Raw genomic sequence first — 143,403 nt, 5'->3', positions numbered from 1 at the left:
GTGGTTCTTCATGAACTTTTCTAAATAAATAAAAGCAACAGACTGCTGGACTTTGGACACTTTGGCACTTGCAACACTTTAACTTCAGCTATTTTTTTCTTAAATCTACTGTAAAATTGTGTCCAGTGGTCTTTTAGTTATGATTATTGAGTTTTTAGCCTGAATCCAGCTCAGACGAGGAAAACAAAGACGTTCATGGATCTATTTGCCTTCATGTGGATGATCAGAATGGAGCGGAGCGGGGAGACTTTGCCCCGCCCATTTTACTTGCTTTGTCACAACTGGGAGCTTTTTCAAACAACAGGTTTTCATCTGCTCCAGATCCATCGCAATTCGAATAAAGAAATACGCAGAAATGACGTTTTGATCAGAATGCCATAAGTACGTGTCAGAAAAACACCATTTTTGTTGAAGTTGGTCTTTAACTCGGGGGAAAAGGGTTCAGCAAATGAATCTAGTTTGTACTAAAACCTTAATAACTGAAACTAAATCCAGTGTGTTCTTACATCCTGAGCTCCGGTGAATAAAAATCAAGGTTTTTTAAATTCTTGTATTGGTTTCAGGGTTAGGTTTGAGTTGTAACTGTGCAGCCCAATGTTACCTAAAGTAAAGTTGCTCAAAGGATTACAACAGTTCTTAGTTAATGAAAATCTACTTTATAGTGTTCATTCTTTTTATTGATCATTTGTTTTTGTTTTGTTTTTCTAGAGCAAGGACGCCAAAACCTTGCCCTCTGTGGAGGACGTGAAGATACGTCAGCTTGTGTCGCATGCCGACTGTGGGTGTCAGTGCTGTGGGGAATGTTCTCGCATTACCAGCGCCTGATATCTTCTGAGCTGCATTCTTGCGTTGAAGCAGAGTCTTCGTCTTCGTGTGTTCAGGTCGAAGCAGCCCCGGTGCTCAGACTACCAGCGTTAAGACATGCAAGTGTAACCAACCAAAGCAGCAGTGTTGATCATTCTCTGCATGTTTCAGTCGTCCACACACACAGTAAAACAGGTTCTACCGGCAGATCCAAACCTCAGGTGAGCAGACGTGCTTCAGAACAGTCTGACCTGACCCTTTAAATGTTTTTTTTTAATTGAACAATTGCAGGATACAAAAAAACACAAAAATGCAGCGTTTACACAAATATGAAGTACGATACAGCTCTGAATACAGAATAAACTTGTTATCCTTAGGAAAATCTTATTAAGAACAATCATAGAAGGAAATAAAAACTAAAAATAAAATATGAGATAAATGTAGACAAATAGAAATGCAAGAGTAAACTTATGTCATTAGTCCAAAAGATTTACAGCTTTCAATGCTTTTCCCAAAGTTTTTAACCCATTTAACCCATTTTCTGTCTTATAGAGAAGCAGATGGCTGAAATGTGGACAAACGAGACACACCGTTGTATGTTTGCTTTGGATTAGAAGAAAAAAAGGTGTTCAGACTCTTACTTTTTGGTGACGTCACTCAGACTTTGTAACTTTTAACCGCTTTTCTTAAAGCGTGTTTGCCTGTCGGGCAATTCTCAATGTGACTTATCCCATGCCTGCTTTTCCAAGAAAAATCAAAGCATGTTCCACTGTTCTGTGTAGGGCTGCCTCCCTGTCCTGCATACGGGCATTTTGTCGGCCTGCATAAACTTGTGCAATGTTTATCCTTCTCTTTAATAAATTAAGAAAGAAAAAAAAAACACATCACCTGCTCTGAAGTTATTCCCAGTGGATGAATGAATTCATGCAGCAAACTCTTTTTCTTGTTTTTGTTTTTTTTATTGGTTTATTTCAAACATCATAATTGTGGAATAAGACAATAAAAAAGGCGCCATATTCCTCCATGTTTGTCTAACTTAAACAGCTTTTTGTGCTCCTGTGACACTCTTTGAATGTTCTCCTTGTATAAAAAGTGCTGCACAAATAGAGCCGCTTCACGGGTCACAGCTGGGAGGAAGAACAGATTAAAAATATATATCAAGAGACTCTAAAGTGCAAAAAATAAAAACGGAAAAACTCTTTTCTGAAGCTCCAGCAAATGTACAAATACAAACAAATAGAGAGGAAATAAGCACAGGAGTGCCGTCAAAATCCTCTATCTGTAAGGTTCAGAGATTGAAAGCTACTGTTGGAATCAACACAGAAAAGAATTCAGCTGTAAAACAAAAATGTCCTGTTTGGGTGGAACTTTAAGGCCTTTAGTGAGCATTGTTAGGAGGTTTTTCTGAAGGCTGCACTTTTAAAAATCCATGTGACTGTCAGGGAACCTTTGAAAACTCCCTCAGGAAAATATTTCTAAAGTTCTCCCTAAAACACTGCAGGGTTGAAAGTTTTTTCTGGGATTTCTTTCCATGCAAGAACATTTTTTTAAAAAAAGATTTGGAAGCTTTTTTGTTTTTTTCTCTTTCTCAATTATTTCCAAAACGGGCAACTAAACAGAGAAGACTAATCATAAACAACCAAAAAAATTAAACAAAAGATTTAAGAAATCGGATTTCATCGTAGTAGATTTTATTTAATAAATCAATCTCATAAATTAAGTAAAAAGTAGTTGCGCCATATATTTCTTTTCACCATTTGTCACCTTAATTATTTTGTTTGTTTGTTTGTTTCAGACTTCTTAAACTTTTTTTTCCTACCCCGTTTTTTTGTGGTGAAAATCTTCATCGTGGTTATTTTTGTTTATTTATGGAGACGACAGCGTGGCATCTAACAGCACTGTCAGTCAAAGCTGTGTCTAAATTTAGAAGAAAACTTGGCCAAGAAGCAGATTTTAATACTAAAAAGATGACAAATTTAAAAAAAAAAGGAATCAGTGGTGATTTTAAATTATTGCCAAACAAAAAATTGTGAAGACGAGAATCTGTTCCACTAAAGCAGTTCAAGAAAAAATGTCCGACAGTATGTGTGTGTGTAGTATTTGTGGACTGTGACACACAAAACACCACGTTAGTCAGAGTTGTGCATGAATTTCATGATGTCAGATTTGTCAAAACAATAAAGAAAAGACCAGTTAAAACCGACTCTGTGAAAAAATGTGTTTTTGGTGTCTATAACATAATCTTGTGGCATCTTTCTAATGATGGAGGACATATATTAAAAAAAAAGATTAAAAATGCATTTCTGAGTATTTCTGTATTCAAAACAGAAGCAGATGGATAAAAAATAATTTGTAAAAGATTGTATTTGTGATGTAGAAAATACGCTGGGCAGGTAATAAGCTCCACTCTGATGCATCCACCTGCAGACAAATAGATAAACGTCTTTGTTTTCCTCGTCTGAACTGGAATCTGGATCTAAACTGAACGGTTGGAAAGCTCCAATGTTTCTCGCATTTTTGTTTCACCGCTAATGTTAGGTTGGGGGTGTGAGGGGCTGTAAGCTAGCGCGAGAGAGTTCAATTCATTTCAATTTTATTTATAAAGCCCAGTATTACAACAATAGTCGTCTCAATGGGCTTTCTAATAAAAACAAAGCCATAGAATTCAACAAGTGATGGCTAAACTAAACTTTCAGACTAAACTAAACTAGACTTAACATCCCCGCCCTTAGACCCTCCTACGCGGTGAGGAAAAAAATCCTTAGAAATCCTAGAAACCTTAGGGGTGTCCACATGAGGGAGGGATCCTCCCCCAGGACTGACAGGCGATGTACCAGAACTCTTTCTAACTCTACAACTACATGTTTGAACAGTCCAGCAGAAGGGCTTTATGGGCTTCTTTGGGTCCACAACAAGTGTGGGAGCAGGAGCAGAGAGGACGGACGACCCAACTGGAATCTGGTATGGTGGGAAAGAGGGACAGTCCATGGATCGCACCAAAACACCAGACAGAGGCATGAGAACTGAATGATAAATAAATGATCAAGAATAGAGGAGAGGAGAAGTAGATGAGAGTAGAGGACAGAACCCCAATGCTTCTGGTTGGGGTTAAGCTTAGGGTTCAGGTCAAGACTAGGCTTTAAAAAAGGTGGGGGCTAAAGGGGAGTGTTGTGGGTACGGTCGTGGATATATTGTAGTGCAGGCGGCATCTGGAGGTCCCTTGAAAGTATTCTGTGGTAGCGATGGGATCGGATCATCCCTTGGTGGGGTCAGGTTGTAGGTTGAGATGCAGGCAGGATCTGGAGCAGCCAACTAGCAACTCATTGTTATTAGCTTTAATTCAAACATATTAATGGTAAGTTAAATATTCTCTGATTACTAGCTAAGTGTAAGAGTGTAAACAGGTGGATGATGGGCAGTGGGGGTGGGCTTACTGCCCACCAACAACCCCGCCCAAAACTCAGACGTGGATTTCTAATGAAGTCCTGCAGAAACTCTGTCCTAGAAAACGACACATTTGGCATTATCATCATTAAAAGACCACGGGGTACAATAGATCAACAGACGACTGGAGAGGGTCTTTAGATATATCAATATATTGGCAGCTAAAAATATTTGTTCTCTAGCTTCTCTTTCTTCTTGCATTTTGAACCTTGTTAAGGTCCAACTGTGATAAATGCAAATTCTTGCATTTTCTTAGCTGGTTGCTCAGATCGGTGCAGAAATGTCATTTTATGTTGTCAGATTTGTCCAATGTTTTCCACAAACTGACTTTTAACTCACTCAGATTCCACAGAGGCACTTCCAGCTGCTCTTGAAACGAGCAGCTATTTTTCACGTCTGAAACATGCCAGGTGACGCGCACAAAAATCCTCACCTCTAATGCATGAATAGGAATTTAAGAAATAATTTTTTTGAGCAATGGTTCAGGAAGTCTTTGCTTTTGTCACCACAGTTTCAAAACATCTCAGGTATCCAGCGTTTCCCCTCAGGAATGGTCGGATTGCAGCGTGATGAACACATGGCTGCAGGTAAGAATGCAGACGGACGGCTCTTTAATCAAAACACAAGCAGAAGACCGTTCAAAAAGGTCATTCGTGACGAGCCTGATGTACAGTATGGTTAAAGAAAAACCTTTCTGCACACAAATTGTTTGGGTTTATAGTCGTTTTGCAGAAAAGAAGAAGTAATACTGCCACTGACTGCTTTCACTTCACTGTTATGTTTTTTTTTTCCCAGCCTAAACAGAGTTCAAATACAGCGTTTTGATCAAACCGTGCAGTAAATTTGATCCCAAAGAGCGGCTGTGACAAAACCACATTAGGTTACTGTCATCAGGAAACCTCATACTAGCCTTCTTGGTTCTCAAGCAGCTCCACTTATGATATCATGGTCTAAAATGACTCCAGGTTTGTATATTCTATACAACCTATGGATGTGTTGCCAGAAAATGCTGCATTATTTCAGATTTAGCAGGAAGGGAGTGGCACCTGCTGACAACACAGGAGTCGGCCTCAAGGGCTGAAACACGTCTAAGGATCTGAGGACGAAGAGCAAAAGGATGCGAACGCCTGAAAGTACAAAAAGCCGCTGCCATGTTTTTGTCACAGATCTTTTTTCAAACCGGTCTTTCCGGTTTCTTGACCCCCATGACGGTCATGCATCCAGGAAACGGAGGGGCTGAATCATTCCTGAAATACTCTTTTGCTAAATCCTTGCGAGGACGTGTGATGCACTTTGAAGAACCAGATTTAGTTTACACTGTAAACAGAGCAGCTTTCAGCAGCACCTCAGGAGTTTCAGCTGCAGAAGAACAACCACGAACAGCTTTCCAGCTCTGAAGCCTCCAGGCATCGGCTGCAGCCGCCTCATTTACACAGTTATTATTTGAAAGCGTTGTTCTTTTTTCCAATATTTTTAAATAAAATTATAAGAAACTTTACACAGTTATAAAATTGTGTTTAAAACCTTTTTTTTCTGCAACCCTTTTATAGTTCAGTCACACAAACACCAGAAAAACTAAATGTAGAACCAATAAGCTGATTTGTTTTTTTTAATCCAAATTATTACAATTTAAACAGTTTTTGAGCAGATAATGTTTGCCAAAGTGTTACAAAACAATTAAAATATTTAAGGGTTCAAATTCAGTGACACCGCAGTGAAAACAAACCAAATCGAGTTTGGATTTTGATCAGATGAATTTACAGAGATGTCCTTGAGGCAGGAATCTTTAACCATAAGCCGAGTGTTCTTGTGTCAAGTTCTAGAGGAAACGTCCAGCAGGAACTCCATAAACGTTCTGAACTTTGCTGTAGCTGCAATGACCTCGATCCGGATCAAACACAAAGGGCAAACCAAAGAATCCAAACATCCATCAATATTTAGATTCTGCCTCCCTCTACTTATCCAGACTTTAAGACGATGTCTAAAGACATTCTAACCTTTAGCAAAACGTAGTACACATGAAAAGGATTTCATTAAGAATACTTGATTATATATGGTATATAGCAAGTATACCATAGTAGTGTAGGAAGTGTACAGACTGAAAACTTCTTCAAACTAAAGTAGATTTTAAGTCGACATACTATGAGTAAATATAAAGTAAACCTCAAGTACACTGCCTCACTTTTAGTATAGACTAAGTTTAATTGTAGTGTACTTTAACATCTTTTTACTAAGGGGTGACAACTCCAAGATTAATGACATTGTCTATATACACTATACAACAGTATAGTAAAAAGAAATAAAAAAGGAGAAAGAAATTGACTTCATTTCACTGGAGCCGGAATAAGTCATTTCAGTCAGACGACTCGTGCAGTAAAATACTTATTTTCACATTCTTCAGTTTGGCATAAGGCTTCGTACAATTCCATGAGATAAGATTTCCATAAAACTTTTGGGTAATAACTACCCCTAACGGAGCTCACAGGTGGAAGCCGGGGAGGAGGGTGGGGCGACGAACGCAGCGCTTGTGGTAAAGAAAGAGAATGGACAACTGCACACCTGGACTTAAATAGGACACTGAACAGGTGAGTTGATTACCTGAACCGCCCTAGGGGAGTAACTAGGTAAAACACTGCTGAGTATCTGCCTGAAATGCCACCAAGGTCGCTCATTTTCTATGACGTCACACTCGGTCCAGTTCTCGTTTACAGTCAATGATTCAGACGCACCTGCATTGGAGGCACGTTAACGTTGGGAGTGGGGTCATTTAGACCCACTAGACAGTGCGCTGAACCTTTCAATGGTTTGTGATCTTCACTGGTGTCCATGGATTACATGAAATCTTTCCACCTTTATCCACCTTTGTCATGGTAGGGAAAACAAGGCAAGGTAAGGGTGGGGTCATCTGGACCCCACAAGGTAGCACAAGGGATAACAGGGGGGATAAAAGGGACACAAAATCTTTTTTTTTAAAGTAAAATCCACTTTATTAGCACACAAACATTTATTCCACATCATTTTATAAACATACTGACAGTTTCCATTTACATAATCTATAATGTCAGCTAAAAGTATCAGAAAAGGCAGCAGACTTTCCAGAAACCCTCACTACTCACCGATACAAAACAAACCAATGGCTTTGGTAACAGTATTCAACAAGACCCATAAAACTCACTTTACAGATCAAATTCAGCTTTCAGAAAAGTCAAACAGGAAGTTAAACAAACTTTAAAAACTCTTTAAAACATGCAAATATTTCAGAATTTAAAATGAATATTCTAAATATTTAAATAGAAAAAGATGAACAACTCGAGTTTCTCACCTAAAAGTAACCAAAAGCTGTAGAACAGCAGATGTCTCCAGCAGGCTCCGGCTCTGACAGTCCAAGAAAACCTAAAAGCAGCTGCTGGTCGCATCAAGTTCTTTACTGACCAGGCTGAGCTGTGTTCTTCTTATTCAGGATTTTACGGAGGTTTTCAGGCATCAAGTACGGCTTCTCTGCAGAGCCGTCGTTCCTTTCAAGGTCCTCCACTGGAAAAACATTAGGTAAAGGAGGAGATTAAACCAAATCCATGACACATGGAGCTTTTCTGACCATGCTAATCGGTTTAGACAGCAATATAGTTATTCATCTATTAAAAAAACAAAAAGAAAAGAAGGCACATGGCTTTAATAAAGACCTCAAACTTTGTTTCTTCAAAGTAAAATAAAAATATAAACCATTTTATAAAGAAAAACACAAATCAGAGTTAAAAAAAATAATCAAAATGCACAACAAAACTTGCTTTACTTCTCATCCAGACTGACATATGGCCTCGGTTCAGCGCCAAAGTGCTTCAACGAGCAGAACTCCAGTGATCATGTGGTTCTGGAGTCTGACCAGATGCTCAAACCGAACCCAAACGTGCCAGGAAAAGTACGGCAGCCCTTCTTTCTGTGGGCCGTTTCTACGGTTCAAAGGCCACAAAAGTTTGGCTGTTTCTCCCCCCCACCCAGTATTAACCCAGCTTTTCTCTGCACTTTTCAAATGACATAAAATACAGTAAAAAAAAAAAAAAAAGATTTAAAATCACAGGAGAAGTTTAGGACTTTTTTTTTTCCAGGTACCTGCACTTCACTATTTCAGGTCAGAGAAAATAAAATAAATAAATAAAAAGGTTTTTAATACTCAAAATATGAATGATTTCCTTTCAGTTACAGGTTTAAAGAAATCTACTGAATATAAATGCCAAAACTAAACTTAACTGAAGAAATCAGACAGACTTGCAGGGGTTCAACTGTATTTTACCCGTGTTAGTTCAATGGAAATCCAAAACCAAAGGGGAGCATTTTATCATAATTAAAAAAAAAAACAACAAAAAACCTCTATATTCAAGGAAAAAATGCTTCTATCGATCCTAAATCCTTAAAATATTTCTCATTCAGAATTCACATAGTTTGTTCTACAGCTGATGATACAGCAGATAATGATTCTAATTTGAATCAAACTCAAATTTATCATCATTTTTGAGAATTTATGTCCAGATCTTTCAGGACAATCTGGATGAAAGAGTTCATACATCTCTGAAAATTCAACTGATGAAACAAAATTATACTAAATGTCATATTTACATTCTTTATCCTGAATTATAACTCTGTCCAGCCCAATCATACTGTAGTGTTAACATCACTGTGACTTAATCCAGATTAAAACACTACAGAGCACAGAAGTGTATTGATGAATCCTTTAGAGAATATTAATACTGCAGTATTGTCACATTTGAATTAAAAAACACTTGGATCTATTCTTTGATCATGTTTTGCACAGCATCATTTGAAATGTTCCAACAAAAACTGTTTTGCATGTCAGAAGAAACCTGACCTCACCTCTCTGCCAAGACAAGATGCAACTGTAAATTCCCCCTTAAATCCCCTGTTCAGCTAAACTTAACAGAGCCTGGTTTCCTAAAAGGCGGACAAGGCGTTCCACGTCACTTGAGAAAGTCCAGTTAGGCCCGGTCCGCCTCAGGCCCGGTCCCGATGCTTTGGTGTTGCACAGAAGAGGACGCGTCTCCGGCCTTGTCCTTCCACAGAACCTCACCCAGACTTGATGACATGTAATAAGGCCTTGCAGGTGAACCGTCATTGCGTTCCAGGTCTTCACCTGGTTTGTTTGCGTGTGCGTTTGTGTTAATGGGTGGAAACAGGAGTTTAGTAAATTAAAAGAAGAAGAGAGCATAGATGGCCAATTGCAAATGGGAGGGAGTAAAGGAATATAGGAAGTGTGAAAAAGGGGAAAAGAGACAAAAAGAGAAAAAGTCAAAAAGCGAGCCAGTAAAAGCACCACAAGCAGATTCTGAAAGTTCATCACCGAGCAGCCACAGTTACCAGGTTACACAGTAAACAACAACAACAAGCCAGAATGTCAGATCGAAAGGTTTAAGAGAGAAACGCCACCTTCAAGCAACTTTAGCTACGGACAGCCCAACAAAAAGAGTCAGACCAGTTTAAAGAACCGTCGCTGTAACACGCATGTTCATTCAAACTAGAGAAGGTCACTTACAGAAACAGAGGAAGAGCGTGTCCACGCACATGGAGTACACGCTGAAGAAACCGCTGGCGATGAGGAACGAGCCGACCGCTACAGTCTGAGGGAGGAAACGCACTTTTCAGGCATTCTTCTCTCTGGGATTCTGAAGGCAAAGCTCTCAAAGGGGACAGAAAGAAGCTTCAGCGTACCAGGATGGGAACCCAGTAGTAGTGCAGGTTCGGCGCCGTGTCCGCAAAGGCCTTCACTCTCCCAGAGAAGAAGAAGAAGGCAAAGATTCCTGTGGAAGCAAATGCCATTTCTGTTCATTACAGAGGCATCATCGTGGCCGAAGCATTGGCCTGCAGGAAGTGGACTCACCTACAAGCCCAACGACCAGCAGTTTACCCAGAAACAGGAGAAAATCTGTCACTTTATCCAAGACGGCAACCCTGAAATGTTGAAAGTGTTTATTAGTCTGAGAAAAATAAGGTCAATAAATGAAAAAAAAAACTAATTTATACCTAATCATGTTCCTGAGGAGCAGAAAGAAGGCATCTTTGGCAGCCGTGCAGAAGTTTTTGCCATATATTGCCACCTAGAGGCCAAATACACACATTGCAGAGGTCAGTGTTGGCAAGATGGGTTTTATTTATTTATTTATGGCAACAGACACACCCAACAAAATGCTTTAAGGCAGGGGTGTCAAACTTATTTTCCTCGAGGGCCACATCAGTATAGTAGTTGTCCTCAAAGGGCCAGATGTCAATAATACATGTAACTAAATGTAATGAAAAATAAATGTAACTACCCCTTAGTGTTAAATAACTCATTATTTATATTACATTTTTAAAGTGACAATTATGGAGTCCTATGTTGTTCATAATTAAATAAATAAATTGCAGTTGCATAGAAAACATATGTTTGCTTGTTACTCAATCCTTTTAGATTTGATTCTGTCAGGTTAGGTTATATGTATAGTGTTTAAGTCCTAATTTATAGTTGGCAATTCAAATATTTCAAGTCCGATTCCCCCTAGATATGAATAAATACACACCAATTTTTTATTTTTTTAAGAAATTAAAATCTTTTATGGTCTTGAGGGCCACATAAGATGACATGGAGGGCCACATTTGGCCCCCGGGCCTTGAGTTTGACACGTGCTTTAAGGAAAGCCTCTACTTAATACAGTATAGCATAACATTTCTAGGTCATCGGGTACCTAATAGAATTGGTTCATTTTTAAGAGTGAAGATACACCCATCAGGGTTCAAACATGTGAATTAAACGGTCAACCAGACAATAAATTTGACCCTGTTTTCTAGTTGTCCACTGCTTAAAGACCCAGTCCAATGAAAATTGAGTTTTTAACATGCTCTTGTGGCATTTTTCTGATGGAGAACAAAGAAAATTAAGATCAAAATGATATAATATTTTGCCCAAATTCCATGCCATTTCTCTTAATAATAGATGGATTACCAGAACACTCCAGCATCTGCTCCAGGTCTGACCCGTAGGGCAAATTCTAAAACCCTGTTGCCCACCCCTGAGTGGAAGGTCCAGCCCCCCCTTAAGGCTTTGTGTGCAGCAGCATCCTCACCATAATGTAGGCGTTTCTGTTCAGGAACTTTATGATCTTCTCCAGACACCAGAAGCAGCACTTCAGGCAGCACAGCAGGAACTTTGCAAACTTATTCTGGGCTCCTGGAGAGCAGAACGGACAGAAACATCCAAACACAAGCAGACCTTACATTTGAGCTCTGAATTTCAAACCTAAAAAAGTAGAACATTTTCCCGACGCACCTTTAAGTTTGTGGTCCAGATACTCCAGCAGAACCCTGATGAGCTGAACGATGGAGAGGATGAGGGCGCCAAACGCCAGAGTCCCTGTGTGATACCTGAAACCCAAAACCTCCTGGTTCAACAAAAATAAATAAATAAAACTTACACAAAAAAGCACAAACCTGAGAGATCTCCCCAGAGAAGAAAACACAGGGAAGGTAGGAATGTCGTCCGGCTTGGAAAAGGCCCAGTAGTAAGAGGCAAAGGCTCCAGCTAAGGTCATCTGTCCCAGAGCAATGACAAAGTTGGCACACCAGAAGAAGAGGAAGACGTTGTAGAACTGTAAGACGATCAGGTATTTGTGATAAGGCGTCTCTCCGCCATAGAAGGCAAAAAGGCACTGGGAGTCCGGGCAAGCCTTTTTCTCTGGAGAGTCCGAGAAATTCTGCAAGAGAGTTTCACCAAATTACTGTCAGGTTATCGTTTAAATGTCTGGAGGAAGAATGGAGGAAGCGTACTGCCGGGCTGCACGTTTGTCTCGAGTATTCACACGCAGACTCGTTGAACACTTTGTAGATGGGTTGGTTGGAGGTAGACAAGAAACTGAAGCTCCAGTCAAGGTCAACAGTCAACATAGCAAAGCGCTGATTTCCTAATTTGTTTAGAAAGCTGTGAACTTCCAAAGAGTTGAAGACTAACTTGACTTGGTGCAGCACATTTACAAACGGCACAAAAAATTAAAATTTAAATAAAAGCTAATTTCGAACCTGACCCCAATTACTAATTTCTTGTGAACTCCACTAAGCTACATTCATACATGTCTTAGGACAGCTGCCGCGAATAGCATAGTCATAGAAAGTGAAGAAAATCGTATTTTATTCTGATGTTTTAGTGTTTGTAAAACACACATAGGAGTAAAATAAAAAATAAAAAAGTTTGGTTCAAATTGATTGGAGCATCTCAAAACCCATTTATTTAAATCCTCAAACACTAAAATGTTCATTTCTGCAAAGCTTAATTTAGACAGCGAGTGTCGCCCTCTGGTGGTTAATCAGAGATCCAAAAGGAATTTGATCTTTTTAAAATTTAGAAAAATAAATTAAAAATCAGTTCAAACACCAAAAATCTCATACCTACGAAGGAAAAATAAAAAAGTATGAGAATAAAGTCGCACATGTATGAAAAGAAATAAATTTGTACATTTATGATGGGACAGTTGTATTTTTTTTTAAAGGAAAAAAGTCACGCTTTTTAAAAAAATAAGTTACATTGAGCTTTAAAAAAAAAAATTTCATCAAACTGATTCAACATTACTTGTTTAATTCATGTTGCAGAAAATCCAGAGAAATCAGACGGACGTCACAACTTTTATAACTGACAACTTTATCTTTGAAAAAGGATGACTTTTTCCTGGAAACAAAGTTTTTTTCAATCATAAATTTTCCATTTGATTCTCTTAAGTGGTTTATATATATATATAAATATTTTTCTAAATGGTGTCCCGGATACTCCGTCACACATGCCTGTACTTCTGACGCTTAAACATTTATTTGAGCAGATTAAACCTTTACTTGTTTTTTATGTTTTTGCATAAAAAATAAAAATCAACAATTCCACTAGAGGATACACAGCAGTCACTGCCCAGTAGGCGATGACCAAAGCCAGGAGAAGGAAGGTGAACAGCGGGTAGAACAAGGAGCACATCACATGACCAATGGCTCTGTAAACACAGAACCCAGAGTTATGTTAGTCACTCCATCAGATGTCGTGTGACATTTTCAGATAAAAACAGATCTGAATCGATAGGAATCCAAGCCCCCATTAAATGTTCCAGTGTAAAGCATGACCTGCTTGCTTCTTTGATGAGAGCGATGGCGATGAGGATCCTCTTCCTCAGGAAGATGAGCAGCAGGATGATGATGACTTCTACGATAGCCAGGATGATCACTGTGGACAGAGAGGGTTGACTTTGCTTTTGTGTCTAACCTTCAGCTAGAACCTTAGACCACAGAGATGTACTGACTGAAGGCCAGCCAGGTTTGCTGTAGCTGCAGGTAGACGGCGAAGTCGGTCTGAAAGCCCAGTTCCTGGAGAGTGACGTTAGCGCCTGGCTCTCCCTTCAGGCTAGCATACTCCATGTAGCAGTGGACGATACCTGAAAACCAGAATGATCTTAGAAGAGAACAGCATGGAAGTGAAACTATGAACTAAAAGAAGAAGAATGCAAGACCAGAACACGGTAGAAATAAAGCCAAAAAACTACAAACAACAAATTTCACTCCAAACCCACAGTCAGACGAAGCTGAAAGGTTAAAGAATTCTTTGAAAAACCTCTGGGCGACTGAAGTTTAATAAAATTCCAACTGAGCCCAAAATAAACAGGTATGAACATACAAAAAATGTGCACGATTCTTGAAATGCAATGAAGAAACGAAGGAGAGTAATGATTTTTTTTCTGCTTTCATCATTGACTGTATGTTGCTCTGCAGCGCACGTTCAAGCAGCCGCTTCCAGTCACAAGTCTAAGGCTGCGTCCTCATTTGAGGGCCGTGTTCTTCCTGGGCTGCATTTAAAGGCTGCTTACATCACAGCGCCACAACAAGTGCTGTCCAAATTCAAAAACTCCTTCAAAGGCGGCCAACGAATACGGCCGTTTTCCCGATTTCAAGGATTGGTCTGGTGTATCCTTCTATGCTGTCCATATCCCAAGAAGCATTGCAGCCGAACCTGGAGATTTTCTAAAAATCAATGGCTGAATGTAAAGTGGCACCCAGAGTTGAAGATAATTACACCTTTTTTATAATTAGGCCTCTTAGATTAAAAGTTGGATCAAATAAGCCAGGATAATTTTGAGGTCCGCGCGTCTGGTTCACTACTCTTCTCTGTTCGGGACTCAACGTTGCTAGGCGACAGGACATTCATTCACTGATGTAACAGCTGGAATTATCTAAGGACTAGACTCGAATTCACAGCCGTTAACATCCGGCCTACGAGCTCGACGAAGGACCCGGCCAACGTCTCCCGGGAAGGCCGCTGCCATTGAAGAACGCAGCCCTCAAATTTGGACGCACCCTACGTAAACCTGGAAAAAAAAAAATGTCCATTTCGGACTTGTGTGTTCAAAACTCTCACGTTTAACGCATCACTATGCAAGTTTAAGTCCGTTTTTGGACTCTACATACAAACGTTAACCAATCAGGGACTCCGATTTTGCAGTGACGAGGGTTGGCTTCCTTTTCAAGTCACGGAAGTGACTCATTTCCTGCTCCAGCAAAACAAAGTCAATTCAGTCGCTCTTTTACTGCGATACAGACGGCGTCGTGTTGGAGCCAGATTACGAAAGCAAGCACGGATGGGTGTGAATTGGTCAGCGTTTCTATGGCAACCACTCTCGCCAATCAGGAGCGAACTTGTTCGAAGTCCACACCCCTACCACTTACAAGTGGGCTAAACATGAAATCTGTCAAACGTCCGACTGATTACTTTTATGTGGTCATTTTATAACTCGCTTTTCAAATAAAATGTGAAAAAAAGAGTGTGTTTAAAAAAAAAAAAAAACAAGGCAGTAGAGCAAGAATGGTTATGCTGACCGTGGCGGTTCTACATAGGATTACCCCCTGGGTGAGACCCTCCCCGGTACTTCCTGTTTAGAAGTTCAGTTCTCTTATACAGTCAATGGGTTTTAGCTGGCATTACCAGTCAGTCTCAATACAGAAGAGAGACGTTCATTCATGCTCACATCACATATGAGGTGGTGCACACACAACCCCTTGTACGACTGCTGCTGCAGTAAAGTGTCAAAGCAGTGGAGAAGCCGCTTGAAAGTCTGAGGGCTTGTGGCCGAGAAGGCAGGAAATTCCATGATTTCATGTTCGGATTTTGTTTTTCCCAAACTGGAACAGATTCCATATCTGATCTATGAAACCGCTGCTTTGTGTGAGCTGGTGGCCTCAAAGCCTGATCCTACAAACGACTCACAACATGCACATATGGGCACTGGCTCACTCGTCATGAGATCAAAACACTGATTCTATTGTATTCTTTTTGGACGACTGAAGAACTCTAGAAGGCAAACTTGTGTTTTGGGCCTTACCATATCCTATCACCAAAATCAACAAGGCAATCACGACCCAGACCATGATAGCCGCCAGGTAGCGCAGGAGGATGATGAAGAGCAAACTGAGGACCATGGCGATTGCCAACCCTCTGCAGAGAGAACACAAAGGAGGAGCCAGGCACTGAATTCCAAGCAACTCCAAGCACAGTGAAGGGAAAAACAGGAGGACAGGTTACTCACATGAGGATCCAGTACCAGGAATGAGTGTAATCCTCAAAGATTTTCATCACCACCTGACGGGCCTCAATCACCACAGTGGCGTTCCTGAACAGAAACAACTTTTTCCATTCTTGTACATTCCTTTCAGGCTGATTTAACGTGGCAGGCCGAGAATGCAGCTTCTCACACCAATCCCAACTACTCACTTCACTCCATATAGAAGATCCTCAGCTGGAACGGTGTTTCCTTCTCCATCGTTCACTTTATCCTGGCCTCCCACGGTTACCTTGCCATTGTTCATGCCCAGAGAAGGGAAACACCTTTTGGTGACTGAGGAACAGCAAGAAGAAAACTCATCATCTGCAGCAGGCCGCCAGAATTCACTTTGAGCCTTTTGTTCCACTCACAGGACTTGCTGGGAATCAGCACAGCGGGACAGAGGCCTCTCTTGAGGATCTCTGGCACTCCCTACAAAAATGCCAAATCCAAAACAAGTCGGAAAATTCAAAAACAGCACCATCAAGAAAACAAAGAAAAACGTGTCCCTAAATCTGATCTCACCATTGAGTTTGTCACGCCTTCCTGGCAGAAGTTTTTGTAGTAATCAAAATCCTTTTTGATGGGGTACGCAGAGAGTAAGGTCATGTACTTCTCGGGACACTTCTCCACACACATCTACCAGTGAACACCAGAGCGGTTAAACACTGACGTGGGTTCAGAAAGACTGCCTGAGCAGAATTCAACAACTGCAAGCAAGAAGGACGACTGTTTCAAGAAGTTGAACTGCAATGACTCAGACCTGAGTGGTCGGACACTGGAACTCCAGCAGCACCATGGGACTGGCACACTTAAGGATGTTGAAGTAAAACACCATCGACTTATTTCTGTTGATTAACAGAAGATAAAAAAAAGACTACTGTAAGGAATTCTGTTAAAGACCCACTCCAATGAAAATGGTGTTTTAACACCTTCTTGAGGCATTTTTCTGATGGGGGACCTGTATAAAAGAAAATAAAGATAAAATTGCATTTCTGAGTATTTATCCACATTGTTGTGAACGAGGAACCGTTTAATATCTGTGCTCCATTCCGATGCATCAACCTCCAGACAAATAGATTGTACGTAGAAATGTCGCCGTGTTTGTTTTCCTCGTCTGAGCTAGCGTTAAGTTCAAAACTGTATACGGCTGCATAGCTCCAGTATTGCTCGCCTTTTTTGTTACACTGGTGATGATAGGCTGGGGGTGGGAGGGGCTGCAAGCTAGAGGGGGAGCACGGAAACTGTGAACCCCCCCATTATGGGTGACGGGAAATGGAGTTCCTCTGCGCCAACTGTACCGCCCTAAAGTCATAAGCAAATTTTTAATGAACTACGGCAGCGCTACGGAAAATAATTCCAAGAAAAACATAGATATTTTAAAATTTAGGCTAAAAAGAGCAAATCAGAAAATAAACAAACATTTAAAAATAGATCGAAAGATGATTGGAGAGAGACTTTAATCTGAAACCGAAAGAAATGTAATAAATGTTTGCCAGTCTTCCAGCATAGTATAAGTTTTAGACAAAAATGACTAAAAAGATATTTAAATTTGGCTAAAGATGAGCAAAACCCCCCAAAACAAGTTTAAAAACAAATACAGTACCTGGTAATTGGCTAAATAGCATTAATCTTTTAGAAGAAAACATAAAAAAGGCCCAAAAATATGGTAAGGCTCACAAATCCTTTTAACAAACAGACCTGCACTGTGAGATAAATGATTCACCTGTGCACAGGTGCCAGCTCATCTTTGCACAAACAGGATAATCATATCCATGCAGCAATGAATGGTGTATACTGGACATGTTTTTTTTATGCACATGTGAAAGTTTATCAGCATTCGTGTTGTCGATATTCAGGAAGGAGTCTGGATCCGACATGTTCGTTTGTAATCCAGGAAGTAGGAGAACGGAAGTTTTATGGCAGTGAAACTCCTCACTGGACACTTCCTCCACTTTTCTCAGACAGACATGAACATTTTCACTTGGTCAAACTGAATTCCTTCTGTATGGAGACATGGGAGCTGGACTGACAATGGTAGACATCCAAGCAGATGCCAGCACACTATGAAAATAAAGCAAAACAGTGAAAGGTGAACCACGATGCAGCAAAGACTATTTGTCAAAGGCCCGTCTACAGAGACGCTCAAACATCTAAACGTGAGAATGAAAATGATAAACCTGTAGGAACAGGTTCCCCTTTTTGTTTGTAATCCTACCCCTCCTTTTTGTTTCTGTATTCGTTCAACTTCTTCACCCCATCTTTTCCTTTCTTACGCTCCCGTCCCTCCCATCTCAAATATCTCATTCTCTGTCCTCCAACCGGCCCAAAGGGAATTTTTCAGCGCAGTTTTGCACGTTTTCTTTTGTAGCGCAATTTTTTAATGTTTTGTTCATAAGCAAATACCGTATGTGTTGGAAAAAGTGAGCCAAGTTGTGATCTTATGTATCACAAATGAACCACATTAAAACCACGGAAGAAGTACAAATAAAGAACACAAGTCAACGTAGAACATGAACCGTGCACGATTCCTGCGCCGTTCATGTGCAGTTTATTAGCAATTTGTACGTCAATTACGTAATTTCAACATTTGTGGGCCGCATACGTGATCTAAAAGTTATATTTCAATGGGACATTTGTGAAAAGTCGCCTACAGATACGTGCAATGGTTGTGGAAAGCAACAAATTTGCTTATGCATCTCACAAAACTCATGCTCAATTGCATAAGATTTACATTATAATTGCAAATAGACTACATAAAATCCGCGTAAACTGTGTCATTCTCAACCGACCAAACATGTTTAACCGTTTAAAACAAAATTACGCAAAGACCCATTGGCTGAAACCCTAGACTGCCATCGACAAATGATATAAATCACGCGTGTATCACGAAAGACCGAAATCTCATATGTGGAAAATGAACGTAGTGACTGTGTGACTCAGCATTTAAAAAAAATTTACTTTCTGTATGACACCAACATCAGTTAAATATTTTACCTTTTACAAGTCAGGTCTTGTGAAGGTCCTTTGTTTGCACCGCATTCCAAAATATGACCATATTGCGTGGTTGGTGACTCACAAATGACATGCTTTCATAACTTCATAACTTGCTAAAAGCAGAATCATCATAGAGGAATTCCAGTGTGAGAGGCCTAGACTGCCGGGTCTCCTATCACATTTGTTAAGCACCGAAAAGAACCATAAACCCTCCCAAGAACCCACAACACCAACCAACCAACCTTCTCACAGCATTTATCTCTGGAACATTCAAGAGAAGTTAGAGACACAAATTTGAAAATTAAGATGAAATGTCATCACTGAAAATAAAAAGACATTCAACTGGTTTTTGAGAGGGTGGAATAGACGTGTTTTGACACAGCAGCTCAAAATCATGATATTTAAATCTGTAAATTAACATGCATTATAGATATAGAGTGTAGAACAGAACATTTATGGAAACATGTTTGATTAGCAAAAAAAAAAAACTTTTTTCCTTCATTTTCCCACTGAAACCTAAGGAGAGGAGACAAGTACAGATATTTGCATACTGCTGCAGGGCCGACATGCCACACCCCGCACTGAAATTGTGCCGCAGGATCTCAGATCGCGTCCGTAACGTTGGCTTAACATTAAAACTCGACGCCTTGACGCACAAATCGCGTTCGGCGTAAATGTGCAGGCAGAGAGCACACTGCAAAAAAAAAAAAAAGAAAGTGAAGAATCTGTCATTAAAGAAAGAGTCGGCTCTTTCAACGCCCTACCTTGGATCCCTACTCACTACCATGCTTTTGAGCAGGACCCATCACTAGTAGTGGAGATGAAAGCGGACTTCAGGAAGAACCCCACTCCACTTACAATCCTCAACAGAACAATCCCTTCAGCTCATCTCACAGGACCTGAGTGGGCCTCCGTCATAGAAGCAGAGGTTGTGCTTCCAGCAACAACCTGCCTGGGGAGCTGCTGCCCATTTTTTGGTACCGGTCCAGGGTCAGGAAGTGGACGGCTAAACCACCATAGACCCTTCGCACATCTGTTTAGACTCCTCCTCTCAGGCCGAAGTGTCAGAGCTCTGAACGCCACGACCACCCTCCACAAAGACAGCTTCTTCCTGAGCCATGGCTCTGAAGGACTCTTAACCAGTCAGAGTGAAACCACAGAATGAGAATTTTTAAACCGCTTTAAATGCTGTACTTGTCTTGCTTTGTTGTCACTTTTATTTTTTATGCATATTTATTTTATTTAACCTTTATTTATCCAGAACAGACATATGAAGAAAAAGATTCTTGTTTTCAACTGTGGCCTGGCAAATGGCAAGAAAAATAAAAGGAGCTACAGGAGATTCAGACTGATATAAGCAAGATAACAAACACAGTTAAAATAATTAAAATCACTATTAAATGAATTAGAATCATAAAACTAAGCATGTTTGCTTTGTCCCTGTACATGAGAGCATAGATCACCAGTCAACTTTGCACTCATACTTTGTCAATAAAGCTTATTCTGATATTTTCCTCCACATTTTTTGAAACGACGACACAAAAAAGTGTAAATGAGCCGATTATGAGCACCAATTGATCTGCATTATCCTAGATTTTAGCAGCCTCTCATTTTTTTAGGGCAGATAAGTGGATTGTAGGAGCCCGACAGACAGATCAGAACATTGAGACATGTATTGATCTCAGCATTATGTTTACAAAAACAGCTGACTTGCAGTTCTTCTTTTAATTTTGCCCCTAACAAAACAGCATCTCCATTTGAAGGAAGCATCGATCCTTTTGCATGGAAGCTGGGCGTTTACTCACTGCAGTGGGGTTCCAGCCTGCCCGCAGAACTGCCCTCGGCTGTCTGTGGGGTAGATGGCCTTCCTGGGGTCACCTTGGGACCATGCTGGAGTCGCACATACACACACGAAACGGTTACACAACCTGAGAGGTGCCGGCCAGCTCCACGTTGGGCTCTCGGGAAAAGCAAATCCTTACCTAGAATTCCCACTGCGATGTATGCCAGAACACAAATGATGAAGAGGATGCAGCAGACGATGTCTGTGCAGCCCCTGAAAAGAGGAACAGTTAGGAGGAGCAGAAACAAGCCTGGACGACCCTGGAGGTCATCAGTAGAAACATAGGAAGCTCACCTTTTCTCAATCGGACCCTTAAAGTTGGGATCATACTTCCGAGGCTCACCTATGAGAGAGGCGGAACATTTATCACTCTCTGAACGTGAAACATGAAACCCCACAGCTTTGAAATCTGATTTTTGCTTTTTTTAATTGAAAGACTGGAGGTCATATGAGCGCTCCTCCATCTTCCTCCCATTCTTTTCCAAGATGACTTTTCCTTCCTGGCTCGACACGCCTGGACACCCTGAAAAATTCTCCCCTGGTGACTCAGGAGTCAGTCCTCACGAGAGAAATTACTTGGGAAACTTAATCAGACTTCATGTTTTTTTCCCCCTTTGATGGGAGAACAAAGGAGTTATTGTTGATCTATCCCCAACTCAGTTTGAACCACAAACTCACTGAAGAATAGAAACTTTAAAGATGTTAAAAAGTTTACCCAAGTAGAAAAATGTACAGTTCCTGTTAAACAGTTCAGCTGTTTAACATGATCCTCTGCACTGCTTCATCCACAGACAAATGCATAACATCCATGTGGTGCATCAGGACATTAATTATGCATGTGCTCAATAACATAATGCTGCAGCTAGCATTTAGCTCTCAGGCTGCCGGACAAGGCGGCTTCATGTCAGAATCTCAGGGGGAGGAGTCACATTTCATGGCCGTGTTTTGACATTCCCGCTTCCGACAACCGTCACAACTTTCAACTTTTATTTAACAGAAATCAGAACCGTGCACGTAATTAAGATCGGTTTTAGGGAAGATTGATCTGCTTAGCTTTGGAGAGTGAGCTTTGTTCAGCGGCATGTGCACCACAGAAGCACGTGCAGTGCCACACCTGGATAATCAGCTACACTCTGCATTTCCTCACAAACAAGCGCACACTTTCAACCACACACTGCTGACCCAGCAACTACAGTATCATTCCAGCGACACACCCTCAAAAGATTTTCTTCTGAAGAAACAAGATTTTTTTTAAACCCACAAGAACTAAAAATCCCACAGATTCAAGGTGAAGTTACCGTTTTTGCCGTAAAAGTTCTCATTCTCAGCCATGTTGAATTTCTCCCAGGAGTTGAAAGTACAGAGAAGCTGTGATCTGCCTTCCTTCCCCCTCTGCGCTGGAATGCAACACTGACCGGCAGGTGAGCTGCTATTGTGAAGAAACCAGTTGAACCCGTCCTTGTCTCTACCTTCCCTCACACTTCTTCTTCTTCTTCCTCCTCCTCCTCTGTACAGGAAATGCACCTCAGCAGTCCCGTCCACACCTGTGCATCTGTAGTTACTGCCCCCCAATCTCAAGAGCCTCACACGCCAGCATCTGACCTCTGGAGGACGTCGGGAGTGAAAACAGATCCTGGGAGAAGAGGGTGGAGACTTCTTCTTCCTGATTCAGACTTGTTTGTTTGTCATGATCGATTGGTTTCAGGTGTGAGGGCACCAGTAACACAAAATGAGAAGTATTGTGGGAGAAACTGTTCCTTCTAACATTCTTCCAGTCCTGTGTGCACCCTGTCAGGTTGTCCTGGAACAGATTGAGAGGAACAAAAACCAGCTTTTTTTCCCTCCATTTTTCATGCCCATGTGTTGTACATTTCACTGCTCTGCTACCACAAGCCAACAGCGATCAGACGAAAAAGTTCAAGAACAAGTCGCCAACTTTCACAAGAGCCATAAAGAGTAGAAAGTTTCCATCCTCTCAGCTCTGGTTTCAGAGGAAAAGACGAAAACACTTTCTATTTTTGCTTCACAGCAACACAGAAATGTTAAGGTGGAACTGTGATACTGCATCAAAACAAAAAAGGTCAGTTCCTTTATTCATCTGGAAGGGGGTGAGACAGTGCAAAAGGAACCTCTTATTATAATTTTATCTTTAGCTCTATTGTAAAAGCATTCCCAGGGGTAATGCCATTTTTAGTGAAAATCCAAAAACCTCTGTTGTTTTCTAGGACATAGTTCCTGCAGAGCGGCAGGAGTTCATTAGAAATTCACTTCTGAGTTGTGTGCAGCACCATTGGCAAAGAGCAGGGGTGGGCAAACTGCGGGTCGGCCCGCCTCCATGTTTGGTCAGAGCCCCATGTTGTTGTTTTTTAATCTGGCCACACGATCCAGACCCGCATAGAACATGACTTTTTTTTTCCTGACTTTTTGTCTTTGAAAACCACAGAGAGAGTTATTTAATAGTGTTATTTATTTTATCAAACTGATCATGATTGAATAATACTTTATCCATATAGCACTTTACAACTCCTTTAAGGTACCAAAGGGCTCACAATAAAAGAAAGACAAAAGAAATGTAAAGTTTTAAAGAAAAAGAGTTATTGTGGCCCTCACAAGAAAAGGTTTAGGGACCCCTACTCTAGCATCCATGTGGTGATGCTGTTTCTCATTCTTCCTATCATTGAAAAACCACCTGAACGCAGCATTTCTCTAAGTTTTACATGAGGTACATCGAGCCGTTGGTGCAATTGGCTCTAAAATGAGAACAAAAGTTTGAACCTAAAAACTCTAAAATGTTCTGTTTTAAAATATAATTTTCAATCCAAAAGTTTTCATCCAAATTCCATGTTATTCCTTTCTCACTCCACGCATCTACGCCTGCTCCGGCCCTTCTATCGAATCTCTGAACCCTATGTGGCCCGCGAGTCAAAAAGTCCCCCCCCCCCCCCCCCCCCGGATTAGAGCCTTCCTGGCTGAGAGCTCTCTGTTTATACTCTCTCCCACTAGCTTACAGCCCCTCACACCCATAATCTAACATTATCAGTGCAACAACAATGGCGAGCAATGTTGGAGCTATCCAGCCGTACAGTTTAGATCCAGATTCCAGCTCAGACGAGTGAGAAACAAAACCATTCATGAATCTATTTGTCTGCAGGTGGAGGCGTCAGACTGGAGCGGAGCAGGGAGACTGTGGCTTGTGGCATATTTTCTACGTCACATATACAATTTGTTCCAAACAGAATGTTTTTCATATGTTCTCCATTCAAAGTGATTTGAATAAAGAGATACTCAGAGATGCAGTTTTAAACTTCATTTTCTTAATAAATGTCCTCCATCATAAGAAAAATGAACATGTTAAAAACACAGAAAAGCAGGTTTTAGTTAGTCTTTAACACTGCAGTTCACCATATTCCAGTATTGTGAGTTGATTTTCCTGCAGAACGCCACTTGTAAAAACTACAAAGGATGGTCCCAACTGTAAAATTCACACGCCACACCGGTTTTATGAGGATTTCCAAAGGGGTAGGAGTTTTTTTCTAAACTGTTTAGTTTCCTGAACTTCTAATCTATTTCCTCAAATATTTATTCTGCAGATGTTTGTAGTAAAGCAGTGTTTAGATGAAACATTTCAGCTGTTTTAAAGTGCCTAGCTCATTTGATCTTGATGCTTCTCCCATTTAAAAACAAATAAGTGTAAATTTTGGGAAAACCTGTTTTTTAGAAAGTATATACAAGATCATTTTAGATTATGATTATTTTAGTCCTGGAATCTAAATTCCGGCAATTTGATTTGACTGAAGAATGTAAAATGATTTGATTTCTTTTGTTATCTGAGAGTAAAATCCCATTTTCTGAAAAGAGTAGAACAGGTTGATGTTACCTCAATGTTTTCCAGTCCAGACACCCTTACAGGAGAGTATGCTTTCACTTCTCAAAAGTTTGACGTTAGGTTTTTATCTTTGTCTTGAAGCTTTTCCTGTTTTTCACAGACAGACGACTAAAATTAAAGACCACAAAAGATTAACTGACATGTTTGTTCATGAAAACAAAACGGCAAACACAGAGACACATTGGTGCATCTGTTTAACTTAACTGCTCTGACATCAATCTACAGTAATTCAGAAAGTTTAAGAAAAAAAAGTTTAACTTCATTAAATATCTCTGATTGGCCACTTAAGATTTTTTAAGAACTCTTTTTTTTATTTCCTTAGCCATAGAATTGCAAAAAACAGCTCAACTTCCGGCTAAACGCTGAAAGGTTTCAGAAATGACATTTTGACTCGTGTGTGGTTTCTGAGCACATCTTCAAAAAGATCTGAGTGGTAAAGGATGGCAGCAAAGGCGGATATTAACTACAGCTGTTGTTTAGAAAGAAAAGAGGCCCAAGAATTCAAACTGAAACCAAAAAGAAGAGAGAAAATTTTCCAATGAAGGTTTGAATGTGTGGTAGGGAACTTGGGAAATAATCTGAGTGCTATTTAGCAAATCTCCTCAGAGTTACCTGTAATTACAACTAATCTGAAACAGGACATAGCCGCAAGGCTGCTGCAGATCCCCTCATGAAGTTTCTTCATTCAGATAAACCCTTAATTACTCCAACACAGAACACCGGGGTGGATCCTGAAGCTGCTTCTCTGGAAAAACTCCATGTGTGGCACAGTTTGGCTGGAATTAGACCAAAATTACTTTACTGAAACTCAACGTAAGGGAATTTTCCGTCACATGTTTCCCATTGGACTCTATCGTAAACCTCTGCAAACGTCTACAATCTTTTACGCTCTCTATTGTTGCTTGCAGCAATCATCCTTTTTTTTCCTTTTAACTGCGCCTTTGAGTAAAAATCGGCTCAAAAACTAAGCAGAATTTGCACGGACAGAGTACTTGGGGGGGAAAATGAATTTTGGCTATCGTGAGCAACCTCCCACTACCCAAAAAAAACAAAAAACGATGACATCACACTCAGAGAAACCATCAAAATGAATGGGACCAATATCTCTTATGTGGCTCAAAAATAAAAAGAAAATCCAAATTTATTAACAAAACCAAAACAAAGGAATTTTTGAAACTCTTATGAGATCGCCAGAGGATCGATGGTTTGGTGGCTATTTTGTGGCAAACTGGGAAAAGTGGAGATTTTCCAATTTCCCAAAATATGGGGAAAGAAAACTTTTGTTTGAGCAATCTTCACGAAATTTTAAACACACAGGTTTAAGTCTACAACCACAACCAACGTTTGTTTTTTTTTACTTCTGACCTTTGGAAGAGGTTGTCATCCATCCATCCAGCTATTTTTCTAAACTGGTTCTATCCCTTTTGGGTCACTGGGTTGGCAGAGCCTTTCCCAGCTACAGTTGGGCAAAGGCGGGGTAAACTCTGGTCACACACACTCACATGCACACCAAGGGACACTATAGACTCAGTAACCAATCGACCTGCATGAAGCATGTTTTTGGACTGGGGAAGTGCTCGGAGAAAACCCACACATGCACCGGAAGAACATGATCCATGATTGTATTTTGTAAACTGTCTAGCAGTTTCACAGTTGTTCACCGACTAATCTCACAAAATCTGACGAGAGCAGCTAGGAAAAGCAGAAAAGATCGATCTCTACTTTTGTGGATCAATTATTGATTTATGAAGCTTGGATCGATTCGGGTCGATTAATACATTTTATCAACCCAGCCCTAGGGGCGAGCTCGCGAAATCGTTGGCTCAGGCTGAACAAAAATATATGACATACGATGAGAACACATTAGCCATGAGGGTGTGGTTAAAAACAAAAAATCTCTGTTGCCAAGGGAATCCCAAAATGTACTTTTACCAATTCTTCTAAAAATAACATAGACCTGTTTGTAAACCCCAGGCGACCAAAAAATAGAATGGTTGCTATGGAGATAAGACCTACAGAAAAGACGCCATTTTGAATAAAAGGGAATTTGTCTTCAGCTCTGACCAGGGGGGCAGGGGCAGAAGGGGAAAGTGAGGGGTGTTGAAGGCGGTTCAATAGAGGGTGGTGGATGGGTACAACACACGGTTTGTTTTAAATCTTCAATCTAATCAAGTCAAAGTATAAAGTATGGTGCTGTAAAATTACTGAGTACACATTTTTACTTCTGTAAATGCAACTTCATACTATTTGCCTCTGATTACATGTGTGGTTCAAAATAACTGAAGGCTAAATGTCAATGTTCATGTTTAAAACAAACCTAACTTTTGTAAACAGACCTAAATAATATTTATTTTTGTGGTAAACGCTTCATCTGGACTACCGCTTAGAGGTGTTACAGATGGATTTACTGATATGAGAAGTTCCTCCTCTTTATTATAAGGTTTTTAAGTTTTTAGGGCGTGGGGTATTTCACCTATGATGAAGCACATCTAGATGTGGAAAGAATAAGGGGAACTTTCTTCAGTAGCTGTTAGTGCTGTGAAAAGTTTCATCATAGACAAACCCATTTTTGAAGTCTTTTTTCTGGCATAACAAAACAACAGCACAAAAACAACAACAAAAGCTATTTTTAGGGTTAATAACAATGTCATACAGCTATTACAACCACGTGATGAGGCATCCTATAATATGAAATAAAGTTGAGCCAGCCTGAGTTGCTGGAAAGGATTGTTTTGATTAGCTGGTCTCCATACATAGCTGTCAGCTAAAAGCTGCTGCTGCTCTTTCATACCAGTCTGAGGAATGTGGCAGCAACTGGGAGCTCAACTGGGACTTTATCCTCTGTGTGCTCCCAAAACTTTCTCAAAGTGCTCCCAAACTTTTTTCCGATGAGAAACAACAACAAAAACGGTTCCAGACCCAACAATTACAGGTTTAAGAAAAATTAGCTAGCACTAATTTGCGTTCGCGCAGCGGCGCACGAGGTCTATTAACAATAAATAAAAAGAACGTGTTTCTAAAACGAGCAAACTAAATGTAGATGTAACTGTTTTTCTGATAAGAACTCGAAAACAGTGAGTAACCATGATAGTGCGAACTCATAATATCGAAGTTGTCCGAATATTATTAAGTTGTTTAACTTGTAACTAAAGATAACGCTAATGGGCAGAAACTCGTCCGCTTGGAGTCAGAAGCAGTTACCTGGCTTCATGGTGACGGCGCGCCTCCTTTGGACCACAGCAGCCCGCACGCTTCAGCTTTAACTGGAGGAAACCGAGCCGCTGCTCGGAGTTTAGTTGTTTCGTAAAAGTCCGCTCAGAAATCCTGACTGTCGCGAGTCATTTAAAAGAGAGACTCTTTAGAAAGGGAATCTGACCAATCAGAACGCAGAATACTCTGACTGACAGCTCTCCGATCCAATCAGAAGCCAGTGGAGGACGTCCAGTTCGGTACCGGTAACTAAAAACTATTCATGTTATCGTTATACCAAACAGCAGCAAAGTAGTTTTTCGGCTGTTTATATGTTCCCATGATTATTATATACTTAGACTGAATAATGAAAATAAATCAATAGAAAGGTAATTTGATCCTTGGTTGATTTCAGGTAAAAAAAATACGTACAAATAACATTTATTTTACCTTATTTTCTTACAACACCAACATTTCCTGTTCTGACTAACAAATAAGCACAATACAGTACAATGCATTACAGATTTTTTATACAGAAAAAAGTAAATCATAAATTAATTAAAAAGATTTTGAAAATATTTTTTTAATCCAAAGTAATTCATAAGTTTCCAGCAATGATAGCAGAATACCTTGCAGGCTGTAAGCAGCCATTTGTTCACTTTAAGCTCCACTTAGCCTGTGAAAGCCAATGCAGGAGGCTTTTTGTGGCACACCAGGGAGCTTTTAAATGTCCATTAAAACTACCAGCTGATTTACTGGAAATGCAGAGTGAAAGTATTACAAGTTGAGCTGTTTTGTTTTCGGTGATTTTTTGAAAGACCTTTTCTTCATGATCAAGGTGTGTCCCATCATGTAGGATAACCTTGATGGTGAGGAACAGGACTAAAAGCGGATCCGAGTATCAAGTGGTGGAAGCTGAAAAAGAAGGCGGCTTTTAGGGTTAGGGTTAGTTCAAGCAGACTTTGGGGAGATCAGAAGGTTCTTCATAGCCGAGTGGGTAAAACTAAATTGATGAAGGAGACTGAGAGGAAGGGGCTCGGTGTTTCATTTGGAGAGGGGAAAGCAATTCCCGTGGTGCAATTAAGAAGTTCAGGAGCGAGTTCAGAAGAAAAGGCTAGCTTAGAAAAAGTGAGACACTAAAAAAACAGAAGACATGAGTACAAGGAGATGTTGCACCTGGAGTATGTGGTTAAGGGCAAACGAAGGGCGTATGAGGAGATGTGGAAAGATGTGCAGCAAGTTAGAATGAACATAGACAGGAAGGGAAATTTTTTGACAGATTCTACAAGTGGGATGGGAAGATGGAGGGAGAACTTTGGAGATCTGATGAATGAGAAAAAAAGTTGTGGAAATTACAGAAGAAACCAGCTGATGAGTCACAATGACATTATGGGAAAGAGCGGTGGAACCCAGACTGAGGTCAGCAGTGAGCAATTTTGAGCAACAGCATACTTTCATGTAGAGAAAGAGAACCACAGATGCAAAATTAGCTTCAATGATGTTTCTGGAGAAGAGTCAGAAGGAGTCACATTGTCTTTTTGCAGAACTAGAGACAGTCTTTGACAGAAAACAGAGAGAGGATCTGTGTGGTTTGGATGAAAGAACATTAGAGTTGTTCAGGACATGTATTGGAGATGGAAAAACAGTGGTGAAATGTTCTGTAGGTGAAGCAAAAGCAAGGTGGACGTGGGACTGATCAACTTTAAGCTCTGTCTTATCTGTCAGCTGATGTTTGTTGACTGCTGGAAGGCTGACAGGGGCATTAAACGCTCAACACATTACTCTAAGTGTTTCTAAGAACATCATCCAGAAGAGTGGGAATGGATCAATGACACAAATGAACTAGTAAACTTAAGAAATTGTTTCTGACTGCTAAAAGCATGCTGTTTTCAATTAAGTTGCAGATGTGGCAACCATAGAAGCCGCTTTCATCATTGCTGCTTTGCACCTAAGTTTCAGTATCCTTAAATAACCCCAAATCTTGTCTTGGCTCCACCATGTTTGGGTCCTAAAAGCAATCCATTTTTGATGACTCCAGTCCACCCTGATGGTCCTCAGGAAAAAGACAAGGTGCAATCAATACAGGTCACCAGTTCATCACAGGGTCAGATTCACACAACTACACATTCTCATACTCAATCTTAAAAGCAAAATAACAACTATAATCTATAAAACAGACTCAAGTTTCCAGAAAAAGTCGACACATTTAACTAAGACCCCCAAGTACCCAGTCAGGATGTCCAATACTTATTTACGCTTAGGCATTGCGTCATACATCTCTAATTTAAGATGTTAACAAACAGCAACATTTTACAAAAGGACAAATTGTCCAATGATGTAGTTGTTGTTCACCTTTCGGCCTGGCCTGGATGATGTACCCCCCTGTGGTGGCATAGTTAGGCAGTAGCTTTAAGGGTCTCTCCTGGGGACCCACACTGGAGTAAGCTTGTCGTGGAAATGAATCCTGCTCACTCATGCATGCGGCCCATCCAGCTGCTGATTTTTCTTATAATTTAGTAAGAAACTTTAAAGGAAAAGTTATCTCAAAGTTTAAATCTTTAGAGTTTTTTTTTTTTTACATTTGATTACAATTTATAGCACTTAAAACAATTAATAATAATAACTAATTAACAATTAAAACAAAAAATCAACTGCTTGTGACTGCTTGTGTCTGTTATGTTATTAAATGTAAACACACCAATACTAAGTAGTTGTTTGTAAAATAAAATTCTGTCAAATGTTTTGCTCCTTAATTGAATCAAATTTCTGGACAACAGAAAATGACGCACACCATCTAGTGATCAACAGTGATAATTGTCCAGTATACAGTTGTATTGGTGTTTTGGATTTTATTTTTTAGTGTTAAATGAAAAACGTGTTAAGTAACAAAAGCTTGGAGGTTTCCTTGTGTGTTGGACTTTTATTTTGGGAGCTTGAGCAAAACAGACAGACACGCCCCCACTTATCAGCCAATCAGAATCGTCAAATGCAGCTCGACTCCTTTAAAGTAATTCGTCTTCATATTTGATGAATTTATACATTGAATACGATAAATAAAATATATATAGGAATTCAAAGATTCTTTTTATTTCGTTCATGTACAAAAATTGTATATTTAGCTTAGATTTAGACCACAGTCACTGAAAGTTTTTTGTCCTTACGCGATGACGTAGCTATCTGTTTTGACGTCGCTTCACTAAAAAGTAACGAGGGACGACGAGCTCAGTCTGCGATATTTCGTCCACTTAAGTCAGGTAAAAACCCGCCTATATGCTCGTTACTTTCGTATTATGTATTATATATTGACAAAAATTCAGCCTTTTGTATTTCTAGTCATTATGAAATCCACTCCAATGTATTACTAAACCAGGTGTTAGCATGTAGCCGGGTACAGTTACCTAACTGCACAGGTTAGCCAAGCTAGCATCACTGCTGTTACAAGCTCGGCTGAACTGTCGTGGTTGTTTGGTTTGTCGACACTGTTTCGACGCTTTCACACTTGTACGAGGGAGATGAAAATGTTAAATCGTTTATTTAGTTATAAATTGTAACTTCTGGTTCTTGCTGTCTTAAGACCGATGGCGCTAACTGCTTGCGGGTTTATATTTCTGTCTTAATTCTTCTTTTTCATTTGTATTCAAATTGATTTTATTTGATCACTTTCGTTCTTATGGGATCGGTCTTGAGACATTTTGCTGTTTGTGCTATTATTTTTCGTCAGATTTGTGTTTTTAGAGATATTTTGAAAAACCTTGAGCACATCCGGAAGTTTCCGAGTTAGTTTCCGGTTGTTCTTTCTTTCTCTATTCATTCATTTATGAGTCTTGCTGATCTTGACTTTGTCCCTTTCGTGACCTTTGACACTAAAACAGAAAAAAATATTTTTCGCTATTGTCATTGGCTGGTTGTTGGACTATACCGTAGTGGTTCTCAAATAGGCTGAAGACAGCAGAGGTAATGCAATCCTTTAAATACATGGAAAACATAATAATTAAATCCTCCTAAAATACTGATAAAATAATACATATCCTTGAAACATGTCACAATTGACTGTTCATTACTGTACTTTGTGTGTTCATTTTTTTTTAACTTTTCAAGCCAATATCTACCAAAGATTTGAATTGATTGTCACAATATATGGAAATAATTAAACATTTAATTAGCTAGTCGGACATAAACACAACGCCCGCGTCTTGTGGAAGCCTTTGTTGGTATTCGTCACATACAGCTGCATCATAGTTGGAGCAACGCTGGACTTTACTCGTTTTTTCTTTTTGGTGCGGTTTTCAGCCGTACAAAGATTTATTTGCCAACTCCGTGACAGGGTCACATTATGACTGTAGAAAAAAAAATTAGTCCCACCTGGTGTATGTATGAGGTGGATTAACACAAGTTTTTTTTGTGTGTGGGATATGTTATCCACTAAAAATGCTGGATGTGGTCTCTAACAGTTTTCACCTGTTTGTGTTGTGGACTGGTTGAACCCAAAGTTCTTGATAAGAAACATTATTGAAGGTAGTGTTTGTTCTCACTCTGCCACAGGTTCTTTGTTGTCATGGCATTGAGAAACGCTGTGCACCGTCTCTTGGTCCGTCCTCACAGATGCGCTCTGGTCTCCGCTTGCAGAGCTCAAGGAACGGCGGCGGCCACCCGGCACGGTCAGTCACCCTGATCCGGTTACAGGAGCTGCAGAGGGGAACCTTTTTTTACTCTGATTTGATGAATCTTTTAGATTTCAACAACTTACGGGAGAACAAGACCACTTTGAAAGTTACTGAGTAAATCTTAGAAACGAGGGGAAAATGCGATGTTTGCTCTGTCAAGGGGGAGTGTTCTGAAACTACGGGTGAACCACAGCCATGATCAGGGCTTTCAGCTCATTTAGGTGCACTGTACTTCATTCACCACCATATTATAGCTGCGTTGTGTTGGTATCTGCTGCAAACCTGTGGGATTGTTTACTTGGTATTCAGACCATGAAGCAGAGATCTGATCATCAGCACTTTCCGTGGCTCCTCCCACATATTTGTTCTGCATTTCCGGTTCCTCAAATAGAGTTGAAGAAGATTGTAATCCATAAATCCACGACAGCTGAGGTGGTGGCGTTTTTTGGTCCTGTTTTAAAAAAATGAGTAAAATCTAAATCACATTTGAACGCAAAATCTACATTTACTGCTCTGTGATACAAATTAAAGGTTTGATATCGATGTATTTTGATAGAAATTCTTCTTTTTTATTGGACAGATGCAGAGAAGTTTGAACAGAAGGCTAAGGCGCGTGAGTATACATCCAGAAAAATCCTTTTTGACGGTCTTTTTGGTTGCACTGAGATTCTGAAGCTGGTCTTGTCCTGATTTTGTGGCAGCTAAGGTCCAGTTCGACTGGCGTGATGCGCTGGACCTCGAGGGCCAGCTGACGGAGGAGGAGGTCATGATCAGGGATTCGTTTCGGACTTACTGCCAGGAGAAGCTCATGCCTCGCATCCTGATGGCAAACAGACATGAAGGTGAAAGAGCATCTCTTTTTACCTCCCTATCTAAACTCTGAACTTTCATTTAGAGGTGACGTGTTCATCCTACATGTCATTTTTTTATTCCAGTCTTCCACAGAGAAATAGTGTCAGAGATGGGAGATATGGGGGTCCTTGGCCCAACCATCAAAGGTCAGTTTGATCACATGAAAGAGGAACTGTTTTTTTATTATCTTATGATATTAACACTAACAAATGGGGAACATCTGATGATCTGTGCTCTGTTTTTCCCCCACACATTTTAAGGTTACGGCTGTGCGGGAACGAGCTACGTCGCCTACGGTTTGATTGCCAGAGAGGTGGAGAGAGTGGACAGTGGCTACCGCTCAGTGATGAGCGTTCAGTCCTCCCTGGTCATGCATCCCATTAATGCATACGGAACAGAGGAGCAGAAGCAGAAGTACCTTCCCAGGCTGGGTAAGAGCATTTTCACCTTCAGTTTAATGTCCAAATCGCTCCAAAGAAACCTGCATGGAAGCTAAAACAATTCAAGCAGACACATCTGAGGAGACCAGTTTGCATCGACTTGCGATACTTGATCTTTATTTCTACACCTGATTCAAAATCTAAAACAGATTTTATGAATTTAAGCCACTTTTCTATAGTTTGTATCAATAAAAAAACGTTGCTATTTGCATCTCTGGTTTCGCAGCACTAATCCAAACACTAAATGACATCCATTTGTTTGAAAGTATCCACAGTCAGTTTTAGACCAGGATGCAAAAGAGATGAAAAGCAGAGCAATCGGAAGAATTTGTGTTTGTCTATATTATATTAGTCAAATAAATTTGTAGTCCCAGATAAAATAAAGTCGATTGCCATAAACTCTGCTGTTTCCGCTGTGAAAGCCTCTTTTCATTCACATATTTGCATAGAAACGTATTCACTTATTCGCCTTTAGTATTTCAAATTGTAGAGGATACGGATCCAAATTGGTTTTAATGCAATAATCAGTGGTAACCATGCTTTCCTTTACGTTGTGTCTTTACATGAAATGGACTGTATCCCTCATAAACTCATAAAGATGCTGAAAGCTCCTGTAGAGATAATATGATGTTTAAGTTCAAATCTGTTGAGTTTTGGCATTCAGACTATATTTCTAACAAAGCTGCTTTCTGTCTTTCAATCTGGAAGTCTCACTCTGAGAAAAATAGTGTTTTTGGTGTTTTCAACGTGTTCTTGTGGCTTTTTTTTCTGATGATGGAGGTCATGTATAAAGACAATGAGCTTCAAACTGCATCCCTTAGTGTTCAAATTGTTGTGAACCAGGAGCAGATGAGAAAATGTCGTTTTTCAAAATAGAGTACTGGTATTTGTGACGTTGAATGACTCCAGTCTTCCTGCTCCGCTCCATTCTGATCCAAACAGATCCATGATCGTCTTTGTTTTCCTGGTCTGAACTGAATCTGGATCTAAACCGTACAGCTGGATCTCTCCGATACGGCTCACCATGTTTGTTACACCACTAATGTTAGGTTGGGGTCGTGAGAGGCTGTAAAGAGAATGTAAACAGAGAGCTCTCTGCAGCGGGGAGGGGAAGAGGGTCGGTGTTTCCACACCAATGCTCCCACCCACGACTCAGAGGCAACTTTGTAATGAACTACTGCTGCCCTGCAGAAGTTATGTCCTAGAAAATGAGAGGTTTTATTTACTTTTGGCTAAAAACGCTTTTGAAATATCTCACGGTGATTTGATTGGGTTTTTTTTTTCTGTGAAGTCTTCTTCAGCCAACTGTAGAGATTCAGAATGAGGTCAAGTTTATCCTTTATAGTTGCTGTTTTTGTGCATATTTGCTTCTAGAACAGGTTCGTACAGATTCTTAGAAATCGTTTTACATAAAGTTGTAATTTATTGGTAAAGAAGTTGTACATTTTAACTCACTCTTGTGCTTTCCATGAGTGCAAATCCCATTTTGACGCCACATCTCGTGCTGTCTGTCCCCTTCAGCTCGTGGGGAAATCCTGGGCTGCTTTGGTTTGACCGAACCCAACCACGGCAGTGACCCCAGCGGCATGGAGACCAGAGCCAAGTACAACCCCTCCAGCGGCACCTACTCCCTGACGGGCTCAAAGACGTGGTGAGTCCTGCTCTGCCAGCGTGGATCACAGATTAAGCCCAATCCTCACTGATCTTTTGCATAATAAACATATAAATAATGTCCTTCTCCAATCTGATTCCATGATTGATTGATTTAAATCTCATTAAATGGATTTAGATTGTATTAAGTGACGTTTAGTCAGAATAATGAGAAAAACAGTCATGTTTTCATGATGAAGGAGTTGTAGAATGTATTTCCTAAAGAAAAACTTATAAACTAAGTCCAAATGAAAACCTTTTTCTTTTATGGAACCATGTGGATGATGAAGAGCCTTCACAGAAACACTTTAGGAAACGACTGTAATTAAGAATTTGTCCACTTGGTGGAGCTCTCCAGTCGTAGTTCCTATTAAATGGCCTGTACCTCCCTTAATTTTAGCCCCTTTATGTACTTGAGCTCAATTTCTCAGAACAAAGTTTTCCAGAAAAGTTCTTGTAGTTCTGCTATTTTTTTTTTTAGATTTTCAACCGTTTTGAGCATTCTTTTCTTCACCAGCTTAACACCTAGACAACTCTAACCATAACATGACACTTTCCTTCAGGATCACCAACTCTCCAGTGGCGGACATCGCGGTGGTCTGGGCTAAATGCGAGGATGGAAAAGTTCGCGGTTTCATCCTGGAGCGCGGCATGAAGGGCTTCTCCACGCCGAAGATCGAGGGGAAGTTCTCTCTGAGAGCCTCAGCCACAGGAATGATCCTCATGGATGAGGTGGAGGTCCCCGAGGAGAACCTGCTGCCTAAAGTCACAGGCTTGGGGGTGAGCGCATCTTTTCCATTCAAGAGGATCTTTTCAAAGGTTTGAATGAGGTTCCACTGGAAGAGTTTCCCTCCCGTTTCCCTCAGGGTCCTTTCGGCTGCCTGAACAACGCCCGTTACGGCATTGCGTGGGGGGCTCTGGGTGCAGCCGAGTTCTGCTTCCATGCTGCTCGTCAGTACACGCTCGACAGGTCCAAAGCACTTCTTTTTATTGTCTTACACAGAGATATCCATGTTTGCTGCAGTGGATGACTATGGAGCAAGAAGATTCACTTGTCTGTTTCCTGAACCAGAATCCAGTTTGGCGTTCCATTGGCGAGGAACCAGCTGATCCAGAAGAAGATGGCCGACATGCTGACGGAGATCACTGTGGGTCTGCAGTCCTGTCTGCAGCTGGGCAGACTCATCGATGAGAAAAAGTGAGGGAACCTTTGTGATCTAAGGCTGCACCAGTCCATTCGTGAAATAAGAATTTTTTGGGGAGGGAATCTGCTCGCTTTGACACTGAGACGAACTCCAGCAGGTTCTCCCAGGAGTTTTAAATCCAAAAAGGCAGAACAGCTGATAATAGAGATGGTGTGAACATAGCACCAGTTGTAAACGGTGGGAACAATAGTGGCTCCACCACCATTTAGTGAGCAATTCCAGTGAGCGGCGATGGAAAAACCATCAATCATTCAAACATACCCACCATCGACATATATCACTGGATTGGCACTTGCCTATTTGCTGCTACACACAGTGGCGTGCGCGCGCGGGCGCCATTGCCACACATTCAGTCCCGACAACAGAAACCTGCTGTTCCAGTTGAAGACGGGCAAAAATCAGGCTAGCTCCCTCATTTTTTAACCGATTTTCCCAAAACACAGCTCAAATATAAGCTTGGAAAATGATTTATTTCAATATTTAATGTCTCTAAAGATTAATCTGTGAATACTGTAAGAACTGCGCCTTTTAGTGTTACAAGTAACACATTGTTGTCAAGTGGTAACAGCTTCTGAATATCTGTGATTTATTTTATTTATTTATTTATTTTACCTACATGCCAGAATCTATGTAACTGAGGTTGGAAATGCTTATGATCCAAGCCTAAAAGTTAACTAACAAAACCTTTTTCTTATTAAAAACACCTCAAAGTGATGTACAATGAAAAAAAAAAACTCCCTCTACCACACATACAAATACACTGAGGTAAGCAACACCTGTAAAAATCCACCATAATGGCAAAAAACTTCTGCCTTTCATTCTTTTTGCACTGTATAATAATAATAATAATATAATAGAATTATTATAGATTTTATAAATTCTTTGGTTTATTAATATGTAATGAAAGTACCTTTTCACACGTCATTTTCTAAATACCTTTTTTCTGGACGGCACTGACCCGGGGGAGGGGTCACGGGTAGATGGTTTCTGAGCAGCTGTGTCTGCAGCTCACCGCCCCCCCAGGAGGTGGGGAGAACAAATTACCAATGGGACTTTAACTTAAAACACGTGAGACAGACAGCAACATTTTAGACGCAATTAAAATTATTCCAGCAATGTGAAAAAAAAAATACATCAAAGAACCAAACTAGCTGTGAATGGGGATTCCTCTCAATGGGATTATTTTGTCGTCATGCGCCAGTGTGTCACGTGACAGTAGAATATATCGATGATGCCATCCATTGATCTTCAGAACCCGCTGACTCCCTTTCGGGGTTGCTGGAGCCTATCCCAGCTACTGCTGGCAGGTTTTCCAGTCCGTTTCAGTGCCAAATGTATCAACTTCTCACTATTGTTCCAGTGGGTCCTACAAAAATGTTTTGATTTGATCCCACTCTGCGCGGCACGTTGGAACTAATCTCCGTGTTCGCCGTTTGCGTGCAGAGCGGCGCCGGAGATGATCTCCATGCTGAAGAGGAACAGCTGTGGCAAAGCGCTGGACATCGCCCGGCAGGCCAGAGACATGCTGGGAGGAAACGGCATCGCAGACGAGTACCACATCATCCGCCACGTCATGAACCTGGAGGCCGTCAACACGTACGAAGGTAAAGGAGAGGCGGCAGAGTCTCTCCTCCACCGCCTGCAGCTGCTTGACGTCTGCTTCCTCCTGCAGGCACCCACGACATCCACGCCCTGATCCTGGGCAGAGCCATCACCGGGCTGCAGTCCTTCACCGTGGGCAAGTAGGAAGCCGACAACCAGGCCTCAGATTTCACCTCCGTGGTCTAAAGTCAAAGCAGAGTTTGTTGAAAACAGACTTTAACTACAGATAAACCCATGATTTAAGCCTGTCGCTGCTTTAGTAGAAGTAGGTCTGTCAAACAACAGCAGGATCGAAAAAGATTCTTTGTTTTATCTTTTACAATAAATAGTTTGCAGAAATTATACAGCATCATCACAGTTGGTGTGTGTGTGTGTGTGTGTGTCTGTGTGTGCGTGTGTGTGATCGCCTGTGAGGCTATTTTGTTCTTAATGTAAACAGGAGTCTTTCAGTTACAATGGTTCAGTGATTCTTGCACTTTACAGGCTCTTGACACTAAAGTGTTCCAAGTTTGCAAAAAAATTTGAATGAATAAACATTTAACAAAAAGGGAATGTTTTCTTGTTTATTGACATTTGGTTTTACATTATTGCATAGAAAACCTTAATGGACTTCCTCAGGGTTTAAATGCACGTTCAAGCCTCATCTTCCTCACACATGGAGGCGGTTTCTTCCTGATTAAAAACATGGCTGCTGCAGGTTCCCAGGTTATAATAGGACCACCACCATGTTTAACAAGAGAATCTTTTACTCCCACTTGTGATCTTATATTGTTTTAAAATATTACCCATAAATCCATGCTGCATTTGAGGTGAGGTAAGTTCCCGGGCAGCAGGTTTACAATTTTTTTGTTTTTATTATGAAATGAGATGATCTGTAAGAGAAGCCTTCAAAGCAATATTATAAAAATAGTCATTAAGACAATTGAGTAAGAATTGCCGATTAAAAAAACAATTTGATAATTTAGACTAAAACTTGACTGAACTAAATCATAAAAAAAAATTGCCAACACTTAAAGTTACTTGATAAAAATGAATGCACTTGTTGACATCATTTTTTGATATTTTGAAAACTGAGTGAGTGGATCAGCAAAATATAAAATCCCTTTCTTTTTCTTTTTTAACTCCGATTCCCTCCTAATTTTTGACACCTTTCCATTGTTAAATATATACAATTTTCCCCTAGCCATGATTTACTGCAACTAAATAATCCCCCCCCACCCCCCCCCCCCCCATCTGTCCACGTCCCACCATGTTTCCTGCAGCTGTGTTGGTGCTTTTATTTTGTCGGACCAGCAAAAGTTATTATTGGAAAGGTAAGTTTTCATTCATATTTACATGTTTTTTTTAATGCATGACAGATCATGGACAGGTAAACGTGTTCAAAATCAGAACAAATTATTATAAAATGTAACCAAGCAGAAAAAGTTACTTAAGTAAAAGTAACTCATTACTACCCAATTCCTTAGTAAAACATAAAACTACTTTAACTCAGCTAGCTGAGTAATAAACTACAAAATGTTCTGATCGGATAATCTTTTGGCCCCTCCCTCTTTAAATCCATCAAGGTGGATGTATGTACTGGGGGGCCTCGTCACACGTGTGCCGCTGTCACTTTTTGAAGGGAAAGGACTTAAAATGCAGCAAATCCCCCCGTGGTGGCCGGTCATGTTCCGCACGCCGACTTATATAAGCAAATCCCATTTTTCATACGAGCAGCAGGCGGTAATCTGTAGAGCGGATGTGACTCACAGAGACAAACCGGACCCTGAACGGACCTCTTCATCAGGGATGAAGGAGATGATGAATCATGCTGCTCTGGTATTATCCCTCATATTTTCTCTTGCAGACACCAGCAGCCACTTGTGTAATTAGGCATCTTTTAATCAGAACTAATCATCTGGATTATAGATGTGTCAGGGGCTCTGTGGAAAGGATGGGTCTTAAATGATGCAGAAAATGCAGCTTTTAAATGTGAATATTATTCTGTGTGAGTGGCTGAGCTGATCTGGATTTACAGTGTTTACATCAGGTTGGTGACAGCAGCTTCAGCGTTAGAACATCAGAATTTTTCTGGCGCGTTTGGAGGTGAAAAAGCTCTGTTGAATCCTAAAGAAGGCATTTTAATGTCAGATTTTCAGTCTCACACAAACATCTTACTTAGCGAACGACATAAAAGGTCCTTTTTGGACACAGAAAACACAAATTTCGTTTTTCTTTTGAATGAAAAACTGTCAAATCACTTGAGCTGAAATGGATCACAGAACTCATGTGTAACCCTTGTGCTATCCTAGGCACTTTAACATTGGGAGTTGGGTCATCTAGACCCACTAGACAGTGCGCTGAACCTTTTTTCTTCAATGATTTGTGATCTTCACTGGTGTCCATGGATTACATGAAATCTTTCCACCTTTATCCACCTTTGTCATGGTAGGGAGAACACGTCAATGGAAGGGGGGGTCATCTAAGATAGCACAAGGGTTAAACTGACAAATGTTACATTTTTATACACCAAATGAACTCATTTCAAAGATTATTTCTGGTGTGCCGTTGTTCTGGGCAACAAAAAGATAAAAGAAAAAAAAGGATCGAAAGCAAATTTGAAACTAAAATCTGGTCTGTCGTACAACAATCTGTCTTAAAAATATGTGCATATGTATCTGGAGGTCTACATCTGTGTCATGCATGTCCTGTACGAAGGAAATACTGGCTTGTGTGATTAAAAATGACTTTTCATTCAACTACTGTTAAGAAAACATGTCAACTTCCAGATGTTTTGGTTGTGAATGAGGTTTTGAAGACTTACTTTACTGAAAATGGTGTTTTAACATGTTCTTGCTGCCTTTTTCTGAGGAAAGACAATTGATCTTCAAATAGCATCTCTGAGTATTTCTTTATTCAAATCATTGGGATTGTAGAGCAGACAAAAGAAATATAGTTTGAAAACACTTGTAGGTGTGATGTAGGACCTACAAGAGGAAGCCACCAGCTCCCTGCTCCACTCCATTCTGATGCATCCTCTTGCAGACAACCAGATCCATGAACGACTTTGTCTTCCACTCGTCTGAGCTGGAATCTGGATCAAAACCGATATCGCTCGCCAAATTCCGTTGCCCCGATAATGTTGGCTTGAATGGCTATAAGCAAGCAGGAGAGAACGTAAACAAAGGGATGATGGGAAATGAGTGCAGGCTTGGTCCCCGTCAAGAATCCTGTTAACAATTCATTTCTGATTAATTCTGCACAAACTTTGTCCTTGGCAGTGGTCCCCCTCCAATGGATGCCAAATGGAATATACACTCCAACACAGACACACATACATGCACACACACACCCTCACAAACAAAGACACATGCATTTCACAAGGAAGGTGGGACCTCGGACCATTTGTCCTCTACCCCATCCTTGGTAGGGGATACTGGGCCCTTGGCAACGGCGACCGTGTTCCCTGGGTGCTGGTTTCCTGGGCCCAGCAGTCCTCTCTCCACGCAGGGAGAGGGATCCCTGAGTTCTCTGGTGAGACTAAAAGCCAGGGATCACATCAAATCTGAGCCTGGGGGTCTCCTATTCCCTGTGGTGTGAGTTCTGGTCCTTGCCCCTAAGCGCTGGGCCTTGCCAAAAAAATTACACTGAGAACGTTTTGAAAGTAGATCAAAAGATGATCGGAGTGAGACTGTAACCCTTGGGCTATCCTAATGAGTCAAGATGACCATTGACGTGTTCTCCCTACCATGACAAAGGTCGATAAAGGAGGAAAGATTTCATGTTATCCATGGACACCCGTGAAAATCACAAATCATTGAAGAAAAAAGGTTCAGAGCACTGTCTAGTGGGTCTAAATGACCCCACTCCCAATGTCTAATAAGTGCCTAGGATAGCAAAATACTTTTTACTGGGTGCAGGCAGACACGCCGACAGTCCTGTAACCTTCGAACATTTGCAAAAACTAATACCACTGTGTATGTATTTTTTTCACACTAATCTTCAAAGAAACATGTAGTCAACCATCAATATTACTACAATTCCGAATAATGGAATTTAAAAAAGGCGACTGCAGACATGATGTTTCATTGATAGAATACATGGTCAACCATGGTGGTGTGATGGTCTGCACTGCAGTTTTACAAGCTTCAGAAGATTAGAAAATCCTGAAGTGGAATGTCAAAGTCTAAGCCTCAATCTCACTGAGATGCTGTTTCATGCCGATGAGCAGCTGGAGGAAAATAATGAGATGGATCTTCTGCAGTTATGTAAACACATTTTCCGAGTTTTAAAATCCTCCTGTGAATTCAGAAATGATGCAACCAGCTAGTCCACCAGAGGCTCCCCGCTGTGGCAAATCACCTTTAGTCTAGCCATGGCATTGTCCTCATCAAAACAAATCACATATCTGATAGATAGAAAAATAAATATGTTTGGGAACACTGACACAAACTAGGGTTTCTCTTTGGTTTCTTTAGTTAGAATCTTGTCTTTCTCAAGTCTTTTTTCTAATTAAATACCGACATATTTAAAAGCAAAGGAAAAGCAAACAGAAGCACTGCATAAAAATGGTGAATTAGTTGCAGTTTAATGCGAAAATGAGCACTGACGTTTTGTCTTTTTGCTTATTTGAGTTTTAAAACTTTAAAAAGAAGCTAAAAGTCCCACTCCAATCATCTTTGGATCTATTGTAAAATAGGTGTTCCTGGTGGATTATGCCATTTTTAGCCTAAATCAATAAAACATGTTTCTTTAGGACATGGAGTCTGCAGAAAAGGAGTAGTTTCTTTAGAAATGTACTTTTGAGATGTGGGCGGGACTGTCGGCACATGGTAAACTCACCCCTCCTTCTCTTCCCCATTGCTGAGAGCTCTTTGTTTACACTCTCTTTCGCTATTACTACCCCTCAAACTCCCAACTTAACATTAGTAGTGGGAGAAAAAAAAGGTGCGCAATATTGGAGCTATCCAGAGGCGGTCCTGGCTAGTTTGACACCCTGGGTGAAAGACTGGACGGCACCCTCACCCCCCTTTCCAGCCCCACCCTCAACAACTCAAGGTCTGCATACAAACAAACACAAAAACAAAATATATAATTTATCTTACTTTATCAATCATTTAACTAAAATATACTTGTATAGTTGAATTTACAATTAAGATCTAGTATGTAAGGTAGTTCACACTTAACACACTTATCAGTTTGTGTTTTCCTTTTGAAGGCTGGTTCTGGTAAAAATGTCCAAATTTTTCTGTTCTATTTTTTTCTTGAGTTGAATACAAACCCTGAAATCAATTATGAATGAATAAATCCACTACCTGTCATGACAGCAGCAAGTTGACACGAAAGTGGGGCGCCCTAGCGCAAATTTGATTAACTTTATGGAGAATGGGGCGGCTCTAGTCTAGGAAAACTGCTGAAGATAAAAAACTGACAATGTTTGTTCTTTTTTGGGGCGTCCCCTATAAGATGGCGCCCTGGGCGACTGCCCACATCGTCCATAGGAAAAACCGCCACTTGAGCTATCCAGATGTAACGTTCTGAGCCCGATTCCAGCTCAGACGAAGAAAAACAAAGACGAAATAATTTACAGTGATTTGAATAAAAAATACTTTGGAAAGCAATTTTGAGTTCGATTTTCTTCATATTTGTTCTCAATCATGAGAAAATGCCACAAGCACATGTTAAAAACATCATTTTGATTGGAGTGGGTCGTAAGGTTTTACCACAAGAAATCGCCATGTTGTTCCCAACTCTACATTTCTTTCATCTACATCCACATGATAAAGCTATTGTTTGTTTTATCTAATCCTGGTAAAAAGCTTGTTTTTCAAACCGACAGATACATGTTTTTACATTCTTTAATGATATATGTAGCTACTAAAAAGGGGTTTATTCTAGTCTATTTTTTTTATTAGTGTAAAGTGAAATAACTTTTTAGAAGCAGCATGGCGTCAGACAGTAATATATTTTCCTTGGCTCTATTTCAGAGTAAAAGTCCTGTGGACTTCTGCAGCTTTAAACCCAGAATAGCTGTCGGGCACGAGGCGACTTCTACTCAGAATTTTGACGAATTACAGTACTTTCCGAGCATTAGGAGATCTGGCGCGCGAGGCAGCTGCGTCACCACACGACGAGCGGCTTGGCCACGCGGGAGGAGCCGCGAGCTCACAAGTGCAGAGCGAGCGCGCGCACCTCATTCCGTCGCTGGCGCTGGAGGACGGAGCAGCGGAACCTGTGACCTGAACCTGTGGGAGCTAGTGTGAGCGTCCGCCGGAGAAAATAGATCCACATATTTGGAATTTAAAAGAAAAAGGTAAACAAGAACAACAACATTATTTTTTTCATAAAATATATATAGATTACAATTTTATTTTTATAGGTAAGACAGACTATTGAATAATATATCTTCATATGTCATTTGAATATTTTATAAATAAATGGTCTCACATGTGGCATTATGTAAACTAATGTTATTGTTTATGTGATTACAGACTAATACACAAAGTTTAGAAGCTCTTTTAAAGCCACAGTTTTGCAAAATGAAAGGACTATGGTTCATGTTCCTCTGATTTTATGTTAGTAGTGACAAGTAATTAATACATGGTGAAAAAATTGGGAGAAAATACTTGCCTATTGTATTAAAGATACATCCATCCACTAGTATACGTATAAATGCTAAAAACAGAAAATATAGTGTATTTTAAAATATGATGTTGTAAGAAAATGATTCATTTCTCTCCTGTTTTTGTGTATTGGATCTCCGTAAAGACCTTCACACTCACACTGGAAGCATGCTGCAGTCATAAGTTAGGAGGAAGAAGCCATGAATGCTTTTAACTTCACTGGCGTGAACTCCACTCATGGGTACCCGGCATCCACGGAGGACCCCCTGTACAAGCAGTACAAGCCCCAGGTGAAGGAGCTCATCCCCTTACCCAAAGGAGTGCTCTACCTGATCATGGCCGCACTGGTGGTCGTTGGAGTTGCCTACGCCATCGTCGGACACCTGATCAAAGATCTGGCCATTGACATTGCAGGTTTGTTGAGTCCCGGGTTTCTGCCACCAGCGCAGCAGGAAAAGTCTGCTTTATCCTGTTCAACCGTCTGCTTTCTTCAGAGTGCTTGCTGGGTCCGACAGGCGACGAGGAGAAGAACGTGGACGACAACCCTCAGCTGATGCGCTTCGGCCACCCCCCCTCTGTGCACCCCTTCGCCCACAACGCCTTCCACGTGTGGGACCAGGACGACGTGGTCATCCCTCTGTCTCCAGACGAGAGCCCTCAGACCAGCCCGCTGCTGCTGGCCGCCATCCCCTACATCCCCACCTTCTTCCCACACTCTCAAGGGAACCACAACCCCCAGATGCTGTCGGGGAGCCCAGGCATAAGCAAGGAGGTCAGCATCCCCAGGGAGTTCTGACTCTGACCCCCCCAGCTGGGATTTCCCTCTTTGCTGCGACTCATCTGCCAGGATTTGTCCGCATTATTCCAAGAGGCTCTCCGTTTCACAGAAAGGTCAAACCTGAGAAGAACTACTAAAGAAATAGCGGATCTGCTGAGCCAGACTGCTTCACATTATGTTGCTGTGGGTTTAATAAAAGGAAACGTCTCTTTCCTAGTTTTTATTCAACAAAATATGACTCTTGTTTACCCTGGCACTGTTCGATTAGGAGATTGTCCACCTGTTGTGCCACTCTAATCCATTTAAGTGACGAGATTAGTAGTAAAGTCAGGAGTCACTCTGCATTAGGAACGACTTAGCTGCAAAAGTTGTTTTCACTTCTAGGAATTTATTACTTGGAGCTCAAGCTGTGGGGAAAAAAAAAAAAAAAGAGTTTCCGTTGCGGCTCCAGCCCTGCCACAGAGGCGTCCCCCTCACACGGTTCTCCAAGGTTATTTTCAGATGGATTAGATCTAGGGAAAGACTTAACGTGGTTCCTGCTATTCAACATGCTCACGCACAAGACAAGACACCTTAATCCTGCAGCCTTCATCACCGCTCGGCTCAGGTCATTGCTCCAAAAACACCTCAGATGCTGGGAGACGGCAGATTATTTTCACTTCATCTGTGGGTCATCAGGTCACAAGAAGAGTTCAGTCACTTTTGGAAACAAAAAATACATTTTAGACTTTTTTTTACTCACTCACTCTGCTGAAAATTGTGTTTTTTGGTGTTTTTAACAGATTCTTGGGGCATTTTTCTGATGTATGTTAAGAAAATTCATTTTAAAAATTGCTTTTCTGAGAATTTTTTTTATACAATTTGTTGTGAATCAGGAGCAGAAGGTAAAAAAGCGGATTGAAAAACATCGTATTTGTGACGTAGAAAATACGCTGGGCGGGACACAAACTCTCTGCTCCATTCTGATGCCTCCACCTGCAGAAAAATAGATCCGTGAACGTCTTTGTTTTCCTCGTCCGAGCTAGAATCTGGATCAGAACTGTGCGGCTGGATCGCTCCAATGTTGCTCGCCATTTTTGCTGCACTGCTAATGTTAGCTTGAGGGTGTGAGGGGCTGTGCGGTATAGGGAGAGCATATAAACAGAGAGCTCTCAGTTACGGGTGACAGGAAGGGGGCTGTTCCCCATGAAGAACTCAGAGGTAAATTTCAACTGAACTCCCGCCGCTCTGTAGAAACTATGTCCTAGAAAACGACATTTTTAGATTGATGCTAAAAACCAACATAGTTATCATTTTAAAAAACAATGGGAGTGCTTTGAAAATGGATCTTAAGATGATCGGAGGGGGACGTTTAAAATGACAGAAGCATCAAGTTGCTTTTCCATTTAAATGTTGCCATATATGTACTGTATTTTGTCATTCTGTTTGAGGCTAATTGAATTCATGTTTTTTTGCTGATTTTTAACCTTAAAAATGTTCATGTAGAATTCGTCAACAGATGCAGTTTTTTTATGTTTACATTTAAAAGAGTGAAATTACTATATCGACTTTTCCTGCTTCGCCTGACAGATGCTGTTGCTGAAAAAGAAAAATTAAATGTTAAAAGGTCATTCTAGTTCTGCAACTTCCTGATTAAAACGGTCGAGCACAATTTTAAAACATATTTTTCCAAAATTGTTGTGTTTATTACTCTAAAACAATAAGCAATATATATATATATATATATATATATATATATATATATATATATATATATATATATATATATATATATATATATAAAAACGCCCCTCTCACCCTCTGCGGGTGGTTTCTCCTCCAAGCTCGGGTCCTCTACCAGAGGCCTGGGAGCTTGAGGGTCCTGCAGTATCTTAGCTGTTCCTAGCACTGCGCATTTCTGGACTGAGAGGTCTGAAGTCTTTCCAGGTATCTGTTGTAGCCACTCCTCCAGCTTGGGGGTTACTGCCCCGAGTGCTCCAATTACCACAGGCACCACTGTCACCTTCACTTTCCATGCTTTCTCCAGTTCTTCTCTGAGTCCCTGGTATTTCTCCAGTTTCTCATGTTCCTTCTTCCTGATGTTCCCATCGCTTGGCACTGCCACATCCACCACAACGGCTTTCCTCTGTTCTTTATCCAGCACTACAATGTCTGGTTGGTTCGCCATTACCATCCTATCAGTCTGGATGTGGAAGTCCCACAGGATCTTTGCCCTCTCATTCTCTACCACCTTCGGAGGTGTTTCCCATTTTGATCTTGGGGTTTACAGTCCATATTCTGCACACATGTAAACATTGATATTTTTACTGGGGTTGATAAAGGGTTAAAAACCATTGGGTTCTTTAAATGGTCACATTTTTAAACACAATATTTTTTTAAACAAATGTTTTCCACACAAAACTAAAGCTTTAATAATTTATATTATAAAAAGAAAAGAAAAAAGTTAAAATCTAATTTTTGAACCAATGAAAAATGGATTTTAAAAATAAAACTTTTGTTTTTTGTAAATGAAGTTCTCTTTTAAATCTAGTTTAACCCTTGTGCTATCCTATGGGGTCCAAATGACCCCACCCTTGCATTGACGTGTTCTCCCTACTATGACAAAGGTGGATAAAGGTGGAAAGATTTCATGTAATCCATGGACACCAGTGAAGTTCACAAATCATTGAAGAAAAAAGGTTCAGCGCACTGTCTTGTGGGTCTAGATGACCCAACTCCCAACGTTAACGTGCCTAGGATAGCACAAGGGTTAGCCTGGATTTTAAATAAAATTTTATTTTCTATTTTTGTGTGGAGCTCGATACAAGTTCATTTCCAAATAATGACAGAAGAGAAGGTGTGAAGAAGTTCATGCATGTGTTTTTTATTTATCTGAGCTTCATGAGGAGACCCTTTTTAGTGTCAAACATGGATCCAAATGAGGCCTGGAGTTTGATGCCTTCAGGCAGAGGAGGAAAATGCTCCTTTAAATTAATTGATTTAATCTTTCAAACAAGCTCATTCACGGTTTTGATGTTGGAGACAAACATCTAAATGGAAAAAGGCAGCAGAAAGGTCAGCTTTAATCCCGCCTTCCTGGAATCTCCTCTTTGTCCGTCGCAGACTGAACAGACTTACTGAGCAGCTGCCAGAAAAAAAGGAAAAAATGAAGGTTTTTTTTCATGAACTGCTGTAAAAAATTAGTTCATCCTTTTTTTAAGACACCAAAACGGCAGATTTTAAAATTGGAAAACGGTGTAGGAAATGTCCCAAATATCCGGTTAATAAATAACTTAAGTTAGAAATGAGCTGGGAACCATCAGAAGGTAAACTGGAAAATAAAATCCTCTGTGTGAAATTCTTTTTGCAGCATAAAGTCCAGAATTATGACTCAGCTTCACAGTTTTTTTTCCATTGAAGGTTTTAATCTGAACAAGATTTAAGCTTTCAAAAGCTTGCATAGACCTTTGCTGTTGTCATGGATACTCCTCCAAAAAGGCCAGAATTAGCCTCAATAATCTAAAACAGTATTTTCGTAAAACAATTGCAGTGAAAAAAGAAAAGTCGGAGGTTAAAGCTACAAAAAAAGCTTCTTTATTTCCTTCCATCCGAGATCGTCTGCAGGACGAGGGCTGTAACAAAGTTCAGGCAGATGCTGCCTTCGGGTTTCTGCGGACAAACCCTCCATCAGCTGGAGGACGGAGCACCTCAGGTGAAAAACAGGTCCGGGGGGGTGGAAATGATGCAGCAGGTGGGCGGGGCTTAAGAGTCCAGCCGGCATATAGGGCTGTCGTAGACCATCTGCAAGTTGACCTTGTGTCCCACCAGCTCTCGGATGTTGTTGATGCCGTATTTGATCATGGTGGGTCTGCGGGTCAGAGGAGAAGGGCGAAATGAAAAACCACAGGAAACCCGCATCACAGAACAGCTGAGGTTCTGGAACAGAGGAAGGCTCTCATTTCCCATCATTCCTCTGTGCTCAGAGCAGGTCAAACGAACCACAAACTTTATTTTTCATGAAACCTAACCTACAATTCTGTGGGAGCAAAAAAAATACTTTTATTCTCTTTACCTGTGACACTATTTTGTAAAAAGGATCTTTTATGCTTTCTTTTGATTTGCCTTATTTAGAATACAAATTACTCTACATCCTAAAACCAGAAGCTTAACTGCTACTTTTTTTTTGTTTTTTTTGAGGTTTCCTTTTTTAATTTCACTAATTTCCTTTACTTCCTGCATAATTACATTTGTACTTGATTTATCGTGCAATTAAAAGGCGCATAAAAGCTCAACTCTTAAACCAGAGGATTGCTGCTTCAGTGGATAAAAAGCTATGCAGAAAAACAAAACCACTTTGTGCAAATTGGAGAGCACCAGACAGAATGCAGGATGTATGCGGGACACCGCAAGGTTCAGTTCTGGGCCCCAAATTGTTTATCATTAAAAAAAAAAGATAAATATAAAACATCAGAAGGACTTAAATTCATATGGACTGGTGATACAAAAACTGATTAGTCCTTGACTATCTAGTGGGGTCCAGATGACCCCACTCCCAATGTTAACGTTGGGAGTGGGGTCATCTGGACCCCACTAGACAGTGCGCTGAACCTTTGTTCTTTAATGATTTATGATCTTCCATGGTGTCCATGGATTACATGAAATCCTCTCCACCTTTATCCACATCAATGTAAGGGTGGGGTCATCTGGACCCCAGAAGATAGCACAAGGGTTAAATGTGAGAATTTACTCTAGTCTGAGCCTCGTGATGATTCTAATGTATAAAACACACACGGTCAGTTAAATGGGTCTGAATGAGGCTTAAAGAAGCCACAGCTTCTGCTCATCTCCTTTTCAAACATATTTTTCTTCATTTCTGTCAAATGTCGTTTTTTTTTCCTTCCAAAACTAAAAAAGACTGAATGTCTGAAAGAAATGCGATTGTTCTCAGTCTGAAGTTCTTTATCTGTTGTTTTTATGTTTGAAATGAACTAAAAAACTAAAAAAATTCTGTGTTAAATTGTTATTTTTTTAACTTTCATGCTCACTCGTGATGTGAGGACAGTGACTCATTCATTTCTGCTGCATCTGTTCCCTAGAAGGATGACAGTAAACGTAACCCTGCAGCGTTTAATGCCGTTTAAGGCTTTCCTGCTTTAATCTGTGCGCCGGGTCAGGCCCGGAGTGCTTCACTGGAGGATTCCTGCAGTCCAAAATAATAACTGCAGTCGGCTGGATGAAGTCTGAATGATTATTCCACCTGCAGCCGTAAACAAAGAGTTTAAACCCTCAGAGACTGCAGTGATCCTCTTCAGGATACAAAGCTTGGGTTCTGGATCAGGCTCTGAAGGTTCCCACCAAGCGGGAAACTGGGCTCACCTCTCCAGAGACAAGCCCCAAGCGATGACCGACACGTCCTCCGGCAGCCCCATGGGCAGCAGCATCTCCGGTCTGAAGACGCCAGAGTTTCCCACCTCCACCCACTTCTTCAGTCCTGCGTGTGCAGAGAGGCGCCGTTTGGATGAAAGCCGCAGGACAGGACACGGCAGCAGGAGGAGCCAGAACCAGCTCGTTCCGGGCACAAAACGGCGAGCGGAGCCGTCTCCACGGTAACGAAAACTGCTCCTCAGAATCCTCACATCTCAATGAGTTTTCATACTTTACAGTGAAAACAAAAGGTATTCCGTTCACATTAAGCTAAAAGATCATTTGGTTTCACATATGCAGATCTGTAAATAAGCTTTTATTATTTTATTTAACCAGGAAAGTCCCATCGAGATTAGAACCCTCTTTTCCAAGAGGCAGCACGTTTCTACACAAAAAATATGAAAAGCAGGAACAGCGAAAGGAAAACTCATCTCTAATTGTTTTTCCAGCGAGATTTCCTGTGGAAGTTATTTCTTCTCTCATATTATATTATTTTTTTTTACTATTTAACTGGTAAAATATGCCACAAAATTAAAAACGTTCAGTGATTTTCAAAGAATAAAGCTGTAATTTAATCAAATTGATCGTTTTTGAACAATTTCATGCCGAAGTAAATATTCTTTTGTAGGAAAACTTTTTTAATACAAGGAGCATTTTTGATGCATCAAAAGAAAAACTTAATTCAGCTTTAATCACAAAAGTTTCACTCTTTTTTCGAGGTGAGCATTAAATAAAAATCCATTTAATAATTTCACATTTTTTAATCCATTAAATTGTTTTCTTCAACACTTTTTTAAAGTTTCATGTTGATCCTCTATTGATCTATTTTCAAAACGTTCATAGTGGCCTTATAATTATGATAATGCTGTTTTTAGCCCAAAAAGCAGTTGTTTTGTAGGACATAGTTTCTGCAGAGCAGCAGTTCTTTAAAATTTTCCTCTGATTTGTGGGCGGGACCATTAGTATTTGTGTACAGGCTGTCCCACTAACTTCCAGCCCCTCACACCCCCAACCAACAAAAATTAATTAGACAGAGGTGTTGGAAAAAATAAATAAAATTGATTTGGCGATATTTGTATCGATTTATCAGAGCTATCCAGCTGTACAGTTCTGATCCAGATTCCAGAGGGGGGCGCGGAGTTTGTCATTCGCTCTTGATCGTCAATGATTTAAATAAACATGTTAAAAAACACTATTTTCATCGGAGTGGTTCTTTAAATGATTTGGAAAAGGAAGCAGTTTAATTCCTGAATTCACTGTTTTACTGCTGAATGTTTTACTTTGGGTCAGTTTAAACAGGAAGTTATGCAAAAGTCATTTTTTTGTAATCAAGTTTCAGATAGAAAAGTTTGCAAATTTAAACAAATCGTGTGGAAAAAGCAATTCAATCGATCCCATAGTTCTAGATGAATAAATGTTTCTGAAATCCAATAATGGACAGAACCCTCCCTCCCCCCTCACCTTCATGGTAGCTGAACACCTCCATGCTGGGCTCCGTGTACGGATTATATGCAGGTTTGAAGCGCAGTTTAGTGATTCCTGAAAAGAGAAAGCGGAGTTTGGCGAGTCTCAGACCCGTATCCGGTGATCCCCCCCCCCCATTCCATGCTTGGAATCAGACCTAGTTTGGTGAAGAACTGGTGCAGGACGCCCATGAGGTCCCCCAGCGTCAGGCCGTAGTCGGCCACCACCCCCTCGATCTGGTGAAACTCTGCCAGATGGGTGGCGTCCAAGGTCTCGTTCCTGAAGACCCGATCGATGGAGAAATACTTGACGGGAGTGAACTTCTCCTGGGGAAGAGCGGGATTACAATTCACCTTACAGTGGGATTTCCCACAAGCCACTTCCCCGGTTGCAGTTAGTCCAGAACTCAGCTGCACGACTTTAAAAAGCAACCAAAACCTGTGAGCACACCAGACCCGTTCTTGGGGCCTTGCCCTGGCTTCCTGTTATATTTTGTTTTTAATGAGGTCAGAGGTCAGCTCCAGCTTGTGGAGCCCATGACGACGATGAAACTAGAGGAGACAGAGCGTTCTGTGTTGTCAACCCTAAGCTGTAGAACGCTCCGCCTCCTCATGTCAGAACGGCGTCCTCTGTGGAGTGTTTTAAAACACATTTTTACTCTCTGGCTTTGAACGCCGCGTTAGTTGTGTGGTGCTCTCTGTTTTTATCTTATTTGTATTCGTTTTATTGTTGCATTTTACTTGCTTTTATTTTGTTTAATAATTTTTATTTAATTTTAGTCACTGTACAGCACTTTGGAAACTGTTTGGGAAACGTGCTCTGTAAATAAAGGTGATTGGATAATTCTCATGGCGCTCGCTAAAGCTGCGGTCACAAATACAACTAATTAGAACTTCCACCGCGTTCGAACCTCTGAGCTTCAGCTCTGAAGCTTGTGTTTTTTTTTTTTTACAGGATTGTTCTTTTGAGGTTTAGATTTCCTTACATGAATATGAAATTCTTTCATAGTTTCTAATTTCCAGAAACTAAATCAAGGACATTTTTTGATATTTGAAGAGCTGCAACGGCAGATTTTTGTCCTCCTTCCCATTGGTGAGTCAGTAAACAAAATGCTATGAAGAAAAGTGTTAGAGTGACATTTACGCCACCACAAAACGTTCTAAGCTTTAAATGAAAAAAATTATATATTTGCTTTCATATTTTATATTTTTACTTTCAAAATTATTAATTCTGCTTCAAAAATCTTTTTTGCATTGAAAATTGTTTTGCCTTCCATTCTGTTTTTTTGCTTTAATTTTTTTGTTTTTGGTTTCAAAAACTTTTTTTTCAAATTTTGCTTCTGCAAAACAAATGTTTTCACATGCGATGCGTCTCATCTCGCTTTGATTTTGTATGTGAGCATCTTTGAATTTGCTCACATACATTTCAGTTTAGGGTGACAAAGCTGCCGTCAAACAGCCTGTTGATTGAGAAAAAAAAAATGATGAAAGCAAAAATAAAAATAGTTGAGAAAGTTTTTGGAAAGCAAAAATAAAAATTTTCAATGAAAAGAAAAATTGAAAGCAAAAACAAATTTGAAAAAAAAAAAGATTTTTTATAGAATGACTGAAAAACAGCTGTTTTTTTCTCTATAGACATCTGTGGGGTTTGGGCTTTTTGGAGCCACTTCCTGATTGGAACGCCAGGGGGGAGTGGTCACTACAGTTCTTATAAACAGTCAGTGATTTAAGTCTTTTAATTTGAAGAATTATTTTTTTTCTTTTCTTTTTAAAATCAAACTCATGCTTTTCAACTGTCATGGCTTTCAAAGGGAGCGAGGTTTTTCGTGGGTCTGAAACGGCGTGCGGATGGGATTCCGTGGTCATACCTGCTGTGCCAGCTTATAGAGCATGCGTGCGCTGACCGCTGTAGTGTGAGTGCGGAGGATGTTCTTCTGAGCCTCTTCCATCTTCCAGTCATATTTGTACCTGGAAGGCGACAGAAGCGTGAGGCGCCTGTGACTGGGCAGCTGAAACGGAGCGGACTCGAGGAGCCGCCTCACCCTTGAGACCCGTAGCCCCCCTCTGAGTGGACCGTCTTCACCCTCTCCAGGTAGTCCTGAGGGAACTCGTGGGCAAGTGCTGGGTCTGAGAAACGATAACGACGGTGACTGACCTGGTAGAAACGAGAGGGCGGGGGCCCGTGTGGTGCACAGAATCACCTGACAGGAAGAAGGTGTCGTGCTGGTCCCGGGCGGGGTGCTGCTGCGGCTGGAAGAGGGAGTCGAAGTTCCAGAAGGAGCTTTCTATGAAGTTATTTGTGGGCATCTCACTAAAACTGTGGACAGAAGAGAGTTTGAGTCGTGGGCTTCTATTGATCTTTTGTTATTCCCCTCCCAGCCAGCTGCTCACCCCATCTCCAGGAAGATCTGCCTGAACTGTGTTCGCACCTTCATCAGCGGGTGCAGGTGACCGCAGTCTGGAGCCACGCCCATGGCCTCAAAGTTGTAGGGTTTAAACTTTCGGTCCTTCCAGCTGCCTCTGAAACAGTGACGGGACCAGATAACACTTTAATCTACGAGTGAGAGGATTGAGAGCAGAAAATTTGGGGACATGAAAACATCTGGATCATGAATTTAGACAAATCCCCAGAGAAAGATCCCTTTGGGTCTTTTCTTTTTAAGCCTCATCAGTCTTATAGCATTGCGGGGTCAAAATGACCCCACCCTTACATTGACTTGTTATAACTACCATGACAAAGATGGATAAAGGTGGAGAGGATTTCATTCAAACCAGTGAAAATCACAAAATATTGAAGAAAAAAGGTTCAGCAGACTGTCTTGTGGGGTCCAGATGACCCCACTCCCAACGTGTAACGTTGGGAGACAGCACAAGGGATAAGCTTCATTGTAGGACATGCGTTTGTTCCATCCTGCCTTTAGGACCGAGTCCACATCTTTGGACCTTTCCCCATTTTTGGGCGGCTGTTTCTCTGCGTCCCCGGTCTGAGGCCCCGCATTGTCACGGGCTGACAGAGAGGGCCAGACGGGACACGACGCGTCTCATTATGCTTAGTAAGTCATAGGGGGACCCTGGGCTTACGTGGCAATCATCTCAGGCGTGAGCTCCGTCTCCTGTTTGGTCAGGGTGGTGCTGAAGGAGCTTCCTCTGGTGATCCAATAAGATTTCACTGTTCTGAAGAAAGAAATCCAAGGAGACAAAGAATAGTTTTTGTTTTTACATTTACAATCATCAAAATAATAAATAAAAAAAAACAGAGTTTGCTCCGTTTCTGAATAGGACTTTGAAGAAATGAGCCACTTTAGAGTTCTACCGGAGCATTTCAACAAATGATGTCAAGACATTTTATTTTGTATATTGTACCACAAGAAGTCGTGTTATTAGAAAATGACGTGATATTTGTGTCAGTTGTGCCACAAATGCCAACATTTATCAGGATGCTTAGGTAGGGTCTCTGTGTTTTTAGTGGGCAACAGTGGATGCAGTTTGTTTTTCCCCGGACTAAAATGCGGAAGTGAAGACTCGCTCTGATTGCAGTACTTTAATGATAAAAATCCTCATAAAACCTTGTAATGAAACCACCAACAGGAAGAGTTGGGTATGCAAATCCTTAAGACAGCAATAAATGTTAGCATATTTCGCGGTTTGCTGCTAGTGCACACGTGTTGACTCAACGTTGTACTAATGATCAAAACACCAAAAGCTTTAAACTGTCTGCTGTTTTTCTATCCTGTTTTATCATGTCTACTGATGTTTTATTTTGATCTTTACGTTTTATTCTGTTAATTTCTTATTGATGTTTTTTAACCTTATACAGTGACCTTGGGTGACCTGAAAGGCGCTTGAAATAAAATGAATTACAATTATTGTCATTATTATTAGTAGTAATCGACATCCAACTGTAACTGTAGAAAATAGCTGTGGAGTGTAGCTCCAGGTGGGTGGGAGGAGCTAAAAGAATTATTTAACAATATTAGTTTTTCAAACCTACAAAACCTAAAGAAATAAAATAAAAGCTTCAAAATCGCACTGTAAAAAAAATAAAAAAATAAAAAACAGCGAGACTACAGAAGGTGAACTGTAATATTGTGAGGGAACAATGCATGCAGTCTCTTTTTTTTTTCCTTACAGCACACTGGCTGTAGACGACTGTCAATCAACCTCCTCCGCTGGCTTTCCTGTACATAACGTGCTCAGTTTACCAAATCTACATACAGTTAATGTTCATCATGATCAAATCTTTGTTTTCATTCTATAATCCTTATTTTTCTACTAAAATACTTTGAGAGTTTAAACAAAAAAGAAATGTGAAAATGTTCGTGTCTGTCTGAGAAAAGTGGATAAAGTGAGGAGTTTTACAGCCTTAAAACATCCTACTTTGTGGATTTCACCAATAATAGATTAGTTGTGGAACCGCTTGTGATAAACAAAGGAACATTGTAGTAAACATTAGATTAAAAATCAAAACAAAACAAAAAAAAGAGCTTGATATAACCTCTTAGCCGAACGCAACAGAAAAACTTTTTCATTTTTCTCATAACTCAATAACCTTTTTATTTTAAAGCATCTGTTAGGGGCAAACGGCTTTAATTTAACCAGAATGAGACCTTTAATCTATCATTTAGTTCAAAAATAAGATCATTAAACTGATTTTGAATAAACAGAGGACAAAACAAAATGGAAAAAAGTCGATAACGGGATTGTTATCAGTAATGTTTAGAGCTTAAAAACTTTCATAAGTTTATCAAAACAATTGATCAGACTTTTGCCACACCACTGCAGAAAACAAGAAGGACCTATAGCGAGTGAGGAATAGATTCCTCAAAAAGCTTCTGCTAGAGAAGTTTCTCCTGAACCTGCAGACCTTCCTGTATCTCAGTAAAAATCAATCTTCTAAAAAAATTAAATTAAAAAACTCCAAAGCATTTCTGATTATTACAAACTAAAAGTGTTCAATATGTCTGCAGCTTTGATCTAAAGAATAAATAATGATAATAATAAATATAATAATAATAAATATAATCTCAGTCTGTCCATTGTTGCTGTGGCTCCTCCCCTGACTGCGAACGCAGAGACGTAACGAAAGCGTCAAACGCAGACGTGAACTTCCTGTCAACAGCTTCTTCCCCACCAACTCCAGCCAAGAGCCCAGAAGTGAAGAGGGTTCAAACCAACGGACAAGTCGGATCAAAGCGGCCCAGAGGAGAGCGGCCCCTTGATCAGCTTTCTGCACCAGCGGTGGCTTTACGAGCCAAAGCTTCTGGAGAAAAGAGGATTTTGGTGAACGACACAACTTACATAAATACTTTGGTGATCTAACACCTTAATCCAAACGTTCCCATCGACTAGATTCCATCTCCATTTTTGCGTAATGATCCATTGACAGATCCTGACTCTCAATCGATGAGCATTTCCTTAAAAAACGCTGACCTGTAAGTGATGGTCACACAGATTTACATGATGCAGTATTCTTTAAAGTCACTGCCTAACATTTCTACATTTTTAGAATTGAAATCTAATATTTTCCTCGATGTTTGCAATGATTTCTCCTAAAAACTGATCTACATCTAACTATCTAAAAGTATGATTAGAAAGTTATATTAAAAGCGTGATTTTTTTGTGTGAACCAGAAATGTCCTCATAGTTATAACTTTTTGATCAGAAACTTCTGTAAAAAAATTAAAATGTTTTGCTCTGTGGAAGCCAAACAAAGCTTCCATAGTTAAACACGGTGGTGTGAGTATAATGTCGATGAACCATGCTGCTGCCTCCTGCTTGGTCAACATAATCAGGGCACAAAAGAGAAGGAAAACAACATTAATAATAAAGATCAGGGTGACGTTTAAAATATGAACGATTTTAAAATGGCACCAGTTCAGTTGTTAGGGACGCATTTTGAGTTTTTAGAAATATTAGACCCAAGGAATAAAAATGTTCAAATCGAGAAGGTTTTTGAGGCTCTCATGAATCAAATTCACACACCAGATGTTCCAAAACACCTACTTCCTAACAAAATGGAAAACAATCTGGAAGCAGGTGTTCCAGTTTATCTGGAAGCAGGTGTTCCATACAGACTGGACGCAGGTGTTTGTCTTTCTGTTTGTCTGGAAGCAGGTGTTCTGGACCACCTGCAAAAGTGACGGGACCGGATGACACTTTAATTTACGAGTGAGAGGATTGAGAGCAGAAAATGTGGGGACATGAAATCATCTGGATCATGAGACAAATCCCTATAAAAAGATCCCTTTGTTTTTTTCTTTTTAAGCCTCATCCTTTTTATAGCATTGTTTTAGCCCATGTGGGGTCAAAATGACCCCACCCGTACAATGACTTGTTATCACTACCATGACAAAGGTGGAGAGGATTTCATGTAAACCAGTGAAGATCACAAATCATTGAAGAAAAATGGTTCAGTGGACATCTGGACCCCTTGTGGGGTCATCTAGACCCCACAAGACAGCACAAGGGATAAGCTTCATTGCAGGACTTGATTCATCAATACTGTATTTTAGATAATGAGCAGCAAAGTTCATGCGTTTGTTCCATCCTGCCTTTAGGACCGAGTCCACATCTTTGGACCTTTCCCCATTTTTGGGCGGCTGTTTCTCTGCGTCCCCGGTCTGAGGCCCCGCATTGTCACGGGCTGACAGAGAGGGCCAGACGGGACACGACGCGTCTCATTATGCTTAGTAAGTCATAGGGGGACCCCGGGCTTACGTGCCAATCATCTCAGGCGTGAGCAAGTGTTCCAGTCTGTTCAGAACACCTGCTTCCAGTTTGTCTGGAAACAGGTGTTCACCTGTTTCCAGACAAACTGGAAGACTGTGTTCTGGAAAATCTGTAACCAGAACACCTGCTTCCAGTTTGTCTGGAAAGATTGCTGCTTCATATAACGGGAAAAAAAAACTCAATCCCGTCCAGTCAGCCGCCTCCTCTGAGGAGCAGCAAACCTTTCAGAGATGACTTACACCTCGGTGAGCAGCTTCCTCTTCTTCAGCTCGTTTTTGTCCTTCTCCTCCAGCTGAGCTCCGCTCCGCACCAGAAGCAGCTTTTCCCTCACCTGGTCCTGTATGTTCTCCACCTGAAGCACAAGCAAACACGCATGAAGAAGCTGCACCCGCGTGGGGACGCACTGTCGGGCGGCGAAGAGCGTACGCTTCGGAAGATCCTGGGCCCCCCCTCGTGGGACTTGTCCACCCGGATCCACTTGTTGGACATGGCCTTGCTGAAGCCGATCTTCCCAAAGGACAGTTTCTGCAACAGACGAACGCAGAGCGATGAAGCCCGAGAGAGGATTCTAGAGACTGATGGGAGGCAGTAAAAACACGTGAAAGGTTTCTGCAAACTTAAGACGCAAAATTTTTCAGGAAGCTGTAAACACGAAAGAGTCAACATTTTCAAATAGTTGATGATTTATCTGCTTCAGATACAAAAACCAGCATTTATTCCCATTTAATACAAGCTGTAACACCAGAAAAACACACTGCAGGTGTGGCTCTCAGACCACCGGTCACAGGTACACTGTCCACGGTAACAGGGACAACGCCAGACCCCACGGGGACGGGGACAACGCCAGACCCCACGGGGACGGGGACAGCGCCAGACCCCACGGGGACGGGGACAACGCCAGACCCCACGGGGACGGGGACAACGCCAGACCCCACGGGGACGGGGACAACGCCAGACCCCACGGTGACGGGGTCAGCGTCAGACCCCACGGTGACGGGGTCAGCGTCAGACCCCCCGGGGACGGGGACAGCGTCAGACCCCCCGGTGACGGGGACAGCGTCAGACCCCACGGTGACGGGGACAGCGTCAGACTCCACGGTGACGGGGACAACGCCAGACCCCACGGTGACGGGGACAACGCCAGACCCCACGGGGACGGGGACAACGCCAGACCCCACGGTGACGGGGACAACGCCAGACCCCACGGGGACGGGGACAACGCCAGACCCCACGGTGACGGGGACAACGCCAGACCCCACGGTGACGGGGACAACGCCAGACCCCACGGTGACGGGGATAGCGTCAGACTCCACGGTGACGGGGACAACGCCAGACCCCACGGTGATGGGGACAACGCCAGACCCCACGGGGACGGGGACAACGCCAGACCCCACGGGGACGGGGACAACGCCAGACCCCACGGTGACGGGGACAACGCCAGACCCCACGGTGACGGGGACAACGCCAGACCCCACGGGGACGGGGACAACGCCAGACCCCACGGGGACGGGGACAACGCCAGACCCCACGGTGACTGGGACAACGCCAGACCCCACGGTGACGGGGACAACGCCAGACCCCACGGGGACGGGGACAACGCCAGACCCCACGGTGATGGGGACAACGCCAGACCCCACTGTGACAGGGACCCCGCGCTAACAGGGACAACGCCAGACCCCATAGTAACAGGGACACTGCCAAGTGGCTTTATCTGACCCAATGGATTCTTCAGGGTTAAACTGGTAAAGTTACATAAGAATGTGAGCAGAACGGCCGTTTGTATCTGACTGAAACAGGAGTTTATTTGCCTTAATTCATACCGAATTGAAAGCTTTTATGATAGTTTAGAACAGGAAGAAGAAGAAAAACAGTATTTGCATCTGTTTCATAGTCGCTGGTTCTTTTTATTGCTTGCAGAATCTAAGCTGCAGGACTTCTGGATGCCGAAGGAGGATTTAGAGGGAAGAGAGATGATGGGAGCAGGAAGGAAGGGAGAAAAACAGATGCAGATGGACTTTGCTAGAAGAATACAAACGACGGGATTAACTGATTATTCCAGAAAACTGAGGAGCACGGGGTGACAATTAGCGAAAAAATAGGAAGTAGATAGATTTGAGATTCTAACGGATCCTAGAAAGAACCACCTTTACCTAAGCAGACTCGGGTTCTCACCATGAGTTCGCTCTGCGGCAGACCTTCCAGAGGAATGGAGCCAAAGACCCGGGCTTCATGGCTGCCCTGCTCGGCTAACTCCGTGCCCTCGTCGGTCAGCTCCCAGTGCTTCGAGGAACGCTGTTCGGCTGAGATAACCTGGACAAACCAAAACAGAGAAAAGTTTATCTTCTCTCAAACCGGATTGCATCAGTCACACGCCGACTTCTTATATCCTCACTTCCGGTGACTCTCAGCGGGGAAAACTCACGTCTCCAAGCGACTGAAGACTCTTCACGGCTCCGACGATGACCTGGTGGTCTACTCCGATGCTGCTCGCCACATCCAGGCTGTCCACGCCGCCGTCCGCCTTCTCAACATGCTGCAGAAGCGCCTCTACAGATGCGGAGTCCGCCATGATGGGAATCCCGGAGCGTGACAGAGAACGGATATGACGTCGCACTCCCGGACAACGTACAATGTTTGTGGAGGATAAAAAACGACACTGCCCTCTAGCGTTGAAAGTTAAAAGCTGCGTTTTTTTTAACAGCAAAGACACGTTACTTAGACATTTATTAGTCATGATAAATAAAAAGTAAAACACCGACAAATGGTAAATGTTACTGAGTAAAAATTAAAACCAGAGGCATAAAGGCACGTCACCAATCGTTTCTATGATAAAAACACGTAAAGCCCTAAAAATACTAATTAGAAAAACATTTCTTCCACGTGAATTGTTGTTTCTCCAACCAAGCTCATTTAATATTGACAGCATCTTTTTACACATGTAATTAATGTCAGCTTCTATTTGCAAATTATTTCCATTGGCAAAGCGATTTTAACAGCTATTTTAGTCGTTTCATCTTCCATTTCTTTTTGCTGCATCGTTTGTTCATTTCTGCTTCTGGTTTATGGAAAGAGGATAAACAAGTATTTTCTTCAACCAAAAGCTGCTTTTCCTGAAGCTAGAAATTATTAACTTCTCTCTACTATCAATGAAGCCATTTCGGCTTTTTACTAAATACTGGATAAATCCTTTTTTCCAAATAAATGGATAATTTTGCCTTTCAATTGCTGCTGTATTTTAGAATTATGTATTTGGTCTGCTTTGTTGTTAACATATTTGTATCCCTCCACACAAAAAATATTAAAAAATAACTGCAAACATGCCTTAGTCACAAAGCTAATTTGTATTTAAAGGTAAAGATGAGTATGGAAAAAAACATATACTTTACAATCAATAATAACTGGTAAAGTCTAATAATAACTTACTGGGCGTGAGACTCTAAAAAAGTTGAACTGATGTAAAAATAGTGCTTCAATCTTTTTGTGTCTTACATTTCTATTTTGATTGATTAAAGAAGGTTGTGTAAATGTTGCTCCAAGTGTTTAACAGACATGTTTTTGGTAGGAAAAAAGACAAAATGCTGGAAATCCAATCTCTGAATCTAAAATAAAAATCATTTATTAAAACCAACACATGAACAGCAACGCTCCATTCAATAAAATAAGCAGAAATGTCTTCTGGAAACCTTCCCAACTAAAACATCAGCTTCATTACAAAATGAGCCAAAATTACAGGCATCGCTTCAAAACCAACTTCCAAACTTATTTACAGCATTTCGCTAGTCCTTCCATTTGAGGGGAAAAAGTGGCGTCACTCTTCTCAAAAGGAAAAATATTTCTTCACATTTAGAGATGTGTTTGAGAACTGGCAGCAAGAAAAAAAATAAAAAAAAATAAAAGGTAAATATGCCAAAAGACGGGAAGAAGCACGGACCAAACCACTAAAGCAGAACTCTGCTGGGCTGCAGCCTCACTGTGATCTACACAAACACCGAGGAAGCTGAACGGAGAAGCCACAGAGCACAAGCAGCGTCTTTCTTTGGACTCGCCGATGCTTGGGGGGGAGGGAGGAGTCTATCTGTACTGGTAGTTCATGCCGCCGTCTCCTCTGCCGTAGCCCGTGTTGTGGTACGGCGTGTGGGTGGAGCCAAAGCCCAGGTTGTTTCCGGCCCCCTGCGAGCTGTAGGTGGACTGGCTGCTGAAACCTGAAATCACCAGAAAACTCAAGATTTAACAAAAACAAAAAAAGAAGTTTAAAGTTTTTTAAAAAGCCCGCCCCCCTCACCGTCGTAGCTGTAGTCTTGGTTGCTTCCGCCTCCCCCCGTCACCTGGCTGGGGTAGGCGGTGCTGTACAGGTAACTGCCTGCCCCCCCCTGGTTCTGGCTGAAGTTCTTCTTCCCCTGCCCGTACTGATTGTATGAGCTCAGACCTGTAGGCCCACTGGGCTGGTACCCCGCTGCAGGTCCAGGCCCCCCGCCCGGAGAACCCGGAAAGGGGGCTTTCCCGCCTTTGTGCATGGGGGGTTTCTTCTTCTGGGGTTTGTTAGCAGGAGAATAGCTTTGGTAAAAGGAAGGGTAGGGGTCGGGGGTCGATCCTTGTGCGGCTCCGAGCTGGGGTCCGCTGGACAGGTTGCTCAATGCCCCCGCTCCTCCGTTTGAACCCCCAGAGCTGTAATCTGGGAAAGAACAGAAAAGACGCTGAAAAAACGCAAACGTTGATCCTCTTTGCATCTTCAGCTATGTTCACGGCGGCCTCGCCAACCAGATGTCCAGCCACCACTTCCACAGAAAAGTCTACGTAAAGCTTAGTGCTCAAGTTTCCACGGCCGTTTTCGGCCTCTAGGTGCAAAACGCACGGCGGCTACTGAACACGCGGGTCCAACTTTGACCGATCCGGGGATTGGATTTGGTAGCGGCGTACGGATGGAGTCCCTGAATAACTGTGGTTTGATTCTGTCTTCAAGCCTTTCATACACAGGAATAAAGCTGTGAAAGACAAATATTCACAAGACTGGCACCGCTTCAACATTTAACTGTAGGTGGCGGACATGCGCTGGTAGAAAAACGTCCTACAGAGGAAGCCCCTCCCTGCTGGTCTACAGTGAACATCATAAGCTAAACGGAAGAACGCGCTTTTAGCTTCTTCTGATTTCCGGTGTGAACGTAGCTTTAAACTCTAGAGAAGAAAAACACATCAGAAGTAATGAATGTCACATTTATTTAAAAAAAAAAAAAATGGCACAAATACAAAAACAAGTAAAACACGGAGACTTTTTCCTGGTCATCCATTGGTCAGTTTCATGCTGAACAGGTGACGCAGACATGACGGCTTTCCTCTAAAGCAGGGTGTAAAAAAATGAAAAACCCGCAAAGGTTAAATAAAAATGTGAAAACTCTCTAGGAGTGCTGTTTGAAATAAAAACAAACAAACACGAGGAAAGCTGAGCTCGATGCAAAAGGTCCTCCCTCCCTCCCTCCATTATTGGTGAAGAAGAAGCCCTGCCGCTCGGATGCATCCACACAGACAGAGGGCATCTTGGGGCAACATGCATGCAGAGGAAGGAAGATGGTCTCCCTGAAGCGTCAGGGCAAAAGTGGAAGGAAGGGGCAGAAGGCCGCTGTCGCTGCCGTCCCAGGGCCCGGCGGTGAAGGAAGTTCTGAGAATTTTGTCCATTTTAATCCTCTCTACGGGACAGTTTTTTTTTGTTTGTTTTTTTCACTTTCTAAGCCTGAGGGAGTCTATGTTGCAAACTCGTGGTAGCCATAGCAGTCTGAGACAAAGTCACCTAAAGAGTGAGACAGGGCAGAGAAGGGAAAAAAAAAAAGGATCGATTAGATTCTAGCTGAAAAAGTTCTGCCTTAAAAAGATGGCAGCGACACGTCAGGTCAGATGTATTTGAACTATTTTTGTTTTTTTTAGATTTCTCTGCTCCTGTCACGCTCAGGTAGGCAAGTCCTCAGAACAAGCTTCAAGGAGGAGGGGAGGAGGTGCTCACAAGAGGAGGCTAGTCAAAAATCACATTCAGTCCGGTGGCTTCAAGCAGAGAAATGTAAAATCGCTTTTCACAGTAACAAAAAAATAAAAATAAAGAGAGGTTTCCCGGAGAGCTCCATCTAACTCCAGGACAGACAGAAAAGGCTGAACTGATACTCACTGTAGCCAGAGTTGGCACCACCGTTCCCGTAACCATAGGATCCAAAGCCACCTGGGGGAGGAACACACGCTCATTACCAACACCCTTAAATACCAACACGGCGGGGAAGGTCGGGTCGTCACCTGGCTGGCCGTAGCCGCCTCCGTTGTTGAAGCCTCTGCCTCTTCCTCGGCCTCGCCCTCCTCTTCCTCGGCCCCTGGCCACGCCTAATTCCCCGCCACCCATCATAGCAAACGGTGGAGGGTGCTGCAAAGGAGAGAGGTTCGACATTTGACTTCAAATCAAACTGAAACAAAGAAAAATAACAATCGGGTTTAGTTGTTTCTGTTTACAGCAGGGATGGGCAAACGATCCCATGATTTTTTTAATGTATTTATTTTTAATCTGGCCGCACGATCGAGACCCGCATAGAACGTGACATTTTATTCCAGCGTTCTGCAGTCTGTGCCCCGACCTCTAAAATCTGTCAAACAGAACAGAAGACAGTCTTCCCTTTCTACGTTGTAGTTCATCTTTTACAGTTTAGCTCATTCTCTTAGAGCGATTATGCTGCTTTTTAAATTCTTTAAACAGCGCACCCCCTATCCATATAGCACTTTACAACTCCTTTAAGGTACCAAAGGGCTTCCCAATAAAGGAAAGACAAAAGAAATGTAAAGTTTTAAAGAAAAAGAGTTATTGTGGCCCTGACAAGAAAACGCTTAGGGGCCCCTGCTCTAGCATCCATGTGGTGATGCTGTTTCTCATTCTTCCTATCATTGAAAAACCACCTGAAGGCAGCATTTCTCAAAGTTTTACATGAGGTACATCGAGCCGTTGGTGCAATTGGCTCTAAAATGAGAACAAAAGTTTGAACCTATAAACTCTAAAATGGGGTTTTAAAATATAATTTTCAATCCAAAAGTTTTCATCCAGATTCCATGTTATTTTTTTCTCACTCCACTCATCTGCTCTTCTATCCAATTTTAGACCCCGGTGTCAAAATCCCCATCCCTGGATTTTTTAAATGTTAAACCACAGTCCGGGTAAATTCTGGATACTGATTGTCTGGTGGGTGTGAATTATAAACGGATAATCCAGTGATAATGCACACCTAAAAACAGAAGTTCCGGTCAGCTAGTGTGACAACGAGCAGTTGTCACATTAAAGAAACAGGCAGAAAAGGTTAATTGACAGAGTTTATTATTTTAATGCAGTTAAAGTTAAGCAGCAGCAGCAACGTTCTTCTAGTCAGGAGCACCTGTGAAAGCACATAGATTTAAATATTTATGTTTTACCGCTGCTGCATGTATGTCTATTCCTTGTCTGATTGTGGTGACTTCCCTCTGTTTTCTATGTCAGGAATGGTCCGCCAGCAAAAGAGGTCCCTAAGGGTACAAGGACCTTATATTGGTTCCAGGGAGGGAACCAAAATCATTGTGAAGTTAGCAGGGGAGATTTAGATTAGTCATTTTATTATTTGAGTCTAGCCGCAGGGGTTGCAAGCCAGTTGCCTCTGTGCCGGTCCCAAGCCCGGATAAATAGAGAGGGTTGCGTCAGGAAGGGCATCCGGCGTAAAAATTGCCAAAATAACCATGCGAATCATCCACAACACTTTAGACATACCGGATCGGTCGAGGCCCGGGTTAACAACGACCGCCACCGATGCTGTTAACCTACAGGGTGTCGGTGGAAATTTGACTACTGTTGGTGGAAGAAAGAGGGGAGGCAGAAGGGTCCGTGGCCAGAGAGAGAAGGGAAAAGGCAGGAACATAGGTTTGAGAATAGGGACTCTTAACGTTGGCACAATGACAGGGAAAGGCAGAGAGCTGGCAGACATGATGGAGAGAAGGAAGGTAGATGTACTGTGTGTGCAGGAGACAAGGTGGAAGGGCAGCAAGGCACGTAGTATTGGAGGAGGATACAAACTGTTCTATCATGGTGTTGATAGGAAGAGAAACGGGGTAGGTGTGATTCTGAAGGGGGAGTTTGTAAACAGTGTTCTAGAGGTGAAAAGAGTCTCAGACAGGATGATGAGCCTAAAGTTAGAAATTGAAGGGGTGATGGTGAATGTAGTCAGTGGGTATGCGCCACAGGTTGGCTGTGAGTTAGAAGTGAAGGAGAGATTCTGGAGTGAGTTGGATGAGGTCATAGAGAGTTTTCCCAGAGGAGAGAGAGTTGTTATTGGAGCAGACTTTAATGGACATGTTGGTGAGGGCAATAGAGGTGATGAGGAGGTGATGGGCAGGTTTGGTGTGAAGGAAAGGAATCTGGAGGGACAGATGGTGGTGGACTTTGCGAAGAGGATGGAAATGGCTGTAGTCAACACTTACTTCCAGAAGAGAGAGGAACATAGAGTGACATACAGAAGTGGAGGTAGGAGTACTCAGGTGGACTACATCCTATGCAGACGAGGTCATTTGAGAGAGGTTATTGACTGCAAAGTGGTGGTAGGAGAGAGTGTAGCCAGACAGCACCGCATGGTGTTGTGTAAGATGACTCTGGAGGTCAGGAAGAAGAAGAGAGGGAAAACAGAAAAGAAGACCAAGTGGTGGAAGCTACAGAATGAAGAAACTTGTGAGGAATTTAGGCAGAAGTTGAGACAGGTCCTGGGTGGTCAGGATGAGCTTCCAGATGACTGGGAAACTACAGCAGAAATTATCAGGGAAACAGGTAGGAAGGTGCTAGGTGTGTCATCTGGAAAGAGGAAAGACGGTAAAGAGACTTGGTGGTGGAATGAGGAAGTACAGGAATGCGTCCAGAGGAAGAGGTTGGCTAAAAGGAAGTGGGATGTAGAAAGGACTGAGGAAGGTAGACAGGAGTACAAGGAAGCGCAGCGTAGAGTGAAGAGAGAGGTGGCAAAGGCCAAACAGAAAGCTTACGATGAGCTATATGACAGGTTAGACACAAAGGAAGGAGAAAAGGACTTGTACAGGCTAGCCAGACAGAGAGACAGAGATGGGAAGGACGTGCAACAGATAAGGGTGATTAAGGACAGAGATGGAAAGGTGCTAACAACCCAAGAGAGTGTACAGAAAAGATGGAAGGAGTATTTTGAGGAGCTGATGAACGTGGAAAATGACAGGGAAAGAAGGGAGGAAGATGTGGTTGTTGTGGAGCAGGAAGTAGCAGAGATTGGAAAGGATGAGGTTAGGAAGGCTCTGAAAAGGATGAAGAGCGGAAAGGCCGTTGGTCCTGATGACCTACCTGTGGAGGTATGGAAGTGCTTAGGAGAGACAGCAGTGGAATTTCTAACGAGGTTGTTCAATAGGATTTTAGAGAGTGAGAAGATGCCTGAGGAATGGAGGAGAAGCGTTCTGGTTCCGATCTTTAAGAACAAGGGTGACACGCAGAACTGCAGCAACTATAGAGGAATAAAGTTGATGAGCCACACAATGAAGCTGTGGGAAAGAGTAGTGGAAGCCAGGCTTAGGAAAGAGGTGGAGATTTGTGAGCAGCAGTATGGTTTCATGCCCCGTAAGAGCACCACTGATGCCATTTTTGCTTTGAGAATGTTGATGGAAAAGTACAGAGAAGGTCAGAAGGAGCTGCATTGTGTGTTCGTAGATTTAGAGAAGGCGTATGACAGGGTGCCGAGGGAGGAGCTGTGGTACTGTATGAGGTCGTCTGGAGTGGCAGAGAAGTATGTCAGAGTAGTTCAGGACATGTATGAGAGAAGTATGACGGTGGTGAGATGTGCTGTAGGTCAGACAGAGGAGTTCAAGGTGGAGGTGGGACTACACCAAGGATCAGCTTTGAGTCCTTTTTTGTTTGCTATGCTGATGGACAGGCTGACAGACGAGGTAAGACAGGAATCTCCCTGGACAATGATGTTTGCGGATGACATTGTAATTTGCAGTGAGAGTAGAGAGCAGGTGGAGGAACAGCTAGAGAGGTGGAGGTTTGCTCTGGAAAGAAGAGGCATGAAGGTCAGTCGTAGTAAGACAGAATACATGTGTCTGAACGAGAGGGATCAAGGTAGAAGCGTTAGGTCACAGGGGGCTGAGGTGAAGAAGGTGCAGGAGTTTAAGTACTTGGGGTCAACAGTTCAGTGTGATGGGGGGTGTGGAAAAGAGGTGAAGAGGCGAGTGCAGGCAGGTTGGAGCGGGTGGAGGAAAGTGTCAGGAGTGTTGTGTGACAGAAGAGTGCCAGCAAGACTCAAAGGAAAGGTGTACAAGACAGTGGTGAGACCAGCTCTGCTCTATGGGTTAGAGACGGTAGCAGTGAGACAGAGACAAGAGGCTGAGATGGAGGTAGCGGAGATGAAGATGTTGAGGTTCTCCTTAGGAGTGACCAGGTTAGACAGGATAAGGAACGAGTACATCAGAGGGACGGCTCATGTTGCCTGTGTTAGGGACAAAGTCAGAGAAGCCAGACTGAGATGGTTTGGACATGTTCAGAGGAGGGATAGTGGATATATTGGTAGAAGGATGTTGGAGATGGAGCTGCCTGGCAGGAGGGCAAGAGGACGGCCAAAGAGGAGATACATGGATGTCTTAACAGAGGACATGAAGTTGGCTAATGTTAGGGTAGAAGATGTCCATGATAGAGTGAGGTGGAAAAGGATGATTCGCTGTGGCGACCCCTGATGGGAAAAGCCGAAAGAGAAAGAAGAAGAAGATTTTATTATTTGAGTGAATTATTGAAATGTTTTAGGAACAGTCGGTGAATTCTATTTTTGCATGGGGAAATTATCTATTTTTATAGGGGTTGGGGAAACTTTGAATGTACATATTTTAATATATTGTGTAAATAGATTATCTGTGGGAACCTGGGAATTGGTACCTCCCAAAGGTGAAATCCTATAAAGGTGTGAGTTGTAACCATTGGGAGGTTGTTGTTGGTTAGCAGTTAGAGCTCGGGGCATGACTGTTAAATGCCAGTTGAAGAAATTGGAAATAAAGTTTGAGCTAAAACCAAGTCCTGAGACTCCGCCTGTGCTTCTACCATGAGGATGGTCTCCGAGACTACGAGCTGAACATGACAGCTAGCTTAAATGTTCTGCGCCGGCTTCTTTAAAACAAACTTTTGCTTCATCATCTGGACAAAAACAAGCGGTAAGAGGTGAACTTTCTCTAGCTGTGTGTACATATATATACATATATATATATACATATATACATATATGAATATTAAAACCTTTCGTAAGTGATCATGGTAGAGGCGAGTTAATGGGCTTGTAAGTATGCCTGATCAGAAATTAACGCACGCCGTGGAACCATCCGACGCTCTACAGATAGCCCATGATAGGTGAAGTCCATGAAATAGTCCTCTTTTTTTTTTTTACAATTCATATATATGTTTTAATGCTATAAACTCCTCACTACGTATCCACTTTTCTCAGACAGACATGCAGATTTTTGCACTTTTCTCTTTTGTTCAAACTCTCAAAGTTCAAACCTTCACAGAAAAAAAAAAAAGTCCAGTTTTACGGAATGAAAACAAAGATCTGATCGCCATGACGATTTTTGTAGCTTTGGCAAACTGCATGCATTCTGAGGAGATTGACGAGCTAACCGCTAATCAGGACGCAGAACCCAGTGCCCTGCGAGAAAAAACCAAAAGCGTTGCAAAACGGTGAGAAAAGTGATTATGGCGAAGGAGCACAACGAAGGGCGGATTCGAGGCGCCACACAAGAAATGTAAGAAACACACAACTACACAAAACCAAAAGAAGGAAGGGGTTCACTCGGATCCCCTTCAAATCACCCAAATGATCTGGACTGCATTTGACTCGTGGATGGAAATGTGATGCGGTAACACACTGCACTGAGTGTGCAGAGAGGGACTCACAACGACAAACAAATACACTGCCTGCTAAACAAACATTTGGTCCACATTTAGCCGTCCTCACCATGGGCAGGCCCTTCTTCTTCTTAACAGCCTCGGGCGCCGAGCCTTCTGGGAAAAGGCGCTCCAGGGCGGCCAGGGCTGCGTACGCTTTAGCCACCTTTTTGTTGGAGCCGGTGCCCTGAAACTTCTGCCCGTCAATCTCCACCTCCATCACGAAGCGTTTGTCGTGGCTGCCGCCAGTCTCTGAGATGAGCTCATACTTGAGGCCCCGCCTCTTCTCGTTCAGTTCCATGACGGGGTTCTTGCCGTGTTTCGTCAAAATTGGTCCCTGCTGGCGAGCGGCCTGACAGGAAAAAAAACGGACATGATCAAAGTGTCGAGTGAGCAGAGAGAGAGAGAGGGGGGGGTTTGCCGGACCTCTGAGGGTTCGGGTTGGTCTGCGTTGGTGGCTGCAGGAGTTTCGGCTGGAATTGTGGCGGGTTTAGGTTCTTCTGCGGGCGTGGCTGCGGCCGGCTCGTCTGCTTTGGCCGCCGGTTCAGCGGCCTTCACGTCCACTCCGGTGGGCAGACCCATGTCCTGCAGAACCTGGAACAAGACTGGCAGCTTTAGATCCAACTCCAAAAACAACTGAAGCGAAACACAAGCGGCAGGACGTTCACCTTCACAGCGACGTGCAGCTTGGCGGTGCGCTTGGACGGACCTGAAGCCTCGAAGGACTTCCCATCCACCTCTACGGCCATGGTGAAGACCGGAACATGAACCGGGCCCGTCTGGGAGATCAGCTTGTACTGGAGACCCGGTTTCAGCTGGTTCAGCCTCATGAGGGCGTTCATAGCTTGAGGGGGCTCGGCCTTCTCCTCAGCAGCTGAGAAATGCAAAAGTTACAGGAAAAATGAGAACAAAGGCCTCTTTATAATGTTCATTATTTTCTGGAAATCGTCTTAAAGACCCCGCTCAGCTGAAAACGATGGTTGTTTGGTTTTAAACGTGTTTTTGTGGGGTTCTTTTGATTATTAAGCTGATTTTCTGAGTAATTTTCCCTAAACTGTTGTGAATCAGGAGCAGATGAAAAAACGCAGTTTGAAAAAGAGTTCCTTACTACAGACATAAGCTGGAGGAAATGTGGAAAAATTGGAGACCTTACACATGTTCTCTCTGACTGCCCGGGTTTTAGTGAATTTTGGAAAAATATTAAGAGGGAGATTGAAACAATGGTAAAGCAGGACATTCCTTTGAGCGCCCTGTCGTGTTGGCTTGGTGTATTTCCAGGAGAATTTGGATCTGATCAAACACATGTATCGCACATTTTACTTTTGGTTGCAAAAAAAACATAACAGGAAATTGGAAAAAGGTAACATCACCAGAATGGAAACAAAGAATCAAATACGGGGGTGAAATGACAGCGTCTCTACCACTAACTTTATTTGGGGTTGTGACTGTAATATGTATCTTTATTCATGGTTGTACAAATATTTGCTTAACTGAACTACATGTCTCATCTTGCCTCGATGCAATTTTTTTTCTGTTTTAACTAGAAAATAAATTTATCATACAATTTATTGGATGTGGACTTTTGGTCAAACTGGTCTCAGGGAATTGTTGTTTGTTATTTGTTGTGATAAAAAAGAAAAAGAGTTACTTATGACGTAGAAACTATGCCGTGAAGACTTTTACAATTGATCAATGGATGATGGGAGTGGGACTCTGCACAGCAGAGTCACAGGCATCCTCACATTTCTTCTGCAGCTTTTTCTTCTTTTTGTTGGGACTCTTGTCATCTGTTCCCTCCTCTTCCTCGATGGGCCTTTTCATTGGTGTGGCGTAGGTCGTGCTTGGTGGGATTTGGACTAAAGATCAGAAGAAAACGGAGAAAAATATTTCACTAAAATGTTCCTGGTATCCATGGTGACGCTTGATAACCGCTTCCCACGGTGCTGTTTACCTGTGTAACCAATAGGAGCCTCAGTTCGAGCCTTTTTGGGCATTTTAGAGGGAAGCGAGTCCATTCCAAGAACTTTGTGAAGCTGTCCAAAGGCTGACAGTCTTAAGGCATGCTGAGCATGGAGAGAAGGTCATGTCAGCAGAGCATTTATGGAATCAGAGGTGGTTTCTTCTCACAGAGCACACCTGAGCACTGGCGGTGATGTCTTCTCTCTGCTGGCTGTTCAAATGACCGACGGCGTCCGTGGGCTCCTTCTCACACGGATCAGAAATTCCAGGACCCTCTGTGGCGTTAAAGGAACTGTTATTTTTGTAGGTGTGTTTTGAAACCCCCGACCGTACATGAGAACTGGACTGAGTGACCCCTCCCCCCTGGCGTTCCAAACAGGAAGTACCTACTGGCTCCAAGAAGCCAAAATCCCATAGACTTCTATAGAGAAACAGCTGTTAGTCATTCTTTTGCTCAGAATAACCATTCTTGCAAATTATTCAAGTTATAAACTGATCAATCAGATGCCTCAGTAAAAGTATTGAACAATGACAGATTCTCTCGAACCCGCCGTCAAGTGGTAGGGGTGTGAACTTCCAACAAGCCATAGAAATGTTGACTCAGACTAGCTTTGTCCAATCAGCGCTTACGGACGTCATCTGGCACCTAGATGGCGCCGTCCATATCGCAAAAGATGGCGACTGAATTGACTTAACTTGGTGGGAGCCGGCAGTAATTCGTTTTTTTACGGGTGACGTCACACTCACTCGCTTCAGTTCTCATGTGGAGTCAATGGTTCAAACAAAAATAAGGCAAACATTTAACAGGAGCGGCGTAAAAAGCTCACCTGATAATAGGATTCCTGAGGACAAACATTCCAAAACTCTCCGCAGAGCTTCTCCTGCTCCCATTGGCCGGTTCCCTGTGCCGATTGCTTTCTCGCAGATCAGCTCCAGAGGCTGCACCGCAGCAAACAACAGTGCACGTTCAAGTCAAAGTGACAGACTCAAGTTGCTAATACAGTGTGCCCTCGCTATATCATGGATCACATTTTGCTGTTTTCAGTGCAATTAGCATGTCTTTTATTTCATTGTAAAAAGTGCACCGTGTGTCTGCAGGTTTGAACTTTAAGAGTTTAATCAAGAGAGAAAAGTGTGAACATGTTTATGTCTGTGTAAAAAGTGTATAGTGAGCAGTTTAACAGCCTCAAAACATCCCACTTTACGAATTTCATCTATTGCGGGTTATTTTTAGAACATAAGCCTGCAGTAAACCAGAGAAATCTGTTGTACAAAATCTACATTTCATCTTAAAAAATAACTTTTGGGGTTCTTAACTCACCCAGCCACGCAGCGGCGCCCACATGGAAACACGGGCGCACAGGTCCCTCAGGATGCGGATGACGATGACGCAGGAGCGCAGCCCGTTCGCTCTAGCCTGGAAACAAAAGCAGGGGTGGGGTGGGGGGGTCAACAAGTTTCAGTTAAATAAACCCAGAAGGAAACATCAATAGAAAGAAATGAAAGACTATATGGAACAAGCAAGAACAACATCCAACTAAAAACTAATGAAAATGAAGCCACACAGACTAGAACGGCTTAGTTTCATATTGTTAACACATCCAGACTCGTCTGATCGTCTCTTTGGGGGGAAAAACCTTATCCATGATCAGTCCCACTCGTGGCTAAATCAGCAACCAGGAGAATCTACAGCGCTAGTATTGAGTGCCAAACATTTCTATGTGAGGTGGGGGGGTGGGGGGTGGGGTTTCATGCACTGGATTTAAATACCGAGAGGGAGAAGGAGGGAGAAACAACCTCATACTCAGAAATCTGCTCTGGCGTGGTACAGAGGAGGATCAGTTAAGGTGTAGCTTACGTGGGCCATCAATGAAAGGTTAGCAGTACGGTAATTTTACGGTAGGCAGGTGCAATATTCCCTTTGTTTTTTTGTTTTTTTTTTTGGGGGGGGGGGGGGGGGGGGGGGGGGGGGGGGGGGGGGGCACACGGTAACAAGAACAAGCAAGAGCGTGAGAAAGGTGGAGGCCACACACTCTAGCTTTGCCAAGCTGCAAAGATGGAGCAGTTACGGTGAGATGACAGGACACGGCTCATCCACGATGGTTAGCATTTGGCCGTCAATGACTAGATGTGGTTCTTTGCAGATATGTGGCACAGAATAAACCAACAGAGCAACAAATCATTCATAGCGACACTGAAATTGCAGAAATATTGCACCCAGACACAGTGCATTAGTCCCAGAGTGATTGGAGTTAAACTGAGTTATAGGAGGAAAATCCAGGAAGACAAGTAACAATTTCCTTTCAAACAACAGTTATGGTTATAAAACCTGAGCAAAGGTAATGTGCAGCGGTGTGATGACGAATGCTCTCTATGAAACAACACCCAGCTCATTGAGTAATACTACTGAGAGTACACTCCAAAAGAGGAAATAAAGAAAAGAACACGATAACAAACAGCATGAAACCAAAAACTCAAAGCTACTTCTGGTTTAGAGACAAATAAAGTCAAGATTCAAACCTGGAACCACTTAGCGTGGCGTAGAGATGCCAAGGCAGTTAGGCATTTCTGCCTGTCCAGAACATCCGGGGGATCGATGACTGAAAGCGTTTCTATTGGCAGGTGGAATAAGAAGACAAGGTACAGTTTGACCAAGGGGAGTTCTGTCAGCCGGCCAGGGGGAACACAGGCAGCCTTCTCAAACCACAGGCAGGAGGGGGAGGGGGAGGGGGCCCCTCCACTGGACAACCAGCAAACAACCGCTCAACCTCCCAGTTTAAGTGGGTTCAAACCCACTGACTACAGCTAAAACTCATCCAATGACGGGGTTTGGAGTAAGAAATAAATTCTTAAAGACCCACTCTGAGGAAGGTTGTGGTTTTTTTTGTTTAAACGTATTTACTGTGTCGTTTTTCTCATAATGGAGGACGTTTGAAAGAAAATTGAGGTCGAAACTGCATTACAATTGGTGACGTAGAAAATACAATCCACCCACAGGCAATTAGATCCATGTACGACCGTGATTGTTCTTTAATGTTACCTTGGAGCTGTGAGGGGCTGTAAGCTAGAGGGAGAGAGTGTAAACAAAAGGGATGATGGTAAGTCAGGATGGGCGTACGCTGCGGCCAACAGTCCTGCTCACAACTCGGACGTAAAATTTCTCATGAAATACTACCGCTCTGCAGAAACTATGTTTTTTGATTTTGACTAAAAACTGCATCATGATCAAAAGATAACCAAAGTGGGACTTTAAATAATTGTGCATTAAGTTTAAAGTAGTGGTGAAATGGGGAAAAAAAGAGTTTAAAACAAGGGAGGTTGTCTCTTCGTGGTTGCTTCAGCTCAAATTGCTGCTTTAGCTTCTGTGCGTTAGAGAGGTCCACTTTTCTGCTGTAGGGTTAACTGGAGGCGGAGCCCCTCCCCCTTGGCCCTGAACTGGGTACACTGCACTTTGCCCCTTCCGAGACAGAGAGCGGCCAGTTGGTCAAAGGTCCAGCATCCCTAAAAATTGACAGACTAGAAGGCTTGACAGAGAGAATCAGAATTGGAACCACAGGCAGATAAAATATCAGATGCACAAATGGGTTGGTATCAAAAACAAGTCCACACTGCAGCAAAACTGATGGCTTCAGGAGGGAAAACCAGACCCCAAACGGGGCGTCGAGAGTGAGCTCAGGGATACGGATAAGGTCAAGGTCAGCCCAGCTGAGACCACTTTGTTTTACTGCGGACACTAAACGGCACAACGGGGGGGGGGTTTCTAGCCCGTTTGTGGACGAAATGCAGCCACTGATTTATGCAAAACCATTGGACCTGCAAGCCAATTTCAAAGCTTCTTGTCGTTATCCGTAACCCTGGGCCTCTCCCTTTAAAAGCTGCGTTCACACCAAACGCTATTCGTGCATCAGCGGCATCCAGTTGAAATGTTGAGTCACTGTCAAGGCGGGCTGCGCTGACGTCATCAGTATTCACCCACCCACCCACCATGCTGGAAGGCAATGGTGGAACTAAATGCAAATTAACAATAAATATCAACAGTCACAGCCTAAAGATCTGGTCACCAATCAGCAATAATGACGATACATTTAAAGGATAAATCGGTCTACAGACAGGCTAATTTTGGGTGGAACGTGCTGCTTTTCCCAGAAATGACGCATCTTGACTTTATGAAATATCAACTTCTGTCAACAAACCCGGTTAATAGAATGCTAAAGATGCATCATACAAGAACCACCTCAATTAAAAACCACCAAAAGTCATCAAGATCCAATGCAGGACATTTGCAGCTCTGGTTGTGCATCTTGTGAATTCCTTGTGTTTATGGTGTAGTGAAGCACCAAACGTATGCTAATTCCTTCCCTAAATATTTACACCAGAAGCTTGATAAATGCATAAACAAAACAAATAAAACCTCTGCTAAACAAGTATGTTTAGCAGAGGTTTACAAGTTATAACTGACCTTTGACCAAACGAACTGAGCAAACTCAGATCAGCCAGAATCCTTTGAGTCGTGTCCCTATTTGGCCATTTCTCCCCGCGCTCAATTAAGACGTTTTTGGTTGTTTCTACCCAATGACTGCAGGTAACCTGACTAGGTCACAGAGACACGGTAGTACCGCTGAAAGCGGCCGTCATTCAGATGCGCCTGCTGTAGTAGACGGTGTGACGCTCTAAATCCTGAATGATCTCATGAACCCAAACATAGAGACGCCATTACAGACATCTCTGAGCTCTTCAGAAAAACAAGAATAAACCTTAGCTCTCCTGATCACCTGTGTCCTACATGTACTGAGGAGGCTAAAAGCTTTCATGGCAGCTCCTCCCACGCAGCAGGTTTGTGAACAAGCGGCGAGCAGTGAATCTGCTGTGCATCAATACAGAGGTGGTGGACGCAAACGTGCCACTCAAATCGCATTTGGTGTGAACGCAGCGTAAGGACCGCCAGAGACTTTCGGCCCACAGCCGGGTCGAACAACCAAAGACAGCTTCAGCGCATGTTTGCTTCTCATTTTTGCTGCAATGCAAACTGTTAATCATCAGTGATAAAACATGCAAACACAGTGGTCTCTTGTTGTTTTTTATTGCATTTAGTTTAATTCTCAGTAAGCCTTCATTTCATTGATGACCTGATCTTTAAAGGGGAAACAAAAACCATGTCTTCAGCATTCTGTCATCTACCTGCCCTATACTGTATATTGGGCCATCAAAAATGTACAATCACATTACATGGAACTATGAGAGTGTCAGCAGGGCTAAAATGTCAGCGTTCTTGTCCTCTAGCTCCATTGAAGGCCCAATAAACAATATCTGTCTAGCCTTGATGCCTGCCTGGCCTTCTGGCACGAAAGGCGCCACAGAAAAGGGGAGGTCGTAAAGGAATCAAACAAAGAGGCCTTCCTCTGTATGAGGGGGGCTTACCTCCAGCAGTGGTCTTCTCCATCTCTTCGCGGACCAGCGGGGACGTCAGGTGAATGGTCAGCGTGAGCGGGGGCTCCTTTGTGTTTTGGATGACAATGCTGGCCTCCTGGATGTCCTGGGTCACCACATACTTCTCCTCCGTTATCAGCTGAGACGCAGATAAAGAGAGAGGGTTATTTTTTCTGAACACGCTGCAATAACAGCTCTGGTCTTCTTTTTGCTACAGGAAAAACAACAACATTTATGAGATAAAGCAGACAAGCTTCAAAGCTGTTCCTGAGAAACAGTCCAGGAGTCTGGAATATTTAAAAAAGCCTTGAAAACGGTCATTGAGCCTCCAGGAGGAAAGGCAAGTTCATTTGTAAAGCACAATTTGTACACAAAGCAATTCAAAGTGCTTCACAAAACAGGAAAAATGCATTAAAATTACAATACATAACAGTGCAAAGATTAAAAACATACATAATCTTTATGAAATGTAATTAAAAAGAAAGGAAAGAGAGTATAAAATGAAAAGGGGTGTCGATAAGGAGCCTTCAGTTATATCAACGGCTAAACAGCAATGTTTTGAGTCTAGATTTCAACCTTGAACCAGTAGAGGCCTGTCTCACAACCTCAGAAGGACTTTCCAGCTTTTAGCTGCATGAGACGGAAACGCAGATCCCCCGTGTTTAGTCCTGACTCTGAGCACCGCAGGAGGCCGGTCCCTGAGGTCCTCAGAGTCCAAGATGGTTCATATGGCGCTAACATGTCAGAGATGTACTTTGGTGCAAGGCCATGGAGAGACTTGTAAACAAGTAGAGCTGCTTTAAGGTTTATTCTTTGAGCTACAGGAAGCCAGTGCAGAGACCTGAGCACTGACGTGATGGCACTTCCTGGTTCTAGTCAGGACTCGGGCAACAACGTTCTGGACTTACTGAAGCTGTTTTACAGCTGGCTTGGGAAGGCCAATGAGCAGGCCGTTACAGTAGTCTAACTTACTGGAGACAAATGAATGAGCAGAGCAACCTAGATGTGCCAACACCTAACAATCAGCAGCTTTCTTTTTTATGCTGATAGTTATTTAAGCTTTGCTTTTAGTTAAAGTCCTTGAAAATCTGTTTCTTAAAGACTTCTAGAAAAACTCTCCTGATCAACATCTGCTCTTTGATGATTTTATGTCCGGTTTTAAGCCTCATCACACCACTGAGACTGATCAATTGCAAAAAAAAAATGTGTGGAAACACGTGTGACCATGTAATGTGGTAGAATGTTCTAACAATGTTACGTTTGTATTATTTTGAAGTGGAAAAACAACAGAACTTTATGACACTAAAAAGTTAAAGTGAATAACTGTGTTTTTTTTCCCGAGGCCTTATTTTAGGTAAATGAGAATTAAGACTATAGGGATATGCAGCCCCACTGTGAAATTTACAGAAAACATACTTTTGTTGTAAAGTCAAAAAGAAAGCTTTTTTTCCCTTATAAAACCAATGTGCTTTCCTTATTTGTTCTCACCTTTAGCTGTGCAGAAAGGTTTTCTGCCACTTTCCTCAGCAGATCGGTGGTGGGCTTTTCCCTACAGAGGAGCACCAGCTCCAGATCCAGATCCCCCTTTAGCAGCAGACCCTTAGCAACCAAGCCCACCCTCATTACGCCACGCAGAGTGCGAGTGGCAGGGTCTTTGGAATCACTTTCAGAAACAACAGAGAAAAACAAACCAGTTAGAGGTTGGCCGTAGAGTCCATCTTCAAGCTGAAAACATAAAGTTCCCTCACATTTCCTTCTCAGCGTCTGCAGCGTCAGAGTCGGGTTTGGAGGTCCCTTTTTCCTGTCTATCCAGCCAGTCGGAGACAGCCTTTAGGGCCCGCTCTGTGTGAGAAACCATGTTCTGTACATTTTCCAGCTCCTCCTGAGTTGGATAGATGGCAGAGTGTTTCGCCATGACATGGCGGTCATCGTTGACAAAGATGCGCAGTAACCTGTGACGCAATGGGGGAGCCTTGAGAGGAAATGAGTAGAGAAATTTGTTGAACCAAATCACAAATTCGAATTACAATTTTTGAAAAAGAAGAAAAACAAAGAGAAAAAGGTTTCCCGGAGGACACTTTTGTACACTTTTATGGAAATGAACAACCAAGTTTACAGAACTGAACCAAGATAGTTTCTATTTAGCTGAAAAGAAAACCCAGATAATTTTTTTATCAAAACTTTAGTAGATAATCAAAAATGCAAAACAATGTGTCTAAACAAAAGGTCTCGTGCTTATGTCTACAGTAACACTGACAGTTTGACTTGTATAAGACAGAAAAAGAGTGCTTTGCTTCCAAACATTACCATTAGAGATGGAGAGCCGTAATAACTGCCGTCTTCAGTAAGAACCGGCGCTGAAAGCTCTGCAGGGTGGATGTCAATGCCTCTATAAATGGAAAACAATAAGCTAGGATGAGCAGGATGTATGTTTTTAGTAAACCTTTGTGGATATTTTGTGAGTTAAAGCATTAAAGGCACCAACAAAAAGACCTAGTAAGTGAGTAATTAGTGATGAAGTTGTGTTACTCAGTGTCCCAACATCACATGCATGCTTTAAGCTCTTCCTTCACTGTAATGCAAATGAATAAAACTGTGTGAAACCTAATGTTTATTTTAGCAGAATTATGGAGCCCCTTTAGGGTGGATATGTCAATAAGTCATTGAAACATAATTTAAACCTCACCTGTTTAAACTCATCTAATTTAAACCCGATAACTTGATTAAATTATTACATTTGTTTAAAATTCAGAGGGAATTTAGTCCAACTAGTTCTTCTAGACATCCATGCACCTCAGATAACACTGGAATATGGAAAAGAAGAAGATTAATCATGCGACTTGTTCGCTGTGGCGACCCCTGATGGGAGAAGCCGAAAGAGGAAGAAGAATCTACAACAGAAAGACATTTTCCTTTCTTTACAGGGGTCTAAATTATAAGGGCGACAGTGGTTGAGCGGGTCGTCCAATGATCGGAGGGTTGGCGGTTCGATCCCCGCTCCCACCAGCCAAAATGTCGTTGTGTCCTTGGGCAAGACACTTCACCCTCCTTGCCTCCAGTGTGGCTCCACTGGTGTGTGAATGCGCATGAATGATCCTGGTGATGGTCAGAGGGGCCGTAGGCGTGAACTGGCAGCCACGCCTCTGTCAGTCTGCCCCAGGGCAGCTGTGGCTACAACCGTAGCTTACCATCATCAAGTATGAATGAGGAGTGAATGAATAATGGACACAATGTAAGCGCTTTGAGTGTCTTGAAAAGCGCAGATAAATCCAATCCATTATTATTATTATTGGATTTTAAAGACCCGCTCCGAGGAAAATCAACATGTTCTAGTTGCATTTTTCCCTCATCGTGGGAATTTATTAGGAAAATTAAGATCAGAATTGCATTTCTGGTTATTACTTTATCAAATCATTGTTAATTAGGAGCAGATGAAATGGGGACGGGGAAAGGGGCGGGGTAGTTTCTACTGAACTGCTGCCGCTATGCAGACAACTATGTTATAGAAAACGACACAGGTTTCTTAAGTTTTGTCTAAAACCGGCATAATCTTAATAAGAAGAGCACTGGGTACACTTTCAGAATAGCCCACAAGATGATCAGAGTCTTTAATAAGCATGTTTAACATGGGTATGATCTATAGATGGGTTTAAATGTGAAGTGTTTACTGCATCTACTAAATTCTTGTTTACTATTTGTTAAATTTACAATGGCTGTTTGTGTTTTTTTGTTAACAAAGTACTTTTAAATTAAATACATTATTTTAAAAAACAGTGAAACTTTTTATGTTAAAATTGTTCTGTTTGCAGACTCAATCTCAATAATTCACATGTAAACCTATTTTTGCATTCAAAACATACGTCAATGTTTTTGACAGGCAGCACACATCGATCAGTTACATGACTTGTTGAAACTCAACAATAAATCAAAAGGGAGGATATTGAGTAATCCAGAATGGCACCTAGTAACAACAGATGGAAATCTAATATTTAAACAAGAATGAAGGCGGCAACGAACATACGAAAAAGCAAAGCCAACATTAGTCTGCTTATCATGTTTAATGAATGACTTATCTTAATATACAGCGAACAATCTGTTGTAAAAAATGGACCTATTATTCATTGCAGCTGCGCGCGCACCCCATTAAATGATAAACAAACAGCCCCAACATCTCCGTTAACGGCATGTCGTCCCACGGGTAAACGCCAAGAGAAAGATGGCTACTGTCGCCTTGTGTGGCCTTTACCCAAACCACTCGAACACAAAGGCCGGCATCTACTAGGTCGCAGGTTTAAGAACAAGGGAAATGTTTTATTTCTAAATCAAATTCAACTGGAGACACGCTTATTGTCAAAACAAATAATCCCGGAGAGGGACATTCAAAGAAAGACAGGAAAAAAACAGACGCCATTTTGCTTCGACCCAGAGCCTTGAATGAAGACCGCAGAGTTAGCTAACGCGCGCCGCATCCGACTGAACAACAACCGTTTAAAGAAATAAGCCCGCAACACCAAGGTGAAACCACCAATAAAAACAAGAATGGAAGTGTCTCTCGTGTTACAATTAACTAAATGTTTCAACGGAATTAATAAATGGTTTCAAACATCAAAACAGTCGAGTAGAAGAGAGACTCCGGGTTAGCATATATCTCAGACAAGCGAATCAATAGAAACACTTATATAACTTAAGTTCAAGTTGCAACAGTGTTACAATCTTACGCGTTTATTTATATTTATACGATTACCAATAAACAAAAACAATAATAAAGTGAAATAAAATAAAACTAACACGTTACTTGCCTTGATCTGAATTCGAGAGCTTGCGCGTCTTGCGCACTAGTTAGCTTGCAACAGTTAGCCAAGAAAGAACACGCCCACTATGTTCAAACGATGGCGCTCATTGGACAAAATACCAACGAGGTTCCATTTCATCCAATAGAATATCAGCAATACTGAACAAGGGGTACTGAACAAGGGGCGGGGTCAAAACTGGATGTCATTATGCGCCGTTTATTTAAAATAAATCATATCAATCCCATTTTATGGCACATTTATCATTTTTGTTGTTCTGTATGTATAGAAAATGTATGTTACAAACTGTTTTTATTAAAAAAATTTTCGCATCTATTCATAAAGAAAAACGATTAATAGTAGAGTTTTAATGTTTGATTTTCAGCAATTTAAACAAAGTAAAAAGACAGTAAAAAAAATAGATATATCAAATCTAGTAATTTATAAACTGATTGAAGACATAAAAAATAAAAGAAAATGATTTTATCTTCTTGACATTAAAATTACTTCTAATTATGGACATATTTTCACTTATGCATGCAGTATACATGAAATCCATAAAATGTAATGTTTGTTTCATAAAGTGCGATTAATTGATTTAAAGGAAGAGAAAAGAAGCAATTTTATATAAAGTGGTAAAATTGGAATTCTTTATCACAATTGTGGAAAATTTTCTTTGAAAAAAAGCACATCTTGGATACAATTATACTTTCACTGCAAAAAAAATAAATTTTTTATTGTAGTATCACTATTAGAGTATATTATTTATTACATAGAAACGAGGCAAAAATAGTTTAAAATAATAAACTTTTTGTTTCTTTTTTAATCAATTTGTCCTTGACATATATTTTTATCTAATTTCTTAGCTCAAAACGCATTAATTATGTTGGTATCAACAGAACATAAATAGTTGAAGTTTTAAAACTGAGAAATGTCCACTTTCATCCCCTACATAGATTAAAACTGTTCAGAAAGGGTAAAAAAAGAAACATCTGAAAATAGTTTATTTTTACAATACAAATATTTTTGTTTTTTTCTTTTTTTCTCTTTTCAGACTGGCGACCTGTCCAGGGTCCCTGCCTTCGCCCATAAGTGGCCGGGATAGGCTCCGGTAGCCCCCTGACCCCAAAAGGGACAAACGGGAAGAAGATGAATGAATTTTTCTAAGTTTATGTACACCATATTACCTGCCTTGACTCCCACATGAACTGAGGTGCCTGCTGTTCCTACAAGGTTGGGAGCATGGACTTATCCAAAATGTTTTGGTATCCTGAAGCATTCAGAGTTCCTATCACTGGAACCAAAGGGCCAAGCCCAAGTACTGAAAAACAAGCCCACACCATAATTCTTCCTCCACCAAATTTCAAATTCACCACAATGCGGTCCAAAATGTACTGTTCTCCTGGCAACCCCCAAACCCAGACCAGACTTAAGCAGTAGCAATATAGTGTACATTTTTAGGTTTTGTTGGTGGGGGATCTTGCCAATACCATTTGCAGTCACTATTGCACATATTTTGCGGTCACAAACGTCTGTATCTGCTACCTTTTCACAGCCAATATTTGTGTAAACTGTTTTAAAACACATGAAAACAATCTTGTGTTTTGGGCTTTGAAATGAAGCTTTGGGCTAAAAATATTCACATCCCAAGTGTTTGAAATGTCAGATGAAATGAAGACTGTGTGCTGGTTTGAAAGGTCAGAGCAGGATGAGTGTGTGCTTAAGATCCACAACTTCTGCAGAAGCCATTGTTTTGCCAGTCTGCTTTAGACATTCAAATCATTATATTAATGGTATCTGCACAAATGTGTTGTAATAACTGTGTTTTTGGTTCTCTCACTTAAGTTCACCTTTTGTCATTACTGATGAGGCTTCATCTCATCATTACCAATTACACCAACGTGCCCTTCTGCCTAGTCAAACAAAAACAAAAAATAACGAATTTAAAATTGACGAGTTCTAAAAAAATCTAATTTTACTTCTGAATTGTCTAAATTAATTGTTTAAAAATTAAACTGAAAAAATATGAATACAAAATATGGTACTCCTAGAGAGGTTTTAGAAATTGGTCCATAGAAACATGGAAATTTAAGCATGATTTCTAATTAGCATCACAGGTCAGGTGGTATCAAACTCATCTGTCCGTCTTCTGTCTGTTTACAGGGTGTCATGAGTCAGTGTCTATTCTGTGGCTTGCTGAAGTTTTCTGTTTGGTTCGTCATGGGCTTGGCTTTTCTAAAAGTGGAGTGGTGCCTTCTGTTAAATTAAATTATTCTCCTCACTCCAATGGCCTCTTTGTTCCTGCATTTGGATCTTCCAGATTCCCGTAACAATTGGAGGAGGAGACATTTCATTCAACGCCTTCTTCAGGGAAACTGGAGGTGGACAGCACGTTCCCCGAGCTGTGTTGGATCGATCTGGAGCCCACTGTTATCGATGAGCATCACTTACAGCTGAACGTGTTCTGATGAAGGCGCTGATGTTTTTGAGGACTAAACAGATTCGTCATCTGTGTCCTCAGATGAGGTGCGAACTGGGACCTACAGACAGCTGTTCCACCCTGATCACCGGCAAGGAGGATGCTGCCAACAACTACGGCTGTGGGCATCACACCATCGGTAAAGAAATCATCAACCTGGTTCTGGACAGGATCTGCAAACTGGTGGGTAAATTCAGAGCAAGTGTTTATGTTTCTCTTCAAGTTCTGCAATGACACAACAGAATCTGGTATTTGCTTTCATGTGTGTCTTCAGGCGGACCGTGCAGTGGTCTTCAGGGCTTCCTGGTGTTCCACAGCTTTGGTGGAGGCACCGTTCTGGTTTCACCTCTCTGTTGATGGAGCGTCTGTCTGGACTGCGACAAGAAGCCAAAGCTGGAGTTCTCCATCTACCCAGCTCCCCAGGTGTCCACTGCTGTGGTGGAGCCCTACAATGCCACCCACACCACCCTGGAGCACTCCGACTGTGCCTTCATGGTGGACACTGTGGCCATCAATGAAACATGCCGCAGGAACCTGAACATCGAGCGTCCCACCTACACCAACCTGAACAGGCTGATCAGCCAGGTTGTGTCCTCCATCACTGCCTCTCTGCGCTTTGATGGGGCCCTCAATGTTGATCTGACCAAGTTCCAGACCGACTTGGTTCCACTTCCCTCTGGCCACCTTAGGCTCAAAACAACATGTTGTAGCTGTAGCTGCACAAATGTGCAATTTCCAAAGGAATCTCCTTCTTGTTATACAGAAAAATGTCATTGTTGAACTCCGTCTATATGACCACGCAAAGGTTTGAATAAAGATCCAGACGGCAGTGAAGGATTTCAAAAGAAACCATTTAATAATACACAAACACACATTCACTTTTCTGTACAAGATCATCTAAAGCTTCACTTCTGTGCCCTTAAGACACCTGGGGGGATGCACACAAATACAACACCAACACCTACATTCATGTGTTTTTCACATCTTCATGCTGAGGTAATAACACAGCTTCTTATGCGCTCAGTCATGAGCATCGGCACAAGTCTTTGACTTTTACACTGAAACAGAGACAGACAACATTTACACACCAAGTTTGGACTTGAGATGCTTTTGTTACGACCCAATGACATCATCAGGAGAAAGGACATACGTCAAAATACTATCCGTAGGATCTGGATGACAGTTTTCCTTATTTGGAATGGTGCTTCAAGGGAAGTTCAGAATGAAGCCGTTTAAAGGAGTAGAGGTCAAATGTGACCCTTTTGAACTACAAATCCACGTTAAAGAGCTGTCAGATCCGGAGAACTTGTTTGCTTTATGAGTCATTTCTGTTTTACATTTGTCTTAAAAGCCGTTCAGCTTATTTGAGTCAGGTATACAACCTGTAACTGGAACCATTCATCTGTAATTTAATGTATCCCTCATGCATCACAGATTTGTTGTTTTGTGTAAATCAGCTTAAAGTTGTGTGCAAAATTAGAAGTAAGGGTTCTAACCCTTTAGGCACCACTGTTTTCTCACATTACTATTGCACTCAGACAGGAAAATTAATTCTTTAATGGTAATGTGGGGGAATCTGTTTTTTTATGTCTGTTGTCACAATTAACCAACTAAAACATCGTTATAAGCAAACGTTTCAGATGTGAAACACTGCATTCTTACTTAGAACAAACAACAAACAAATTGTTTTCACTTTATGAGGGAACCACCCTCATTTAAACAGCTAATAAAATAAAAAAGGTCCTTTTTTTTTTCTCCATTTAAATCTTCTTGACGCTGTTTTTTACAGAGTTCGAGAGGGAGCTGGTCTCCCAGCGGCTCGACCGGAGGGCTCTGCCCTTAAAACTGGCCCGCTTTTTGGTAATGCGGTAGATTCTTCTGAGGACGGCCCGCCGCAGCAGGATGTAGACCCAGGGGTCCAAAATCTGGTTCCAGGTGGCCATTCTGACGCCGGTCACCATCAGTTTGCTGTACTGGGTGGTTTTGTCAGTGTCCAGAGAGCCAGTGTAGGAGAGGGTAGCTGAGATCAGTCCAAAGACCTGGAACGCAAACAGAAACATCTTTAAGGTCAAACTAGTGTGGTTTAACTTGTGTGGTTTGCTTTTTTATTTTGTTTTGCCTGTTTTCTTGCAACATATAATGTCACGTTATTGCAAGAAAACAAGATTGTTTCTTATACCAATGAAACAATAAATGTCGTTATCATGACAAAAAGAAAAAGAGAAAAAAAGCAATTAATGTAGGCAGTTTTCTATGGAAGCTAAGAACGGCCTACTCATCTCTTTTCTTGCCATCACGAGAAAACAATTTTTTTCCCCTGTGATGACAAAACCACAACATGGTATTTCTCGTTGGAATCAGAACACTAGGAATTGGATTTTCATTATTGGATTTTCATTAATAATCACCTCATGTCTGCTAGTACACACAATAAAAAAACAATTATGCATCAATCTGTAACCTTGTACACAGCTTGGTCACTGATGACATTGACTTCAATTGCAGCCGCCTGCACAGCTGGAGCCGCCTGCGCAGGCGGCTCCAGCTGTGCAGGCGGCTGCGGTTCAGTGATCCTTGAGGCGACCTTCTCCTCAAACGACGATGACTTATTTGGACGTTGTTTATGTCTGACAATATCAGCTCAAACTGCGCCTGAGTGTGACCAAAATCAAAGTAATCAATTAGAAATTCCAAAGTAGCTTCTCAGTGATGCTCGAGGAGGATTAAAATCCTTAGGACTTTAAAGTGGTTGCTGGTATTAAAGGGGATTTTTTTCCTTCAAATTCAAAATTGCGGCCTCTTCTTGAGGTCAAAGGTCAACGTGTCGGTTCTGATTGAAAGCCTAACCTTAAGGAATGTGTTTGATCGCTCAAACAAAAGTTTCCTTGTGGGAAAATGAACAAATTTCACACTTTGCCATAACATCGCCGCCAACCTATAGGTCCTGTGGACATCCCATAATAATTTCAAAATCTCCTTTTCGGATATCCCGACACGTGTGTGTTGGTTTAATGAGTGAATTTTGAAATATTTGCTTTCAGCCCCATAAGAGATTTTGACTCCATTCGGTTTAATTCTGTGTGATGTCATGATTTTCTGGAGGGGGTTCAGTCACAATATCAGGAAACAAATTCACACCGGGTACTAGGTATGTGCAAATTTGAGTGACTTCATGAGTATGCATGCATTAAGAGGAATTGCAAAAACAAATCTGGTCCTTGCTCTTTGGGACAGCTGCAGGACATAAAAACTAAAGAATACATCTTTACAAGCAACAGCTGTAGACCAGAAATCTCACTTTAATTACCTTGAGTTTTGTACACCAAAATGTCAGATTTGTATTTATTGATTCAGAAATCTCAATATCACACATTAAAAAAAACATTGAAGACACATTAAATGAAACTTAAAAGAAATATGTGAGGAAAATCAATTTGTATTAAATAATAATAATATTAAAAATAGAAGTAGAAGGAGTCTACACAATGGATAAAAGCATTTTGACACAAAAAGAAATAAGTAGGTCCTAAATATCCAAAAAAATAAGTCTAAAAGACAATTTAGAGGAAAAAAACGTTACTTACTTATTTTGTCTTATTTATCATAATCAAACTAAAAAGTTTTTAATTTGTCTTTAACATTTTGATGCACAGGATTTTGAAGCTAAATTCAGGCTGATTTTGTTTGTAAAAAGGTTTTATTTTCTCTTTTACAAGAGAATAACATAGACTTGCCGCTTTATTTAACTTTTTTTGTGTTTTATTTTTATCTTTACTGTTTTTTAAATAGCAGCAAACAAAATGTTAGTAGGTGAAAAAATGACAGAAAAATTAAGTTTCATTGATTAATTGAAAGCTTGTTTACAATAAAATCTCTGTATTTATGTCCAAGTGTGAAACCGTAGCAACTAAACCCTTTTTTTTTACCCTGTTTCTTGAATTTTCTCACTTTTTCCACCAAACGTTGAGCTGCACACTGGCGTTTCTGTGAACTCACCAGTAGAGGGCTCCAGCAGATGCAGGATGTGACCATGATGCCAACCAGCTGCACCACCATCTCTGTATCGTGGGACCTTACGGAGAAACGCTGGGAGGGGCACCTCGTCCTAAGCCGGGCTTTCACGAGCGTGATCCCGCTGATGGTGTTGCACACAAAAGCCACGGCCAGAGAGCTCAGTGCCAGAGAAGAGAACAGTATCATGTAGGCCAGATCCGTGGCTTTGGTGCCATGCATCACCCTGATGAAGCACCACGTCCATGGGTATTGGTAAGTGTAGTCCCCTAGGTGGAAGACGGGCAGCAGGGCCACGAACAAGGCCAGGAACCAGATGACGGCAAGCGCCATTTTCGTCCTCGCCGTGGTCAACAGGCGAGCGTGCAGCAAAGGCATGGTGATGCCCAGGCAGCGTTCCGCAGCCATGGCACAGCCCAGAAAAAGTGGGCACAGACCAAAAAACACCATGCAGCCTCCCAGAAACTGACAGGAGGGATCTGGATTGTCTGGGTCCCCCTGGAAGCAGAAGGTCCCGTTGTTGGAGGAGCTCGTGCTCGCGGAGTATCTACTCAGAACCAAGGATCCGGAGATAATATGTCCGGCCAGATCTGTGGCCACAAGCGAGCTGGCAAAGAGCAGAAAAGTGGCCTTTGACCTGCGGCGGAAGCGGTTGTAAGCCTTGACCAGGATGATGAGGGCCACCATGTTGAACAGGATGCCCAGGGTCATGTTGAGGCTGGCGGAGGTGGGGCTCCGCGGAGCGGTGGCGTTTGGTGACGCTAAGCCCTTCATTTCAAGTTTGTGGAGCATGGCCATATCGTTAGACGGGACCGTGGCGCCAGAGGAGTTGAAGTGCTGAATGGCCAGCATCCCAGCGGGACTGTGAGCTTCCTTCAGTCCAGAGGAGGCTGACAGACAAAACAAGAAGCAAGGCTGGGGTAAATTAACTAGATTTTGATGTTTGGCTACACGCTTCCTCTTCATCTTAAAGAAGAAACACTCTTCAGATAAATATTAAATCCTTTTCTGGTTTCCTAATTACTCTCTGGTAAAACCTCCTGGGATCAAAGTTAAGAAAAAATAAAATAAAAATGAAAGCAAACTCTGTTCTCCTCTCCTTGCATATAATCTCAGCAAAATTCACGACTTTGAGTAATCTTTGTCGATTTTGTAACTTAATCCAAATCAATACCATGCAAATTCTTCCACAAAGACATAAAACCTGTTTTTGTTCCCCTTCAAACAACTAATTTATCAGCAGCGGCGTGTGAGGTTCAGGAAGAAAGGTCTTTTCCCTCCAGACGAGAAGAAACAAGCCCAAACAGCTCTGAGCCTGGAGCTCGCATTCCTTAAAAAATGCAGTAAGAGAGCTGCAACCGCCGCAGAACGGTCACTAAAGCGCATTCAATCAGATTGTGGGGAACATGCAATATGCACGTAGGTGAGACGGGCATTCATTTAAACAGAGATCAATAATTCTGCAGGACAGATGATTAAGGAGCCCGGCCAAGACTCGCACAGCCATAAAATGTTATCATCTCTGTGAAAATAACCCAATATTTCGTTCAATTTGAACAAAATGACACTTGAACATATTCATTGTGGTGTTTTACTGTAATAAAAAGTTTTAGATTGTCTCTTTTGAATTATTTGAGACAAAGGTTTGTTTTTTCAAGGAGATTATTAAAGAAAGCTTCTATGTTACAAGTTATTACAGCCTTTTTTATACTTTTCCTTCTTTAGTTTCCAACTTTTAACGTGTTTTAGAACCCTTCAAAAGCACAGATCTTCATATTTTTCATTACTCATCAGGCCAAACTAGGATTTTTTCCTAAAGTAAGGCTAAGAAATTTGTTCACCCACCTCTGAAATGAGAAATCCATTGAGACGATTCTCAGTTTGCTTTACTTTTCATAAATTCCCCGATGAATCCGACATGCTTTGACTTCATCTGAAGGGTTTTCTTGCCTTGCAGCTGAAGAAACCATGCAGCCTCCCTGTATTGTTGCTCAAGCATGTTCTGTGTTTGCCTGAGCCTGACTCTGCCTTTTATATCCCACTGCTGCACTGAGCTCACTTTGCCTCTGGGTGTCTCAGACAAAAGAAAGCTATTCCATCCTCAAGGCAGAGGCTCTGGGGGTGAATAGGCTCCCTGGGGGAAACAGATGAATATTCAAAATCAGCAGCTTGTGGCTTCATTTCACCAAGAGAGCGTGACAACAGACATGAAACCGTCTGTCGTGACTGATTGGAGTTTGGCTTATTACTGATCATTCCTTTCAGTTCTGCAGGAATTACAACTCTCCGCATATCGACCAGAGATCCTCTAAACAGCTTCTCTGCGGTCAGCTTCCATCAAAGTGCTCCAGCTGAGATCTTCCCCTGCAAGCCTCTGTCTGTCACAGTGTGGAGCTGCAGCTGTGATCGCAAAGCCTGTTCCAGCTCTCCATACGACGGGCCAACTCCTGTTGCTGCAACCTCCAGGATGTATTGCTCTGGGGTTGGTTTTTAATGGCCCACTGCTGTAGTAACTGCGAGTAAATATTTAAAAAAATAGGACAATCCAGAGAAATTCCTCCTTCTCGGAGAGATGACGTCTTAAATTACTGTCCTATTTTGTGGAAACAATGTCAGGAATCTTTGGGGAAAATTAAAACAACACCACATACACAATGTGGCGCATTGTTCACCGCTGAGCTTGGAAAAATATCGACGTTGACAGCCAGCGCAGTGAACCGATAACTGGAATGTCTCTGGACCTGAAGAACTTGGGCTGAAACCAGCGACGTCGCTAGAACATTTTATAAGGAGGGGATGTGGGGGTGGGGGGGGCTTTGGAAGGGGAGCAGATGAGAACAGCCGAGTGGACGGCCATTACAAATGAAAGGATAGAAAAATATGTATTTCAAACTGTTTTGGTAACTGTTATTAATATTAAAAAAGCAGTTCTTTCAGCTGGGCTGATATTAAGTGAGGAATAATACCTGACGAAGTGTGCGGCGTGGAAGCCTGAACCATCTGACATGGGATAATGGACACATCAAAGGACATTATCTCACATACACCACGGTCACTGACGAAAGAAATAAGTATTCAATCAAATTATAGTACTTTAATCCTGTCTTCTTTTTAAGGTTTAAATCACTTTTTCACAGAAAGCGGACCATTTCATACTATTTAATGTCATGGTGACAGCCTCGACTGCAGCGGCAAAGGAAAGCGATTTGCTGATCGCCATGACAGGTTAAAAAACAGCATCAATTCAGAGAGAAAGAATCACGATCAATTCCTCCTCGTGTCTCATTTCATCCTTAGATCCTTCTCTATCTTTCTCTCACGCTGCATCTCAGTCTTCAAAATGATCAAATTAACCAAGCAGGTTAAAAAAAAGGCAATAAAATCACTCATCTTTTATACTGTCTTGCTGTTGTGATATACTGTGGAATAAGGTATAATCTATTGATGATTTTTTTTAGTAGCAATAACTGGAATACCAACAGGCTAAGTTTAGGCAGTGCAGTGATATAAAAATTTTGGGCTATGTGACCAGAACTTCTTTTTTAGATGTGGTATTTCACTGTAGTATATGAAAGGGTTAACGGCCGACCAAGTGTGCATTATCAGAAATTAACGCACGCCGTGGAAGCCTGAACCATTTGAAGCGAAGGTTGCTCTGCACCAACATTCCCGCCCACAATTCAGAGGTGAATTTCTGATGAACTCCTTACGCTCTTCTGAAACTATGCTCTAAAAAGACGACAGTTTTTTAAAAATTGTGGCTAAAAATTGCATAATCATCATTAAAATTCCACTGGGAACGCTTGTAGTAGATCAATATTTGATCTGAGTGCATCTTATCTAGTATTTCTAGAGTTTGAGTATCACACAATTTAATGTATTCCAGAGTGAAAAGTGTCATTGTTTTGAATGTCTTTTGGAGTCTCCAAGAGCCCATTAAGCCTTCGAGAAACTAGCCTGAGGATAACAAACATCACAACAGCAAGATAGTGAACACTGAAGGAGACTCGGCCCTGAGGGCTTACATGTAGATTTGACGCATAGACGTAAACTAAACTGCAGCCGCTTATCTGACTTTCTGAGACCTTATTTTATCATTATATAAGATTTCAAAGCCTGGTTCCCTTTTTGATCCCTCTGAAAAGTCGGCAAGCTCTGCTAAACACACTTGTTTGTGAGTGAAGTTAACTTTATGTGTTTTTTGTTGATCTATATCAAACCAAGAAGAACCACATAGATATTTATAGAGGAGATACACAGCTTCCACAGAGGAGCTTTCAAACACAGCTTAGGTTAATCCAGCCCTGTCAGACGTGTGAGGAGGAACGTGACATCTTAATGGAAGAGTGAACATGGAAAAGGAGCCAGAGAGGAGACTGAGTGATCTGCTGATAAACCTGGCAATTACAAAGCCAGAAGACATCCAGTTCTGGACAACAAAACAGGGACAAGCGGGGGAAACTCTCATTAGGGACAATTTTGTCTTATCACGTAGCAGAGAGAAATGACAGAACAGGACATTTTTCAACGTCTGCATCAACAAACGAGATCATGCCGTTTTCAATGTCAGAAAACAGCATTTGTCTATGGAGGTGTTGAGATCATTTCGTATATAATGCGGATCAGAGCTTGTTTCAAAAAGCTTAATCCTTTTTTCTGAAATTATTTTCTATTTTATAATCACAGACAACTTTTTGGCTTTAGTTGCATTAACCTGTCTTACAGATCGGTACGAATAAATTACTTAAACTAATTTTGAAAACACAAAAGGCATTACCAGCACTGAAAACAGAGCTCTGCTATCTACAGCATGTTGTAACAGAACTCTTTAATGGAATACTCCAGCTGTATTCAGACCATTATAGTCCACGTTCTGCTGGGCTCAGTCATTACATGCTGGGTAATGCAGGCATGCATACAAATAATTTAGATCCCCAGACTTGTTGGAATTATAAAAGCTACATGGAGAGAAGATAATATAGGGAAAGAGGAGTCTAAAGAAGTGCTTTCTTTTTAAAATACTGGAGTGTGATCAGCAAAGTCACAGTGGGGTTTAATGTCACATTCTGATCATCTCTTCATCTTTTTTCAAAGGATTCCCAGTGGTCTATAAATTATAATTTCTGAAACAGTGTAATGTCTATTTTTTGTTACATAATATTATTTTTAATCACAGCCAGGATGTTTCTAATGAAAATAATCTGCACATATTTTGAGATAACTGATCTGAATGTGCTATGTTGATGGCTAAAATAGAGTTATGTGTATTTTTACACAATAATTAAGTAATTCATCTATGTCATGTGATTTATTGATACTTCAGGATTCTCAATTCTGTCTGATAAAAGTCATGAACCTGATATTTATGAATCATGAAATAAAAATTGTTATGGTAGATCAGGGTGGGATTCTATAAATTTGCTTTCTTCCACTCCCTTTCCAGCAATCTTTGATATAATGTCTAATTATCCTAGGTTTGATATGTCATTGTATAAATATATAACTGATGATTGTATTGTTTGGTGCATTGTTCTTGCTTTGATTGCTTGAAATAAACCATTTCAAATGGGGAAAAAATTAAATAATTATGTAGTTTTTAGCCAAAATAAAATATCCTGTTGTTTTCTAGGACATATTCTCTGCACGGCGGCATTAGTTTATTAGAAATTCACCCTTTTATTATTAGCCCCGCCCCCACTTACCACCACCCATCTGCTTACATACTCTCCCACTAACTTACAGTCCCTCACAACAACCCCAACATCACTGGTTGCCAGGTCACAGGTGACCAAGCCTGGGCAAATGATCTGAATCTGTTCGTTAACAGATTTGATTCTGCCCAGTCCCCCGTCTCCATCCACACGGCCCCCTCTTCACACCTTTCCAACTCAGGCGTCTCTTCCCAGCTGCAGCTGTTAACACCTGAGCACCAAGCAGTCCACTCTGCCCTTCTTCCAACTGGAACAAAGGGACCTCCCCAACAACTTACAGCTCCAGACCAGCCACCGCTCACCCACCAACCAACCAACCCCCCTCTGCCTCACCCTGAATCAGGTTAGGATGGAATTAAGGAGAACAATGGCCAGGAAGGCAATAGGCCCTGACAACATCACCTCCAGGCTCCTCAGGGAGTGTGAAGACCAGCTCTGTGTGGTGATGCTGTTCATATTTAATATGAGCCTCAGACTGGAGAAGGTACCGGTCCTCTGGAAGACTTCCTGCCTGGTTCCGGTTCCAAAGGTACCTCGTCCCACAGAACCGAACCACTTCAGACCTGTCGCCTTCACCTCCCACTTGATGAAGACTATGGAGAGGATCCTCCTCAGCCATCTCCGCACCCAGGTGAGCTCAGCACTGGACCCGCTGCAGTTTGCATATCGACCAGGCATCGGGGTGGATGACGCCATCATCTACCTGCCTGTTTACCCTGTACACATCGGACTTCACCTACGACTCCCACCACTGTCATCTGCAGAAGTTCTCAGATGACAGTGCCATTGTGGGCTGTGTATCAGGGGGAACATGGGGAGGCTTAACAAACTGGTTAGGAAGGCCGGCTCTGTCCCGGGCTGCACACTTGAGTCCATCGAGGAGGTGGCGGACAGGAGGATGTTAGCTAAGCTGACATCCATCTTGGATAACCCCTCCCACCCCCTGCACCAAACTGTAGAGGCGCTGACCAGCTCCTTCAGCACCAGAGAAGGAGCTACCGCCGGTCATTCCCCCCCACAGCCATCAGACTGTACAACACCGTGTTACAGTGACACGGGTGTTTTTCATTCACTCATTTATTTGTTTACTTTTGTTGTAGTTGTTGTTGTTTTGCAAATGTTCTTGTTCCTGTACTCTTTTACTTATTTATTTTTGGATATTTAAAAAAAAATTGTATCACATGTTTGCAGTGGATCACACGCCACTTTCATGGCTGTATTTATTTATAATGAGAATGTCATTTTTGATGTCCTTTTTATTGCTGTTACTTATGAATGTTGTTTTTGCTGCCACAGATAAGTGAATTTCCCCATTGTGGGATAAATAAAGTCATGTAATCTAACATTACCGGTGCAGCAAAAATGGCGAACAATGTTGGAGCAATCCATCTGTACTGTTTAAATCCAGATTCCAGCTCAGACCAGGAAAACAAAGACGTCCATGGATCTATTTGTCTGTAAGTGGATGCATCAGAGTGGAGCAGGGAGCTTATGGTCAACAATGGGCGCTTTGTTCAAACAGGGTTTTTTCGTCTGCCTTTGTTTCACGATCATTTGAATAAAGTAGTACTCAAAAAAGTAATTTTAAAATTAATTTTCTATATAAATGTCCACCATCATTATAAAAATGCCACAAGAACATGTTAAAAACACCCAAAACACCATTTTTATTGGAGTGGATCTCTGAACGGTTTATAGTGAATTGCTCTGTTTCTTGTACTAGTCTAAACCTGGTTAGCTTCATCCTCCTGTGTGAAAGCACTGGCTCCTGTTTGTCCAGGCCAGGTAGAATGATTGGCCCATTTGTCATCAGTAACAGGGTTCTGCTTGTTTCTGTGTCACATCCAGGTCAGGTTTCTCATAAATACAAATAAAGCCTTTCAATCTGTGAGAAGTGTGCGAAATCTTAAAATTTCCAAACATTTTTATAACCTTGAAAAGTAGTCAGGCACCATGCACACACCACGGAGGATGCGGACCTTGCTCTGCATCCTGGTCCTGATGCATCTTAATTCTCTTCAGATTCTAAATTGTTTTCTGGCACACACTCATCTTTTGGAGATTTGTCAACGTTTGAACTACCTAGATATTCTCCTATTCTTTGAAGTATTGATGTATTTTTTTAACCAATTTGGAAAAAGTAATATATGAAAGAAACTGTAGTTTCAAACAAACACAGCGGACTGAGGTCAAACTAGCAAAAGAATTGGTCACAAAAAAAGTGAAGCTACACTATAACCTGTGTAGAAAACCTAATCTGATGATTAATGTTTGCAGGCCGTGGCGATTGGGATCCTTCTGCTGGGTTTGACATGGCCTGAGCGTAATGTAACGGAGTGGCCAGGGAAGAAACCCAGAAGCAGGAAGGACATGACACAAATTCTCAATTAGAGCAGGATTTAATACAAAAACTAGAGAAGGTACGAAGACGCTCAGGCACCGAACACAGAACAAGCCACACCTTAAATAGAGGCATAATTACTGAGTGCAGCTGAGACTCACACAGGAGGCCTCAGGGAGGTGGAGGAGATTCAGGAGGAATAACAGACTGCCAGAGAAAACAGACAAAACAGACATTTCATGACATTCTTTGTTGAGTCTAGGTGCGATTTCCTGTCAAGAAACTTCTCTATAAATTATGATGTAGTTTGATATATGAATCAAGCTAACAAAATCAAATATTGAATTAGGATATATTTACAGACATTTTCTTAAACAGTCCCAGAAGTTATTTAAAAAAAAATGTTTCGCTATCACATTATCAATAGTTGGTTTTTCAGGCCCAACTTTGATCCTAATTTGGGAACACGGTGACTGTTCCTGAGAACAACATTTTCAGAAACGGTAAAAAGCCTTATTTATTTAAATTAAGTTGTACAGCTCTCTGTCATTTTAACAACTTTACTTTTACTAGAGAGACCTTTATCCGTCCATGTCACAGCTTGTTGCTGAGCTCTTGAAACCCTTTTTTGAGGTCTTTGCTGTGCTCTTTTGCTTTGCTTTCACCTATTTGAACCGTCATTAACTTCTTCTCAGACCTGCTTCTTTGAAAGCTTGTCAGGCTAGAGGACACTATTGACCTACACTTTACTGATTGTGGCTGATTGTTGTCAGAGTCAGGGGATGTTGTCAGCAAGGATGATGTTATCAGTGGAAGCTTTGAAAATCATTAAAAGAACTTTTGAAAAGCAATGATAAGACTTTTGAGGAATTTTTACCACAACCTCACACAAGACTCCACGCCTTGCTGCATTTCAAAAAGGACATAAGGGTTGTTTTATCGTATCCTAGGAGGGATTGTATAGTGTGAGGGTCAAATTAGAAACAAGATTCACAAGGGCCCCTAGCACTCAAGCTCAGGGGGGCTTATTGAAACAAAGTTGCACTTTTTATTCTTCAAAACAAATAAAGCAAAACCAAATAATGCAGTTTACGGCAAGGAACTATAATGGTGGCAATTTGATAAAAGAAAAAACACCTTTAAAGCAAAATAATGTGAAACAGAAGCTGATGAAGATACAACACTAGGATTGACAAATGTATTCTCCTTTGTACGGTTGACTAAATTCCTAAATAAATGTACTCACAGTAAATTGTTTTACTTGATATGGGAGATAAAGCTGAAGCTTTAGGTGATACTGGAACCATTCTGGTGGTGTTTTTTAAGTGTTTTTTGCGTTCCAGTCTTAAGTGTAGAAAAAGGGTCAAAACTAAACATGCGATTCACACAATGCTAACTGTTAAAAAGAACAACCAACTCAACTTCTGTTCATGCTGTTTCTGTGCTGATGACTAACAATCTCCTTGCAAAAGGATTGAGGATGAAGCTCAGGCAAATACATTGGAGTGCACAAAAATGATTGCGCTCTTTGTTTTTGCCTGAAATAGATTTTTGAGTTTGTAAATCAACTAATTTTAGCCACCACTGTCAAGTTAGCAAACATTTAACATCAGATTAGGTTTTCTACACAGGTTATAGTGTAGAAAACTCACCACGGCTAAAGAGATGTCTGTCTTCGCCAGTGATCTGAGTGACTGCATTTCCGGCATTCAGCAGCTTCATGACCGACGTTTTGAGCAAGCTCCCCAGATTCAGTCTCCTTATCCATCTCGGATGATCCGGTTGAGCCTTTTGATGGGACCGCTGAGGACTGCCGGGCGTTCCTCACTTCGTGTCGCCTCCAGTTTGACTTCAACCTAGGGAATTCCCCTCCAAGCAGAGCAAAGTGGCTTTCGCTCTGAGTTTTCTTACGGGACAAGCCAAGCGATGGGGGTTGGCAGAGTAGGACCGTGGAGCTGAACTGTGTCGCACGTTTCGAGCTTTCTCCACCCAACTCCTCACGGTGTTCGACCCGACCACACCTCACCAAGCTCACGCTTCTGAGCTTCTCCGTCTTCAGCAAGGAGCCCGCAGCGTCTCAGATTACGCCGTGGAGTTTCGGATTTTGGCTGCCAGGACCCCGCTGGTCGGACGATGCGCTGGTGGATGTCTTTCTTCGGGGTCTCTCCAGCGCACTCAAGGACGAGTTGGCAGCGAGGGAGGTTCAAGAGGAGCTGGAGGAGCTGATCAGCCTGGCTGTGCGCATTGATCGGAGGATGAGAGAGCGGGGTCTGGAGTGACGCAGCGTCTCAAGGCCCGTACACACCGGGACGAATATTCGCCAGCCGTTTTTCGCCAGCGTTTTTGAACACGTTTTTTGTGCTCATACCCAGGCGATTGTCGCTGACGATGAGCCGAGCAAACATGCAATTTCATTCCCTGACATTTGATGGCGCTTAAAGTAAAACAGAAATACTCCTGTACACAAGGTGGTGCTGCGCAACTTTACGCTTCTTAAAGTCGCTTTTCACTCAGAAGAAGAGAGCAAGAATTTACGCGATTGTCAGAATAATACAAAGAAAACATGAATATTTCAAGCACCAGTAGCTCTGGCTGCAGTTCCAGCGATGAAGAAATTATTGTTCTGTTGAATGATGAAAGACGCCGGAAAAGACGCCGATTTTGGGTAAATCCCATAGTTACGAGAAGAGAAGAACATGGGGAGTTTTATCGACTGGTACAAAAGCTGAAAATGTATCGTGAGCGTTTTCGGGGATATTTTAGAATGTCCGTCATTATTTCTTTGCGGCAGTGTAGATGCTACTTGGCGTCTATCTTCTTCACTGGTATGTGTGCTCAGAAAGGCAGTTTTGTGTTTGAGCGCCCCCAAGTTGTGTTTTACTGTAACTTCAGAAGCTCCAGACACGTGTGCAAAAGCGCCATTCTCATTGGTCGTATAGTTTTTGACGCGGCGCGTCAAACCCAAAAATAAACCGAGGCGTTTTTTAAAAAATGACGCTTTTACGCGTGGCGTTTTTTAAAAAATTACGCTTTTACGCGTGGCTTTTTTCGCGTCGGTGTGCACACTCACATTGGTGCCCTTTGTTTAGTGACGAGGCATTAAACATCGGCGAATATCGCGCGCGAAATTCATCCCGGTGTGTACGGGCCTTCAGACTTCTGTTCTGTTCCAAAGAACTCCAGAGAAAAGGCAGAACTGGTGAGCTGTGTCTCCACTTTTTCGCCACTTTCAAGGCCACATACCAAGGACTTGGTTGAACATGCTGGAGGATTGCACACAGGAGGATTTTGAGACATTAATTGACTCCGGTTCTGATGGAGACTTAACTTCTCGGGAAGTGGTTAGAACACTAATGATTCCTGTTGAGCCTTTGTCTCCAGCCTTGGACATTCAAGCATTGAATGGTACAGTCATTCACAGGGTCACTTCACGCACTGTGAACATTAAAGTGACAGTGTCTGGAAACCACACTGAACCTATGAGGTTTTACATTGAGGACTTAAAACCCACGGTTATTTTAGGTTTTCCCTGGTTATGCAAACATGCCCTCATATTAACTGGTCTTCTGGGTGCGTGTTGTTGTGGAGTTCTTTTTGTTGAACTGTTTTTCTGCTGCTACTGTGCGTTCTTCTGTCAGTAGTCAACATTCTCCTGATCCGCCAGATCTTAGTATTATACCCTCTGTATATCATGACCTGTGTGCAGTATTCTGAAAAGTCTGAGCTAAGTCTCTGCCTCCCCATCGTCCATACAAATGTGCTATTGACCTCCTACCAGGAACACATCCACCTAAGGGACACATTTACCCTCTGTCTCCACCTGAACGGGAGGCTATGGAGGATTATCTTCAGGAGAGTTTGCAGGCTGGAATCATACGTCCCTCCTCCTCTCCAGCTGGAGCCATGTTCTTCTTTGTGGGCAAGCGATATGGAGGCCTGGGGCCATGCATTGACTACTGGTGCTTAAATAGCATTACAACTTGGAACACTTATCCTCTTCCTCTATTGCAGACCGCGTTTGATCTGTTGAGCGGGGCCCAAGTCTTCACCAAACTGGACCACAGAAACGCATACCATCGGGTTCGCATACGAGAGGGGGATGAGCGGAAAACTGCCTTTAACACTACTAGTGGCCACTTCGAGTTCTTAGTCACGCCATTTGGACTCACAAACGCACCAGCAGTTTTTCAATGTATGGTCAATAATGTTCTAAGACACATGATTAACAAATTTGTGTTCATCTATCTTGATAATTTTCTGATTTATTCTCCAAATCTCGACACCCACATGCAGCACGTCAGAGCCTTTCTCCAGTGCCTTCTCGAGGACCAGCTGTTCTGCAAAGCTGAGAAGTGTGAATTCCACACCAAGCAAACACGGTTCCTTGGTCATCTGGTTTCGCCAGGGAGTGTGCAGATGGACAGCGCCAAGGTCAAAGCTGTTCTAAAGTGGCCTTTTCCCTCAGGTCATAAACAGCTCCAGCACTTCCTTGGGGTTTCTAATTTTTACAGGCACTTTCTCAGAGGCTTCAATGGCGTTGCTGCACCCCTCCATAAACTCAAATCTGCCAAGGTACGTTTCATCTGGAATGAGGGGGCCGATAAAGCGTTTACCGAGCTTAAGAGACGTTTCTCTACAGCTCCCATTCTGACTCAGCCTGATCCCTCCAAACAAATCATTGTGGAGGTGGATGCCTCTGAGTCTGGGGTGGGGCTGTTTTATCGTCTGATAACAAAGTCCATCCCTGCGGGTGTTTCTACTGCAGAGAGAAACTATGATATTGGGAACAGAGAACTGCTGGCAGTAAAACTGGCTTTAGAAGATTGGCTTCAGTGGTTGGAGGGGGCTGAGCAGCCTTTCTTTGTCTGGACTGACCATAAGAATTAGGAGTACATTCAAACTGCCAAACGTCTAAGCCCTTGCCAGGCGAGGTGGGCCCTCTTTTTTGATAGGTTTAACTTCACGCTGTCCAATCGTCCTGGCAAGAATACCAAGCTTGACACCCTGTCACGCCAGTTCCAGCAGCAGGAGGAAGAGACTGAGGCTCCAGCAGCGATCACGACTATTGTTCCTCCCAATCTTGTGTTAGGAACCGCTCGTTGGTCTCTGGAATGCAGAGTGAAGGCTTCGGTTTCTGATCCAGCCACGATTCCTGCAGGATGTCCAGCTGGAGGTTTGTTTGTTCCTTCCTCTCTGAGCTCCATGGTTTGAAGTGGGGTCACTCCTCTCGTCTGGCCTGTCATCCTGGAGTGACAAGGACCAGCTTCGTAGTGCCACAACGCTTTTGGTGGCCCACAATGTCCTCTGACTTATGGGCTTTTGTAGCTGCTTGTGTCATGATTCGAACGTGAGTTCAAAAATGACCCAGATGCTGGAACCCGGAAAGAGGCTTGACACAACGGTAAGATTTCAGTGGTTTAATCTGAACCAGAACTAGACAGGACTTTCTTCCAGGAAGAGAGAACGTGGGCTGGCTGGAGGAATCTTGAGCTGGAATCTCCTTGAGGGGGAACAGCGGCGGGAGCGAGGCTTGGACCAAGACGAGGCGAGACGGCTGGCTGGAGGTTACATGAGACGGCGTAGGCGAAGCTTGAACCAAGGCGAGGAGAGGCGGCTGGCTGGAGGTTTCTAGATGCGGCGTGACTGCAGCGTTGGAGGACTGCGACCAGGTGAGGATCCAGAAGGTTTACGTCCTGAGGCAGAGCGAGAAATACCATGAGCTTCAGACAACGAGACGTGAGACAAAAACGTGAGCTGACCAGACTATGCACCATAGGAGGAACAAAGAACTGGCACTGGCTGATGATCCTGGAGGAGTTTATGAAGGCAGGTGTAGATGAGGTAAGTGGATCCAGCTGGTCACGTCAAACACAGGAAGGAGGGGGGAGGAGGGAGTAGCTGACAGGTCATGACAGCTTGTCCTGTTTGTGCCAGCGTCAAGACACAGTAGACCCTACCTGCTGGTTTGTTGCACCCTCTATCTGTGCCTTCCAGAACTTGGTCCCATGTAGCTATGGACTTCATAACCGGTCTACCCAGCTCTAGAAGTAAAAGTGTTATACTAACCATCATTGACAGATTCTCTAAACTGGCGCATGCTATACCCTTGCAGAAACTACCATCAGCCAAGGAACTAGCCATGATCGTTTCCCAGCATTTGTTTCGGTTGCATGGACTTCCACTAAACATTACCTCTGAGCGTGGCCCACAGTTCATAGCAGCATTCTGGAAGGAGTTCTGAAATCTCCTGGGGATCAAGGTCAGTCTAAGCTCTGGATTCCAACCCCAGACCAATGGCCAGGTAGAGCGGTATAATCAGGACCTAAAGACGACCTTACGAGCTATGTGTCTCTGGAATCCCAGGACTTAGTCGTCTCAGCGTCCCTGGGCAGAGTATTCCCACAACTCCCTGAGCAATTCCTCAGGGTACTCTCCCTTTCAAGCAGCCTACAGGTGTCAACCACCTCTGTTTCCTCTCCAGGAGCAAGTAGCTTCTTCTTCTGGAACGGGTGCATTCATGAGACGCTGTCGTCGTACTTGGAGCAACTCGACTTGAGCTCCTACGGAACCAGGAGAAACACACTGTTGTTGCCAACTGTCGGAGGTCTGCTGCTCCAGCCTATAAGGTGGGAGACAAAGTGTGGCTTTCCTCAGCTGATGTTCCTTTAAAGGGAGGAACCAAGAAGCTGCTCCCCAGCTACATCGGCCCATACTCTATCACCTGAATGATAAATCCTGTGGCTGTTTGACTGGAATTGCCTCGCTCTCTACTAATCCACCCAGTTTTCGATGTCAGCAAGTTGAAGCCAGCTAGAGACTCGCCTCTTCAACCTGCTCCAGTGTCCCCTCCGGCTCCTCGTTTCGTGGATGGTGGTCCAGTCTACATGATCAAAGCACTACTTGCATCCAGACAAGTGGGTCGGGGTATACAATACCTTGTCGACTGGGAGGGGTTACGGTCCTGCGGATCGTCAATGGGTCCCAGTTCGTCACGTCCTTGCCCGGGACCTTGTCGCCCGTTTCCATCGGGACCATCTTGAACAACCTCGACGTCCGTCTGGTAGCCGGACTTAGAGGGAGGGGTTATGTCATCAAATGTCTGTTTGTTGTTTTGTCTGGCAGTCTTTTATTTTTCCTGAATGTCTTCCCCCTCCCTGAGGCCTCTTGCGTGAGTCTCAAATGCATTCAGTTAGTAATTATGCCTTCATTTAAGGTGTGGCTTGTTCTGTGTACGGTGCCTGAGCCTCATCGTATTTTGAAATGAGCAGGAAAAACCCTTCTACTGCCCCTAATGGAATGATGATGAACTACAGGGTAGAACACCTGGACCAAGTTCTATGCAATGGGTTTGTAAGGAACGTTTGGATCATGCTAATGACATGGAGGTCACAGAAATGCACATATTATTATACCAGTGGTTTTATGTACAAGGATGGCACGGGTGACCTTGAGTGTTGCTGCTAAGGGCTTAGACTGCTGATGGTCATTCAAGGACAACCTCATGTTTTCTTTACCTTTCTAACAGATTTTTTGTGACTTTTCTTTGCAAGACTGAAAACGGTGTATTTCTGGTTTGACAAAACTGAAAACTACAAAAAGTTATGCTGCATTCCCACTAATTCGCTCTCTTTTGACGCGCGTAAAATTTTATGCTCAACGCCTTTCCAAAACTGTGGTGGAACCTTGACGCCCCAGACAAGTGTGGGAGGAGCTACCACTAAATGTTTTCGCTACATAGAGGGACGTATGGGTAAATCTCATTACAATGCATGGAGGATGTTTCGAGATCGGATTGATTTATTTTAAAAAGCTCCACAAATGCATCGGTAATTGCGTCTCCATATCTGGGTTCATGACATCATTCAGAGTCTCTCCCAGTACAGCGAGCTTCACTCCTGCAGCAGGGGCTGTGTCTGATTGACGGCCACTTTCCTTCCCTACTTTGGGCGGCCTTTGGGCGACCTGTCAGGGGTGTACACCGCCCTCACTAAACAGTACCCGGCAACCCAGGGCACCAGTGGGTTAAGGAAATGGATAGAAGTTTAGGTCGAGAACCCTGGCATTGATTAACCATATTGGATTTGTATTATACCCTGTGATCGAGCGTCACGCGCTTAAAGCTGAGTTCAGATTTTTTAAATCTAGATGCGTTGCATCTGATGGCAAAAGTGTGCTGGAACGCTTAAATCTTGCTGCAGCCGGACTGAGATGCTGCGCCTGACGCTCGAGTCACGCCGCAGGATCCTGGCGTCTGTACATTGACTTAACATTGATATGAATTGCGTCTGGTGCTAACGCAACTTCAAGGCTAGGACTAGTAAGAGAGCTTTAAAAGATACTGTAGGCAACAGTATGATTTTTATAGTAAATGGTGTTTACTTATTTGGCGCTTTTCTACCTTCCTAAAAGGGCCAAAGCGCTTTACAGCCACAGTCACTCATTGATGTCTGTGCCAACCTTCCACTAGAGGCAAGATGGGGTTCAGTGTCTTGCCCAAGGACACTTTGACGGGCAGGCTCGGCAAGGCGGGAATCAAACCTGCAACCTTCAGATCAGGGGTCAACCGCCCTACCACTGCACCAGAATTCTGACGCAAGAAAACACATTTTTGCTAAAGCAATTCGTCTTATTTTCTTTTTTATAAAACAAGATTGCTGCTATTAGTAAAAAAAAAAAGCCAAAACAAGCAGAAACTAGAACCAGAGCTCAAAAACTCCCAAAAAAAAATCCGTATCGTGAGGGAGCACAGGTGTGTTGAGGGAAACTTCTGAAAAGGAGCCACAGGTAGAAAACAGGGGAGATAAGAACCAACAAAGACAAAAATCAACCTGACAGATGGTTGTTCACTAAACAGTATATTAATATATGGGAACTCTTGCGCTTCCTGCTGTTGCTTATCTTCTGTTGTGGCTTTGCTAGTCAAGTGGGTTTTGTTGCTAACATGTTTCTCCTATAATTAAGTTGCTTATTTGTCCTTGAGGGGTGCTTTCTGTTGTCGTGCTGTCAGCAGAGCAGTGGGAGTTGTCTGTCTGCAATTTAAGCACATTGGGTGTGACAGCCCTTGTCAGGATTGGGCTGGTGTCCCCCTCCATCTTTTGTATGTTTTGGCCAACATGTGATGTTTGTGTTACTTTCAGGTTGACTTTTGATGCACAGATCCATAAAAAAATGAATAATAATTAGATTAATTCTGTTTTTAAGAATGTTTCATCCTTAACACATCTTAATTAACTTAATCAACTTTATCATACTTGTATTTGTATTTGTTGAGAATACATTTCTTGTACGTCATTTTAAAAGAATCTATACTTGGACATTTCTTCATCTATCCACTTTAGTCATTTAGCAGAGGTATAGTATGTCATTATTTTTTTTTTAGTTTTTTTTTTTTATACACTGTATTTTATCCCACGAAGGGAAATTCTTTCTCCGCATTTGACCCATCCCCTTGGGAAGCGGTGAGCTGCAGCCGAAACCGCGCTCGGGAGGCAGTAGCGTTAAGGGTCTTGCCTAAGGACCCTCACTGGGTGATGTTAACTGCTCGCCATTGATATGGTAATTGCCCCCAGTACCATTGCTCATTCCCCTCCGGGAATCGAACCCTGGTTTCTTGCATGGTAGCTTCCCACCTTACCAACCGAGCTACCCAGCCGCTATAATAGTATATTACTGATGGAGGAATATATATTTGTAGTACAGGATGATGATGTGTTATAGTTTTTTTTTAAAATTCCCTCATCGCCTGTTCTTATTCAACATAGACAAAGTTTTTCCAGTTTCCTTTTATTTAGTTTCTTCTCAACAAACTGAAATTCATGCCTCCATGCTCATGTATCTTCATGAAATGATTTAGAAGGATCTCTGAGTTTCAAACGTGTTAATAATTATTATAATTATTATAATTATATTGGAAATGACTCAAGTGATGCTGCACCCTGAAGCCACAACGTGGTGTCCTCGTGTCTCAGCCTTAAGATCTCCTTCTTCCTATGTGTTCTACATGCTATTTTGTGTTTAGGTCTGGATTGTTAAGAGCAACAAGTACTGTAGTTCCACAATTTGAGCAATCATACACAGTAGCATGGGAATTACCTTTGTTCAGTAAAGTTTTAAGTGTAAATGTTAACACACAAGGACCCCAAATCCATTTTTCCTAAAAAGGAAAATGATGTGGGATATACCACAGACCAAGCGGAGCACAGAACACATTTCTGGTGTTATTTTCTGCTACACTGATGTCACAGGGGGTTCTTATGGCTTAAAATGAACATTGTGTGGACACAGAAGCTCAAATGAACACAACAATCAAGTTTAAATCAAATTGACATTGGGTACACTTTCTGTGACCCCAACCCTCTTTTTTTAAGGTTGTCTAAATGAGAAGTGGTGCAGTCCTATAAACGGAACTAACAATCTGCATAACAAACTCACACAAACCTCACATAACAAAATACACAATTTCCAAATCAATCAAAATTTCTGACATCAACGCCTAATGACACTTTCTGTCTCTGTAAATCTGTTTCACTGGTGTTTACGCTACAAAAAAGTGGTTTGTCTTTAATTTTTCCCTAATTTTCGTGATTTTTTTTGGGACATGCAGAATTTCCCATGAAATCCTGTTCTACATAACAAACTGCTTCCACTGCTGGAAGTGATGTTCCACCATACCAGGCGATGTAGTTACAGTGAGAAGCAAATGCTCCTTTTTGTGAAAACATCAGTTGTTACGGAGAACGAACATCTGCAAACGATTTTCTACAAACAAATTAATGGAACAGACCACAAGTCACAGCTTTTAGGAACTTTCAAACGCTGCGTGTATTCGCTGGTGGTTGGTGGTTGGGTGTGATGTATCTTTTGTTTAGTTTTTAGACAGTTATTGGGGGATATTTTGTTCCATAAAAACCAAAACATCAGAAATCAACGTCAAAAAGGTTAGAGAAAGGGTAACAAGGGGAAAACAATGACAAACGGGAGCAATTTAAACTACAATCTCTAACTATAACCTTTCTGAGCTCCGTTTGTTTATGGGCTCACAGATTTGCTAGTTTTGTAGAAAAAAGGTTCCCATTAAAATTTTTTGTTTGTTTGTTACCTTGAGGAGGTTTACCAGGACTGCAATAGCATTTGTTTTATCAAGCTTCACCACTTGTCTTCTATTTAACTTTTCTTGAACAATACAAACAATTAGAATCAGTTTTTTATGCTAAATACTGCTAAAATACGCAGTCTAGTCCAGCAGTAATAGTGGTTTGTTATATGAAAAACAGATAAAATCTGCAGTTTATTCCAGAAGTAGATACAGTTTGCTATGCTAAATGCTGCAGTTTATTCCAGCAATAGAAGTAGTTTGTTATGCAAAATGCTACTAACATCTGCAGTTTGTCCCAGCAGTGGATACAGTTTATTATGCAAAACCTGGGGGAAACAACAGTTAAAAGCAAAACTCACTAAGACAGGATGAAAATGGAAATTTTAATTTTTTAATTTTCCTTTTGTTTGTTTTAGCCAAAGGCGGGTTTGTTATGTGAAGTGTGCAGCTCTCTTTAGTGGAGTTTTTTATGCAGATCGTTGTGTAAGGTCTTTATTTTGAGGCATCACTGTACAGGACCTTTTCCTCTAGACAACCTATAAAAAAGCGGTTTAAGGCCACAGAAAGATATTTCCTTTAGTCACATGTGTACGGATTGGAAAACTTGGCCAGGAACCACATGTTGATTTGTCTGATTTATAAATCTAATCTTTTTTAACATTAAATGGATAAAAAATCGTCTTGGTTTAGTTGTAAAACACTGTCAAATAGGATTTGATTGATTGCCTAAAACTTCTAAAATAAGTCTCATTAATAACATTACATTCTTCTTAAAGTGACATCAAAGGCCTGGTTTATATGTTTGTTAACCTCTGTCCTGATAAAAACACAGCTGTTTCATATGTTTGTTCATAATCAAGTGTTTTTCAGAAGATTCCCTGGGTTTGGGCAGAATTCAGATCCCACTATGGGAACATCGTAGACCCTTTCTCCGCAGAGCTGTCTGTCGGCTCCAAACGCTTATCTCTGCTGTCCCGGATGTGACCAAAATGCTCGCTCCATAGTTCCCGTCTTTCACCATCTTCATTATAAGAGCGCTCGCTTCCTCTGTGAAGTGTGAAACATCAGCAGCCCAACACTTATCACTCACTTACTTTATTCATTTAATGGAAACTCCATTAGTGAATGTGAAAAAAACAATATTCAGCCAGTGTTAGGAAAAGAAAGAAAAGGTCCTAAATGTCTGAAGCCGTTTGCTTTCAGCTGCCTTTGTGCAGTCATGTTTATTTATGATTTCTGGGATGTTTAGAGTGAGATTATGTAACGTTAGACTTGAGGGAGTTAGCACACAGTTATGGCTGAGTAAATGGAGGTTTGGATGATGCAAAAGGATCTCAGTGAGAACTGGGGCAGCCAAGCAGATGTTTGACTTTATGAGCACTTTGGAAATAGTTCCCTTGAAGTGATGTGAAAAAGGGATGCACCCCGCAGACGGACACCTCCATCCTGGACTCGTGTTTCATTCTCTTCAGAAGACGGACAGCTGGAGATGGTTCATCTTCCTCTAGGATGTCAGATTTCAAAGCCAAGATGTTGTTATTCTTCTGTCCAGGAGGCTGAAGTCGAGCTTCTGAAGCTCATTGCTGACCCATCTTAACATGATGTTCTAGCAGTTGTTGTCTTTTTCTTCCCCTCCGTTTTGGGTCTAAATCTGTTTCCTGTTTTCCCACCTGGGACTGAAATTGTTTTTCTGCGTACTTCAAATTTAAATTTAAATTTGAGTAAAATCAAAGCCAGATGTGATGGTAGAATGTGTCTAAATGGATGAACTTGTAGATTTGATGTGAGAACTTGTGCACCAAAAATCTGTATCTGTATTTAGAAATCTTCCGCAGTAAAATTTGACAAACAAAATCACAACATTTAGAGTTACAACCTCTAATCGGGGAATACAACTGCGTGAATCTGCTGCCGCGAGCGCTACGCCTGCGCTCAGACTTTTGACACATTCCTTGCGAGACATTTGTGTCAAAACAAATCTGTCTCCGATAATGGAACAAGGAGGGGAGTGGGGTTAGAGGAGGGGGGAATCAACCAATCAGAGTGCAGGACTCAGAAGACTTGGGTTGTGTCCGAATTCCCTTACTGCTGACTACAAAGTGCTCTATATAGTGAGTTGCCATTTTGTAGTGCTGTCCGAATCTACAATTCCAAAATCCAGTGCCTTAGAAATTTCCCAGAAGTCTCTGCGAAAAACTAGTGTGCATCGACGCTCACTAGATTGGCAAATATTGACCACAATGCGATGGGTTGGAACTATTTTTGCCATCAACATTTTTATCTTAAGGAGACAGTGGACTCATAAATAATCGTTGCAGAATGCTCATATCAATGAGATTTTAACTTTGTGAAATCGACGATGTCATATCCAACGTTTAAAAAGAAAAGTAGTGATCAAGACATCCGATTTGCTTTTAAAATCCAGGGCACTACATAGTGCCGCGATATTTTGTTTTTCAGTAGTTAGGGATTAGGGCGGGAATTCGGACACAGCCTTGGTAAAGTTAGAAAGATCTTCACAGCTTCGGACTTCTGGCATCAATAACTCTTCTGGTAAACATTCAAATGTGACAGCAAGTCTCTCAATCATTGTGCATTAACACAGAGAGTGAACTACAAATGCATTTCAAAAGAAAAAAAATTGTCTTTTTCTGCCTTTTAATGAGAATTGTTCTCTTCGATCTGTAAATGCAGAAACAGCAGCGAGGCGGCTGCCAAGGGACCGTCAACAAAGTGCAAACTCTATAAAAAACAACATTGTGTAAAATTCAATAATCTCTCAATAACGAATAAATGTCCACATTTATATTAGCTGGCAATGAAGACTCATCAGTATTATGCCACAATAAATATTTTGTGAGACAGTCTTTATTTTATTTTATTGTATATATTTTTTCAAATTTGAACAGAGATATAAATTATAATAAAGGTGGCCAGTAGCTCTGAAGATACTGAAGCTATTCTCACCAAACTTTCTGTTCTGACTAATCATGACCCAATTGTCTTGCCACAAGAAAGTTTATGTCATAAAGTCACTTTGTTTGTTTTAAGAATTTTCATTAATTTAAATATGGATCATATTTGTTCAAAAATGCTCAATAACTCCAAAGATACTGAATGTCACTAAACTTTAGGGCTATTGTACATTGAGCAAACCAATGTTTGGCTTCCCCTTAGTGGGACTCAGGCTTACAGTAATCAGACGGAGCCGGAAAACCCGTGCAAGTCTTTTTGCATTTTGTCAAATCTGAAATTTATTTCTCGTCTGGCTTAAATCAGACTCCGTCTTTTGCACACAATGGATTTTTTGCCTTAGGAAACAATAAAAATGGTTGAATTTCCTTTCTTAGTCTTGGCAACCATCGAAGCACTTCCATGTCATTTTACTCAACGTTCATTAGTACCTCAGGAAGTAATAATTCAATCATTTTGGAATTGAATTCTCATTGTAATCACAGGTTATGACATTATGTAATCCTCAGTGCGTCACAGATCATTTTATTTCAACAGGCTGTTTATGTGTAAGGATGTTTAGTTTATTTCTGTTGACTTTTTCCCAATTCCAATGAAATTTAGTCACAATTTTGTTGTGTTTATATGCACAGACCATTGTCCAACTATCTTCTCGCCTTTTGCTTTACAAAATCACAGCAGTGACTCACTGTCCTGCTCCCAATCACACATTTTGAGTTGATTTGAACTTTATTTAATTATATTTCTTGTGGTTTCGCTGTTGTTACAGTGTGGATAGAGTCTGAGTTTCCCAAACCCTGTGTCTTTAAAACTGGGCTTGATTTGGATCACTAAAGTGGATTTATGCAACTCGCTTTCCTTTCCTTTTCTTTCTCATAGCTCAAGGCCAGTAGCGGTTTTAGGCATGGGCCATATGGGCAATTTCCCAGGGCGCAAATTTAACAAATTATATCACAGATTTTGTAACGACCCCCCACAGCTTCGCGCACTCCTGTCTTTGAGAATGTGTGTCAGGAAAAGGGGAGGAGTGTGGAGCGCACATGCAGGCAAAGGCGTGAAACATCACATGGAGCGCAGCCTCGATTGCGCAACACCTGGAGCATGGCGGGCCTTTAGATTCCTGAGCTCATACTAATAATGTCATTCTTTATTAACTATTGTAACTATTAACTTTTTTATGACATGTCTTTATTTTCCATAAAAATGCATTTTTGACGTTTTCCTGTTGTTTAGTTGGTGTTAGTAGCCTATTTGACATCAAAATGGCAGGTAATGCAGGAAAACAGCTGGACTTTTTGAGATCATGAATAAATCATTTGTTAATGAAAGAATTGAGTTTTTTTGGGAAGATTTTTACCTTTGATGTTGCACAAAATTAGTCAAATTAATTAGTTTAATGTTTTGTTCTGCAACATGTTCATATTTGTATAATTTTGACAGAATGCAATTTTTAAGGAGAGCAAAATATTACACGTTATTTAAGGTTTAACTTGATTTTTATTGGATTAATATTCCTGTTTTTATTCATATTTATGTTTGAAAGGTTACGTTTTAAAGGTTTAAAAGCTTACTTTCAGTATGTTCACTAAATGTTTATCTTTTTCGGCACGCAACCTAAAGCGTGTTTTGGATTTAGATAGATAGATAGATAGATGACTTTATTAATCCCACAATGGGGAAATTTCATTTATCTGTGGCAGCAACACGACATTCAGAAATAATCTATATAATATAACATCAATAAAGGACATGACAAATTACATTTATATTAGATAATTAAAAATATTACTAAAATTATTATGAAAAATTATTATCAAAAATGAGATTCTTATTAAATAAAGAAATAAATATTAAATAAATACAGCTGCAAAAGTGTAAAAAACATGCGGTCTGCAAAACATGTAAACTGTAAAAAAACATTACAAATTTTTTCAAAATACAGAAATAACTAATGAAGTTCACACCAAGAACAAAAACAAACAACTGTTCAGGAACAAAAACAATTTAAAATTGAAAAACAACAACTACAACAAAAGTAAATGAATCAATGACTAAACAGAAAAACACCCCTGGGACCATGGAGTGTCACTTTGACACGGTGTTGTACAGTCTGATGGCTGTGGGGAGGAATGACCTGCGGTAGCGCTCCTTCTTACACTGAGGGTGCAACAGTCTTGTGCTGAAGGAGCTGGTCAGCGCCTCTACAGTTTGGTGTAGGGGGTGGGAGGGGTTATTCATGATGGATGTCAGCTTAGCTGATGGTCCAAGCAACCAGATGTTGGTCCACACCTGCAACCTCCAGCTTCCTCCTCAGCAGTGATGGCTGAATTGTGTTGAAAGCACTGGAGAAATCAAAAACATGACTCTCACAGTGCTCCCAGGGGCCTCCAGGTGAGACAGGGCCCGATGCTGCAGGTAGATGATGGCGTCATCCACCCCGATGCCTGGTCGATATGCAAACTGCAGCGGGTCCAGTGCTGAGCTCACCTGAGTGCGGAGATGGCTGAGGATGATCCTCTCCATAGCCTTCATCAGGTGGGAAGTCAAGGCGACAGGTCTGAAGTGGTTCGGTTCCGTAGGACGAGGTACCTTTGGAACCGGAACCAGGCAGGAAGTCCTCCAGAGGACTGGTACCTTCTCCAGTCTGAGGCTCATATTAAATATGAACAGCATCACCACACAGAGCTGGTCTGTACACTCCCTGAGGAGCCAGGAGGTGATGCTGTACCATTAGGCCCTATGTGGGACTGGGTTTAACATCCATGTAATGCGAGTTTATAAAATTCACGTATTTTTGTGTGTAAAATGGGCAAATAAAAATAGGGAACACAAAAGGATGTTTGTGTGTGGGGGGTGGGGGGCGGGGGGTCACTTGCCTGTGATGTAAGTCAGTGTAGAACCGCCACTGCCACTTTGTTTCACACTTGTTTTACCCTCATCCAGGATGACCTTTGACCCATCCTAAAGGACGATGGAGGGACAAAAGCTTACCCGGGCCTTAAACTTTGAGTAATCTCCATTGCACGCCTGACTCCGCTCCAGTTTTCCACTGCAGACAGATCTTAGTGTGGGCGGAATCTGCTGCTTTTCATTGGCAAACAGGTTGAAGCTGCGCTGACACAGAGATGAAACACAGACGCACATGTGGATATCTGCGCTTTGATTCCGGAGTCATGCAGCTTTAACATCTTACACTCTTTCAATGAAGCTTCTCTCCATATTTTGGAAAGTTTCTGTGGGAATTTGTGTTTGTTTGGTGTTTATGAGGTCAACCACCGACATTGGATAGGATTACCTGTGTCTGTTTCCGTTCATTCTACAAGTATTTAAACGGGATTGAGTCACTGCTCCATATATGGGCTGTGTTTATCTGCAGGGTTAAACTTTATTTCACGATTTCCCGACAGCAGCTGCTTTGATTTCATTGAAACTAGACCGTGTCAGTTTGTCTGCCCTGCATGACTCAGCTTTTCAGACTAACTTTATCCGACAAAGTGAAGCTTGATTGTTTACAGATAAACATAAATGTCATCCTGTCATGTAAAGAAATTTCAAAACAGATGAGAAAAGAGCTGAACCGCATTGAACATGTGTGAAAAGGGGCCATAAGATGTTATCTTTGAAAAGAATTAGAGTGTTGGGCTCCAAACCACCAAACAATCTAATGTGAAACAGTGGAGAATGTTGGAAAACAACACAAAGGTCAATCATTACGTCATCATTAAGTTGTGGTGACATAACAGACAAAATAATGGCAATTTATTAATGAAATGTTACTTGGAGGTACAAAAAGTTTTCCACTTATACTTGATGTCATACCTAAAAAAGTCTATGAAAAGATGCTTTAAAATGTTTTACCTTCATTTTCACTGGTTTGTAGAAAAAAAAACACATTAAGACACATAAAAACAGTCTACATGTCTGAGGGCTTGACTTTGGCCAGACCAAGTTATTAGGACACCCGATTCTGATCATTTGGACGGGTGAGCCAATGGTTTTATAGTGGATCTAAATAAATGCTTTTTAAAAAACTGAGAACTATAATGTTGGTGAATCTTGTAATTTTGTAATCATCAGTCAGCCTAGTCTACCCAATAAAACAATGTGTATGAATAGATAGATTTATGTTGAAAACTCGTTCCTACCATCTTTATTCTGCATGCTTAAAACATTTTTCAGCTTGTGGCACCGACTTAAAGTATAAACATGAAGCCAGCTTTTAACTCTCAAGAAAATAAAATCAATTTTTGTTTTTTTACAAGATCCTGTACTTAGGGCGCTCTCAGCTTCGGGGCATGCTTGCCTCCAAAGAATACAGTCACATTGGCTAACAGATGCCTACTTGTGTCCACCGTTACGGTTATGTAAAAGTTTTTCATAACGCCAGTCCTGCAAAAAGGTCCGCATGGTTGTCTGGACTGGAAATGCACTGTCAGACCATTTTCAGCAGGAATGAAAAAAAAACCTTAACTTGTTGAAATCTGTTCCAATCCAGACTTTTTTTTATTATGGAAAACTGTTGAGTTTGTTTTGAAACCCCACCCAGAAAAAAGGAAGGGAACACAGAAGCTTAAAAACTGTCAGAAACGAGTGAGCATTTGCAGAGAAGGGTTCTGTTAAAATCTCCTATCTGCTAAATTGTAAACATATCTTCTTCTGTGAACGAGCAAAGTAAGCACACTGAGCATGTGTGAGTCACTGCTGTTGGTCTCCCTGCCTCCAATTGAGAAAATGTTTACACATTTTTCAAATGATTTAAACTTATATTCAGGCTTTACCGCCTAGATGTATGGAAGCGTTTCTGTAGCATTTTTGATAATAAAAGTCAATACCAGAAAAGCATTTTAAAAAGGATTGATTTTTAATTTTATTTTTGAGTTAATTGATGCAGTAACATTATAAAAATGATGAAGTATGTCTGTCAATCCATTTTAATTATCAAATTAGATTTTATTGAATTTTGCTACACATTTGCTAGAAAACTTTTTGAAAATGAAATGTCCAATACCGTTTTCTTTATGATTTTAATTAAGCAACATACTGAACGTTGTTGAAGAAGAAAAAAAAAAGCGGTTTGGCGGATTGCTTTTTCATTTTAATTTAGAGTCAACAAATGCAGCTTCATTTTCACAATGAAAAAGCGGTTCTTGACTTTAATTTTCAATTATGCTAGAAAAACGCTTCCATTAAGATAAAGTCACAAAAAGTGTTTTGCAATTTCAATATTCACCTCTTACCCTGTTTTTTTTATAGACTTGGGACTTGAGTTTGTGTCAAAAGGTGAAGCAGACATGAGAAAGACCGAAATCATTGGAAAAACAAAATAAAAAAATTACTGGAAACAAATAATTAACGGACGAATGATAAAACATATCCGTTCATGTAAAAATTGAAAATTCAGATGGTTTATATCCAGATATTGCTTCTATTTTCTTGTATTAGTGCTGCATGTTTCATAAAAGTATTAAAATAAAAGAAACAAATGCATTTAATTTGCTTGTCTCAGCTCCCATGAATTGTATTGTCAACCTTAAAGAATTTAAATGTCTGTTGTTTTCCTTTTTAGGAGGGAAATAAAGTAAAATGAAGGTTGTTCTTTTTATCCTGTGTAGGGTCAGTGGAGCCTGTGGTCACCTGTCCAAAATATAAAATCCTGTTGAATAACTATAACAGATGTGAATTTACCTGCACAAAACAGAAGCTGATTAGACTATATATGTTTCATACCTGCTTTAATTCTTCACATCATTATCAGAATACATCACTATTCTAGATGAATCCTCTTTGCCTTCATGTGCCATAAATCAAGCTAATTAGGTAATTTCTTGATAATGATCTTGCTTAATTTCCCTTTCATTAGATTCCCTCTGCGCCCTTTACAGATAAATGTGAAGCATCCTATAAACGTGTCAGCCTCAAATTGATTTTTTTAATTAGATGACCATGATATGTGATCTAAAGGATGTGATTTATTGTCAGCAGCTTGGAGGGTTTGAGGTGTTCTCCCTGAGGGTAAAGTTAGATTCTGCTGGCCACACCTCTCACCTTCCTCTCATCTCCTGAGCGACGTCGGGAAAACAAGATGCTGCTGTACCCGAGAAAATGAATCACACAGATATGCACAGTTACTTTGAATAGGTTTGAAGGAGGGGTGATAGTCACAGTCCTGTTTTTCCGTTGCCTCTGACTGTTAATTTTGTCAGACAAAGCAGCTAGAGAAGGCATTTAAGGGCCTATATCATTGTAACGGGGTTCTTCTTAGCAGAGAGGAAAGGAAACACTCAAAAATAAGATGACCAACCCAGCAGAGTCCAAAGATCAAATAATGGGACTTTATTGTTCCAAAGAAAAAAAAAATTAAAGAAACAATACAAGTCTTTATAGGAGTGCTTGTTGCTACCACTTCAACCAAGACTGCTCTCCACATTGGGAAAGGTTCACCCCTTATATGGCTAAGCCCCTCCCACAGGCCAATTAACCACACACTTGTTTGAAAAAAATTCCTGCCTTGCAACCTGGAGGGTTCCTAAACATAACTTCAAAATTACAGATATTTAAAAAAACTAAAAAAAGATTGTAACAATTGAAAAAAAACAGATGTAAGGTTGAAACAATTCCAGTTAGACAGAAAGGGAAGCGAAAACAAAAATTTTGACATACAAAGTCACTTCCTGTTTCCTGTGAATGGATATGAATGCTAATGTGCACATTTTGCTGTTTGTGCAGGGAAACTTAGATGGTGAGTATGATTCTATTTTAAACCCTTAGAATTAAACAAAATTCGGCAATGAATTTGTTGTAAAATGTGAATGATTTGTTTACCTGGGTGTGTGCATGTCTCTGGATAAAACCATAAACTGCTGCTGCGCTGGGAGAAACAGACAAACAGTTGAGGCTGGTGTTCAGGCGCTGTCCTGCAACCTTTTGTCACAATCATGCAAAAACACATTTTTGAGCTTTTACATGTATCATAATGTTCTTTGGTCACAAAAAAATAAATCAACCTCAAGGTGGTATTTTGATCCATTCACGCATTTACTGAGTATTCCTCTAAAAACCTGTGCTCTGATGACCAGCTCCTCCTGATCCAAGAAAACGAGCAGGTCTAACATCCAAACGAATGAGGAACCGCCCCTTCCAGGAAGAGTCTGCGCTGCCTACATATGAATATAGGTTACACTGAAAGGCTTAAGAAAACAATGATATAGGCCCTCTGAGATGGCGAAGTTTAAAACATTTTTGTTAACAAAAACCAATAAATGAATACTCTTATGCTACGTTCACTCCAGCTTCAGCAGCGTGCGTTGAAGTGGCCACTTCTAATAAAAAGTCCATGTAAACGTGCTTAAATGCTTCCGGGTTCAAAACTATTGCGTTCACGTATTGCTATGCGGGTTTTAAGACTGTTTTTGGGCTCTACGTACAAAACCTGCGGCCATAGAACACGCGTTGAAAGTTAAAACTACGTCGAACTTTGACCAATAGGGCACTCGGATGTGGTAGTGACGTATGGATGACCAGTCTTTGCTCACGGAGGTACATACCGTTTGAAAAGTAATCATGCAGACTTAAGCAGCAGCACAGATCAAAATTTCTGGTCAGAAATTTGTCTAAACACCTTTAAACTGACAACTGACAGTCCAAAGTCAAATTCAAACCTCTTCACACACTTACTAAACGGGACAGAGGATGTTCAAGATGGGTCTGAGTAACTCAGACATTTGTGAGCACTGCGACAGTAATCTACCCGACAGTTACATGCATGCACTGTGGTTCTGCACACCTGTCCAGGGGGGTATTCCAGAAAGCAGGTTATGCTCGCTCCCACGGTAAGTTTGAGGCTAAGGAAGCGGATAACCTCAGCTTTCGGTTCCAAAAATTGAGGTATGTTTCAGTGTCTGTCAAGTTGCCATAGCAACTCATGCTCTAAACATAATCTGGTCTGGAGCAGGTTTAGTTGAAGGTTAGTTTGCTTTCAGAGAAGTGAAGGAGCATGGTGTGTCCATTTGAGGATGATTTAGTGGATGAAGAAGCTCAGATAATACTTTTTCCACCGTGAGAGGGTGATAAGACCACGTATCAATGTTTTTTCTTATCCAAATGAATATTTACTGAAGCGTTATTGTTTTGTAGGTGTTGCAGAACATGTGGGAAAGGCAACTGTTAGCAGGGCAGTTCGGACAGTATGCCTGGCACCCAAACACCTCCTAGGCACATTCTGTGCAATTTCCTGTCCATAAACCAATGAGGGTCATTAAAGAGGAATTTCACAGAATAGCAGCTTTGTCCCATTATTTTCTTTGACAGTTTCAATGACATAAAACTTATTTATCAATATATCCATACTGTTTACAGTCACATTCATTGCGATGTTTCTAATTATATTTCCTCCTATTTCAGGGTTCCCAAATGTGATTGGGTGGATTGATGGAATACGCAATCCTATTAAAGCTTCTTCAGTTAATGAAGGAGACTATGTTGATAGGAAGTCAATGCATTGCATCAATATTCAGGTAACAATATATCTGTTCATGATGCCAAATATATATGTATGTATATATATATATATATATATATATATATATTGTGTGTGTACACACATAGGTGTTTACTATGTCCGTTATTTTTTGCCAGGCAGATACTCAGTCTTTTGCTGATGTGGCCATATTACTTTTTTTTTAGTTATGATGGTCGTATAATCTTCAAACGCCTTCATCAAAAACCTCCGACTCCATCTCACTGAAGCAGAAAGATCTCTTTTTTTCTCCACGTTTTTCCATGGTGATTCCAGAAATCGGCAATCCATTGAAAATGCCTTGTTGAACTGGCCGTGCACGCGCATTAACCCAGGGTTACTGATAGGAGGTTGATTAACCAAACTCATAACCGGTGCTTTGGAACCGACATACCCAGAATGACCAACTTTAGGTTTACTTAACCGAGAGCTCAGGGCTAATGTCAGGGTTCGTTAACCTTGCTTTGTGGAATACCCCTCAGGACTGTTGCGGGACATACAGCGTTTGTGCAAAAACAATGCATTTGGGTTTAACAGAGAAATTCACATCGTTCTTATTTGGAGATTTATTTCTGCAAACAGTTGAAAGTTCTTTGGCTCCAACATCCATATGTGGTCCAGTGTTTCATTTTCTGAGCTGCGTTGACTCAGTCACCGCCACACTTGTGCCATTGGCTTGACATGTTTGAGTTCAGTTTAAATGTCAAAGCGGTTTGCACGGGTTGTTCTGTTCAGATGGCCAGGTCCAGACCTTTCACAGTAAGTCTCATTCAGAAAGCAGCGGTCCCTCCCACCTTTGGCGTTCTGAATTGAGACCAGATGCTGGAAAAGTCAGACACTGGACCCGGCGGCCCGACCTTCTGTCTGCGGCTGCTGCACACTGAGAAGGGGAGGGACATTTGGATGCTCACTCTTGACTTTGATGCTGAAATTGAATTTATACAGTGGATGCATTACAGCTATTAGATTCCTTTGCTCCAAAATCCAAACAGAGTTAACCCCTTTTTTGCAACTGCACCAGATTTTCCCTTTGTCCAAAAGCAAAACTGCTTTTAGATTTAGAAGCACAACAATTTCACCCTCAACATCAAACCCTAGAACATCTTAAAGTGTGGGTGACATGGCCTATTTTAATAAGCCAAAATATAGTAAATAGTTTCTATTTCATGTTGCGATTGTTTTTAATATTTTTCGAAAAAGAATAAATAGCGAAAAACGCAATATAAACAACGAGGACGGCCGCCGGCTTCACGCATTCCGCCGAATTCGCGCCGCCCTGTTTGTGACGTAACGAAAGGAAGACAAGGCAGACAACATGGCTAGCACCGATAGCGAAGCACAGAGTGATGCTACCGTCTCTATTAGCGATTTATCATCAGATGAACAGAAAGATGAAGAGGAAAGTTGCGGAGATTATCATGATGATGAGTCACTTTTGCAACCGTATCGATTCGAACCCTTTTGCGAAAGTGAGGAGGATATAGCAGAAAGTAGTAGGTCTAGTGATCATGCCGATCATGACGATAGCCAGCATGAAGATTCGGCTAGACTCCAGTAAGTCTAAAAAATGTATAAAATTAAATTACTCCACTTACCCTAAAATATACTCAAAATGTCCCCTTTTGGCCTAATCTAAACAAAGGTAAACACTGGTTTTCAACCCAATTTACAAAATAAATGTCACAAAATAAAAGTTTCCCAGATGGTACTACTCTTTAGTTAACAAAGTCACTGTATACCATTAACAACTGTGGAACATTAACAGTTTTACCCGTTTGAACCCGTTTGAAACCTTTTCTCGTGCGCGCGCGCGCGCTCACACACACACAGTTCAGTTTACTCACGGTACCGGCACCTCAAAAGCAAAAGAAAAAAAACGTTGCAGGCCTGTTGCTTCTCTTGCAAAACATTGAGTGCGTTGAAATACTCCAGTTGGATCCAAGGACAACAGAAAACACGACTACTTCGCCTCAATGTGATCCATCGTGATGCACACTAGCTTAGCAGCCTCCGCTCCCGACTCCAGCGCCGTCCTCTCCGACCCAGAAAACGGCTCGCTCGCTTCCAGCTCACCCGCCTTTCCTCGACTCAGAAGCCAAGATCCTCCTCCCAACTCTCCGTTCAAAATTCTTCGTTTGTGTCCCGGTTTTTGTCCCTTCGAAAACGCAGACTTCTCTCCTGCAGATCTGGAGGGAAAAATCCTTCGCCGTCCACCTTCTTGAACTTTCCCCTTTTCAGCAGCGTTTCTTGTTTGGGAATTTTATACACAGATACACTTTCAGTAGATGTATTGCTACATCCAGCTGCCACACAACGACTTGGCATGTTGATGATTAACAGATTTAAACACGAGAGAAACGAAGACTACCGGTTTTGTTTACATGCTGTCCGAAGCGGAACTGCGAAAATCAACGCCTTTCATGACGTCACAGGTCATATCGGGTTCACTTCCAGCCTGCGCTCTAGCGGCAGATCCAAATCTCTGATTCCTTCGAAAGATGTCTATTATTCATATGCTTCGGATTTTTTTCGACGCGAACTATTGGTATCAATAGAATCAGCGTTTAAAGGGCTTTTTTATTTGACAAAGTTGTTCAAAGCATGGCATCCACACTTTAAATGAAACACTTGCCTGGTAGGAAGTTGGTCTTTTTCCGTCTGGACAGCGAAATAAAAAGTGTGAGTCACAGCTGCGCAGAACACAGCTCCACAATTTAGTGGCGGTGTATTTTACTCCACCCGGCGCTTGGCTTTGGACTTTATGATGTGCATGCAGCTGCTCAGCCATGGAAATCTAATTTACCATGTTCGTGTTTTATTATTTTGAGCTTAAATTGAAGCCAGAGAAAGTGCAGTACAGGCCAAGATTTCGGCTAAATGTTGAGGATTTTCATGCACCTGAGCAGCTGTTGACTCGTTTGGTAACGCCTAAATAAACGGTGCACAAAGAACTAAACAAATAAGTCAAACTCAAGCTTTGATTCATATTTTAAATAACTGCATGAGTCAGATAAACATTTTTATGTAAGGAATTTTTTCCTAGAGAATCACAAAGTTGAAGCATAAAATTCATTTAAAAAAACTTTTAAAGCAAAAAAACAGAAGTGTTTTTTATGCATAAAAGATGTATTGAAACTCCAGAGAACATGTAGTCCACAGTTTCTTGGTAGTTTCTTCTAAAAAGTTTTTGCTAATTTCCCAGATAAGTGAGACGGATGGTTGTTTGATTGTTTTGCTCTTGTGGATGGATTCATGTGTCAACCTTCATTTGGATTCTGTTGAGTGTGCCGTCCTAAAAACAAACTCTTCACCTCAGTTTGCTGACTCTCAAAGGAGAAAACAACACGGTCTTACCTCTGCTCGCCATCGTCTGACGGTTCTGTTTGTGTTTGGGGTCCATCTGGGAGAACAAGTTAAAAAAGTCAAATGGAAACCCCTGTAAACTGCCACTTATTTATTTACTTTCCTCTTAGGCAGATCACATAGTTACTCTTACCTATACCCGGGGCCACCGATAGATTTTGTGGACCCTTGGCAGAAGAGTTTTTAAGGTGGCCATCCTAAATAAGTATTTCTAATTTTAAACTTTAAAAAAAAAAATCAAATCCTATTAACATAAAAAACTTGTGATTCAAAGAGGTTCATTGTGTCTATAAAATTATACTGCTTATTTAAATTATTTTTTATCAGACACTGGTTTGTTTTGAAATGTAAAACGTACCAAACGTACCATAAAAAACTTGTTTTCCTAAATTTTATTTTCAATTTCATTAAACAACAGAGCGAACCAAAATCATTAATGAAATGAAACTGTGACAACTACTCAAGAAAAACAACAACCTTAAAACAATCAAACGTGATGTAAGTAGCCTAATTGTTAAAACTAACATAATATAGAAACAAATGGTAGATAGTGCATACTTATACAGCACTTTACTGCATTTCTTGGAGGCTCAAAGCGCTTCACAGCCACAGTCCCATTCACCCATGCACACACAGTCACATACTAATGGTGGCTCTGCTGCCGAAAACCGGCACCATATGACGTGAAGTTCAGTGTCTCGCCCAAGGACACTTTGACGGGCAGGGTGGGAGCCTGCAACTTTTCAATCAGAGGTGAACCGCTCTGGCCCATACTGTGATGGCTAGAGTCCACCATCTCACGGGACCTTAAGTGGACCTATCACATTGACTCGCTCTGGAAAAAGGCTCAGCAGAGGTTGTAGTTCCTGCGACAACTCAAGACGTTCAACCTGCCTCAGGAGCTGCTGACCATCTTCTACACGGCAATAATCCAAGCTCTCCTGACCCTCATCCATCACGGTCTGGTTTGGATCAAAGCACACGACAGGAACAGACTAGAGAGAATCATCAGATCTGCTGAGAGGATTAGTGGTCCAACTCTTCCCTCCATTCAGGACCTGTACCGGTCCAGGGTCAGGAAGCGGGCTGGCAGAATTGCAAAGGACACCTCTCATCCCGAACATCGCCTTGTCAGGCTTCCCCCGTCAGGGCCGCGCTTGACAGCGCACAGAGACAGCTTCTTCCCCCAAGCTGTCACTCTAATGAACTCCTGACTCCAGACCACTCAAGAACATGGAACAAACCACAGAAACTGTCACACCAGAACGACTGCTACATTTTTTACTTTTACTGTTGCATTTTTTATCTAGTTGTGCTTAAATATTCCTATAGCCAACCTCATATAGGACTTTGTTTATTATTTATCCTCTCTTGTCTTACTCCTTTAAACTTTTTTTTTCATATCTTTCTAGTTTGCACGAGAGCACAAGACATCGAAACCAAATTCCTTGTACATGCACTGCACTTGGCCAATAAAGCTGATTCTGATGTATCAGGATGTAAAGTTGGTTAGGTCTCAATTTCTTGTGTCGCTGTTGACAAGCAGCTCCTTTGCTGCCACTCCCTGTAGATTACCTGGGGATGTTTGCCACATAGAGGTTCCTAAAATCTTTGTCAACTGCGGATACGGTGGATACGGGCTGTTTGCAGGAGAAAAATGGGCAAACGGGGCATGCAGGTGGACCGCGTGGCATTTTGAGATCACTGGCCGCTCGGTGATCCCGTAGAGGGAAGATGTTCGTGCACTTCTGTGGACGACAGGTCATAGAAACCACTTCTACAACACGTAAGGGAGATGTCGGAGAGATGCAGGTGTGTACAGATTTTTCATTGTATAACCCCCCCCCCCCCCCCCCCCCCGAACACCGAGCACTGGTGCTGTTCAAGTGATTGGTGCGCATTCTGTGCGTGCAGCCTCAGAAAAAAGGAAATTAGACAGAGTGTAGTTTGTGTGGACATTCTTTAAGCACTGACGTATCACCTGCACACCCGATACGTGCAACATTTGCATGCGCTCAGTAAGGAGCCAGCACTCACACCTTATGACCAGAGTGTGTTGTAAGGGCACGGTATGAGAGCATCACTCAGACAACAGAAGTTCTTGTCGCTTAGTCTAATGTTTGTTGGTTCTGAGTAATTTTTTTTTCCTAGAGAGGGGCAGCTGCGTCTTAAAGGGAATGCAGGTGTGTCTTGCCGTCATGAAAATAGAAAGTACCATTGGCATCGTGAAGTATTTGTAAGGATAATGCAAGTTACACACACTGAAGACATATGGGTGATGCTGCTGTATGGTGCCCTTTAACCACCACTCTACAGCACCCTTCAAATTATTAAGCAAAAGGTAGTTTTCAATTGTGTTTTTAGATACTCAGTCAGTAGAATTTTCAAGTCACTAACCATTCGAGTTAGTGACTTGTTGTTGAACAAATCTCCTGAAGATAACAATATTTTTTTCAAAAATAAAAACCTTCAAATGCTCTGTTCCACATCATTACAACATTGTTCCACAACATTGTAATGATTCTAAAGAACGTAAAATGGTCATTTGTTGAATTTGCTGCTTTAGGAGATCATTATTACTGAAATAAAAAGTTTCACAGTTCTTGCATCCATTGAACTTATGAGTTTGCATCAGGGTGGCCAAGAGGGAGCACTCCAGGAGGATCGCTGACCGCTTCAGAGACAGCAGTGACACCAGGAACCTGTGGCGGGGCATTCAGACCATCACAGATTACAAGCCCGTCCCACAGGCCTGCGACAACTCAACCCCTCTGTTGGACCAGCTAAACACCTTCTTTGCCTGCTTTGAGGCAGACAACAGCATCCCAGCACAGAAGACTCCTCCCCCTCCCATTGACCTGGTGCTGATGCTATCACGTGACAGGGTGAGGTGCTCACTATGAAGGAGAAAACCACAGAGAGCCCCAGGACCTGACAACATTCCTGGGTGTGTCCTGAGGAACTGTGCTGATGAGCTCACAGATGTCATCACCGACATCTTCAACCTCCCACTGAGCCGGGCTGTCGTCCCCTCATGCTTCAAAGCCCCCACCATCATCCCGGTCCCAAAGAAGTCATCCCCTCATGTTTCAAAGCCCCCACCATCATCCCGGTCCCAAAGAAGTCATCTCCCTCATGCCACCACGACTATCGCCTGAAGTGCTTTGAGCGGATAGTCATGCATCACATCACATCAAGTCTACCCCCCCCCCCACTCTGGACCCCCACCAGTTTGCATATCGGTCTAACCGATCGACTGATGATGCCATCTTCACAGCCCTCCATTTAGCCCTCACCCACCTGGAAACAAAAGACTCTCATATCAGAATGCTGTTCATTTACTTTAGCTCTGCCTTCAATACCGTCATCCCCCAGCAGCTCATCCACAAGCTGGACCAACTAGGACTCAACACCTCCCTGTGTAATTGGCTGCTGGACTTTCTGACAGGGAGACCACAGGCAGTTAGTGTCGGCAGCAACACCTCCAGCACCATCACAATGAACACAGGGGTCCCCCAAGGATGTGTGCTGAGCCCCCTTCTCTTCACTCTGCTGACTCACAACTGCACCCCAACATCAAGCTTCAACCTCTTCATCAAGTTTGCGGATGACACAAAAGTGGTGGGTTTCATCAACAACAATGATGAGACCTACTGTTATTTTATCTATTTTATTTCATTATTTTATAAGCTGCTCACACTGTGGGGCAAGAGGAAAGTAATTTAATCTGTGCTGCATGTCAAGTGTATGCAGCACATTTGACAATAAAGCTGACTTTGACTTTGACTTTATTGTCACCAATGCCTACCCCATACCATAATCCATCTACACCCATGCTAAGCGAGGTGCACCTAACATGGCTCCGCCTCGGTCAACTTTAAATTGTATGTGTGCATTTCTGTTGTATGTCTGATCTTGTTTAGGTTGTACTGGGACTACATTTCGTATGTTGGTGTAAGATTTGCATATGACAATAAACATGATTCTGATCCTGAACTGATTCTGAAATTATTATACAATACAATTTGCATATTAATTTGGAACCGAAGTCATGAGTAAGGTGTGTGCAAAGGCTTCTTACTGACTGCGCGAGAAAGCTTTATGCATGGGCTGTGAAGGTGATACGAATTCTTCGACTTATTTTTGTTCAGTCCTTGTTGTGTTTTTGTACTGATGTTGCACTACAGTTATTTATTTATTGGGTATTTCCTTGGTGTAACGGAGCTTTTCACACTTTGGAAATACCGTAATTTCTGGGCTATAGAGCGCACCTGATTACAAGACGCAACCATTACATTTTTAAAGGATAAACCATTTTGTACATACATAAGCCGCACCTGTCTATAAGCCGCATGTGCCCACATTGAAACATGTGTTGTAAATTAGGATGTGTATGTGCTGAAGCCATGGGCGTGTGTAAGAGTGAGGAGGAAGGAGCGGAAGGAGGGGAGAGCGCACGTGCAGCGCAAGAGGGAGTGAGAGCAAGGGCAGCAAAAGTGTGTTGGGGGTGTGTGTTTATGTTTCTTATACAGAGTGAAAGAGAACTGCAATAAAAGAAGGTTTCCCCCAGAAGAACATGAAGGATTCTTTATTAACCCACTCTGGAGGCTCTGAGGGTCCGAACGGGGAAGGGAACAACCGAAGGCGGCCAGAGATTAAAGAAAGAAAAAAATAATCGCAGGAAAGGTTCATCACATGATATATCTACAAAGAAAGACGGTACACAGAAAGAGTTTTCAAAGTTTTAATAATATGAGCTTTTCTTTCCAAACAGTGCCTAGATCAGAGTTCACAGTGGTGTCCAGCAGTAACTTATATCTGCGCACAGGCAAATGCTGCGCAGCGCGTGCGCCAGGAGTTTTCTTCCACAATAGTGACACACCGTAATACAGCGTTAACAGGGCTGGATTAAAAAAACATGAATGTAAAAGTCACATAGAGCTTTCTTCATATTCCTCCTCTGCACTGAAACTTTGGAAGTCTTCCTCCTCAGTGTCGGATTGGAATAGTGTCAGATATTCTTCGCCACACTCTCTCTCAGTGTCTCCTTCGTTGTCGTTGTCAGTGTCACTCTCATCCTGAGGTAAATTCACTCCTGAGCTTGCACTGTCCTCCCTGTCACGCAGCAGACCAGCTTTTCCAAACCCGTTGGTGATGGTGGATTTTTTCACACTGCTTTTAATGATTGCTTTTAACTTGAAAGCCGCGTCATATTGTAATGGCGGTCACGTGCACGTTGGGTGTAAAGACAGCAAGGGATTATGGGATGCAGCCAAAATAGGGCTGAGCATGGGTGTTTCTTTTTGTCGCACGATGAGTGAGGGGTCTTAGAGCAGAAGTGACTTCCATGCTGTTTGGCTGTTTGTGGGTGAGTCAAAATGAATAGGTTTCATACTGGAAAAGTGATTACACATTCAGCTTCTCAATGTGCCTCCTCCTCTCTGAGATTATTGGACAGCTTTCCAGCGCGGCCAATTGAGTGGGAACTCGCATTTAACTTGTGTCACACAAGTACGGTATTCTCCCAATCTCATGCTTATCATTTCTGCTCGAACACCTCTAGTGGCCGTTAGAAATCCGTGCCTACATGGTGGTCATAGAATTGTAAATACTCAACTTCATAAGGCCAAAGTGCAGGGATGTCCTGTTTAGCTTAGTCAGCATCTTAGTTCAATTTAGTATTTTCCTATTGAATTCTATGTAGTCATGATCCTTTTGATTTTATGTTTAACTTTTTCAATTACCGATACGAAGCCCATCAAGACGACTGTTGTTTTGAATTTGGGCTATATAAATAAAGTTGAACTGAATTGAACTTAAAGGCAAAACTCTTACTTTTTCTGACATGTGGATCTTAATAAAAACTGGGAGCTCCAAAGGCCACAATGTACAAAAAGTAGAGACACAATGCTGCAGCCCCTAAGGCGGAAGGGCTTTCTTTTCTGAATCTGCTGCTACAAACCACAACAATAGCACAATAGCACTGAGTGATAATATCTACCCTTGAATTTTTTTTTTTTTCTGTCTTCCTCAATCTGTTGGCTCAAGTTGAATTCACAAAATCACCTCCTCCATTTCCGCTTGACCTTCAAGTCCTCGGGACTGTTTCCCTGCAGAAGGCCACAAACCTGTGAGTTTAAACTTAACAACAAAGGAGCAAAACATCCTCACAGAAAGGATGATCATTTGAAGATGTTCAAATGATCAAAAAAGCAAGAGATTGGCAGTCAGGCCATGTTCCAATGGCCTCCGTATCTATTGATTACCTGAACAGCTGATGGAAGAACCCAGTGTTTGTTGCTTGTAAGAGGTGCCTTCAGGCCAGGTTGACGGCAGCTTCAGGGATTTCATCAGCATATTTAGAGCTGTGAAAGCTGCAGCACAGATGTACTATAAAATGCAAAGCATTCGAGGCTGTAAAACAAACCGTCAAACTTGTCAAGTTGAACTTCTGCTTATAGCTTTTCATGCAGATCATGTTTAAAATGAACCACAATACTAATAATTGCTGGGAACGCCCTTAATGTCCACCAGACTAAACAGGCCTTTTAGCTGCTCCCTTAGTCGGTACAAATATAACTGCAGCAAAAATGAAGATTAAAATAATCTTTTTTACAGTTTAAACACACAATACACTTTAAAAACGTGTTTATCTGGAAGAAAAACCAGAGGAAAAAAGTAGTAACCTTGTGGGACATTTGTTTCAGTTCCACCATCTAACCTACAGATTTGGACCTGTAACAAACACAAATTAATTGCTGATTTGTTGTTAATCCAGAAATGTGTCTGATGGTGTTTGGAGTGTATTGAAGTGCAAGCATATTTCTCTCAGATTGTCTTCTTCCAGATTGATAAAGCCACTTGGATGAGTGGTGAAACAAATTAAAAAAAGGCTTTATATCCAAATGCAATGACTCAGCTTTGGGACAAGGTATATTTGAAAACCTCCACTGACATGTGAAGGGGGTTTATTAAGTGTGACTGAATTGAGTTGATCTTGTGTTGTAGTTTGAATTGTGTTCTGCTTCTGTGTTTACTTAACCTTTGTTGTACTTTAATCCACTAAACGTACTGGATTTGTTCAAGTCCTTCCTGGTTCTGGGTCTTCTCCTACCGTAATATTTTGAGTTAACCATCATTTAATATTTGACACGTTCATTTCTGAAACCCCCATCTCATCGGTATAATCCAAACTTTACTTACAAACCCATTGTGTAGATATCGGTCCGTGTTTTCTCCCTGTAGTTCATCTGCATTCCACTAGGGGCATTAAAGAGCGTTTCCATGAAATCTCAAAAACACTTTTGGCGGGAAAAGTTTAGCTAGTATTCAAAACTTTATGGTGAGATGTAGTGTGCTTTACTGGGGTTTAAATGTTTTCTGGAATTTTTGTTTTTTATACATTTCAGCGATTTAAAATATAAACAGATCTTTTTATGATATGTATTAAAACATTTTTTTATCTGCTCTTATGAATAAAAAAAATTCAAATATTAATAGAGTATTAAGTGCCAAATCAAAAAACATAATATTATCACACTGTTTTAACATTTGGACCTTGTTCTTACATGAAAAATGCAGTTAAAAAATATCGTACTTGTGGCGTAGAAAAAATTTGCCATTAGATTTTGCATCCATCTCTCAACAACGGCAAGGGGAAGGGGAGTGGGATTGCTTTCCACCTACAACTCAGAGGTGAATTTCTAATGAAATCCTGCTTCTCTGCAGAAACTATGTCCAAAAACATGACAGCTTTTTTTGATTTTCACTAAAAACAGCCTAATTTAAATAAAAAAAAGACCATTGGCCACTTTTAAAATAGATCACAAGATGATTGGTGTGGGACTTTAAGGAATTCCTTCCATTTTCATTTCCTCCGTTGTTTTTGTTGTCTATAGGTTGTTAAAACCTTAACATCATTGCCTATCAGCTAGTAATTTTCCATGAACTAGTGAAAGCGAAACCACAAGTCTATGGAAGAGAAGAACTAAAAACCACAAAAGTAAATTATCACTAAAGCAAAAACATGACTTGACTTGAAACTCTAGGAAAGATTCTGAACACTTACAGGTTGTTTAAGGGAGGATTTTCATCCTTGGCAGCTTCTACTCTCTGGAATCTAAACAAAGTCAGACGCTTTTCATAGAAAAAAAACCCAACCACCAGCTCAGAACATGGATTTGCTTTTACACTCTGCACCTCCTGCCTCTTCCTCTTCGGCTGTAGTTGAACAGAGGAAGAGTCTCTGTGTTCTGTCTGATTCCACTTTTACAGTTTTAGGACCAAAGACGAGGTTTTTCTGTTGTTTTCACATCAGCGGATCTAAAAGTCTGGCAAAAATGCCACGGTGTCAAATGTTCAGACGTCTCCACCTTTAAAGTGACATGTCAAACTTCATAAAAGTGGATGTATCAGAATGGAGCATGGAACTTGTAGCCCACCCAGCATACTTTCTGTCACTAATAATAAGAACAATAATAAACTTGATATGCATAGCACCTTTCAAGATAGAAATAACAAAGTGCTTTACACTAAAACACAGAACTAAATAAAAACTAAAAAAAAAGAATTATGAAAAAACAAATTTAAAAAGATGTTTTTAGCTGCTGTATAAAAGAAAACACTGAGTCTGCAGATCTGAGGCTGAGAGGAAGGGAGATCCAGAAGGATGGGGCCACTGCTGCAAAGGTTCTGTCACCTTTAGTTTTAACCGGGTTCTCTTAACAACCAGCAGACCCTGGTCACATGACCTCAGGGACCTGCTGGGAGTGTTCGACTGCACAAGGTACTTTATGTAGACCGGTGGTTGGGTATTAAGAGCTGTGTGTTAAAACCAGGATTTTAAAATGTACTCGGAAACAGATGGGGAGCCAGTGCAGCTGGATTAACAACAGGGTGACGTGTGAAAACTTGGATGAATTAGATAAAAGCCTTGCAGCAGCGTTCTGGACAACCTGGAAATGTTCTAGAGATGTTTTGCTTAAACATGTGAAGGTGGAGTTACAGTAATCAAGGCGAGAAGATATAAAAGCATGGATGAGCATCTCCATCTCAGAACACGACACAATTAGACTCCATTTTGCAATGTTTTTTTCAGATGATAAAAACAAGAACAAACAAGTGACACGACATGAGAGTCAAGGGATAAAACCGTCACTCCAAGGTTCCTGACAGACAGCTTGATAATGGAATTAAGTGGACCAAGCCCTTGGACTATCTGGGGAGGCAACTGTCAGGAGCACAGACTAGGACCTCAGTTTTGGCTTCATTTAGTTGAAGAAAGTTATTGTTCATCCAAATGAGCCCTTTTTCAAACAGCATTCTTTTTTGTCTGCCCCTAATTCACAACAGTTTGAATAAAGAAATCCTCAGAAATGCAATTTTAAGCTTAATTTTGTTTCTATATGCCCCAAATCATCAGAAAAATGCTACAGGAAATTGTTAAGAACATCAAAAAATCGATATTTACTAGAGTGGGTCTTTGAAGAAATAGATCAAGAATTGTAATTCCTTACAATCTAAGAAATGTTCTACAGAGGTTATAGAAAAAGAGACAGGAGGCAGAGCTGGAGGTAGATGAAGATGATGAGGTTCTCTTTGGGAGTGACCACGATGTGGAGGATCAGGAGCGAAGCCATCAGAGGGACAGATCATGGCAGATGTTTTAGAGATGAATGGAGGAAAGTAGATTGAGGAGGAACAGTGATGATGTTGGTAAAAGGATGATGAGGTTGGAGCTACCAAGAGGGTGATGGATGTGGGGAAAGAGGACGTGGAGGCAAATGATTTATTGTAGAGACCCTCAAGCACCAGAAACACAAAGGAGAAAATTATCAGGAAGTATATTTAATAAAAGTGCAGAGAACCAGCAAAAGACACCCTGTTAGAACAATAAACCCTTTGGATGCACATGTTGACTCTGGATTCCCGGGTCCTTTCACAGTGTACGGGTTTTGTTTGCAGCACAATAACTCTGTGTTGAGAATAGGAGCCCCAGATATACTGTATACGGGGATAAACAAGGGCGAGCCTGAGTTGTCACTCAGCGCCTCTTTTCTTTGGCTTCCTGAACTCATACGTTGCTTCACAAACGTCTCAAGCCAAAGATTGCAACAAAGCTTAACTTGTGTGAACAGAGTCGGAAAAAAACTGTCCCAAAAAATGATTATGTTCACTGTAAATAAACAAGCAAAAAAAAAAAAAATGAAAGTGATGTATGAAGAGTGTTGTTGGGGATTAATAAAACCACTGACAATCCATGATTAACATCATCTAACAACTTGATTTAATTAAGGATTAGTTGGCTTTTCATTAAAAATGTATCATTTAAGCTGCAAAACTAAAATATTAAAATGAAATGGTCATCCCCTTGAACAAACTCTTTAAAAACAACATTTTCTAAAACCTTGAGTGTCCAAAATGATGCCAAATTTTGCTTGTTGTCTTTATATTATTGTGTAATTGTTTCAAGCAATCCTCCCCACGCATAAACAGAGAGAAAATAAATGAATTTGCCGACAGGTGCTTTGAAGATCAAGGCTTTTCTTGTGTCAGCGATTGACGCAAAAAAAAACATTTATTTGTGACCACGGGGTGAGGTGAAAGCTAGCGTGCGCAGAATTTGACTGCTGAAAACAAACATTTTACAGATCATTGCGACACCGACTGTTTATGTGGACTCTTCTTATCGTGTCTACATCCACTCTCACTTTTGGATTTATTATGGGTTTTTTTTTGGCAGTGTTCTTCCTTTTGTGGTCAGGCTGCGTGTGTCGTTCTCCCCCCGCCGCCTCTGCTTGGTCTTCACAGCTGTGAAGCGTCACTAAAAGAGCGTGGTGTCCACACCTCCAGAACTTCAAACCCGTCCTGGGATGCAAGAGGCTGCAGACTCCATCTGAATCCGCCCTCGCTTCAAATACTTCCTGCTCCGCCCTCTTTTGTGGAATGTCATCACTATGTAATCGTCTGGACAAAATCCAGGTGAAGAAAGATCAGGTGATGATAAGCACTGAAAAGCCTCAAGCATATAACTACCGCTTTACAGTGTGTGCGTGTCAGCAGACTTCCAGTAATTCTTAGCCTTTACCCTTTGTGTGTGTGTAGGTGTGTAGGTGTGTGTGTGGGGGGGGGGGTGCATGCGTGCGTGTCTGTCGTTACATGCATATACGACATATCGGACAGAGTGGGGTAAAATAAGACACGCATTGTTTTGGATGTTCTTGTATCTCCCATCAAATTGCAATGTCAGAATGTACTGTATATACGCACACTCGCCTCACAGAGAGAAGGCCCTGGTTCAAATCCTGGTTGGGTGTCTTCTGTGTGGAGTTTTCTCCAGGGCCTCCGGTTTCCTCCCCAAGCCATAAAAACAGGCTTCATAGGTTAACCGGTGTCTCTAAATTGTCCCTGGGTGTTTGTATGATTGTGTGGCCCTGCCACAGACTGGTGACCTGTTCAGGGTGAACCCTACCTTCTCCCAGCAGTGAGATTGGCCCCACCAACCCTGTGACCCCAAGAGGGATTCAGTGGGTTCTGAAGATGGACGGATGGATATATAGCAAGGCAGTAGACCGCTTATTGAGCCCATAGAGCGAAAATGTTCCTGCGCATTTTTACTACAGGCATGCCGCGGCCCATTTTTGGCCTGCAGACAGCCCATAGCGCCCCATTAGGGCACTTGTTACCAAGGTTTTAGTCTGTATGAATACTTCATGATACACACACGCACAACAATTGTATATTCCATTTCCATCGAGTCTCAAAGGAAACTGCAGGACACACCTACGCTCTCCTTAAGGTGTGCCTTGAACCTCCTCTACGGCCCTCCACGGTCCAGGACGACCCAAAAACCTGCAGTATATAAACGTGTGCCTATAACAACGCCTTCTCTGTTTGGCTTAATACATTTACTCTTACAAAAAGTATAGAAGATGCAGCAGCAGAACTGAGAAAAGTTAGCAAAACAAACCATTTTTTGCTCATTTAACCTGCTGAACTTTTGCATTGTGCAGTTATTCTGTGTATGCAACTCCAACAGGAAGCTTTAGCAATGATCTAGGCTAAAACTACCACCTTCTTAGCTTTCAGTCACCAGACTCTTACGTACTTTGATTTTAAAGAGCTATAGTCACATTTTTTGCCAGAAATAATACATAAAGTAAATAACACATAGAAGTCATAATGTTACTTCAGACACCTTTTTTCCAATGTTTACAGAATACTTTTGTCTATTGTTGTGGAAAGCAAACAAACGCTCTTAATCTGATGTTTGTGCTGCACACAAGACTATGAGACATTTATGAAGTCTGAAGCCTTTATGTTAATTCAAACAGAGTTCTTTAAACGTTTGTGATATGAAAATCAAAATTACATTCCACTGAATTCCACAGAATCTCTTTTAACTAGAACTAGTTAAGAGGAACAAAAAAGTCTGTGTTTATATAATTAGTATATAAAAAATGAATGTTTATGGTGAAAATTATTAATAGCCGTGCTGTTGTGTGAATTTACTGCATTTGTTTAATTAGTTAACATGACCAAAAAAGACAATGGGGTTTTTATTGATTGTGATGGGTAGGGCAGCCGTGGGGTGAGCAGTTGACCCCTGATCGGAGGGCAGCGGGGTCAGTTCCCGCCTTGCGTGCCCACTGAATCCCACCACTCGTGGTTAAGGTCAGCACCAGTTTAATGGCACATCCGTTCTGTATAAACTGTGACTAAAGCACTTTTTGGGCCTTAGATGACGATAGAAACGTGCTGTATAAGTATTCACCTTTTTAATTATTACCCATTTAACAATATGTTTAACTATAGATTAACATGTAATTGTGGGACGTCCAAATAGTGGAACTGGTTTGCACGTGATCCAGACACCCAGAAATATGTTTTAACTTACAGATGGAGAATAAACATGAACTGTTCACCCTCCAGACGTCAAATATTTAGAGGGATAATTACCTTAGGAAGACATAACCTTCTACAAAAGAAATTAAATTAGTAGCCAACCAACAGACATGAGAAATTCCTATTAAGAAGTTGGCCTAACAGGGAACTTTAAATATAAAAAAAATCCTTCACCTCTACCCTGCGACAGGCTGTCCACCTGTCCAGGGTGTTCCCTGCCTTCGCCCACAAGTAGCCGGGATAGGCTCCGGCAGCCCCGTGACCCCGAAAGGGACAAAACGGAAGAAGATGAATGAAAATCCATCATATAATTTGCTACACACCTCACTATCACACATAATGTGCTTTTATAAATTACGCACTTTTAAAGTGCTTCAGAAAAAACATTGGTCTAATATTTTCAATACCTTTAACTTAAATTTGACAACGAATTGTCAACTTGTTATTAATTTAAGATATAACTGGTATAATTAAGGAAATGGTTATTGACTTTAGGTATAAAAGGGCCAACCCGACATGCAGATTTTATAGATAAATCTGGGAATGTGCTTGTTCAAGAATAATACTTGTTAACTGAAATTTCTATTGTGATAAAATGGCAACATTTGCTGGCAAACTGGTCCCAGAAAAGGGAGCTTTGAATTTGAGTTGTGCAAAAAAAGAACAATGGAATGACACAATATTTTGTTTTTTTTCTAATATGGTTACTTTGGACATTTGTGGCTCCCGTAGAACCCCACAGCTTAGGTTAATTACCTCACTGTTTATTTTGTCCTTTTGGGCCTTTGAAAAGCACCACGTCAGCTCCCAGATGGTTGGCTTGCAGATTAGAAGTCAAATCTACGATGTTTAGAGGATAAGATCAGTTTTCTTTTGCCAGCAAAGCATAGCCGTCTCCTAAACATCAAGATTTCAGCTTTTCCTGTGGGAGTTTGCTGATGTTCGCTGCTAGTGGCGCTCTGTGCAATCCCAAAGCGTCAGCAGTGGTAGCGCCGTTTTTGGACGGTCATTTGACTCGTTTGATAAGCTGTTTACACAAGAACCATTTGGAAAAAATGGTTCTTGTGTAAACTGATGTTGAGTAAAGAAAAGTCCATAAAGGTCAATAAAATAAAAATGGCAAAAATAAAAAAGACTGAAACCAACTAATCCGTTTCAGACTTTTAAGTATCTTTTTTGTTGTTTAATAGCAACCCAAATAAAACATGCTTGGTGGAAAAAGGTTACCGCGGTTGGTCAAAAACGGTTTGGAAATAACAGTATGATATTTTAACTATGGGACATGTTTGTGTGCTCTCTGATTTAAGACAAACTGAAAATATCTTTGCTTCTCATGAAAGCACAACATTGTGCTGTACAACATTCCCTTTGTCTGTCAGCACCTGACCCGGCTCCCGCTCTGGACCTTCTCAGCTTTCCGACGCCTGACTCAGTTTACAGTAATCTGTAAATCTTGATTTTTGTTTCAGTTTTTAGCGATGGTACAAAACACACAACATAACCTGTTTTTTGATGGTAATACACAGGTTTAAGTTTTAAATTATCATAAAATTATTAATTTATGTATAACAAAAAAATTAAGAAACTGAGAGTTCATTTATATATTTTTTTTTCTTTGTGTTATTTAATTTTGATATTATTCATTCATTACTCAACAGTAATTTTTGTTGGACTGGGGGAAAGTGAACAGTAGTTTTCCTGCTGCACACGAGTATGTTTACATCGAAAAGGTCAAACTATTGAGGTATTTTTAGGAAGGATTTAGGATTTCGTGTTTTATTTTGTCACACTAGGGTTAGCATGGGTTAACTGAAAGGATTTGATTTGTTGTTACTGACTTATTACAGAAGACCTTTCAGAACATTTACTTTTTGTTTTGTGATGCACTAATCATAAAAAACACCACATGTCATGATTCGAACGTGAGTTCAAAAATGACCCAGATGCTGGAACCCGGAAGGAGACTGACACAACGGTAGATTTCAATGGTTTAATTTAAACCAGAACTTGACAGAGCTTCCTTCCAGGAAGAGTGAGCGTGAGCAGGCTGGAGGAATCTTGAACAGGAATCTCCTTGAGGGGAAACAGCGGCGGGAGCGAGGCTTGGACCAAGACGTGGCGAGGCGCTGGCTGGAGGCTACTTGAGATGGCGTGGGCGAAGCTTGAACCAAGGCGAGGCGTGGCGGCTGGCTGGAGGTTCTTGGGTTCGGCGTGACTGCAGCGTAGGAGGACTGCGACCAGGTGAGGATCCAGAAGGTTAACGTCCTGTGGCAGAGCGAGAAATATCATGAGCTTGAGTCTACAAGACTTGAGACGAAAACATGAGCTGACCAGACTATGCACCATAGGAGGAACAACGAACTGGCACCGGCTGATGATCCAGGAGGAGCTTATGAAGGAGGGTGTAGATGAGGTGAGTGGATCCAGCTGGTCGCGTCCAACAGAGAAAGGAGGGGGGAGGAGGGAGTAGCTGCCAGGCCATGACACCACATGACTCAAAAATCAAGGTTTGAACAGAATCATGGGGAAGGTGGATCGCTGTATCTTTAGTGTACACTTATATAAGTACGTAGGTGGGGATCCTATTCATTCGAATTATTATTATTTGTAATGAATGTGCTTATTTCTGGGGTGAGCGAGTTTACGGTTATGTCCGAACTATAAAGTTTAGGACTATCCAGTGCCCTGGATTGTAAAAGCGATTTGGACGTCATGCTCATTACAAAGTAAAAATCGTATTAACACAAGCAATTTACAAAGACATTTGTTCAAACACAATGCATTGTGGGCTATGTTCACCAATCTAGTGCACATCAATGCACACTGGTTTTTGCAGAGGCTTCTTGCAAACTTCTAGGGCTCTGGATTTTTGAACTGTAGCCTGAAAAAAAATTGGTAAACTATGCAAAATGTAGTGATACAATTTGGACACAACCTTGAAGTTTTTATTAGGAGTCAGATTTGTGGTTTTGTTAATCGTGAGGACTTTGCATTCAGCAGTCGACTCCTTTTTAGTTTCAAATGCAGTCAAATGAGCTAAAGTGTGACTTCAGCCTCCAGTGCCGCAGAGTTTAGATCCTGTTTATCTAAGAACCGCATTTAAATAAACAGACTGGCATGACTGAAGGTTGTGGGGCAAAATGAACTGCTCACCATTGTGTGAGCTTAATGTTATAGTTAGCACAGATATTGGTACAAAAGCTAAAGCACGTCACAGCTTCAGTGAGGTTGCAGTTCCTGTTTTTCCTATTTTACATCCGAATTCTGAAAGAAACAAACCTGTTTTCCTTTCCTCTTTTCTTTGATCTCAGCTTAAGAATTAAAGGAAACTTTGGAATCAAGAATAGTTAGGTCAATTAAAAGATCATTTATACCAAGTAATGAAATGTTTGCTCAGAGAGAAACATTTACATCTATATGTTCCAGAATTGCTGGTTCAAAAAAAGTTCTACCTCAAAGAGCAATGCTCAACGTTAATGCATAAAATTACTTGCTAGGATCATTTTTACAATGAAGAAATACTGTTCATTTTTAACTTGAAAGCAGCGACTCACCATTTAACATCCAAACTACTCTGCCACCATTTCTATTTCTGTATTTATTTGGTTATAGATTAGGACACACTATCAATGAAGGGTAATTTACAGAAGATTCCTCATTTTTAGGGCCCGAGCACGGAGTGCAAGGACCCTATTGTAATTCGAATGTTTATTATTATTATTATTATTATTCTACCGGAAGAGTCGCCTTTTTGAGGCCTTTAACATACCCCAAAACTCACCAAATTTGGCACACACATCAGGAGTCGCGAAAAATTTCGTATTTTATAGGAGATTGGCATGGGCGCACAAAAACGGCTCGATAGCGCCACCTACAGTGACGTTTGTCCCGACGCCCCGCATACGCTTTAACGTACAAGCTTGATTTATACAGGGCATGTTCTTCAGATGGAGACTTACAAAAAAGTCTGAAAGGACCCACCTGTCACTCGCACAGGAAGTCTGATATATTGAGGTCAATATGTCATTTTTGCTCTATTTTGGACATTTGCAGGCCTCGCTCTAGAACGAACTCCTCCTAGAGATTTGTGAATAATGACTACAAACTTTGGTTTTGTAAACTAGACACATGTCCGATGTTAAATTGCGAAGCTTTTAAGTTTTTACGGTTGTTTGTGACCGTGGCGGCGCGTAGAAATTCGACGTTGTTTCGAAAACACGCCATGAAAAGAAAAATGGCCATTACTCAGCCATGCATAATCCAATCTGATCCAAAATTGATATGCATGATTGTAGTCTGACTCTGAACACATCTGCAGTGAAAGAATCTGGAAAAAGTGTAGCGCCACCTGCTGGCAAGAGGAAATGACATGTTAGACTTGGAGCATCACTGCTCCAAGTAGGATGAGCCGACACACCTGAAAATGACGTCCACCTGTTGAAAAGCCATTGAAGTTTACTCTGACAAAAAACCATAACTTTCAATGCGGGGGTGTGGTCGTGACAGAGCGGCAAAGTTGGGCATCTCGCCATGCACACAAAAGTTGCTCTCACGTGCACATTCCTTGTCCAATCTCACTGAAATTCAATGGATATGATGAAGCTTCTATTCTGAACCCATGGATATGACAATCTTGGACGAGCTCTATAGCGCCACCTAGTTATTGCATTGGGCACATTCTGCCCTGTATTTTCTCTTTGCTTTGTCCGATGTGCATGAAATTAAAACTGGAGATACTCAGAAGGGTCCTCTCTCATAATCTGAAGTTTCATGGGTGTACACCTGACGGTGCCTGCGTAACAGGAAGTGGTCGATTATGTGCACCCAAATAATAGAAATTTATTATAAATCAGCCGTTTGTCTCAGGAAGCTGAGATTTCAGAATTAGATGCCTTTAATAACCTCCAGCTTTGATATGTAACACTATAGGGTCTACGAGAAACTTCATCACTTGATTTTTTTAATGAAATTTTGGACTGAACAAAGATTTTTAGCATAAATTCTGTTTAGGTTATCAGCACCAAGAATTCAACTTTCATAGGCATTTATGTGCTACTGCTTCCTAAAAAAATTCAGAATGATTGAAGTTACAGGTGACATCTTAGAGAGCATTACATCCAAAAAGGTCCGAAAACGTCTTTTTAGGCAAAACTGCAAACACCTATTTTTTTGCATAACTTATCTTTCAAATATCAGCACAAAAAAATTAAAAACGGTAGGGATCTGTGTTTGCTGCCTTCCATATTTTTTTCAGACTTAAAAGTGTAACAGATGATTTATAAAAAATCCTTTTCATCCAAAAACCTGTGTTAAATCTGTCTAGACTCCAAACAAACATTTTTTTATGGTAACTTATGTTTCAACAATCGACACCAATTTTCACAGACCTAAAGCTGAACATGTCCCATAGCTCCCTGAATATTTTCATAGATATAAAATGAACTGGTCATTCTAACATCTGGCATTCTAACATCTAACATCTTACATGTCAAAGCCTCTCTCAGCCTGGCTCTGCTGAAGGAGTCGTGTTACAACCCCGCCCCCTCCTGCTGGGACCCCTGCTATGTAAATTAGCAAGCAGTGAACAGAGAGATGAGGAGTAAGAATGGTCATTACTCAGGCATGCATAATCCAAAGACAGCCAGTTAAACACTGAAAGACATATTTTTTCGGTATGTCTTTCATACATCTTTAGTATTAAAAACTCTCCAAGATGAATGTGCCTGACTCCACCTGCAGGTGGATCACAGACTTCCTGACGGACAGACAGCAGTATGTGAGGCTGGGGAAGCTCGTCTCAGATACTCGGACCACAAGCACCGGATCCCCCCAGGGCTGTGTCCTTTCACCCCTGTTACTCTCCCTGTACACAAACAGCTGCACAGCTGGTCACCTGTCTGTCAAACTCCTGAAGTTTGCTGACGACACCACACTCATCGGCCTCATCTCTGACGGAGATGAGTCGGCCTACAGGAGTGAAATAGCCAGGCTGGTGTCATAGTGCAGCGCTAACAACCTGGAGCTTAATGCTCTGAAGACAGTGGAGATGACAGTGGACTTCAGGAAGGCCCCAGCCCCCCTCCCCCCTGTCATCCTCTGTGACTCCCCGGTGACCTCTGTGGAGTCCTTCTGCTTCCTGGGAACCATCATCAGCCAGGACCTTAAGTGGGAGCAGAACATCAGCTCCATCACTAAGAAGGTCCAGCAGAGGATGTACTTCCTGAGGCAGCTGAAGAAGTTTCACCTCCCTGAAAAGATGCTGGTAGACTTTTACACCGCCATCATCGAATCCACCCTCACGTCCTCCATCACAGTCTGGTTCGCTGCGGCCACGGCCAGAGACAAGGCCAAGCTGCAACGCGTCATCCACTCAGCAGAGAAGGTGATCGGCTGCCACCTCCCGTCTCTCCAGGAGCTGCACATCTCCAGGACCTGGAGGCGGGCAGCCAGGATTGTAGCCAACCCCTCTCATCCAGGACATAATCTCTTTCGGCCCCTCCCTTCTGGCAAGAGGCTCCGGTCCATAAGGACCAGGACCTCGCGCCACAAGAACAGCTTCTTCCCCACTGCAGCCAGCCTGCTGAACAGAACCCCAACTCCCCCAGGTGACCCCCCCTCCCCCCCCGCCCACCAAAGGACTGTCGGTGCCACTTACAGGCCCCACCATCCCAGCCCATCTGTGCTCCCACTTTAATTCACCTTACTCTACTGTATATAGTGTGTTGTTGTTGTTAACTTAATTTTTAACTTATTCTTAATTGCACTATACAC

The 143,403-nt window shown here is 41.7% G+C and overlaps 5 protein-coding genes, 1 long non-coding RNA gene and 1 pseudogene across 10 annotated transcripts; 3 read left to right on the top strand and 4 right to left on the bottom strand.

The window, feature by feature from the left end:
- Positions 1-7,210: 7,210 nt before the first annotated feature.
- LOC101167211 (choline transporter-like protein 2) lies at positions 7,211-27,923 on the bottom strand. Of its 4 annotated transcripts, none has more exons than XM_020705498.2 (23): positions 22,233-22,250; positions 21,987-22,117; positions 20,983-21,031; positions 20,828-20,901; positions 20,651-20,735; positions 16,612-16,696; positions 16,374-16,487; positions 16,220-16,280; positions 16,019-16,142; positions 15,834-15,917; positions 15,630-15,742; positions 13,560-13,691; positions 13,384-13,483; positions 13,164-13,256; positions 12,055-12,139; positions 11,719-11,981; positions 11,558-11,652; positions 11,355-11,458; positions 10,279-10,352; positions 10,136-10,206; positions 9,967-10,055; positions 9,791-9,875; positions 7,211-7,779 (listed from the first exon to the last, which is right to left on the bottom strand). In XM_020705498.2, the coding sequence occupies exons 1-23, from the start codon at positions 22,238-22,240 to the stop codon at positions 7,673-7,675; spliced, it is 2,226 nt and encodes a 741-aa protein (XP_020561157.1). In that variant the 5' UTR covers positions 22,241-22,250; the 3' UTR covers positions 7,211-7,672. The 4 variants fall into 4 exon arrangements, with proteins under 4 accessions (XP_020561157.1, XP_020561156.1, XP_011476897.1 ...); XM_020705497.2 differs by having other exon boundaries at positions 7,716-9,391; positions 22,233-22,325; XM_011478595.3 differs by lacking the exons at positions 21,987-22,117; positions 22,233-22,250 and adding an exon at positions 27,776-27,923 and having other exon boundaries at positions 7,716-9,391.
- LOC111947840 lies at positions 22,507-23,978 on the top strand. The gene is made up of 2 exons (XR_002873790.1): positions 22,507-22,768; positions 23,840-23,978. It is a non-coding gene; the product is annotated as an uncharacterized LOC111947840 (long non-coding RNA).
- Positions 27,924-30,738: 2,815 nt separating the features above from the next.
- gcdh (glutaryl-CoA dehydrogenase) lies at positions 30,739-38,728 on the top strand. The gene is made up of 12 exons (XM_004071845.3): positions 30,739-31,017; positions 32,306-32,421; positions 33,008-33,040; positions 33,129-33,269; positions 33,363-33,425; positions 33,540-33,710; positions 35,241-35,370; positions 35,933-36,149; positions 36,236-36,339; positions 36,442-36,567; positions 38,018-38,178; positions 38,247-38,728. The coding sequence occupies exons 2-12, from the start codon at positions 32,319-32,321 to the stop codon at positions 38,318-38,320; spliced, it is 1,323 nt and encodes a 440-aa protein (XP_004071893.1). The 5' UTR covers positions 30,739-31,017; positions 32,306-32,318; the 3' UTR covers positions 38,321-38,728.
- A 10,210-nt stretch (positions 38,729-48,938) lies between these two features.
- On the bottom strand, positions 48,939-61,757 carry farsa (phenylalanyl-tRNA synthetase alpha subunit). Its single transcript, XM_004071843.4, has 13 exons — positions 61,574-61,757; positions 61,324-61,461; positions 59,578-59,676; positions 59,391-59,503; positions 55,504-55,596; positions 54,814-54,942; positions 54,624-54,739; positions 54,465-54,549; positions 54,291-54,390; positions 52,581-52,749; positions 52,421-52,498; positions 50,912-51,026; positions 48,939-49,403 (listed from the first exon to the last, which is right to left on the bottom strand). Exons 1-13 carry the CDS (start codon positions 61,718-61,720, stop codon positions 49,298-49,300), a joined length of 1,488 nt encoding a protein of 495 aa, XP_004071891.1. The 5' UTR covers positions 61,721-61,757; the 3' UTR covers positions 48,939-49,297.
- A 984-nt stretch (positions 61,758-62,741) lies between these two features.
- ilf3 (interleukin enhancer binding factor 3) lies at positions 62,742-83,321 on the bottom strand. 2 transcript variants are annotated; one of them, XM_004071842.3, is made up of 18 exons: positions 83,251-83,321; positions 80,759-80,840; positions 80,200-80,423; positions 79,940-80,114; positions 78,443-78,590; positions 75,545-75,636; positions 74,346-74,441; positions 73,852-73,963; positions 73,202-73,299; positions 73,017-73,128; positions 72,808-72,921; positions 71,734-71,939; positions 71,492-71,659; positions 71,136-71,417; positions 65,425-65,548; positions 65,303-65,353; positions 63,434-63,823; positions 62,742-63,353 (listed from the first exon to the last, which is right to left on the bottom strand). In XM_004071842.3, the coding sequence occupies exons 2-18, from the start codon at positions 80,759-80,761 to the stop codon at positions 63,223-63,225; spliced, it is 2,526 nt and encodes an 841-aa protein (XP_004071890.1). In that variant the 5' UTR covers positions 80,762-80,840; positions 83,251-83,321; the 3' UTR covers positions 62,742-63,222. The 2 variants fall into 2 exon arrangements, with proteins under 2 accessions (XP_004071890.1, XP_011476895.1); XM_011478593.3 differs by lacking the exons at positions 62,742-63,353; positions 63,434-63,823 and adding an exon at positions 64,349-64,933 and having other exon boundaries at positions 83,251-83,307.
- A 1,030-nt stretch (positions 83,322-84,351) lies between these two features.
- LOC101161159 lies at positions 84,352-86,543 on the top strand (annotated as a pseudogene).
- Positions 86,544-86,550: 7 nt separating this feature from the next.
- LOC101160911 (prostaglandin E2 receptor EP1 subtype) lies at positions 86,551-92,253 on the bottom strand. Its single transcript, XM_004071980.4, has 3 exons — positions 91,577-92,253; positions 89,717-90,621; positions 86,551-87,759 (listed from the first exon to the last, which is right to left on the bottom strand). The coding sequence occupies exons 2-3, from the start codon at positions 90,581-90,583 to the stop codon at positions 87,481-87,483; spliced, it is 1,146 nt and encodes a 381-aa protein (XP_004072028.1). The 5' UTR covers positions 90,584-90,621; positions 91,577-92,253; the 3' UTR covers positions 86,551-87,480.
- Positions 92,254-143,403: the final 51,150 nt, after the last annotated feature.

Source organism: Oryzias latipes, chromosome 8 (genome assembly GCF_002234675.1).
Source record: "Oryzias latipes chromosome 8, ASM223467v1".
Taxonomy (NCBI): Eukaryota; Metazoa; Chordata; class Actinopteri; order Beloniformes; family Adrianichthyidae; genus Oryzias; species Oryzias latipes.
Note: the sequence above shows the minus strand (reverse complement) of the source record. Positions and strands in the feature narration are given on the sequence as shown.

Coding starts and splice junctions, on each gene's coding strand:
- LOC101167211 (XM_020705497.2), bottom strand. Junction 13,484..13,559: donor GCAAACCTGGCTGGCCTTCA/GTCAGTACATCT, acceptor CTCTGTCCACAG/TGATCATCCTGGCTATCGTA. Junction 11,459..11,557: donor TCTGGACCACAAACTTAAAG/GTGCGTCGGGAA, acceptor TCTGCTCTCCAG/GAGCCCAGAATAAGTTTGCA.
- gcdh (XM_004071845.3), top strand. CDS start 32,319: ATGGCATTGAGAAACGCTGTGCACCGTCTCTTGGTCCGTCCTCACAGA. Junction 33,270..33,362: donor GATGGCAAACAGACATGAAG/GTGAAAGAGCAT, acceptor TTTTTATTCCAG/TCTTCCACAGAGAAATAGTG. Junction 38,179..38,246: donor GGCCGTCAACACGTACGAAG/GTAAAGGAGAGG, acceptor TTCCTCCTGCAG/GCACCCACGACATCCACGCC.
- farsa (XM_004071843.4), bottom strand. CDS start 61,720: ATGGCGGACTCCGCATCTGTAGAGGCGCTTCTGCAGCATGTTGAGAAG. Junction 59,677..61,323: donor TGCCGCAGAGCGAACTCATG/GTGAGAACCCGA, acceptor CGTCTGTTGCAG/AAACTGTCCTTTGGGAAGAT. Junction 52,750..54,290: donor TCTATAAGCTGGCACAGCAG/GTATGACCACGG, acceptor GCTCTTCCCCAG/GAGAAGTTCACTCCCGTCAA.
- ilf3 (XM_004071842.3), bottom strand. Junction 80,115..80,199: donor GCAGACGCTGAGAAGGAAAT/GTGAGGGAACTT, acceptor TGTTTCTGAAAG/TGATTCCAAAGACCCTGCCA. Junction 73,129..73,201: donor ACATCACCGCCAGTGCTCAG/GTGTGCTCTGTG, acceptor CTCCATGCTCAG/CATGCCTTAAGACTGTCAGC.
- LOC101160911 (XM_004071980.4), bottom strand. CDS start 90,583: ATGCTGGCCATTCAGCACTTCAACTCCTCTGGCGCCACGGTCCCGTCT. Junction 87,760..89,716: donor TCTGCTGGAGCCCTCTACTG/GTGAGTTCACAG, acceptor TTTGCGTTCCAG/GTCTTTGGACTGATCTCAGC.